General features: G+C 37.3%; 5 protein-coding genes and 4 long non-coding RNA genes across 17 annotated transcripts in view; 6 read left to right on the plus strand and 3 right to left on the minus strand.

The window, feature by feature from the left end:
• LOC106084600 (uncharacterized) overlaps positions 1–316 on the minus strand; it is a 1,435-nt gene extending 1,119 nt beyond the window's left edge. Inside the window, exon 1 of the mRNA XM_013248420.2 lies at positions 1–316. This exon is cut by the window's left edge and continues 58 nt beyond it. Coding sequence (XP_013103874.2) covers positions 1–316 — 316 coding nt within the window.
• Positions 317–29,525: 29,209 nt separating this feature from the next.
• On the plus strand, positions 29,526–33,676 carry LOC106084603 (uncharacterized). The gene is made up of 4 exons (XR_001220838.2): positions 29,526–30,070; positions 30,255–30,549; positions 32,754–33,099; positions 33,284–33,676. It is a non-coding gene; the product is annotated as an uncharacterized LOC106084603 (long non-coding RNA).
• Positions 33,677–34,768: 1,092 nt separating this feature from the next.
• On the plus strand, positions 34,769–40,022 carry LOC106084609 (uncharacterized). Of its 3 annotated transcripts, XR_009398231.1 has the most exons (5): positions 34,805–34,847; positions 35,737–35,856; positions 38,654–39,123; positions 39,224–39,349; positions 39,419–40,022. It is a non-coding gene; the product is annotated as an uncharacterized LOC106084609 (long non-coding RNA). The 3 variants fall into 3 exon arrangements; XR_001220844.2 differs by lacking the exon at positions 35,737–35,856 and having other exon boundaries at positions 34,769–34,847; positions 39,419–40,019; XR_009398230.1 differs by having other exon boundaries at positions 34,788–35,856; positions 39,419–40,019.
• A 3,702-nt stretch (positions 40,023–43,724) lies between these two features.
• Positions 43,725–47,992, minus strand: LOC106084596 (uncharacterized). The gene is made up of 3 exons (XR_009398045.1): positions 47,826–47,992; positions 43,883–44,481; positions 43,725–43,810 (listed from the first exon to the last, which is right to left on the minus strand). It is a non-coding gene; the product is annotated as an uncharacterized LOC106084596 (long non-coding RNA).
• LOC106084607 (NADPH--cytochrome P450 reductase) lies at positions 44,955–99,003 on the plus strand. 4 transcript variants are annotated; one of them, XM_059366997.1, is made up of 8 exons: positions 44,955–45,299; positions 56,653–56,815; positions 56,871–57,063; positions 57,122–57,271; positions 68,031–68,155; positions 96,399–97,155; positions 97,885–98,375; positions 98,449–99,003. In XM_059366997.1, exons 2-8 carry the CDS (start codon positions 56,658–56,660, stop codon positions 98,591–98,593), a joined length of 2,019 nt encoding a protein of 672 aa, XP_059222980.1. In that variant the 5' UTR covers positions 44,955–45,299; positions 56,653–56,657; the 3' UTR covers positions 98,594–99,003. The 4 variants fall into 4 exon arrangements, with proteins under 4 accessions (XP_059222980.1, XP_059222981.1, XP_059222979.1 ...); XM_059366998.1 differs by lacking the exon at positions 44,955–45,299 and adding an exon at positions 45,327–45,427; XM_059366996.1 differs by lacking the exon at positions 44,955–45,299 and adding an exon at positions 46,159–46,201.
• A 144-nt stretch (positions 99,004–99,147) lies between these two features.
• LOC106095336 (uncharacterized) lies at positions 99,148–101,637 on the minus strand. Of its 3 annotated transcripts, XR_001222724.2 has the most exons (4): positions 100,706–101,637; positions 99,904–100,037; positions 99,379–99,842; positions 99,148–99,279 (listed from the first exon to the last, which is right to left on the minus strand). XR_001222724.2 is itself a non-coding variant. In XM_013262573.2 (3 exons), the coding sequence occupies exons 1-3, from the start codon at positions 100,821–100,823 to the stop codon at positions 99,800–99,802; spliced, it is 231 nt and encodes a 76-aa protein (XP_013118027.1). In that variant the 5' UTR covers positions 100,824–101,637; the 3' UTR covers positions 99,592–99,799. The 3 variants fall into 3 exon arrangements, 2 of the variants coding, with proteins under 2 accessions (XP_013118027.1, XP_013118026.1); XM_013262573.2 differs by lacking the exon at positions 99,148–99,279 and having other exon boundaries at positions 99,592–99,842; positions 100,770–101,637; XM_013262572.2 differs by lacking the exon at positions 99,148–99,279 and having other exon boundaries at positions 99,592–99,842; positions 100,507–101,637.
• Positions 101,638–104,328: 2,691 nt separating this feature from the next.
• On the plus strand, positions 104,329–109,561 carry LOC131996856 (biogenesis of lysosome-related organelles complex 1 subunit 4-like). The gene is made up of 3 exons (XM_059367001.1): positions 104,329–104,506; positions 104,653–104,724; positions 104,777–109,561. The coding sequence occupies exons 1-3, from the start codon at positions 104,444–104,446 to the stop codon at positions 105,131–105,133; spliced, it is 492 nt and encodes a 163-aa protein (XP_059222984.1). The 5' UTR covers positions 104,329–104,443; the 3' UTR covers positions 105,134–109,561.
• A 1,717-nt stretch (positions 109,562–111,278) lies between these two features.
• On the plus strand, positions 111,279–113,782 carry LOC131996857 (long-chain-fatty-acid--CoA ligase 4-like). Its single transcript, XM_059367002.1, is given in 9 exon segments — positions 111,279–111,336; positions 111,941–112,091; positions 112,151–112,325; positions 112,389–112,528; positions 112,583–112,755; positions 112,810–112,919; positions 112,983–113,136; positions 113,210–113,476; positions 113,536–113,782. Coding segments are annotated over 9 exon segments (1,368 nt in total). The 5' UTR covers positions 111,279–111,293; the 3' UTR covers positions 113,691–113,782.
• A 2,733-nt stretch (positions 113,783–116,515) lies between these two features.
• Positions 116,516–119,237, plus strand: LOC131996858 (uncharacterized). Of its 2 annotated transcripts, none has more exons than XR_009398046.1 (6): positions 116,516–116,641; positions 116,760–117,015; positions 117,167–117,538; positions 117,863–118,098; positions 118,165–118,922; positions 119,146–119,237. It is a non-coding gene; the product is annotated as an uncharacterized LOC131996858 (long non-coding RNA). The 2 variants fall into 2 exon arrangements; XR_009398047.1 differs by having other exon boundaries at positions 117,919–118,098.
• Positions 119,238–124,863: the final 5,626 nt, after the last annotated feature.

Genomic DNA, 124,863 nt, shown 5'->3' on the forward strand with positions numbered 1-124,863 from the left:
AATAAAATACCTTCTCCTTTAGATACACCTTCATATCGTCCAAAAAGTCTATAGCTGTTGAGATAGGAGTGCTCTTTATTACAACCGAAAGCGGAGGCCTTAACTTCGCGGGACCTTCCTCACTTTCTGCAAATGACATTTGCACGCGATATATGAAGCTGCAATAATTATCTCCTGCTTTGCTTGCCATCTTTATATCAATTCTTCCAATACGGACATTCGTTGTCTGCAAAGCGTTTTCCGCCACTTCCTCAAAGAAATCTAATGTAAAATGTTTCGGTATAACCACAACCGACTTATCGTATACAATCTCCATTGCGAATGTTTTTGGATAGATATACGTATGTCCCGTCTTTTATAGGTGCCGAAATCGGCATTCATAAATTTTCAATTCAAACTACCTCATTGTTATTTTGTCGCTCATTTCGCATGTTGGAGATAACTATAATCCCATTGGAATAAAAATACTGCAATTTGTTGAAGTCGTGCAAGAAACAAACTGTGCACAGTGGGAAAAAAAGTGAAAACATTTCTGAGCGGACCAAGAAATTATTATAAGTGGACTATAAACGATAGTCGCCTCGGCGAAAGGAATATTTCTGGTCTGATTTTCAAACTGTGCCTGAAATATACTCCCGCATGCAGGAAATTCCTTTAATTCAAATATTATGCATTAATTCGACTTAAAATAGTTTGTTTACTAAATTCGGCCTAGACTGGTGTTGTATTTTGCAATTGGGGATAGATTTTCTATATAAATACTGATTTAAAGATAGATTTTCCATCCAAATACTCTCTCCTTTTTTTTCTTTTGATCCCTAAGAAAAATACGAAATACTTTGGCGATCGTCTAACGATCATCTAGTTGATGAGACTCAGTTGAGGATTTATTGTCCTAGAATTAGGTCCGTAAAAAAAGTACATATCTGTGGGCATTTCACAAAACAACATATCACCAAAGTACAAATTTTACAGAAAATCGAAAAAATATAAAGTAGCATACAAATCTTTATGCGTATAATCTTATACCGATATGAAGGGCTAATAATATCAAGAAGTCTTTGCAACTTTTTTTCTCCAGATCACACACTTCCAGCATTAACCATTCATTGCCCGACCTGGACCATATTTTATTTTGCATTTCTTCTCCTATCCTTTTAAATTTTATTATTTGGTTGATTTCCTACAAAAGGCACTTGCCAAAAACACTTAAGTATTTATAAATAAAATACTTTTGTTGTTGCCTGGCTTTCCCGGCTAATGGACACCCGCACTTAGGTGGGGGCACAATACCAGACATAAACCTACTAAGGGGCATGGTATGGAAAACAATTAGGGATTTTGTAAGCAGCACGGAAGTCCTGACTTAAATCTTCTTTTTCGAGATAAATTTTTATTATTTGAAGCGCACAACAAGCCGATTACTGGTTTAGGTGTATATCCATAGTGGCATGGGGTGGATATATATACGAAACTCACTTTTCAACCTATCCTCACCTAACGTTTAATTGTGACAAAATAATCAATAATCAGCAAATGTGCTATTACCAATTAAAAACAGCTGAACCGGTTTTCATAAAATTTCCAAAGATGGTTGAGTATGGCCCCCGATGGATATAGGGAACCCCATTTTATGATATCCGAAGGGGGACCGGGCCATCCCCCTTAGCTCAATTTTCGAAAATACCAGATCTCGGAGATGGCTACACCGATTTGAGCAAAATTTGGTTTACACGCTTATGGTAACCCAAAAACACGAAATTAGTATACAACTTTGGAGTCAAATAATCTTGGGAACCGGCCCACCCCAAAACCCACCCGAACGGGCATTATTATCGAGTAGAACAAAATGGGTATCAAATGAAAAGTAACTAAAAGTAAAGTACGAACTCGATACACAAATTTGTAGTCAAGGCCCAAGGGGGCCACCCCACCCCAAAAAAGTGAACCCCAAATGAACCAAGTGAAGTAAAATTGACCATGATTTGGCGCATATTTTTTTTGTCCCGTTTGGTATACACAATTCCGTTCTATAAAATCAAGTTGAAATTTTCAATAAGTTGAAATGTCTGAACTCATTTTCAGCATGTCCGTTCTATAAAATCAAGTTGAAATTTTCAATAAGTTGAAATGTCTGAACTCATTTTCAGCATGTCCTTGAACATAATTGTAAGAAAAATTAGAATGTGTTTTAATACCAATTTCATACAAATTTGTCAATTAGACAATTTGCTGAAATCGGACCTATAAAGGAATTCATATTATTGATTAATAATTTTGCCATTAAGATTTATGATAAGTTCAAAAATCCAATTAAAACGGTTATTAACTTAATAAATCATTCATTTGAAATTTTCCATTTCTTTTAAATAACGTCTTTACTGTTTGCCTTTCGGGTCGACGCAGTCCGATTTAAGGGCATGTAACACGGTGGAACAGCGAAACAGTCGGTAGGACGGTGAAAATTCTATGGGGTGATCCGGATCGTGAGAGGACGAGGCTATTACTGAAAGGAAGTAGGAAGGCGGTCAGTATAGCTTTTTGTGTCATAACGGGACACTAGGACAACGAGCAGACTTATGCAAAATCGGTGCGGCAAGTGATAGCATGTGGGAAACAGGATAAGACGTTGGAGCATTTCCAATGTCATTGCCCGGCTTTCGCGGCTAACAGACACCGGTACTTAGGGGACACGATACCAGGCATTAATCAACTTTGGGGAGTAGTACGGAAAACAATTAAAGATCCTTAAATAAGAATATAATTCGTACAGTTAAAAGTATGTTCAACGTATGCCAGATTTTTATTAGTCAATACCATGTTTAATCGGTCAATTTTAGGCCTTTATTTTTTTCTGCATATGAGCTATAAGGAAAATAAATAAAAGGTAGATCCCGGCCGCTACGGCATAACTATGAGCACCACACAAGCGTGAACTTTGAGCTCCGACTTGTGTTGTGTCTATCGTTATCACGGGAAAAGCTTCGTTTTTATGCGTAGTAGCTGCAAATGCGGCGGCGGGCAGTCAGCGATTTCGAGAGGAGAGTCTCAGTTGGAGGTCAGGTGGCACTGGCTCTTAATTAAATACTGAGTGCCGATGATACTCGCGATGACAAGGTGATTTATTGGCGCCTTCAAATAACCAATGGCCAACATCAGCGTCTGTTCCCAGGTTAGGGCGGCTTCAGGCAAGCGTCGGATCTTGGAGCAAGTGGCTCGCGACAACGAGGGGTTCATATGCAATCCTACAAAACCCATGCGGTTGGGGCGCTGGGCCAGTAACCCGCCCCCGGAAAACTATAAGAATCACTCTGAGACACAAAGGAATAGAAAGAACGGATCTCCCTAATGTTGGCAACACACGCAAACGAAAGAAGGACCATGATTTGCGGATCTGCATCTGAAATGTCCGCACTCTTTATAGAAAAGGTGCAGTATACGCGCCGGAGGATGTATTGGAGAAGTACAAGGCAGATATTACCACCTTACAGGAAGTGCGATGGACCGGGAATGGCGTCACAACAACACCAAACGATGACGAACTACACGAGCCATGATTTTGGCTGTGGATTTGTGGTTAGTCGGAGACTGAAACTCCCTTCTCAAGCTTTACTGCGGTGGATGAGAGGCTAGCCACAATGCGCATAAAAGCTAAATACTTTAACATCAGCCTTAGTTGTGGCCATGCCCCGACGGTTGACAAGGACGAGCAGACCAAGCATATTTTCTACGAGCGCCTAGAGAGAGAATATGACCGCTACCCTACCCATGATATTAAAATCGTTCTAGGAGATTTTAATGCGGTGAAAAAGAACATCTTTGGTCCAACAGTCGGAAAGTTAGGGCTCCACGAGATCACGCCCTATAATGGGCTCAGGCTAATAGAACCACGGCAAAAAACATGGTAGTTTGCAGCACCAGATTTCAACCAAATTGATCAAGTTGTGATAGATGGAAGGCATTCATCCAACGTGTCAGTACGATGTACGATCGATCCGTGGAGAGAATATAGATTCGGATCATTACCTTGTTGCAGCAAAAGTTCGCGCCCGTTTGAGCATGGCGAGGAATGCACGATCTAACACTGCACGGAAGCTGGACATTGAAAAGCTGCAAACATAACAGATTGCAACGGCATACTCCACTGGACTGACCCAACTGCTTGATGAAAGCACTCCTTGTTCCGATGATGTAATGGCGCAGTGGCAGACCATGAGTCTCGAGATGCTACTGAAGTCAAGAATGCGGCGTACAGAGAAACCCTGCAATCAGTAGCAACGTGTCAGATAAAGGAGAGTTATCGGGAGAAAAGGAGACAGGAGAAACGTCTATTCCGCAGAAAGAAAACGGAAATGGAAAGACGTGAATGTGAGCAAATTGAGATGTATAGGAGTCAGAATGAAGTCCGGAAATTCTACCGATGACTTTGGTGCAGGCTCATCCTCCTACAGAGACAAAAAAGGAAATCTGGTTAATGACACAGATATCGTGCTGAGATAGCGTGCTAGAGTCCGACGATGGCGGCAAAGAGGTTACTGCAGAACCAATCCCTGATGATGGTATAGAATGTTTACCCCCTAGTCAGAATGAGGTAACAGTAGCAGTGACCCGACTGAAAAACAACAAGGCAGCAGAAGTCGACGGGTTGCCCGCTCAACCGGAGACGACACGCTGATAACGCGTATGCATCAGCATACAAGGACGAGCAGACCAAGTATATTTTCTACGAGCGCCTAGAGAGAGAATATGACCGCTACCCTACCCATGATATTAAAATCGTTCTAGGAGATTTTAATGCGATGAAAAAGAAGGAAGACATCTTTGGTCCAACAGTCGGAAAGTTAGGGCTCCACGAGATCACACCCTATAATGGGCTCAGGCTAATAGATCCACGGCAAAAAACATGGTAGTTTGCAGCACCAGATTTCAACCAAATTGATCAAGTTGTGATAGATGGAAGGCATTCATCCAACGTGTCAGTACGATGTACGATCGATCCGTGGAGAGAATATAGATTCGGATCATTACCTTGTTACAGCAAAAGTTCGCGCCCGATGTACGATCGATCCGTGGAGAGAATATAGATTCGGATCATTACCTTGTTACAGCAAAAGTTCGCGCCCGTTTGAGCATGGCGAGGAAAGCACGATCTGACACTGCACGGAAGCTGGACATTGAAAAGCTGGTGCAGGCTCATCCTCCTACAGAGACAAAAAACGAAATCTGGTAAATGACACAGATATCGTGCTGAGATAGCGTGCTAGAGTCCGACGATGGCGGCAAAGAGGTTACTGCAGAACCAATCCCTGAAGATGGTATAGAATGTTTACCCCCTAGTCAGAATGAGGTAACAGTAGCAGTGACACGACTGAAAAACACACGGAGACAGCCTCTCGTGTGATCTCTTTAATATCCTGCTGGAGAAGATTATACGAGATGCAGAAATTTGTTTGTATGGTTCTGAGGCATGGGTACTTGTGTTTGAGTGAAATATTCTTCGCAAAATATATGGACCAGTTTGCGTTAATGGAGAATATAGGCGTCGTGTGAACCACGAGCTGTAAGACGACGATAGCATAGTTACACGTACCAAATACAACGGCTGCGTTGGCTAAGTCATGTTTTTAGAATGGATGAAGAAGCTCCAGTGAAGAAGTCTTTTAAAAAAGAAGTCTTTTAAAAATGAAAAAAAAATATTAACTAAAAAAAATAATTTATATAGAACTTATCTAAAGTGTATATTTTTTTGCTGCTTTGGATATTTCTATGCTGCAAAAAGCCATGGATCCTTGTGGTTTCAAAAATATTAGCTGAGTTTTGATTTACCAAGTTAAACATCTAAAACAAAAAAACACCCTATTGAAGTAACTACACTGAAAAAAAGTATCGTATAATGTAGTAAAAAAATTCCCAAAATTGGTAAACAAATTGTACTACGAATTTTTTTGAAGATGATATATTAATTTATGTGTTTTTTTTTTTAATTGTCCGTGGCTGTGTCCGTCAGAAAAGTGTACGTTTTTTGTTGTTGGACACGAGTGTATGTATTGTGGAGCGTCGATCGTTCGCCGTTGCTTTATTATTTGGCAAAAAATCCAAATTTGTCCATGAACATTCAACAAGGAACAGGGGCGAACTTCTCACATATCAATTATTTTTTGTTTTAAATTTTAAGCATTCGTTGTGGCAAATTAAAACTCTGGTCAATATAATTATAACCATGACTTTTGCAGCAAACGAATATCCAAAGCAGCAGATAAATATTCTTTTAGATATAAGTTCTATCTAAATTCTTATAATTATGTTACATTGGATATGTAATCCAAATTGGCTAGAAGAATGGCAAATACGAATCGAAATTTTTGTTTGTTGTATTTTTATTATCATGATTCAAAATTAACTTTTACATTTAAGCAAACATTGCACAGGTAAAACAATTGGTTATGCTCTCGTAAACATACTGTAAATGTAGGAAAACGTGTCAGCTGTTTTGTTTGGATTTATGAAAACGTATGCAAACGATTAGCGAACGTCTCTCGACCGTAAACGGCAAGTAGAATTCAGTAAAAACAAAATTTACAACAACAAAAATTTGAAGTAATTTCAAAATCAAAAATCAATGTTCAAAAAACAGTTTTTCTGCTATTCAATTTCCCTGTGGGATTTATTACAATTTATTGTTAATAATAAAGGTTAATTGGGTAGCCCACCAGAAAAGGTGGCCCGTCTGACCTGTTGTGAAAAAAAGTGAGACATATATGACAACAAGAAATTACAAGAAGAGAGAATGGCAAGCGCCAATACGGCTCTTTCGTAGCCGCTAATCCATATTATCACTATGTCGTGAATCTGAGGTCTTTTCAGGGATTCCACACACTTCGACCTCACTGTACCAGAGCCAACGGCCTTGAGGGCCACCATATACACATACTGATTTCGACCCGATGATTATAAGCATCACATCAGTTAAACCTCTGAGCTGCAATAATTTATGTTCATAACATGCTAAGACTGAGTACAGATATCCCAACTCATTTAAATTTTCAACTAGATTTTAAGTCACTCGCATATACCTAAAACAAGGAATTCTGTATGCCAAACGGGACAAAAAATCTTAAGCGCCAAATAATAGTCAATTTTACTTCCATTTAGTTCAATTTTCATTCATTTTGGGTTCACTTTTTATGATTTATACACTCAAAAAAATAATGCAAATAATTTAGATAGAATTTACCTTAAATGACGCTTCCAGTTTTTTGTGCTATTAGATGCACAAGAAGGTGAATGTTTTTGATAAAAGGCGTTATGAAGAATATATTTATGCTCCAGTCCAATCTGCAAATTTGTGAGAAAAATAAATGCTATTTGTTAGTAAATTAAAAAATCAAAGCAGACTACTAAAACGTTTTATTTTTTTACGAAATACTATGAGCAGCATCCTTGCCGAAATGAACCAACACATACAATGGTAGACAAAATATATCCATACATACACCTTCGAAGAAACATATAGTTATCAACCACTTTTTAACAAGAAGTTGTCATTTACTTTGGTGAAATTTTAAATTAGATTTATTGGGATCATCATTAGCCACCATTTATGAAAAATATGAATTTTATCATAAACAATTGACTACACACAAGTGAATGTTGTTTTTAATGTGTGAAAGAAATTCCTAAAATCTTTATTAGTTTCGTTAATAAAAATTTATGAAAAAACTCATAACGAAACATGCTATCTGTTTCGTGAAGTTGTATGTCTTCTACACGATGTTAATGACGCTGTTTTTATAGTGTATTTTTGTAGATATTTAAAGGATCATGTATCAGAGAACATGTATCAGGTTTGAATGCCTTTTTCATTGCCTATTAATCCATTCGTAAAAATAGTGCATATTGTCGTCACCAGACTTCATTTCAAAACAACAGCATTCAACACTATTCATAGAAAGAGAATATAACGAAAACCGTACACTGCAGTACATGTCTTTCAAAGGGATCATTTACAATTTAGGATGTTATATTCCCTTTCGGAAGTATTCTTACACCCACCACTTTAGGATAGGGGGTATATTCAGTTTAGTCATTCCGTTTGCAACACATAGAAATTTCCATTTGCGATCCTACAATGTAGTATATATATTTCGGATGGAAGTAAAATTCTAACGCGATTTAACGAGTGTGGTTTAGATATAGTGTGGTTTAGATATAGCTGCCATATAGACCGATCTGTCAATTTAGCGTCTGAAACCATAAAAGCTCCATTTATTACCCGATTTCGCTGTAAGTTGAAATAGTGAGTCGTTTAAAGTCTCCGATCCAAGTATGGTTCAGATTTGACTATATTCAGATATAGCTGATATATAGACCGATCTGCCGATAAAGGGTCTGAAGCCCATGAGCCTGTATTTATAATCCGATTTCGCTGAAATTTTAAGCAGTGAGGTGTTTTAAGCCTTCTGGCTCCATTGATTGTCCGATTTCACTGAAATTTTAAACAGTGAGGAGTTTTAAGCTTTCTGGCATTCTCAACATATGGTTCAGTTCGGACTATATTTAGATATAGCTGCCATATAGATCGATCTTCCGATTACTGGTCTTAAGATCATAAAAGCTTTTTTTATTGCCCGATTTCGCTTAAATTTGAAATAGTGAGTTTCTTTAAGCCTACCGCCATCTGCCCAAATTTGGTCGAAATCGGACGATATTTAGATAAAGCTGCCATATAGACTGATCTGCGGGTTTGTTCCCATGTCCGAACTATGGATGGTTAGTAGAGGGTTAGGGTAATACTGGCTAGAAAAAATTAAACACTACAGTTAGATGAACCTCTAAAGCAACATAGATATTACACAACAATGAAAGGACAATAAGATGAACTATATTCTCTGGCAACTTCTACAATAAACAACAGATGAAGGATAGAATTCTTAATTGCATGAATAGGATCGGTGAATGATATACTACAATACAATTTGTTATTTACATCAAACAAAAAGCGAAAAGGATTGTTTAGTTCGTAATTAGATCTCACTGAAAGTAGTCTAAGAGGTATGTTATGCCGAGTATTTCCGAGAGGAATATTAAAATTGAATTCGCCAGTTAAGAATGGAAAATCAATCTGACCACGTAATAATTACACAATAAATATGGTCTTGGGTATCAAGCGCCTCCTTTCGAGCATTGGGAAGTCAATAAGAAGAATTTCTTCAATAAGAAGAAATTCTGCCGAATTCCATGGTAAGCCCTAAGCGCAAAATTAAGAAATTATACATGGACTGACTCCAACCTATCTGAGTAGCACTTATAGAATGGGTTCCAAACCACACAGCCGTATTCAAATGTAGGCCGGACTAAGCTTGTAAACAAATGCTTGCTCACATAACGATCATAAAACTCCTTGGACCACAGTTTTGTAAAACCCACCAACGACTTTGTCTTATTACTGCACGAGTCAATGTGCAAATTAAAACGTAATCTACCATCCAAAATAAAACCAAGATCAGTAAAGGAATCTAAGTTATCCAATTTATAAGAGCCTATATAATAGTCACCTAGAATAGGTTTAACCCCGAAAAGAGCTAACATCTTGCACTTCTTAAAATTAAGCGCCAAGCCATTAACACTGCACCAGTCCACCAGAGAGTGCAGATCGCTCTGCAAGCACAGTGACCGATTTGGTGAATCCAAATCACAAAACAGCTTCATCTGCGAACAATATTATTAAAGAAAACTTTCTGTGTACGGTCTTGTAAATAATAAACTATCCATTTCATTAGAATAGAAAGGAAACCATCAGTATCGAAAGCCTTAATAAAACCAGTGTAAACTACATCTGTTTACAAAACCATCATATGCATAACACATTATACATGGACTGATTCCAACCTATCTGAGTAGCACTTATATAATGGGTTCCAAACCACACAGCCGTATTCAAATGTAGGCCGGACTAAGCTTGTAAACAAATGCTTGCTCACATAACGATCATAAAACTCCTTGGACCACCGTTTTGTAAAACCCACCAACGACTTTGTCTTATTACTGCACGAGTCAATGTGCAAATTAAAACGTAATCTACCATCCAAAATAAAACCTAGATCAGTAAAGGAATCTAAGTTATCCAATTTATAAGAGCCTTTATAATAGTCACCTAGAACAGGTCTAACCCCGAAAAGAGCTAACATCTTGCACTTCTTAAAATTAAGCGCCAAGCCATTAACACTGCACCAGTCCACCAGAGAGTGCAGATCGCTCTGCAAGCACAGTGACCGATTTGGTGAATCCAAATCACAAAACAGCTTCATCTGCGAACTATATTATTAAATAAAACTTTCTGTGTACGGTCTTGTAAATAAGAAACTATCCATTTCATTAGAATAGAAAGGAAACCATCAGTATCGAAAGCCTTAATAAAACCAGTGTAAACTACATCTGTTTACAAAACCATCATATGCATAACACGTCAATTCTAATAGGTCGAAGTCGACCTCCATTTAACAAAGCCATGTTGGTAAGGTGAAATATTTTGGTTCAGATCGGGCGATATTCACGGTCTAAAGCCCATAAAATATTTATTTATTATCCGGTTTCGCCAAAATTTTAAATAGTGAGTTGTTTTAAGCATCCAGACATCCGACCCAATACGGTCCAGATCAGACTGTATAGATATAGCTGTCATATAGACCGATCTTCCAATTTAGTATCTTTATCCCATAAAATGGTATTTATTACCTGAATAAAATATGGTAGAAACCACCCCCTATTTAGATATAACTTTGGATATGGTAGTGGATATATAATAAAAAAGGATGATTAATAAATATATCCATGGTGGTGGGTATCCAACACACGTTTTTTCTTTCTAAACGTGAATTTATTTTTTTAAACTGGTTGTAAGTAAAAAATTTTTAGGAAATTTCCATACCTTTTTTAAGTATATGAATTAATTGCAAATTCTTTGGTAATAGAATATGTTCCCTGAGTTGAAAAAAATTTTAATAAGAAGAAAAAAAATTCATGAAGTATAATAAAATTTGTATACCAACTTTACTACATTAAACGATACCTTTTTTTTCAGTGTATTGAAAACGACCTCAAAAGTGTCGTTTAATGCCAAATTGAAATTTCAATCTCTAATAAAATATTATTCAGCATTCGAAAGGATATAAAATTATCTTTTATATTCCGGAAAATATATGGTCTTAAGTCATTCAACCTGGTTGTAGTAGGTTCATGAACATGCACTTTTTGATTTTTCGATTTAAGATAATTTCGTATAACTTTTGAACGAATTTTTTCGGAAGAACTATAAGCTATATGAACTTGAAACTGTAAACCTATTTTTTAGGCGATGAACAACTTTTGCTACAGTAGAAGTCCAAAATTTTCATATCGAATAAAACTATTTTCTGACGAAAAAACTTAAATTTTTTTATTATGCTGTTTGTATTACTTGTATGCCAAGTTTTAGCCAACCTCTTGGGCACTTATTTCAAATAAAGACCGCTAAAGCTTGAAAAGGTGATCTGAGAATTCATGCAGATCTATTTTCTTAATCTTTGTTGCTATATATGTTAATCCATATTCAGCGAAATCCTTAAACACTTTGATCTATAAAATGCTGCCCATTTTGATTGAAATTTTTTGAAAACCTTTTTATTGTTCTAAGTTCTTTGAAGTGCAGATCATGTCGGCTCCGATTTATATAAAATCAACGGAACATACTGATCACAACCATAAAATTTATGTAACGTAGTGATACGATCTATGTAAGAGCGTAGGGTCATTATTTAATTTCTACCAAATAGTTAGGTATGCATATATATTAACATTATATCTAAATCTGTTTCGATTTACTTAAAATGTATCACATATTTTCCTCATTTACCAATATCTGTGGTATATGTCGATCCAATCGATTGTTAAATGTGGGAAACAATCAATGCTACATGCTGATGACAACCATAAAATGTATGTAATAAAGTGCTATGCTCTATGTAAGGGCGTAGAGTCGTTGTTTCATTTCTACCAAATAGTTCGGTTTGCATATATATTATCAAAAAATTATCACATATATTTCTAATTTACCAGCATCTGTGGAATATGTCGATCAAATCGGTTGTTAAATGTGGGACAATAGAATTTACAAGGAAAATCTTTGAAACTATATATATCTGAAATAATCTTTTTAAAACTCCCCATACATGAATTTTCTCTTCTTCGACAACGATTTCAGTAAATTTCGGCCCAATCGGTTGTTAAATATTGATGTTGTATCACTTTAAAGGAATATACCAAAAGCTATATGTATCGAAACTATATGTAAATATGGACCGATTTTCTTGAAATTCACCGTATATCTTCTCCCGGGTATCGGCAACATCTAAGACAAATTTCATCCTAATTAGTTGTTGTTTGTAGATGTTATAGCATTATAGATGAATATCACCAAACATATGTAAATCTGTGCATCGTTCGGACTGTTCGTTAGTGGAATGTTCATCGGCAAAATTCGCCATTTCTCTTTAACTTGAACAGGCAGCCCTGTTCGTTAGTGGAATGTTCATCGGCAAAATTCGCCATTTCAGACTTTCTACTTCCTAAAAATTTTTTTGCTTAGCCACGCTACTTTGTGTCTGTATGTGGTAGTAGCTAGACATACTATATTTGACTCAGTCCCACTTCTTTTCGCATTAGATACGTGTGTAAGGATACACAATAAAATTTAAATCAATTAAATCAAAAAAGAAATAGAGAAAAAATAAATTTTAAATGGTGAAAAACGAACGTGCTATCAGCCTTTATCAGCCTTTATGCAAACAAGTTCAGCGTGAATTTTTTTTACCACACTAACCGCAGTTCGAATATCGATCCATAACATACATCACCGTAAGGTATTTGTTTGAAAATTACAAAACTTTTTTTCACTTTTCCTTTTAAACCCCACTGTGCGTTGTGTCAACACATTTAAAGTGGAAAAATCTAGTATGCATAGCACACAACGGAATGCTAAATGATTTTTCCCGATGATCAGTTAGATTTTTATTACCAGTTATGTAGGAGTCATACCCCTATTGTTGCCTTTCAAATAATTTTAAATTAGTTTGAAACTGCAAATTGTTTTCGCACGCACATTGATACTAACTGGCTGGCATTGAAAGGCCCGTTTAGTAAATTTCAGAAAACTTCAACCATACATTTAGCAAAATGATTTGGAAGTTATTGAAAAATTTGTATTACTCGTAAATCCAAAGTGACCAAGTTTATTGTAATTGTTCATACATTAGTGTGTTGCACAAGCCGAATTGAATGAATGCTTGGTTGGTATCACAGCATGCCATTGTCCTATTAAGCTTGTGTACAATGCCGAATCTTATACACCTTCCACCATGGATCACATCTGTCGAGTTCTTTGCGCAGTATCTCTTTTTGGGCAAACAAAGAATAATGAAAACGGACGGAAGAGGAGGAGCTATATCAAGTTCTAGTCCGATTCGGGGTTCAAGAGGCAAAATCAGGAAATCGGTTTATATGGGAGCTGCATCAAGCTATAGATCGATTCAGATCATATTGCACACGCATGTTGAAGGCCATAGGAGGAGGAGCCGTTGTACAAAATGAGAATTTCGCTCTCTAGAAGCTCAAGAACTCAAGATCCCAGATCGGTTTATATGGCAGCTATATTAGGTTATGGACCGATTTTAACCATACTTCGCACAAATGTTGGAAGTGATACCAAAACACCTCGAGCAAAATTACAGCCAAATTGGATAAGAATTGCGCCTTCTAAGTCAAGACCCAGGACCGTTTATATGGCAGCTATATCAGGTTATGGGGTCTTAGACGCATATTTCGAGGTGTGACAAACAGAATGACGAAATTAGTATACCCCCATCCTATGGTGGAGGGTATAAAAATACAATCACAAAACTAAAATATACTACCGTTTTTTATATATCCTTAATTAGAAAATAGGGATATAGGTTGTATGATGTCTTCACCCATTTTCTCCATCTGTTATATGATGGAGAAAATATTTGTATTTATTTAATGATTTCATGACTGTACAAAAAGTACAATATTTACTTATTATATTAGAATAATAATTTAAAAATTTCGTTTTCGTCAAATATTTCCAAAATTAACATACCTACAATATGCCGTGTTGCCGCGATATCACTTTATAGCAGGGTGGTCGTTTCGGCATTGAAAAGTATGCCTGGTTTAAACAGTTCACGCACCTTTTGTGTTTTGCGTGTTCACTGTCAAACAACTTCAATTTGGTCTATAATTTAACTATGAATCGTCTTACAAACGAACTTCATTATCAAAATGCGTGCTCTATTGCGATGTATCGCCTTTAGACTATTTTTGTGGGGCTATGTTAAAGCCCTGTCTATACAGACAAGCCCGCTTCAATTGACGCATTGGAAGACAACATTGAAGCATTTATTCGTGAGATACCGTCCGAAATGTTGGAAAGAGTATGCCAAAATTGGACTATGCGGATGAACCATTTGAGACGCTGTCACGGTCAACATTTGCATGTAATAATCTTCAAACATACTATCGATTCAAATAAAGATTTCATCCATTTTTCTGAATTTGATGTGTTTTTTAACTTTCCTATAGCTCTTAAAAAATCGCCTTTTATATACCTTATAGGGTCGGAAATGGATAATTCGATGTATTGCAAACGGAATGACAAAATGAATATACCCCCATCGTTTGGTAGTGGGTATAAAAATGTGACAATGGCAGTCATTTTATAATTAGTTGTAATAAATTTCCCTTTGTATACATATCTACCCATATTTGTTCTTCTTTTAGCTTTCCTAAAACGATCGTACAGAACCGTACATACTCCCAGCCTTAAAAGATCTCAGTCTTTTAAGATTATAAATTCGTAAATACAACACAATAAATGCTGGGGGTATCTTAATAATAACGTTTTTGATTTTAGTTAATAGTCTTAAAAATATTGTAAATATATATTCTAAAAATATGTACGTATGAGTGTTTTGTTATGTCTTGCAACAACAACGTCAAGTAAAATCAAAATCGGTTCATCACCTGATATAGCTTCCATATAAACCGATCTACCGATTATACTTCTTAAGCCTATAGAGGGCGCAATTCTAATCCGATTAGGTGGCGTTTTGTTCAAAGGCTTCTCCCATGACCTCCAACATACTTGTTAAAAATGGTTTGTATCGGTCTTTTGCCCGACATAGCTTCCACATAAACCGGTCTCCCAATTTTATTTCATAAGCCCCTAAAGGGAGCAATTCTTAACCGTATTAGCTGACATTTTAAACAATGACTTCTACTGTGGTCTCCAACATTCAGTTCACTTGATATAGATCCAATAGTAGTGCAATTCATATCAATAATCCTCTTTTTTTGCTAAAAATATATACCGGGCAAAGAACTTGACAAATGCGATTCATGGTGGATGGTATATAAGATTCGGCTCAGCAGAACTTAGGACACATTTACTTGTTTAATTTTGCAGATAACTTATTATTTTTTAATAATACCTTAAATTGAAGAACAGTTGCATTGAGTGTAAATCGAATGTTTGTCTTTTATCTTTTCAGGTATAACGAAAACAAAAATATAATATGTTTTGAAGTTTTAAGAAATTGTGTTAAGATTTTAATTTTTCAGCGATCATTAAAGTAAAAATAGTATTTGCTAGAATTTCATACAAAAAATATAAAACCAGTAAGGTAAGGCAAAAGTCGGGCGGAGCCGACGATATAATACCCTACACCAACTGGTGTACGTAGTACTTTTTATGTGTAGAACTTATCTCGAAATCTAGTCAGACTTTAATTTCGATACCTATTGAAATATCAAATAGAACCTTGTAAGATTTTCCTACGGTAGGACAACAAATTTGGATTTGCACATTCTTAAAAGGTCATATCAATAAAAGATTATCTGAGAGTTACATCGATACCTGTGCCAATTTTGATGACACATACTGGGACGTCAAATAGAAAATCTCACGCCCTATATTGTAGAGATGTGACCAAAATTGTGGCTTTTCCTGCGTTAAAAGTCCATATCGGATAAAATAAATACATTGGAGTTATATCTAAATCAGGACAGATTTTATTGAAATTTTATGCCAATTTGATGACTGTGACAATTTTGATGACACATACTGGGACGTCAAATAGAAAATCTCACGCCCTTTATTGTAGAGATGTGACCAAAATTGTGGTTGACCAAAATTGTGGCTTAAAAGTCCATAACGGATAAAATAAATACATTGGAGCTACATCTAAATCAGGACAGATTTTATTGAAATTTTGCGCACGTATTGGAACGTCAAATAAAACGTCTCATGTACAATCAGACGAAAATTGTGGTTTCTACAGGCTAAAGTCTATTTCGGTTGAAAGATATATCGGGGACCTACATCTAAATCCAAACTGAATTTTATGAAATTTTGCACACGTATTAAGACGTCAAATAAAACACCTCGTACTACATCTTAAGATCGGACTAAAATAGTGGCTTCTACAGCCTTAAAAGACCATATCAGATTAAAGATATATATGGGAGCTATATCTTCATCTAGACTGATTTATATGATATGTTGCACTCACATTGGGACTTAAAATAAAACAACTCACGCAAAATTTATTTAAAATTGGTCCAAAATTGTACCTACTACAGCCTTTAAAGTCCAAATCGGATGAAAGAGGGTGGTATATCTAAATCTGAACCGATTTTTATGAAATTTTGCAAACATATGAAAATGTCAAATAAAGCACCCCATGCCAAATTTGGTAAGGATCGGACCAAAATTGTGGCTGCTACAGCCTTAAAATTCCATATCGGATGAAAGCTATATATGGGAGCTATATCTAAATCTAGAGCGACTTTGACGAAATTGCACTAAACCGCACCACCACCGATCGGACCAAAATTGTGGCTACTACAGCCATAAAACTCCATATCAGATAAAAGATATATATATGAGAGGTATATCTAAATCTGAACCGATTTTTATAAAATGTTGCACACATATGAAGACGTCAAATAAAGCACCTCAAGCTAAATTTTGTAAAGATCGGACCAAAATTGTGGCTTCTACAGCGTTAATAGGCCATATCAGATAAAAGACAAATAAGCACCTCATGTCAAATTTTGTAAAGATCGGACCAAAATTGTGGCTTCTACAGCCTTCAAAAAACCATATCGGGTGAAATATATATATGTGGGGGATATATCTTAATCTGAACCGATTTTTTTTTTAAATCAATAGAGTTCGTCCTTGGGTCAAAAAGAGACTTGTGCAAAATTTCTTGACAATCGGACAATAAATGCGACCTGTAACTTGATCACAAGAAAACATGGACAGACAGACGGACATAGCTAAATCGAATCAGGAAGTGATTCAAGCCGGTCGGTATACTTATCAATGGATCTAAAATTGTGGCTGCTGCAGCCATAAAACTCCATATCAGATAAAGGATATATATGGGAGCTATATCTAAATATGAACCGATTTTTATAAAATGTTGCACACATATAAAGCACCTCATGCTAAATTTCGTAAAGATCGGACCAAAATTGTGGCTTCTACAGCCTTTAAAAACCATATCGGGTGAAAAATATATATGGGAGCTATCTCTAACTCTGAACCGATTTTGTACAAAATTAATAGCGTTTGTATATGGGTCAAAAAAGAGACTTGTGCAAAATTGCATAACAATCGGACAAAAAATGCGACCTGTAACTTGATCACAAGAATACATGGGCAGACATACGGACAGACGGACATAGGTTAATCGAATCAGGAAGTGATTCTAAGCGTTGCAAACAAATGCACAAAGTTATAATACCCTGTATTTGTATATGGGTCAAAAAAGAGACTTGTGCAAAATTGCATAACAATCGGACAAAAAATGCGACCTGTAACTTGATCACAAGAATACATGGGCAGACATACGGACAGACGGACATAGGTTAATCGAATCAGGAAGTGATTCTAAGCGTTGCAAACAAATGCACAAAGTTATAATACCCTGTACCACAGTGGTGGTGTAGGGTATAAAAATATGTACGTATGTCAATCTGTATTATTTCTATCTGGCTCTTTGGTCGCTTCCTCTTCCTTCTCAGACTCAGACCACCTTTTTGGTTGTAATGCGGCGGCAACATTTAGTGAACCACTAAATGTTGTCTCATGCAAACAGCTGTTTACATACAGCCAGATTGGGCGGTCTTAAAATGGCTGGCTTCAAAAATGTGTCAATTCAATATTTGTTCTACTGCGGGTTCGTACACATGCAATGTACTGAAACAACCCAACAATGGGCTTTGTTTAAATATACGATGTGTAACATACGGAATGCAATACATAGTTTGTTTTTATTATTATTATATTTTATATTATTTTTATTATATTGGGTTGCACAAAAAGTAATTGTCGGTAATATAGTAGTAATATAGACGGCGTTGACAAATTTTTTCAACGGCTTGTGACTCTGTAATTGCATTCTTTCTTCTGTCAGTTATCAGCGGTTACTTTAAGCTTGCTTTAGAAAAAAAGTGCGCGAAATTTTGTTTACATTTGTTTGTTTGGCGTCAATTTTAATATGGGTACCACATGTATTGAAAGAAATTCATTTAACAAACCGAATCAACGCTTGTGATATGCACCTTAAACGCAATGATTTTGATCCGTTTTTAAAACGAATCATAACTGGAGATGAACAAGTAAAAAGGCGCTAAGTTCGGCCGGGCCGAACTTTAGATACCCACCACCTCGGGTATATATGTAAACCACCTTTCATCAAAATTCGGTGAAAATTTCATACCTTATGACCCATATCAGTTATATCAAAACATGTTCCGATTTGGACCAAATACTAATAAGTACAGTAGCTATATCTAAAAATTAACCGATCTGAACCATATACGACACGGATGTTGAAAAGCCTAACATAAGTTACTATGTAAAATTTCAGTGAAATTGGATTATAAATGCGCTTTTTATGGGGCAAAGACTTTAAATCGAGAGATCGGTCTACATGGCAGCTATATTCAAATCTGGATCGATCTGGGCAAAATTGAAGAAGGACGTCGAAGAGCCTAACTAAACTCACTGTCTCAAATTTCAGCGACATCGGACAATAAATGCGTCCTTATGGCCCCAAAACCTAAAATCTAGATATCGGTCTATATGGCAGCTATATCTAAATTTGGACCGATCTGTGCGATATTGCAGATGTATGTCAAGGAGCTTAACTTAACTCACTGTCCCAAATTTCGGCGACATGGACAATAAATGAGCATTTTATGGGCCCAAAACCTTAAATCAAGAAATCGGTCTATATAGCAGCTATATCCAAATCTGAACCGATCTGGGCCAAATTGAAGAAAGATGTCGAGGGGCCTAACGCAACTCACTGTCCCATATTTCAGCAAAATCGGGTAATAAATGTGGCTTTTATGGGCCTAACACCATAAATCGGAGGATCGGTCTATATGGAAGCTATATCCAAATCTGAACCGATCTGGGCCAAATTGACAAAGGATGTCGAAGGGCCTAACACAACTCACTGTCCCGAATTTCAGTGGAATCGGATAAAAGATGTGGCTTTTATGGCCCTTAGACCCTAAATCGGAGGGTCGGTCTATATGGCAGCTATATCCAAATCTGAACCGATCTGAGCCAAATTGACGAAGGATGTCGAAGGGCCTAACAAAACTCACTGTCTCAAATTTCAGCGACATCGGACAATAAATGCGTCTTTATGGCCCCAAAACCTAAAACCTAGATATCGGTCTATATGGCAGCTATATCTAAATTTGGACCGATCTGTGCGATATTGCAGATGTATGTCAAGGAGCTTAACTTAACTCACTGTCCCAAATTTCGGCGACATGGACAATAAATGAGCATTTTATGGGCCCAAAACCTTAAATCAAGAATCGGTCTGTTTACATTTGTTTGTTTGGCGTCAATTTTAATACGGGTACCACATGTATTGAAAGAAATTCATTTAACAAACCGAATCAACGCTTGTGATATGCACCTTAAACGCAATGAATTTGATCCGTTTTTAAAACGAATCATAACTGGAGATGAACAAGTAAAAAGGCGTTAAGTTCGGCCGGGCCGAACTTTGGATACCCACCACCTCGGGTATATATGTAAACCACCTTTCATCAAAATTCGGTGAAAATTTCATACCTTATGACCCATATCAGTTATATCAAAACATGTTCCGATTTGGACCAAATACTAATAAGTACAGTAGCTATATCTAAAAATTAACCGATCTGAACCATATACGACACGGATGTTGAAAAGCCTAACATAAGTTACTATGTAAAATTTCAGTGAAATTGGATTATAAATGCGCTTTTTATACGGATGTTGAAAAGCCTAACATAAGTTACTATGTAAAATTTCAGTGAAATTGGATTATAAATGCGCTTTTTATGGGGCAAAGACTTTAAATCGAGAGATCGGTCTACATGGCAGCTATATTCAAATCTGGATCGATCTGGGCAAAATTGAAGAAGGACGTCGAAGAGCCTAACTAAACTCACTGTCTCAAATTTCAGCGACATCGGACAATAAATGCGTCCTTATGGCCCCAAAACCTAAAACCTAGATATCGGTCTATATGGCAGCTATATCTAAATTTGGACCGATCTGTGCGATATTGCAGATGTATGTCAAGGAGCTTAACTTAACTCACTGTCCCAAATTTCGGCGACATGGACAATAAATGAGCATTTTATGGGCCCAAAACCTTAAATCAAGAAATCGGTCTATATAGCAGCTATATCCAAATCTGAACCGATCTGGGCCAAATTGAAGAAAGATGTCGAGGGGCCTAACGCAACTCACTGTCCCAAATTTCAGCAAAATCGGGTAATAAATGTGGCTTTTATGGGCCTAACACCATAAATCGGAGGATCGGTCTATATGGAAGCTATATCCAAATCTGAACCGATCTGGGCCAAATTGACAAAGGATGTCGAAGGGCCTAACACAACTCACTGTCCCGAATTTCAGTGGAATCGGATAAAAGATGTGGCTTTTATGGCCCTTAGACCCTAAATCGGAGGGTCGGTCTATATGGCAGCTATATCCAAATCTGAACCGATCTGAGCCAAATTGACGAAGGATGTCGAAGGGCCTAACAAAACTCACTGTCTCAAATTTCAGCGACATCGGACAATAAATGCGTCTTTATGGCCCCAAAACCTAAAACCTAGATATCGGTCTATATGGCAGCTATATCTAAATTTGGACCGATCTGTGCGATATTGCAGATGTATGTCAAGGAGCTTAACTTAACTCACTGTCCCAAATTTCGGCGACATGGACAATAAATGAGCATTTTATGGGCCCAAAACCTTAAATCAAGAATCGGTCTGTTTACATTTGTTTGTTTGGCGTCAATTTTAATACGGGTACCACATGTATTGAAAGAAATTCATTTAACAAACCGAATCAACGCTTGTGATATGCACCTTAAACGCAATGAATTTGATCCGTTTTTAAAACGAATCATAACTGGAGATGAACAAGTAAAAAGGCGTTAAGTTCGGCCGGGCCGAACTTTGGATACCCACCACCTCGGGTATATATGTAAACCACCTTTCATCAAAATTCGGTGAAAATTTCATACCTTATGACCCATATCAGTTATATCAAAACATGTTCCGATTTGGACCAAATACTAATAAGTACAGTAGCTATATCTAAAAATTAACCGATCTGAACCATATACGACACGGATGTTGAAAAGCCTAACATAAGTTACTATGTAAAATTTCAGTGAAATTGGATTATAAATGCGCTTTTTATACGGATGTTGAAAAGCCTAACATAAGTTACTATGTAAAATATCAGTGAAATTGGATTATAAATGCGCTTTTTATGGGGCAAAGACTTTAAATCGAGAGATCGGTCTACATGGCAGCTATATTCAAATCTGGATCGATCTGGGCAAAATTGAAGAAGGACGTCGAAGAGCCTAACTAAACTCACTGTCTCAAATTTCAGCGACATCGGACAATAAATGCGTCCTTATGGCCCCAAAACCTAAAACCTAGATATCGGTCTATATGGCAGCTATATCTAAATTTGGACCGATCTGTGCGATATTGCAGATGTATGTCAAGGAGCTTAACTTAACTCACTGTCCCAAATTTCGGCGACATGGACAATAAATGAGCATTTTATGGGCCCAAAACCTTAAATCAAGAAATCGGTCTATATAGCAGCTATATCCAAATCTGAACCGATCTGGGCCAAATTGAAGAAAGATGTCGAGGGGCCTAACGCAACTCACTGTCCCAAATTTCAGCAAAATCGGGTAATAAATGTGGCTTTTATGGGCCTAACACCATAAATCGGAGGATCGGTCTATATGGCAGCTATATCCAAATCTGAACCGATCTGGGCCAAATTGACAAAGGATGTCGAAGGGCCTAACACAACTTACTGTCCCGAATTTCAGTGGAATCGGATAAAAGATGTGGCTTTTATGGCCCTTAGACCCTAAATCGGAGGGTCGGTCTATATGGCAGCTATATCCAAATCTGAACCGATCTGAGCCAAATTGACGAAGGATGTCGAAGGGCCTAACAAAACTCACTGTCTCAAATTTCAGCGACATCGGACAATAAATGCGTCTTTATGGCCCCAAAACCTAAAACCTAGATATCGGTCTATATGGCAGCTATATCTAAATTTGGACCGATCTGTGCGATATTGCAGATGTATGTCAAGGAGCTTAACTTAACTCACTGTCCCAAATTTCGGCGACATGGACAATAAATGAGCATTTTATGGGCCCAAAACCTTAAATCAAGAAATCGGTCTATATAGCAGCTATATCCAAATCTGAACCGATCTGGGCCAAATTGAAGAAAGATGTCGAGGGGCCTAACGCAACTCACTGTCCCAAATTTCAGCAAAATCGGGTAATAAATGTGGCTTTTATGGGCCTAACACCATAAATCGGAGGATCGGTCTATATGGCAGCTATATCCAAATCTGAACCGATCTGGGCCAAATTGACAAAGGATGTCGAAGGGCCTAACACAACTCACTGTCCCGAATTTCAGTGGAATCGGATAAAAGATGTGGCTTTTATGGCCCTTAGATACTAAATCGGAGGGTCGGTCTATATGGCAGCTATATCCAAATCTGAACCGATCTGAGCCAAATTGACGAAGGATGTCGAAGGGCCTAACAAAACTCACTGTCCCAAATTTCAGCAAAATCGGGTAATAAATGTGGCTGTTATGGGCCTAACACCATAAATCGGAGGATCGGTCTATATGGCAGCTATATCCAAATCTGAACCGATCTGGGCCAAATTGACAAAGGATGTCGAAGGGCCTAACACAACTTACTGTCCCGAATTTCAGTGGAATCGGATAAAAGATGTGGCTTTTATGGCCCTTAGACCCTAAATCGGAGGGTCGGTCTATATGGCAGCTATATCCAAATCTGGAGCGATCTGAGCCAAATTGACGAAGGATGTCGAAGGGCCTAACAAAACTCACTGTCCCGAATTTCAGCAAAATCGGATAATAAATGTGGCTTTTATGGGCCTAAGACCCTAAATCGGCGGATCGGTCTATATGGGGGCTATATGAAGATATAGTCCGATATAGCCCATCTTCGAACTTAACCTGCTTATGGACAAAAAAAGAATCTGTGCAAAATTTCAGCTCAATATCTCAATTTTTAAAGACTGTAGCGTGATTTCAACAGACAGACGGACAGACGGACGGACATGCCTAGATCGTCTTAGATTTTTACGCTGATCAAGAATATATGTACTTTATAGGGTCGGAAATGGATATTTCGATGTGTTTCAAACGGAATGACAAAATGAATATACCCCCATCCTTCGGTGGTGGGTATAAAAATGGATTGTTTACAACAACGTTAGTCGAAAACGATGATGGTCCAAGCATGGTGAACCAGCTCAAACCACTTCAAAGGCCGATATCCACCAAAAGAAGGTTATGCTGTCTGTTTGGTGGGATTGGAAGGGTGTGGTATATTTTGAGCTGCTTCCAAGGAACCAAACGATTAATTCGGATGTTTACTGTCAACAATTGGACAAATTGAATACAGCCATCAAGGAGAAGCGACCAGAATTGGTCAATCGTAAAGGTGTCATATTCCACCAGGACAACGTTAGACCGCACACATCTTTGGTCACTCGCCAAAAACTGAGTGAGCTTGGCTGGGAACTTTTGATGCATCCACCATATAGCCCTGACCTTGCACCATCAGACTACCATTTATTTCGATCTTTGCAGAACTCCTTAAATGTTAAAACTTTCGGCAATGATGAGGCTATAAAATCGCACTTGGTTCAGTTTTTTGCAGATAAAGGCCAGAAGTTCTATGAGCGTGGAATACTAAATTTGCCAGGAACATGGCAAAAGGTTATCGAACAAAATGGCAATTATATATTTGATTAAAGTTCATTCTATGTTTTATTAAAAATGCATTTTCTTTCTTTCTTTTAAAAAATCCGCAATTACTTTTTAGGCAACCCAATATATTAAACCTGCACTGAAAAAATTAAAATCTTTGTTGTCATTAATAAATTTATATACACAATAAACATTTTGCTGAAATCGGTCCTATAAACGAATTTGTATTAAAAATAAACGATTATTTAATTTGCATTTATGGCAAGTTAAATTAAAAAATTAAAATTATGTCTGTAGAAAAAAAAAGTTTATTGGAATTTTGTCTTTAGAGAAAATTGCATTGAAATTTGTTTTTGGAAAAATTTTATTAAATTCTTGTTTCTATGTAGAATTTCGACCAAAATCCGTACATATTTTAGGAGTCATAGAGGAAACAGTTGTGCAAAATTTTGAGAAGATCGGTTGATACATGCGTTTGCAAAGGCTCTAGAAATGAAAATCCCATATACATATATGGGAGCTATATCTAAATCCGAACTGATTTCTATGCAATTAACTAATGATTAGAAAAGTCGTAAGAGAAGCCTTCGTACCAAATTTCTCGAGAATCGGTTGACATATGACGATATTATTGCAGTATAAGTTAAAATCGGATGAACATATATGTGGCAGCTATATCCAAATCTGAACCGATTTGTTCCGATTTCAACAGGATTGTCTCTAGGCCAAAGAAGATGTCTTGAGTAAATTTTTACGAAAATGAATATGGGAAGAAAGACAGGCAGACAGACGTACATAGCTAAATCGACCAAAAAGTGATTCTGAGTGGATCACATTTTACAACTCTTAAACATTCTCCCCACATGACACGGCAATTTGTGATGAAGTCAAAAGTAGAAACAATGTGCTCAAGTCACTCGTCGTCAGCACTTGGTTTCTGACAAAAACCTTGTTGACCACGTATAAAGCAATTGGCCAGTTGTGCAGCGCTAGCGTTGTCTCGTCAGCTATGTGACACGCAGTGGAATAATATACAGATCTGCCAGATCTGCACTTGGTTTCTGACAAAAAACCTTGTTGACCACGTATAAAGCAATTGGCCATTTGTGCAGCGCTAGCGTTGCTTCGCAGTGGAATAATATACAGATCTGTTAGAATGCCGCTATTCAAGGATGGAAGCCAGCGTGCAGGATGTTTATCTCTATTGTGACCTGGGACCCCACGACCCACATCACCTGTTTACCTGCCCAGCCCACTCCCATGGCAGCCGGTTGTACACACCGGATTGACCCGATGGAACCATCATCGGCAAGGGCTGCCGCCTCAGTGTACGTGTTCGTCATGGGAGAGGCACATGCCTTGCCTGGTTCGTGCCGGGATTGGAAAGAACTCCAAACCCTGGTTCTGTTCGGTTTGCAAGAACCGCCTCCATCATCGGTCGGTGTCGGTGAGGTGTAACCGGTGCATGGAGCGGGTACATTTCCGATCTTGCTCTGGCCTCCCTTCACCACGGGAGTTTAGTCTGGATATGTCGCAAGGTGCTGTGCGAACATAGCCAGCAGTGTGACCCAGATCGTCGTCGTCTTCTGCGCCCTCGTCGTCGTCGGACGTCGCCGAGAGTGGCAGGGCAAGGAGGAGAGCCATTCGCCGTATTCTTGGAGCCGAAGAACAGCCATCACAGTTTACCGTGGGCGAAGTAACGAATGTCACCCTTGGCGCCAAATCATCTAAGGCGTTGGGCCCCGACGGAATCTCTACATTTATGTTGAAGAATCTGGATTCAACTAAAGTTGAGTACCTTACTACTGTCCTCAACATGTCTTATAGTTCCCGATGTCTGGAAAATGGGAATAGTGATTCCGCTACTGAAGCCTGGAAAAGACCCCAGTTTGGGGGAGTCGTACAGACCGATCTCCCTTCTCTCACCAGTAGCAAAGACGCTTGAGGCATACTCCTCCCGAGCCTCGTAGGAGAATTTCCATTCGCCGAGCATCAGCATGAATTTCGAAGACTGCATAGCACAACAACAGCTTTGCATGCCATCACCGAACTCATTTGCCGTGGCTTCAACCAGCGAAATCATCATCTTGTGGATAGGTATCCACCACCCAGAAGCTTTAAGGTGGATCTACATGGTCTAGAGCCAGAGGTTCAGTGCTACATAAGCTGTTATCGCAGGGACCATTCAAATCATCATCTTGTGGATAGGTATCCACTGCCCAGAAGCTTTAAGGTGGATCTACATGATCTAGAGCGAGAGGTTCAGTGCTACATGAGAGAACATCTATATCAAGTGGGTCTAGACAACATTCATGTAGATGCGGTGAATAGCTACCGGATGAATGCGCTTCTTGGGGAACGATCGCCTTTGACCTTTCCTGGCAAACCAGAGTAGTTCTGGCTCAATTACCATACGGCAGATGCAGCTGGTTTTATGTACCGGATTGACCCGATGAAGTCTTTCATCGGCAAGATCAACGAGGATTGAAGCCAGATGTTTGTCTCCATTGTGACCTGGGACCCCACGACACACATCACCTGTTTAACTGCCCAGCCAAACCCACTCGTCTCAGACCCAGAACCCTCTGGACGCTCCCCATCAGTCGCAGAGTCCTGGATCTGGATATTCAACAAAATCAAGCACGCGAAACATAGAATACAACATACTGCTACAAGTTCTTTCATTCTCCAACATCCTCTGGACTATTGTCCCAGGTGAAGCTTCGCCAATTGCTGTTTCCAATTCCCTGAGGTTTTCCATGTAACCATGACCTGTCAACCTGTGCGTACATAGAGGATAGGTATGCTCTTGTTGTAGTGTAGGGTGTACAAATATTAAAAATTTGCACCCGTTTTTTCAAAAGGTTAGTTTTCGAACAGTTTGAAAGTCAGTACTTAGAAACGTAGCACGAAACAATTTTTAAGTGTTTTAAAATTGTTTAGTATTATGAACTAAAATCAATCTGGACTAATTGACACATTTGCAACGGCCTGCTACAAGTTCTTTAAAAGAGATTAAATGCATTTTTAATAAAACTTAGAATGAACTTTAATCAAATATACTTTTTTTACACTCTTTTTCTAAAGCAAGCTAAAAGTAACAGCTGATAACTGACAGAAGAAAGAATGCAATTACAGAGTCACAAGCTGTGAAAAAATTTGTCAACGCCGACTATATGAAAAATCCGCAATTACTTTTTGGGCAACCCAATAAATCATCATCAATCACATATACTATTTTTTCAATTTTTTTTAAACGGTAAGAGCTGGAATTTTGAAGCTCTTCACATTTGCTCTTTTAAGCTCTTCAAATTGATATAGAAAAAAATTTTCTGCTATTTAATGTGTTTTCTCGATCTCCTTTAAAATTTCTATTTTCAAGATGTGTTGTTTTGTCAAATTTCCATAGACATATTTTTCCTCATTGGCACTTCTGTTCGGAATACATTTGTGTGAAAGAGAAAATAACATATTGCTTCTTGTAGAATCGGTTACATACTGTTTATGCTATTTAATAACAAATTTAATTCGGATAATTAAAAATTTGTTAAATATTGGCCTTTCTTACAATCACTTGTCATGATTCAATGGAAAATATAATTTCAATGTCAAAAATTATCAAAGCAATTAATCACGTTGTTAAAAATATTTTCATTAATCAATACTACATTTAATTGTTCAAGTTCAAGTCAATATTTATTCTCTTCTCTTTATGAATACTCTTCCTCACAATATCCAAAACATCAGCAACGCGTCAATTTTTAAAAAAGACTTCTCATTTTTCTTTGAAATTATCTGTTTTAAAATTTATTTTTTTTTTTTTCTTTTAAACAATATTATTTTCTAGCCAATTCTAAAGTTTATTTTAACAATTTCACAAAATTCTAAAGTTTATTTTAATTATTTTCTATAAGGATATTTGAGAATATTTATTCTTTTTATAATTGATTTATTATTTCTTAAGAAGAATGCATGATTATTCTTATAAGCCTGCACTATAACTATAAGACTTAATCTTGCTGTGTAGGTATTCATTAAATAAATAAATATAAACTATAACTACGTGTATAGTCATCCTTACTTTTTATACAGTAACGTCATTCCTCGACATTTTGACTACCACATATTTTTAGGCGCTACAAATTGCATCAAAATGAAAACCAAAATTTAGTTAATTTTCTAATTGGGTGAGAGTATGTGGATGGTTTGGAAGCTATCCCATCAACTGTTTGTAGACTATATTTGTGGGATCACAGATTTACAGCTCTGATATGATTAACCTAAAATCTCACGAAGGTACGAAGGAGAGTGAAATATCTTTTGTCTGATCAAAGTTTTCTTCTTGCAGCATTTTAAAGTTTTCTTTTTGCAGCATTTTAGTTTTCTTCTTGCAGCGATGTTTCATTATTTGGTTGTTCTATTAGAAAACACGCATTGACAAACATCCATCCATAAAGGGAAAACAGATGATCGAGCCATTAAATCCGGATTTAAAAGGGGTTTTGGTTGCTTTTTTGTTGCGTTAACCGATACATTTGGAATAGTATACAATGTAAACATTAAATATCGCTGTCGAAACAACAAACCCCGTTAACACAGCTCTTTAAATCCGGATTTAATGGCTTGATCATCGGTTTTTCCTTTATAAAATCAGCTGACGAGAGCCTTAAATCCGGATTTAATGAGTAGTGTAAACGGGGTGTTATACATTGTTCGAATACAAAGCAACTAATATTTTGAAAGTCCGCCAATGTGTTAAAAAGAAATTAAAATATTTTTGAGATAAGTGTTTTTATGAAATTGTAATAGCTAAATGAAGGAATGCAAGGCAAATAACATTTTGGAAGTCCGCCAATGTGTTAAAAAGAAATTAAAATATATTTGAGAAAAGTGCTTTTTATGCTATTGTAATAGCTAAATGAACTTAATTCAATTAATGATAATACATTTAGTCTAAAAAATTTATTTGCTACATTTTTTATGTTCACTTTAACCAATAAAACTTAATTGAGGTAATTTTATTAGGGATCCACCGTGCAACAGAGTCATCTGTGGTTGTACATACACAGCAGTTACCCACACGTGGTCGACTTACCACGGAAAGAAGAAGCATATATAACGAAAAGGTAACATACAGCAAACTGTTGAGTAAAATTTCTTCTCGCGAAGTGCATTATATTTAACACACAGTGAAAAATGGCGCGAAATAGCGAACTGGAGTTTTCTCGATAGTGCACTCGATTTTTTGTTGTTTGGCAACTGCACTTACCTGTATCGATTTATATTGAGAGCGTGTGCCAAATGATAACAATCTTCTATGGTGAGATGAAAAATGACGAGGGGGTTGTTTTTTACACTGGTGAAAAAAAATGTAATTTTCTGTGCCAATCGACCATTTTTTCTAACACTGACAAATTTTGACGTTTGTCAAAAATCAAAAGTAAACGTGCGCGCCACATAATAATACAGGAAAAACCAGAAAATAATAATTATTTGCGTAATGAATATTTTTCAAAAATATTTTCCATTACTGCAGTTATATTGCAAATTCGAACGTTACAATATGGAAATATGAATACGGAGATGTTTATATGAAAATGATGAACGAAACTCAAGCCAGGTAAACAAACTATTGACGCCGTTATAGAAACATCGCTAAACAGCCGCGTTATCATTTCATTTAACCAACACAAAACTGTACTTTTGTCCGTTATTGTTAAATAACAACCTTTTAGAATCCCTTTTCCAATGATAATAAACATTAATTTTGCTTATTATATACCAAATAAGTCGTTTAATTTTAGTGACATCTGCCCACAATGTAGGCGGCTAAGTTTTGCCGCACGCAAGTTGGTTACCAAAATGCAAATGAATTTACAATTACTGACATGGGACTTTAATCAACGAAACGTGAAAATTTGCTGTGCTGTCAAAAATCTTACTAGCCCCTGGGCTACTCAAAAATTATTCACCACACTTAACGTCGTATATTCACTATTCCTACAACTTTGCTACCATTCGACACACAGTGTGAGAAGAAGACCTCAGAACTGCAATTCTGTGACTGATAACAACAGAAGCTAGGCATTTGTATACAAGGTAAAGTCTCTATCTCTATTAATTATTTTATTTTATAATCTACACGTTTATATAGTCATATGGCTGCTGCTCATGATAATGCAAATAAAAAGTAGAATGTCAATTAGGAAGTGTCCGGAAATCCGGAAGTACACGTATACACACACGCGCATAAATTTCTTTGTGTTTGTCGGCAAGACGTCTACCAGCTTGATGACAAGATGGCGGATTGCACTATGTGATTTGTGGTTGTTGTACAAATGAAACCACCTTTGATTTTTTCGCCATGGACAGTAGCAATGCAAATTTTGACATAGTTGCACTAATCACGGATTTTGCCAGATAGTGCACTAAATATTTTGTTGTTGTGCAACTGCGACTACCTTTAAATCATGACATAATTACCAGATAGTGTACCGTAAACAGCTGAGTACAGTTCACAATCTTTTACCAATTTTGGTTGTGTATGTGTATTATAGTTAAGAACCATAACACACAACCAACGAAAAATGGCGCGAACTACTAACATACACAAAATCAGAGTTGCACTAATCATTGGTTTTGACAGATAGTGTACCTAATATTTTGTTGTTGGGCAACTGCTACTACCAGTAAATGAATATATATTGATGTAAATGAATATATCTTGGTACCAATCTTTATAAAGCAGACTTTCATGCTGCTGGTTTTCAATAAATAAGCAAGTCCATTTCAATTTGGGAGCGGCGATAAATACACCCACAGAAAAGTTGATAGCAAACATGCTAATTTCAGTACCATATGGTATTGATAGTAAAGCAACACCGCATGGTACAAAAACAATACCGTTGGTATGGATGAGACATAAAATGATTAGTACCGTTTGGTACTACACTCATAGAAAAAAGTTGGCGAAAAATAGTAAACACTGTCTGCTGAATATAAGTAATATTTGTAATTAATATTCTGAATATTAGTAATTAACGGCGATAACTGTAACCACAGAAAAGTTGATAGCAAACATGCCAATTTCAGTACCATACGGTATTGATAGTAAAGCAACACCATATGATACCAAAACAATACCGTAGGTATGGATGAGACATAAAATGATTAATACCGTTTGGTACTACACTCATAGAAAAAAGGTGGCTGAAAATAGCAAACACTGTCTGCTGAATATTTGCTGCTTTTGTAGCAGTAGTTCTGCTCTTACAGCAGTATTACTCCAATTTCAAAGTAGCAGACTTATTGATGAAAAGTCTGCTGTTCGCTGAAATTGACTGCTGCTTAATTATGAAGGGGATGTTAGAAGAAAAAATTAAACACATATGTATATGTGTGTCTCTTTCTATAACCTTTTATCTTTAAATTTAGATACAAAAGGCCATGCCAGTCATGTGCACATTAGTAGAGCAATGATAGAAAAATTACGGTACTTTGCCAGTACCACTTGGTATTATTTTGTTCCCGTCATTGATAAAGATTTGTAATATCATTTGGTATCAATCCAATGCCAGACAAAGAAGGCTTTTAAAAATTGACGGCGTCACATTTGTTTTATTATCATCGCGCCAGAAGTGTTGTACTTAAAATAAAACGCCTTTATAAAATAATTATTAAACAAATAAAAAAAATGTTTAATTAAAAATGCTATGTTGGTGTATTCATATGAAAACCTCCCTGGGAATCAATGGATATGGAATCAATTTCTGAATACAAAGAACTGAGGTTTGTCACGGTGTAACATCACTCAAATAATCGAAATAAAATTAGATTAAAATTATTTTCGATGGTTTTTTTGGTTCATTAAGGGGTCGAATAATCAATAACGGTTTGGTACTAAAACAAATAACGACCTGGTACTAAAACGAATAACAGAATATTGACGAACTGCCAATACCAGCTAGTACCAAACGGTAATAATTATTTTATGTTTCGTCCATACCATCCGGTATTGTTTTCATACCATACGATGTTGCTTTACTATCAATACCGTATGGTATTTGTCGTGGACCCCAGAGGGTCCGCACTGTCTCGATGGAGAAGGTGGTCAATGTGCTGGCGGGCGCTGGCTGTTGGCGTTTAAAGCACCGGCTGTGGCTCAGTCTCGATTCTTGCCAACACACCATGTCCAGAGACAGCTGGCAAAAAATATCAAATATAAACCAGCTCTGGATGGAACAGAAAAACAGGGTCACACAAACTCATTAAGGCAGTCACATTGAAACTATTCTCGTTCTCAGTGCCCTGGACTGGACCCACCGCAACCCTGTTATCCGATGTCCACCCATTTTGGATACCCCAGAATCGCCCCACTCTTCATAAACCAACTCTGGATGGAACAGAAAAACAGGGTCACACACACTCATTAAGGCAGTCACATTGAGACTGTTCTCGTTCTCAGTGCCCTGGACTGGGCCCACCCCAACCATGGTATCCGATGTCCACCCATTTTGGATACCCCAGAATGGCCCCACTCATCCCCCTCTACAGCATGGTGCACTACCCCTTTCTTACCTTAACAACTAATCCTCCATTGTGGAATGAGAACTAGCCGAAGATGAGTTTCATTTCAACGTTATAAAAATGGTGAGTATTTAATAGGATAATTCAAAATTCATAGCTAAATTCCAATAACAAGTAAAAGACGACAAAAACTAACCAGAAATGATCGTGACAACAGCAATTACAAATTCTAATAATTCTAAATTTAATTCGTTATAAAAACTTCAAATAAAACAATATTAAAACACTTCCTCTTCTTTCTTTGCAGGTCCAGCCAGTCTTCCTGGAGGATTGGTCTTCCTATGGCAAGTCCTGTCCGCCCGTAGGAGTCTTCGTATGTGTCCCGTAAATGTATGTAAGAAGAAAGGGGTACCTGGTGCACTGTCGGCTGGCCAGTGCCTGTGTTGTCATCCAGTAGTCGGATATTCCCACGATGGGCAGCGGAGGTGGAGAAGCTTTTATTTTGGCGTTTGGTTTTTGAGTTATTTCAGTTTTCGGTCGTCTGCATAGATTTAATTTTATTAATAGCCTTTGGCTTCAACTCTATTTGATTAACAATTTTTCCTTTTTGGTTTCTTTTTTTAGCAACTTTTCTTCTCTTTCAGTTTTTTTTTTATTATTTTCAGGTTTTTGTACAATTTTTATTTTTTTCGTTTTTAGCAATTACAGGTTTTAATTTCAGTTCATTTTAATTATTTAAAAGTTTTTTGTATAACTTTTTCAGTTTTTCAATTTGTTTATTTCTTCATTTTGCTTTAACCCTTAAGGTTTTCAAATTGTTTAAATTTTAATTTTTAGACCTTTGACTTTTAATCACATTAACTTTTAAGGCTTTCAAATTGTTTAAATTTTTTTTCTTTAACATTTTAATAAAATTTCCATTTAATTAATTTTGAGCCTTTTTCTTCCCACATATTTAACCACCAAAAGTCTAATAAAAAACCACTTTAAAACATTCATGCTAATTTTATTTTTTTCTGGGTTGTTAAACGCCAAATCCACCTCCTTTTCTCTGCCGAGTCCAAACCAAAAAAGACGCTTCATTTCGAGGGCTCTACCCAGCTTGGCTTTGGTTGACCTCCCTCATCAAGTCGGTCTTTTTGAGCCGGCAGCAACAAAACATATGGAACAGCCATAATGACCAGTTGGTGTCACCTAATTATCTCTCTCTTCCCGATGGGGGCCAAACATAGCCTGCATGTGTCGCTGTAGTCACATTAGTGACATAAAGGTGGCGCTGAGTATGTACATTAGGCTGCATACTACAAACCCAACCATCCCGCTGATATCCTTATCAAAGGATGGAAGGGAAAAGTGCAATTTCTCTAAGTGTAGCTGAACCAACATCTAAATTTCGACCCATGAAATCAACGTGGAAGTTCGAACCCTGCCTTTCTAACCCTACCTATGTAAAAACTAACCTGAAGCCACGTCCGTCTGACAGATATGTCGTCCAAGCGTAGGTTTGTAAAATTTTACTTTTCGGTGATAAACGCCTTGTTAACTAGAATTCCGTTTTCCGGGTCTCGTATGTAATTAAATAACATTATTCCAGGGTAAAACGCACTTATTATCAAATTTCTCGACACTCAAATAACGACCTATTGTGAGCGCCCTATCTTTGCGACAGATCAGCCGCTTGCCGCATAGCGACAACGGACCGGACGCTTTCGTAGCAATTAGGTGCGGCGAACATATGAGTGACGGCCTCTATATCAAGCCGTTCATTTTTATGAATGGACGCTGTCGTTCATTTTGAGAAAAAAAAAAAACAACAACAAGGACTGGCAGCAGCGACCCGCCGTAGCAGAAATTTATAAATGAAAAAAATGGTAAGTATATAAAAAAACACAAGTGAAAAGTGAAATAAGGAAAATATATGTGACAAACTAAACTTCACGTCCTGTGCGAGACTAAAAAAAAAATAAAATATGCTCACTGCCAAAGGCCTAAAAATTTTTATTCCCGTGTGTGTAATTATGAATTGGGTAGCTCATGCCGGCTAGTTACCCAATGTAACGAATCAACGCCGAAAAATGTAAAATGTATTAAAAAAAGTCGTTTATGTGGTAATATGTGAGAAGTTCGCCCCAGTTCCTTAGCAAAAAGTTCATTGGCAAATTTGCAATAATCGCCGGTTGTGCCCAAAATTATAACAACAAAATTTACAAACCCAATACAAAAATGTTGTTCGGGTGTTTGCGACTAAAATCATCATTCGACCAACGTTTAGCAACAAAAAAAAAATAAATCATAATGAAAAATCAGCACATCGTTGAGAAATAAAAAGTGTTTGTGTGTTCATACATACATAACTGGGATGTAAATTCTCCACATGAAATCACAATTCGTATGGTCTAAAAATTGGTTCCCTGTGCCAAAATGTGTGAGTGCCAGTGTGTTTGTGTATATAAACAAAATATAAACTGTGAATAAAAAAAATAATTCTAAAATGAAATCATAAATTTGTGAATAAAAACAAAACTCCAACGAAAACCGAAAATTAAAATTTAAAAATGTGAGAAAAACCCAATTCATGAAATTTTAAAAGTTTACAAAAAAAAACGAAACGTAATGCAACTTCACCCAAAAAAATAAAAATAAAGCGAAATCCTAAATAGGACGAAATCTGAGTGAATCAAAATGAGACCAGAAATTCCAAAGAAGAAATAAAATCAAAAAAGAAAATAATGAAACGAATTTCCTCTTCTCTCCTTTCAGGTATTACTGGCTTCACACGGAACTCGACCTGCCGGCTTCGCTTGAGACCAAGGGTGGTGCCAGCGGCGATCAAATGCTAGGATGTGCCCAGGCAAAATAACTCGAAGTGTCTAGTAGATGGTACGCCTCGGTGTATCCTCTATCCGCCATCCCTCGCTCCATGTTTCAGTACCCATAGCCATGTTGATCCATTGCGAGGTCTTCATGAGGCTCTACTATTGTTGAGTGACTCACATCGCTGTTGATGTAGTCTAGTGATGTATTGTATTTTTGCCTATTGCTTAAGATCTTTCGTGTGGTATACCCCTATCGATTTGCCTTTTAAGTCTTCAATCACGTAAAGACATCTTCCGACCGGGCGTACAATACGACACTTCAAATACTTCTTGCTGAGCTTGGCATTAATGTTTTTACTAAAATCGCTTAACTGGTGATTCCTACGGAATGCCTCTTGCTCCGGGAAAAATCGAACCGCTCTAGACCTTGTATTTAACGGCTCTGAATGTATAGCTCTTGGACATGTTCTTTCGAAGCCATTCCCTGATAAGTTCCAATTGGGTAGCCCTGGGCAATGCTGTATACTCTAGGTCCTTTAGGGCATCCAGCTGGCGAGCCAACCTGTACACACTTCCATGAGTTACCATATTTGTCCCAAAATCCTTGCAGGTAAATTGCTTTCCGTTATCGGAAAATAGGGTCTCGGGCACACCAAATTTATGGAAAACCTCTGTCGTCAAGAACTGTATGTCATTCGTCGCCGTGGCCTTTCTCATTGGCTTGAGCAAAACAATCTTGGATAGGTGGTCCAGGACGATAAATATAAACGTATTTCCGGTCTTTGACCGAACATAATACCCCAGAAAATCTATATAGACTTTATGGAACGGCCTATCGATTTGGACCTCCTAACCCATTGGCTGTTGCATATTCTGATAATTCGGCTTCGACTCCTTGTATGTTCGACATCTTTGCACATAAGTTCACACCTGAGCACCCATACTCAGCCAGTTATACAGCTCTTTAAGTCGCCTTAACGTTTTACGGAACCCTTAGTGGGCTGATGTCGGTGGGTTATGGGCCTTGGCGATCGCTTCCTAGGTTAGTTGTTCTGGTACCCATCGTTTCCAGGCGAATTCTTCGCTTGGTATATCGGTAGCCACCGGAATAGTCTTTTTATATATCGATTTGCCTTTTAAGTCTTCAATCACGTAAAGACATCTTCCGACCGGGCGTACAATACGACACTTCAAATACTTCTTGCTGAGCTTGGCATTAATGTTTTTACTAAAATCGCTTAACTGGTGATTCCTACGGAATGCCTCTTGCTCCGGGAAAAATCGAACCGCTCTAGACCTTGTATTTAACGGCTCTGAATGTATAGCTCTTGGACATGTTCTTTCGAAGCCATTCCCTGATAAGTTCCAATTGGGTAGCCCTGGGCAATGCTGTATACTCTAGGTCCTTTAGGGCATCCAGCTGGCGAGCCAACCTGTACACACTTCCATGAGTTACCATATTTGTCCCAAAATCCTTGCAGGTAAATTGCTTTCCGTTATCGGAAAATAGGGTCTCGGGCACACCAAATTTATGGAAAACCTCTGTCGTCAAGAACTGTATGTCATTCGTCGCCGTGGCCTTTCTCATTGGCTTGAGCAAAACAATCTTGGATAGGTGGTCCAGGACGATAAATATAAACGTATTTCCGGTCTTTGACCGAACATAATACCCCAGAAAATCTATATAGACTTTATGGAACGGCCTATCGATTTGGACCTCCTAACCCATTGGCTGTTGCATATTCTGATAATTCGGCTTCGACTCCTTGTATGTTCGACATCTTTGCACATAAGTTCACACCTGAGCACCCATACTCAGCCAGTTATACAGCTCTTTAAGTCGCCTTAACGTTTTACGGAACCCTTAGTGGGCTGATGTCGGTGGGTTATGGGCCTTGGCGATCGCTTCCTAGGTTAGTTGTTCTGGTACCCATCGTTTCCAGGCGAATTCTTCGCTTGGTATATCGGTAGCCACCGGAATAGTCTTTTTATATATCCAACCATCCTTGATGCGTAGATCAGACAAACTCTTGCCATTTTCCTCGACAATCATCACCTTCTCGTGGTAGTTTTCGAACTTGAACTCCGGAGCGTCCTTGTTTAATATGCGGCATAAATCGAGCTCATCCATGTTATATGTCGAGAGAGCGTCTGGCACACCATTCTGGCTTCCTCGCCAATGCTCAATCTCGAAGCTATGCCCTTGAAGTAATAAACCCCACCGAGCCAATCGTCCACTCAACTACTTGTTGTACATTAGCCACTTTAGAGACAAATGGTCGATGATTACCGTTAGGGGCATAAGTTCGATATATGGCCTGAATTTCTTAATTGCCACGACTACCGCCAAACACTCTCGCTCAGTTACGGAATAGTTCTTCTGCGCTGCCGTTAACTTCTTCTTAGAAACGTAGGCTATTGGGTGCTCTCCTCCGTCTTCGTCCTTCTGCAAATGAACTCCTCCCACGCCCACATTCGAAGCGTTATACGCAAAAATGGGAATTCGGGCCTTTTCGACCCTCTCCAAATAATTCTGGCCAAGGCAACTTACCATGGCACCACTGTCACACAATCCCTCGACCTATTCCTCACCAATTTTAATTTGCATATAAAGCCTAGAATCGTCGCCCTCATACACCTTCGCGAATGCAATCTCCTTTCTAAGGTCCTTTCGTTTCTTGTATCTGACCCTTACCTTTTCGATTCTTATTTTCTTTAATTTGAGGTCAGCTTCGCTAAAGATTCTATCCCTAGTCTCCTGGTACTTCTCCATTCTTATGGTCCAAGGCATTATTTCTTTCAATTTAACTTCATTTCTAATTAATTTTCCTTACTTATTCTATCTTTATTTTCTAAAATAGTTACTGTAATGAGGATCTGTTGTACATGATCGACCTCTATTGGTGGTGCATCGACTTCGGGAACGTTCCACCTCTCTCGGGCCCGCCTGTAGATTTCCCTGACATCACGGACATTTTGGCTTCACCACATTTTCCATTCCGCATCCGTAACAAAATAGGGCGCCCCGGTAGCTGAGTTGGTAGCGTGCTTGGATTACCAGTGCAGCGGTCGTGAGTTAGATTCCCGCCAGAAGCCTTGATCTGTCGCTACTGTGACAAAAAAAAAAAATCAAATATGAACCAGCTCTGGGTGGAGATGGGCGGCCCACACGACCATGGTATCCGATGTCCAACCTATTTGGATACCCCAGCATCGTCCCACTCATCCCCCTCTACAGCATGGTGCACTACCCATTTCCTACCTTAACAACTACTCCTCCATTGTGGAATGAGAACTAGCCGAAGATGAATTTCATTTCAACGTTATAATGGTGAGCATTTATTAGAATAATGCAATTCCGTCTGTATAGTGTTTCCCGTAAATAAAAATATTTTCTTCTGTTTTTTATGTTTATATTTATCCTTCCAAAGACATGCAGTAGGGGCTCCTTTTCGCCCAAAAGCTAAAACTGCTACCCCCCTGGACCTAGGTCGAGCTCACCCTAACAGCTGAAGAAAACGCCTATTTGCTCTCGCGTCGTTTACAAAAAACTAAAGGTATGTTTATGTTGTTTGCCACCAAAGCCGCTTTATTAATAAATTATCTTTTCTGTCTTTTATTTGTAGGAAAGCAAACTGTCTTCAAGTCCTGTCCGCCCGTAGTAGTCTTCGTGTGTATCCTGTAAATGTACATAAGAAGAAAGGGGTACTTGGTGCACTGTCGGCTGACCAGTGGCTGTGATGTCATCCAGAAGTCGGATGTTCCCACTATGGGCAGCGGAGGTGGACAAGCTTATATTTTGTCGTTTGGTTTTTGTGTTATTTCAGTTTTTGGTTGTCTTCATAGATCTAATATTGTTGTCATAGATTTAATTTTAGATTTAATATTGTAGATCATAGATTTTGTTTTATTAGTAACCACTGGCTTCAACAATTTTTCCTTTTTGGTTTATTTTGTTTTAGCAACTTTTCTTCTCCTTCAGGAGAATTTGCAGTTTTTTTACTATTTTTAGGTTTTTGTACAATTTTCCTTTTTTTTGGTTTTTAGCAATAATTTTCAGTTCTTTTTAATTATTTAAAAGTTTTTTGTATAACTTCTTTCATATCAGATTTTTAATAATTTTCCATTTTTTCAGTTCTTCAATTTGTTTATTTCCTTATTTATTTTTCGAGATTTATTTACTTTTTAAGTTTTATTTATTTTGTTTAACATTTAAGGCTCTCAAATTGTTAAAATTTTTATGTTTAGATCTATGACTTTTAATCACTTTAATTTTTAAGGCCTTCAAATTGTTTAAATTTTTATTTTTTAACATTTCAATGAAATGCCCATTTAGTTAATTTTAAGCCTTTTTCTTCTCACATATTTAACCACCAAAAAATAATAAAATAATAATTAAAAAACCACTTTAAAACTTTCATGCTCGTTTTACCTTTTTTCTGGGTTGTGTAGACGCCAATTCCACCTCCTTTTCTCTACCGAGTCCAAACCAAAAAGACGCTTCGTTTCAAGGGCTCCAGCCAGCTTGGCTTTGGCTAACCTCCATCATGAAGTAGGTCTTCCAGCCAGCACCACTAAACATATGGGGCAGCCATAATGACCGGTTGGTGTCAAGTGGTTTTCTCTCTCCAATAACATAGCGGGCCAAACATAGCCAGCAAGTGTCGCTGTAGTCATATTAGTGACATAAAGGTGGCGCTGGGTATGTACATTAGGCTGCATACCACATACTGAAATGAGCACATTTTGATAACAACTTTGTCTGCGTGTATGAATACACCAACGCAGTATTGTTTTCCATATCGGAGACTATCACTTTTTTGATGTAGAATGTCCTTAGAATATGTTCTATTTCCATTTTCAACGCTTTGGAGTGTTTAAACAGGTTTTTACCCACTCAAATTGTATTAAAACATTTTATTTATTTGTTTAACAAAAATTTTAGAAAGGCGTCAAAGCTCAACAATACCTCTGGCACGATGACAAGAATTCAAATTAGACGCCGTAAATTGTATGTAGCCTCCTTTGTCTGATATTGAATTGATATCAAATGGTATTAAAAATCTTTGCCAATGACGCGAACAAAATAATACCAGACGGTATTGTTAAAGTACCGTCATTTTTCTAACAGTGAATCTGCTTACACACACATATTTATTTTTTATGATTTATTGATAATATTGTTAATACTATATTCCGACCAAAGCTGTTTTGAGCAAACCACTCATTTGGCTCATTTGCCACAAATCATGTGAGCCCCAATAAACGCCTTAATAATTTAATAATTTTCCATTTTTTCAGTTTTTCAATTTATTTCCTTATTTATTTTTCGAGCTTTATTTACTTTTTAAGTTTTATTTATTTTGTTTAACATTTAAGGCTCTCAAATTGTTAAAATTTTTATGTTTAGATCTATGACTTTTAATCACTTTAATTTTTAAGGCTTTCAAATTGTTTAAATTTTTATTCTTTAACATTTCAATAAAATGCCCATTTAGTTAATTTTAAGCCTTTTTCTTCTCACATATTTAACCACCAAAAAATAATAAAATAATAATTAAAAAACCACTTTAAAACTTTCATGCTCGTTTTACCTTTTTTCTGGGTTGTGTAGACGCCAATTCCACCTCCTTTTCTCTACCGAGTCCAAACCAAAAAGACGCTTCGTTTCAAGGGCTCCAGCCAGCTTGGCTTTGGCTAACCTCCATCATGAAGTAGGTCTTCCAGCCAGCACCACTAAACATATGGGGCAGCCATAATGACCGGTTGGTGTCAAGTGGTTTTCTCTCTCCAATTACATAGCGGGCCAAACATAGCCAGCAAGTGTCGCTGTCGTCATATTAGTGACATAAAGGTGGCGCTGGGTATGTATATTAGGCTGCATACCACATACTGAAATGAGCACATTTTGGTATCAACTTTTCTCTGCGTGTATGAATACACCAACGCAGTATTGTTTTCCATATCGGAGACTATCACTTTTTTGATGTAGAATATCCTTAGAATATGTTCTATTTCCATTTTCAACGCTTTGGAGTGTTTAAACAGGTTTTTACGCACTCAAATTGTATTAAAACATTTTATTTATTTGTTTAACAAAAATTTTAGAAAGGCGTCAAAGCTCAACAATACATCTGGCACGATGACAAGAATTCAAATTAGACGCCGTCAATTCTATATAGCCTCCTTTGTCTGATATTGAATTGATACCAAATGGTATTAAAAATTTTTGCCAATGACGCGAACAAAATAATACCAGACGGTATTGTTAAAGTACCGTCATTTTTCTAACAGTGAATCTGCTTACACACACATATTTATTTTTTATGATTTATTGATAATATTGTTAATACTATATTCCGGCCAAAGCTGTTTTGAGCAAACCACTCATTTGGTTCATTTGCCACAAAGCATGTGAGCCCCAATAAACGCCTTAATAGTGCTAAATAAACACAAAAAATTAAGGTTGAATTAAAAAAAAAATTTTAAATCAAGAAAATTTTACAGATAAAGCAAAAAAAAATAAATCTTAACAATAGTGCATCGTAATATTTATGTTGGAGGGCGAAAAAGTGCTGTTTCCAAAATATCTCAACTAGCGTAAACGATTGAGATGTTTTTCGAAGCGACAAAAGCTAAACGAGTCAATGTAGACATGGCATAAAAAAATGATTTTTTTGACATTGTCATTTTAAAATTGATGATAAATGCTTCACTGTTGAAAGAAAGTGGCAAAACCAAATGTTTTTATTAGAGCCATTTGCAAGCGCTGTGTGAAATATTTGTCGGACGGCATCAGTTATCATTCGGCTTTTATATGTTAATGAAATCTTGGTACCAAGATATATTAATTTACAGGTAGGAGCAGTTGCCCAACAACAAAATATTTAGTGCAGTATCGGCCAAAAGCAGTGATTAGCGCAACATTAAAATGTGTAATAATAAACAAAATATTGAAAAAACTTTGAAATCTAAACCAACCATTTGACATAAAAGTGTTTGGATACAACTCTGAAATTGAAATATTTCTTCAGCTGGGTAGGCGACTTAACTTTCTTTAGCAAACACTGCTTGGAAAAATAGGTCTGTTCGCGTACTTTTCCACTAAAAAATTACCAGTAAAAATTTGCAAAAAATGTAAGAGCCATTTAACTCTTTAAAAAATTTGCAAGCAAAAGAACGACTTCCAGTAAAATTTGCAAAAAACATCTTATTTTTGTTTAGGGTTGTTTTTTATTTGCTTGCTTGGAAAACAATTTTTTTTAAATAAAAAATGCTGGCGATACTTTTGAGGTATTTTCCTTAGATAAACGCCAATTTATTGACCAGAATGTGAAAAGGCTAGAAGGGGAGCCATTCGTATATCCGTGATCTCCCTGCCGCTGGACAGCCTTCACAAATTACAGTGCAATGCCATGGCAGCCGGTTGTACGCACCGTATTGGCCCGATGGAGTCTTTCCGTGTACAACACACTGCTACAACAACAATCGTGCACGAAGCTACAAATGCCATTCTTGCCACCAAGTCGCGCAAAGCGCTGGTTCCAGACAGAATCTCTACACTGATGCTAAAGAAACTGGATCTGCCTGGAGTCGAATATGGTCAGCCTGATCCCGCTACTGAAACCTGAAAAGGACACGAGCAAGAGGGAGTCGTACAGACCAATCTTCCTTCTCTCATCAGTAGTCAAGATGCATGAGGGACTACTCCTCCCGCTCCTCTCGTTGGACCATTTCCATTTGCCGAGCATCAGCATGCATTTCAAAGGCTGCATAGGACTACAACTGCTTAACATGCCATCACCGTATACAACAGTACACTTGTTGTGTTGACAAAGAAACCGATAATTGCTCTTTCTTTGGTATCTGGAAGGATACAATGTTTTAATTTGTCAAGATTTCCAAATAATTCCGCAAATTTTGCACTTACCTTCTAATGTAGAACAACCGACTTGAGGTAAAATTACAACGTCATTTGTCGAGTCTTCTGTATCTGAACACTAGCTGCTGCCATGAATCTTCATTAAAAGTAAATAAAAATTAAACAAATTTAATAATTATCAATAAACAATATTTATATTTTTACTTACCTCAGCCTTTTTGATCCATTTTGACGTAAGCTTTTGTATTTTCATGTAACGGCTGCTTTTCATAAAACAATAGACCTTTACAAAACATCTTTTCAAAGTTACAAATTTCAGCTAGTAAAAAAAGTTGCAGTAGAAATTTCCAGGTTCTCTATTTTCTAGCTGTCAAAATTTGCGCTCTCTTCTGCTGGCAAATAAAGTACTCGAACGACTTCCAGTAAAAATTTGTGTAAACGGATTTCAAATGCTAATAAAAGCATTTGAAATCCGTTTACACTGCTCTTTAATTTCATATTTAATGGCTCGATCATCTATTTTCCTCTTATAAAATCAGCTGACGAGAGCCTTAAATCCGGATTTAATGAGCGGTGTAAACGGGGTTTAACCCAAAGAGACTTTTTTTCTCAAGGCGGATGTAAAAATTTGGCCTCACTCGAACATTTGTTAACAGCCGGCCAGGTTTGACGGTGTTAAGATGTCAGATTTTTGTTTGCATTCTCTTTGTTGTCATCTTCTTTCTCGCATACTCTCTGCCCATGTACGGACACGCATACACACACGCAAACAAATTTCTTTGTGTGTGTTGGCAAAACGTCGATCATCTTAACAGCAAGATGGCGGTAGAAAAAGCAGAAGTATTTAATAGTTATTTTTGTAAGTTTACAGAACAATTGTTTTTGGGCAAGTTATGGGCGATTTTCAATAAAGTTTGATTATTAAAAGTTCAGCCACAAATTTCTTAGTAGCTGAAATTTAAAAATACTGATATTGATATTGCTAGATGAAAACTTTGACAATAACAAAAATATATTTCTCTCCTTTGCGAGTTGCTATCATTTGGCACACCTCCTTATTAAAACATGAAAAATGTTTTTTATCTTATGTCACGTTAACTATTTTTTTTTTTTTTTTCAAGAATAAAAAAAATAATTTTTTTTATATACGAATGTATTCTGTATGACATTGTCCATATGATTTGTGGCAGGAAATCTTTGATGGTATGACTGACCGGAACGTGTGAACCATCTGTATATGAATTCGCCTTACACATATCAACGCCTATCAACGTTAATTCATTTACTTTTTTACTTTGGTGGTGGATTGTCGATTCCGTGGTTCGTTGTCTCCAGTTTCTAACGTTCCGTTGTGTGTGTTCAGTCTAGACTACCTAGTGGACTAGGTAGGTAGGTAGATAACCGGTCAACGCAACGTTCAAACGCTCAACCGTCGTCGTCGGAAAAAGAACGCAACGCAAACACACGGCCAAAGATTAGTTAGATTAATTAAAGTATCCGAGTTTCAATAGATTAAATATCCAAATCCGCGGTTTATCTAACTCAAATTGACTTTTTCTCTTATACATACATAACTAAATCTGCGTATCTTTATATTTTCTGAAGTGCAAAACGCGCAGCAACAGGTAATGATGTTGACTTTTTCATTGATCGCCTTGCGTGTTTCGTTGTTTGTGTATAGTGCGATGTGATGGTCAAGGTTAAACTGTGTACTCAGTTTAAAGTTCGAATGAACCTTTGAATCGAGTTTCAGGTAAACGTGATAAAAAAATTCAAAATGTGTTTTGCTTTCTATACTTCGTGCATGTAGATGTACATCGAAAGAACATTTAACTACATATTTTATATTTTGTATGACCAACCCATAACAACTAGTCTGGAAGAAATTAGAAAATCGATATTGCCAGTGTTGGAAAATGAGATAAATAGATTTTGTGCCCTGTGATGGCATGAATGTGCATAAATTTGTGCCAACGTTACAACCTTCAGAAATAGTCATATTTATGGAAGAAAACACGAACATTTTTTTGCAATCAGTAATAAGTGAATGGAATTAACAATACGACAGTAAATGACGAAATAGTTTAGATTTCGTTATAATTCTGATTTCCTCAAATTATCCCATCCCTGTTTACCATAACTTGTTGGAGAATACGTGTTTTTAGATTGCAATGTTTGTATTTTAATGCTCTTGATCGCTCTCTCACTAAAATTTATATACAAAAGAAATTTGCAAATCCATGTTTTTTTAAATTGTGTAATTATTGCCGTGTACTACTGCGTTTCCGATCTCACACCTTCGGATGCCAAATGCCGTCACTCATTGCATCCGTTTTGTTAATGTAAAATAATATTATGGAATACAATTAAATTTAGACGACTCATGCTTACGCCTTGATACACGTACGTTGTGCCTATCTTTGCATGTAGGTTCACTTTATATATATGGAGAGATAATTTAGCATTTCTCTCGCAGCCGTTTTGACTTTTGGTCAAATAATGTGTACATACACATATGTTAATGTACGTAAGTATATTAATGTGGTTATTCTTCTAGGGGGTGGTTATATCTTTTGAAGCAAGTGTAGATTACGGACCCATTGCCAGATAGTGTAATTGTTTTCAGGTGAAAGAGTTCGATCTGCTGAATAAAATTCTACAAAAATTTTTCAGGAAAGCCCCTAGTTCGTGAGATATATACATGTTTAAAGTTAAAAATGTTAATTCTAATAACTTTTTTTTTTAACCGATTTGAGTGAAATTAATCAACGTCGTCTTTTAGCTTCAGAAAATATTTCAGAACATAAAAAAAATAATATTTAAAAAACTAACCTTTTATCAGCTGTGATGAAAAAGAAGCAAAACCTTGATCAAATTTATTTAAAATATCTCTAATTTCTTCAGATTATCGTAGGCACTCATTTGAGCTATGGGGTAAGTGGTCCTGAGCTCGACATGCACCAGTAGTCGGCACTTGTTCTTTAAACTCAAATAACTAATCACTAGGCAGTTTTATGCAAGATAAAGTCATTAGCCCAACAACAACGAAATCAACAATAGAACCTTGTGGGAATGGTGGCGCAAATTCCATGACATTCTAGTTTTTATCTGCATTTTTATATGTAGCAGCCACAAGATCAGAAGAGTTACGATTATTAACGTATAACTATAAATTCAAACTATAAAACCTTTAAAATCGAAACAAAGCTTTTGACGTTCTAGTGGGATTTGCATACAAGTCCTGAATTAGAAAATTTCATAAGCTGGGCCATGGTTGAATTAAGAAGGTTGGTTCACTTGCCAAACAACAACAAAATCAACGATAAAAACCTATGGAGATGGTGGCGCAATTTCCCACTAGGCTGTAAAATTTCTGGGCACTTCCCAACTGACATTCTGGTTTTTATTTGCATTTTCGTGTGTAGCAGCCACAAGATCAAACGATTTATGATTATAAACGTGTAAATAATAATGTTAAACAATTAAAATCTGGAAAAAGGAAAAAAAAAAAAAATTAAATTCCAAAATAAGTATTTGCCGTTCTAGTGGGATGTGGATACAACTCTGGAGTTATACCTATGGAGATGGTGGCGCAATTTCAAACTAGGCTGTAAAATTTCTGGGCACTTCCCAATTGACATTCTGGTTTTTATTTGCATTTTCGTGTGTAGCAGCCACAAGATCAAACGATTTATGATTATAAACGTGTAAATAATAATGTTAAACAATTAAAATCTGGAAAAAGGAACAAAAAAAATTAAATTCCAAAACAAGTAATTGCCGTTCTAGTGGGATGTGGATACAACTCTGGAGTTATACAATTTCATCTGCCCAGCTGTGAACCAACCTTCTTAGTTCAACCATGAGCTGGGCTAAAGACTCTACTTTGTACAAATTTGCCTAGACTAAGCATATGCAAAACTTTATATGAAAACCAGCAATGTAAGGTCCAAAAGAGGGTGCGGATGTTAATCCGCCCCATGCCACTATGGACATACACCTAAGCCAGCAATCTGCTTGTTGTGCGCTCTAAATACTTAAAAAACGAGAATCGAAAAAGTTAATCTATGTTAGAATTCCGTGCTACTTACAAATTCGTACTGCGTTGACCCGAAAGGCTTCGGGTTACTTACTTCTTCCTTGCTACTTACAAATTCCTTGTTTCCATGCCACGCCCCTAAGTTTGTTCATGTCTGGTATTGTGTCCCCACCTAAGTACCGGTATCTGTTAGACGCGAAAGCCGGGCAATGAACAACGTCTCATCATCTTCCCCGCATGCTCTACACTTGCTATAACTTGCCGCACCGATTTTAGATAAGTAAGCTAGTAGTCCTATGTCTCCCGTTATAATACCAATAGTTATACTGACCTTCTTACTTCCTTTCGCTGTTCCACAGTGTTGCATGCGCATTCGTCGCCCACGCCCTTAATTCGTACTGCGTTGACCCGAAAGGCTTCGGGTTAACCAAGTTTATTGACAGCAGTCCTCTGGCCTTCACCATTCCCCCTTACTACGATGTGGATTTTGCCATCCTCAGGGAAGGCGTTACACTGCAAGACTTCGTGACATTACCGTTCAGTTTGTTATTGCCCTTATGGCAATTTTATTTATTTATTTATTTGCACAAATATTAGCCAAGCCCTAGGACCTTATTTGACTAATGGACTTCATTTAAGTTAAAATATTACAAAATTTTTCTTAAATATAAATATGTATTAATGAATGACTTACTGCCGTAAAGATGTTCCCACTCGACGTTATCGCGTTAGCACCACACAACCCCCGCATTCATCCAAATATAGTCCGATCTAGACGATATTCGTGACACTACCGTTCAGTTTGTTATTGCCCTTATGGCAATTTTATTTATTTATTTATTTGTACAAATATTAGCCAAGCCCTAGGACCTTATTTGATTAATGGACTTCATTTAAGTTAAAATATTATAAAAATTTTTCTTAAATATAAATATGTAATAATAAATGACTTACTGCCGTAAAGATGTTCCCACTCGACGTTATCGCGTTAGCACCACACAACCTCCGCATTCATCCAAATATAGTCCGATCTAGACGATATTCAACTGAAGGGGGTAGAGGTCTATCAAAACTCACTTTTTTAAATTTCATCAAAATCGGATGAAAAATTCTCCTTTCATTGTCTCATAACTCTATATCGGGAAATCGGTTTATATGGCAGTTATATCCATATATGGTCCGATCTTGATGTTCTTAAACAGAAAGGGGTAGAAGTGTAGCAAAACTCACTGTTTCAAATTTCATCAAAATCGGATGAAAAATGCTCCTTTATAGGCTCAATCACGGTACAATTAAAAGGTAACGCCATTAGCACAACAGCAATATTTGTTTTTTCGTCTGTAGAACACTGTTTTGTTACTTATGTTTGGAAAAATGAAAAAATTGTACTCAGCTATTCGGAAGCCCTCACCTTATAAGTGCATCCTGAGGCTTAATTCTCTATATCGGGAAATCGGTCTTACTTACTTACTTTAATTGGCTATGACAGAATATTTGTTCCACTAGCCGTACGTAGAATAGCGTTCCAAGTGCCTCGATCTTCTGCGCTAATTCTAAAATTTCTGACACCAAGTTACGAGGTGTCTCCCACAACTTGATCTTTCCATCTTTCTTTGCTGGAGCTTCTTCATCCATTCTGACAACATGACCTGGCCAACGCAGCCGTTGTATTTTAATGCGTGTAACTATGCTATCGTCGTCATACAGCTCGTGGTTCATGCGCCGCCTATATTCTCCGTTAACGCAAACAGGTCCATATATTTTACGAAGAATCTTTCTCTCAAATACTCCAAGCACTCTTTCCATAGGGCTTTTGGTCCTCCCGGTTTGCGTGTACCACCGTGTTTGCCTTCAAAAGACTTCTTTGCTGGAGCTTCTTCATCCATTCTGACAACATGACCCTAACGCAGCCGTTGTATTTTGATGCGTGTAACTATACTATCGTCGTCAAACAGCTCATACAGCTCGTGGTTCATGCGTCGCCTATATTCTCCGTTAACGCAAACAGGTCCATATATTTTACGAAGAATCTTTCTCTCAAATACTCCAAGCACTGCATCATCTGCTTTCACAAGTACCCATGCTTCAGAACCATATAACTTCGTCTGTCGAGAAGTGGCCTTGTTTCTAAACTGCTTACTTAGTCCAAAGTAGCATCTGTTTGCCAGTATTATTCTTCGCTTAATCTCAAAATTGGTGTCATTCGTTTGCGTTACGGCGGTGCCGAGGTAGATAAAGTTACTGACTGTCTCAAAGTTGTGGTTCCCAACTTTCTCAATTTTCTTTATATGCTCGGTTGTGCAAGGCTTTTTGGGAGTTAAAACCATCCATTTCGTCTTATCTCCATTTACTACCAGACCCATTTTCACTGACTCTCTTTCGATTCTTTCAAAAGCTGCAGTTACTACTTCCGGTGACCGACCTATGATATTGATGTCGTCGGCATAGGCGAGTAGCATGTGTTCTCTAGTGATTAGTGTGCCATATCTATTCACAACTGCATCTCGTATAATCTTCTCCAGCAGGATTTTAAAGAGATCACACGATAGGCTGTCTCCTTGCCTGAAACCTCGTTTGGTATTAAATGGTTCGGAGAGATTCTTTCCTATTCTTACTGAGGAACGCGTATCAGCAAGTGTCATCCTGCAGGGTCCTATTAATTTTACAGGAACACCAAACTCAGACATGGCTTCAAATACCTTTGAACGTAAAGGAGTATCGAAGGCGGCTTTGTAGTCAACAAAGAGATGGTATGTGTTGATTTGTCCTTCTCGGGGCTTTTCCAGGATTTGGCGCAGTGTGAATATCTGGTCTAGGGTATTTACCAGGTCTAAAGCCGCATTGATAGGGCCCAATTATCTCATTGACTTTAGGTTGTAATTTTCACACAGTACGCTCGAGAGTATCTTGTACGCGATGGGGAGGAGACTTATTCCTCTGTAGTTGGCACATTCCGTCTTGTCTCCTTTCTTGTGTACGGGACACGGTATGCTGAAGTTTCCAATCATCGGGTATGCGTTCTTCTAGTCAGATTGCGCAGGTAAGCTGATGCATACGCCTTATCAGCGAGTCGCCTCCGATCTTAAATAGTTCAGCGGGTAACCCGTCGGCTCCTGCTGCCTTGTTGTTCTTTAGTCGGGTCACTGCTACTTGGACCTCATTCTGACTAGGAGGTAAACATTCTATACCATCATCAAGGATTGGTTCTGCGGTATCCTCTTCGCCGCCAACATCGGACACTAGCAGTTGGTTAAAATGTCATTTCCATATCCTCTGCATGTTATCTGTGTCAGTTACCAGATTTCCTTCTTTGTCTCTGCAGGAAGATGTGCCTGCACCAAAGCCATCGGTTTGATGTTTAATTCTTTGGTAGAATTTCCGGAGTTCATTCTGACTCCTGTACATCTCAATTCGCTCACACTCACGTCTTTCCATTTCCTTTTTTTTCTGCGGAATAGACGTTTCTCCTCTCTCCTTTTGTCACGACAGCTCTCCAGCACCTGGCGCGTTGCTACTGATTGCAGGGTTGCTCTATATGCCGCATTCTTGGCTTCAGTAGCATCTCGACACTCATGGTCGTACCATGGGTTTCTTGGAGGAGGCTTCCCGTACCCAAGTACGGATTTCGCTGCATTTTCCATGGAGTGGGCAATAGTTTGCCACTGCGCCATTATGTCATCGGAACAAGGAGTGCTTTCATCAAGCAGTTGGGTCAGTCGAGTGGAGTATGCCGCTGCCATTTGTTGTGTTTGCAGCTTTTCAATGTCCAGCTTCCGTTTAGTGTCAGACCCATTTTCACTGACTCTCTTTCGATTCTTTCAAAAGCTGCAGTTACTACTTCCGGTGACCGACCTATGATATTGATGTCGTCGGCATAGGCGAGTAGCATGTGTTCTCTAGTGATTAGTGTGCCATATCTATTCACAACTGCATCTCGTATAATCTTCTCCAGCAGGATTTTAAAGAGATCACACGATAGGCTGTCTCCTTGCCTGAAACCTCGTTTGGTATTAAATGGTTCGGAGAGATTCTTTCCTATTCTTACTGAGGAACGCGTATCAGCAAGTGTCATCCTGCAGGGTCTTATTAATTTTACAGGGACACCAAACTCAGACATGGCTTCAAATACCTTTGAACGTAAAGGAGTATCGAAGGCGGCTTTGTAGTCAACAAAGAGATGGTATGTGTTGATTTGTCCTTCTCGGGGCTTTTCCAGGATTTGGAGCAGTGTGAATATCTGGTCTAGGGTGGATTTACCAGGTCTAAAGCCGCATTGATAGGGCCCAATTATCTCATTGACTTTAGGTTGTAATTTTCACACAGTACGCTCGAGAGTATCTTGTACGCGATGGGGAGGAGACTTATTCCTCTGTAGTTGGCACATTCCGTCTTGTCTCCTTTCTTGTGTACGGGACACGGTATGCTGAAGTTTCCAATCATCGGGTATGCGTTCTTCTAGTCAGATTGCGCAGGTAAGCTGATGCATACGCGGCCATGTTCTAACGGGTGCAAACCTTTGCTGCAACAAGGTAATGGCCCGAATCTATATTCGCTCCACGGATCGGTCGTACATCTAACACGCTGGATGAATGTCTTCCTTCCAACTTGATCAATTTGGTTTCTCGTGTTTTCATCGGGTGACAGCCAAGTGGCTTTGTTAATATTTTTATGTTGAAATCTGGTGCTAACTCAAACCATTTATTTAATATCATGGGCGGCGCAGCGGTCATATTCTCTCTGTAGGCGCTCGTAGAAAATATCTCTGTCTTCCGTCGGGGCATGGGCACAATTAAGGCTGATGTTGAAGAATTTGGCTTTTATGCGAATTGTGGCTAGCCTCTCATCCACCTAAGTAAAGCTGGTGACTCGGTGTTTCAGTCTCTGACTAACCACAAATCCACAGCCAAATTCATGCCTCGTGTTATGGCAGCTATAGTATACTTCGTCACCGTTAGGTGTTGTAGTGACGCCATTCCCAGCCCATCACACTTCCTGTAAGGCGGTTATATCTGCCTTGTACTTCTCTAATACATCCGCCAGCGCATATACTGCACCTTCTCTATAAAGAGTGCGGACATTTCAGGTGCAGATCCGCAAATCATGGTCCTTTTTTCGACTGCGTGGGTCGCCAACGTTGGGGGGGGGGGGTCCGGTTGTACTACTCCTTTGTTTCTTAAAGTAGTTCTCAGTTTTCCGGGGGTGGGTTACTGGCCCAGCGCCCCAACCGCATGGGTTTTATGGGATTGCACACGTATCCCTCGCTGCTCCAAGATCCGACGTTCGCGCTGTGGACGATAGCTTTCAGCTAAACTTCCCGTGATAACGATGGGTACCACCCAAGTCGGAGCTCAAAGTTCCAGCCTGTGTGGTGCTCATATCATCCCGTATCGGCCGGGGAAGATCGGTCTATATGTCAGCTATATCCAAATATGTTCCGATCTAGACGATATTCAAAGGAGTAGAGGTCTATGAAAATCACTGTTTAAAATTTCACCAAGATCGGATGAAAAGTGCTCTTTTTATCGGTTCAATGCTGTATATCTGGAAATCGGTCTACATAGCAGCTATATCCAAATTTGGTCCGATCTGGACGTTATACAACAGATTGGGGTAAACTGTAGCAAGCTCACTGTTTCAAATTTCATCGAAATCGGATGAAAAATGCTCATTTTATAGGCTCAATACCCTATATCGGGAGATCGGTCTATATGGCAGCTATATCCAAATATGATCCGAGTCTATCAGGACTCGTTATGCCGATTTTCATCGAAATCGGGTAATAAATGAATCTTTTATGGCCTTAATACTTTATATCGTGAGATCCGGTGACCGGTCTATAGGGCTATACCCAAATATGGTCCAATCGAAATCGGATCAAAATGGACCAATTTTTTGCCTCAAGACTAAGTCTGGAGATCGGTCGATGTTGTTGTTGTAGCCACATTTACATATGGAGGTAGCGATCTTCGATCCCATCGGTCTATATAGCGGCTACTATATTTAATAAAATTTATGGGATCGGTACGTCAGATTTATGTACAAAGAATACGATATCATCAAAAATTGTTTGGAAAGTGTTTTTAAACCCAAGATATCTGCAAAGTTATAAATACCTAGCATTTGAATGGGTGAATAACAAATACATTTTTGTTATTCACCCATCGACCATCTCTACACTTAGAGAATAATATTTGCTTATGTCGGCCATTTTTAAAGATGAGGCAAAGCATAATCTATTACAAAAAGAAACACACATCTCGATTTTACGCATAATACTAAGGAAGCATGAATTTTAATTTTCGGCCGTCGAAGTCGAAAACTCGACTACGACATACATAATCGCAATTATTCCGTTTATCGAAGGCGAAAATTGACAGCAGTCGAAAGCGAATTTCACATTTCGTGGTATTCTGTAAAGTTAATCCGCCTTATGGCTGGTACTTTGTTCGTTTTTCACCGTTGAAACACCATTTTTCGTGATTACTTTTTTGAAAAAATACACAAATAACAATGATAATAAGTGATTTATTGTTTTCTTTTAAATCTTTTGTTTTTTCAAGTAACTTATTATTAGTATTATTATTGATTTTTCATTTAAGTTGTCTCAATTGGGTAGTTTTTCATCAATTATTTAATATTTATACTTAGGGAAATATTTTTTAGCCATAACTTATATATAAATTGATATCAATTTTAGAATTATATTTGCTGTGTTCAGCTACTTTAAGTTGATAAAGTTATTAGAGTAGTCAATCATTCACCAATCTTTTTTTGTGTTTATTCGTATCTTGTTCGATATAATTTATAATTAAAATTATTATTTTTTTTTTCATTGAAATTGTTTCAACTGAGTAGTCATTCATTATTATATATTTATACTTAAGAAAAATTTTTTTATAATATTTTAACTTAAAGGTAGTTCATTAGTCAAATAAGGTCTTAGGGCTTGGCTAATATTTGAGCAAATAAATAAATAAAAAAAATTTAAAAAATGTTCTACTGATTGAAATCGGCAAGTTGTTTTGCTTTTAAATCTATTATATAAAAAAGTAATCGGCGAAAATTTTTCCGAAAAGCGAATATAGTACCAGCCTTTATTCACAAAACTTAATGTAGATTTGAAACAGATTTATTTGACATTTTTATACCCCACGCCACCACTGTGGTACAGGGTATTATAGATTTGTGCATTTGTTTGCAACGCTAAGAAAGAGAAGAGTTAGACCCATTGATAAGTATACCGATCGACTCAAAATCACTTTAGCCATGTCCGTCTGTGAGTCCATGTATTCTTGTAATCAAAGTGTAGGTCGTATTTGTTATCCGATTGTCACGTAATTTTGGCCCAAGGACAAACGCTAATTATTTCGAAAAAATCGGTTCAGATTTGGATATAGCTCCCATATATATCTTTCATCCGATATTGTTTTTTTATGGCTGTAGAAGCCACAATTTTCGCCCGATCTTTACAAAATTTGGCATTGGGTATTTTATTGGGTTCAGATTTAGATATAGCTCCCATATATGTCTTTCATCCGATATGGACTTTTAAGCCTGTAGAAGCCACAGTTTTAGTCCGATCTTTAAAATATTTTGCGCGAGATTTCATGAAAATCGGTCCAGATTTAGATATAGCTTCCATATATATCTTTTATCCGATATGGCCGTTTAAGGCTGTAGAAGCCACAATTTTTTACCGATCGTTACAAAATTTGGCATGGGGTCCTTTATTTAACGTCTCCATAATTGTGCCAAATTTCATAAAAAACGGTCCAGATTTAGATATAGGTCCCATATATATGTATCGACCGATTTGCACTTGAATGGCAGTATTAGCTAAAATTTTCAACCGATCTGCACAATATTTGGCGCGGACTGTTTTGTTATCAATCTTAACATATCTGGAAAATTTCATCAAAATCGGTGTAGATTTAGATTTAGATATAGCACCCATATGTATCTTTCATCCTATTTGGCCTTTTAAGGCTGTAGAAGCCACAATTTTGGTCCGATCTTTACAAAATTTTTCTATGAGGTGTTTTATTAGATGTCTTCTTATGTGGGCAATTTCATAATCTTTTGTCCTATGGTAGGAAAATCTTACAAGGTTCTAGATTGCTATTTCAATTGGAATCCAAATTGAAGTCTGAATAGATATCGAGATAGGTTTTACATATAAAAAGTACTACATACACTAGGTGGTGCAGTGTATTATATAGTCGGCACCGTCCGACTTTTGCCTTTCCTTACTAGTTCCTTTATAGAAGTGTCAAATAAAGCTATTTTAAAGCTTTATAAAGTTTTGTGAACGGTAGGCCATTGTAGCGCAGAGGTTAGCATGTCTTCCTATGACGCTGAACACCTGGGTTCGAATCCTGGCGAGACCATCAGAAAAAATTTTCAGCGTTGGTTTTCGACGCTTCAGTAGAAGAAGGCATAATTACCAAAAATGTAAAAATCAAAGACGATTTGATTGTGTCCGTATGTCTGTTGGTTGTAGTCGCTGTACAATTTAAAATATGAAGCTATCGAGCAGAAAGTTGGTCTAGATTATTTTTTGCCCATTGGCAGTTGGGCTCTATATGTAAAATCTGACACTTTATTCGCGTTTTCACGATATTTTTCGCCGATTTATTTATATTTTTTTTATGTAGCATAGAACGTTAAAAAGAAAAGCGAGCGAAGGATTTTTTAAAAAATAATCCAGTTAAAAATACAGCCACCTTTGCTTGTTTCAATTATCTGAAGTTTTTAATAAAGTTTATACAAATTGTATAAACTGACAAAATAGCGTTGAAACATTGACCAAGATCTAAAATAGAAAAATCACAAACACAAGTTTTATCCTCACATTACTAGAGGCGTTGTCAAAACACCTTAACATGAAAATTTAACTTTTACATATATATATGTATATATATACATATATTTTTTTTTAGAGAAAATGACAGATAAAATGGCTGAAGAGATTGTAAGTGGAGATGAACCATTTTTGGGCACTCTTGATATTGCTCTCTTATTAGTACTAATTGCTGGCGCAACATGGTATTTTATGAGAAATAGGAAAAAGGAAGAAGCCCCAATTCGTTCCTATTCAATACAGTAAGTATTACAAAAATTGTTTTTGTCAGTTCTGAGATCCTACTAAATTATCCAGGCCCACAACAGTTAGCACAATATCAACAGCAGAAAATTCATTTATAAAAAAACTGAAGGCTTCAGGTCGTAGTTTAGTGGTTTTTTATGGTTCTCAAACAGGCACGGCGGAAGAATTTGCCGGACGTTTAGCAAAGGAAGGTTTGCGATACCGTATGAAGGGAATGGTCGCTGATCCAGAAGAGTGTGATATGGTAAGACGATATAAGATGAACTCCAATACCTTGCTTTTACTTTTTTATATTTTTTTAGGAGGAACTACTTCAAATGAAGGATATCAACAATTCATTGGCTGTTTTCTGTTTAGCAACATACGGCGAAGGTGATCCTACTGATAATGCAATGGAATTCTATGAATGGATTACGAATGGCGATGTTGACTTGTCTGGGTTAAATTATGCGGTGAGTTCCATAATTTTTGTGCACACAATCCTAAAGTTACGATTTTTACACGAAATTAAGGCCAAAGTTTTTACTTACGTCCCAAATTTATTATCTCGAACGATGGGGCTCAAAGAGACCACAGTCTATCCCATGGCATGATTGTATATACCGGATTGGCCCGATGCAGCCTTCCACCGGCAAAGGCTGCCGCCTCAGTGTAAAACACACTGCTACAAAAACAACAACAAGAGAACATAGTACCAAAAGCAGCTTCGTCATCTCGCATTTTTATATCCATCATACGATGAGGTTATGCTTCACCGGTATATTTGAGTTCGTCTATATTTTGATGTTCCAATTACGTCGATTTAATATTTTTGAATTTCTTAGGCTCATACAATCAGTAGTGGGAGTTTCTGCCCAAAGGTATAACCTTTTGGAAATAGTAAAGGGTGATTTTTAGAGCTATAGGAAAGTTTTTAAAAAAAAAAACATAAAATTAGAATATGCATGAAATCCTTATTTGAATCGATAGTATGGTACATTTAATTTAATACATTTTAATTGAATGTTTGAAGATTATTTCATGCAAATGTTGGCCGTGACTGCGCCTCAAATGTTCCATCCGCTTAGTCCAATTTTGGCAAACTCTTTCCAACATTTCGGCCGGTATCACACGAATAAATGCTTCAATGTTGTTTCCATTGCGTCAATAGAAGCGGGCTTGTCTGTATAGACATGAGCTTTAACATAGCCCAACAAAAAGTAGTCTAAAAAATATCGATGATTTTTATTTTTCCTATCCTTACTATCGACAAAGATCTTTTTTTTACCAAAATTGGAAACAAATGAACGCTGCGATACAGAATGTTTCCTATAGGAATGTTTTCCTATAGGAAAGTTTTTCAAAAAAAAAAAAACATTAAATTAGAATATGCATGAAATCCTGAATGGTGCGATACAGAATGTATCCTATAAGATACATTGTGCCCCTAGAGGGCGCCATTTTCATCCGATTGGGCTAAATTTTTGTACAAAGCTTTCTCTCTGTGTGGGATGTGGCACCGTCTTGTTGAAACCACATGTCATGCAAATCAAGCTCTTGCATTTTGGGCAAAAAAAATAATGCCAACAGCCTATAAACCGCACCAAACTGTGATTTTTTCTGGTTGCATTAGTAGCTCTTGCAATGCTTCTTGCTAATCTTAGTTCCAAAATCGACAAATCTGCTTATTTACGTACCCATTGAGCCAAAAATGAGCTTCCTCCATAAAATGGAAGAAAATGTTTGACAATGAAACAAAACACGAAACGTACGAGAGCTGTTTAAACCAGTGTACCAAATAGATAATAGCTTAAAAATCACCCTTTATTTCATACAAATTATAGACATGCCTAAATTATAGACATATTTTGACTTTCTATGTTCATCATATAATGGAGTTATGATTTCCGTTGTATTTAAGTACATATATTTTATAAATACTTTCTGAGACTCTCCGCTCGATACCGTTGATAGTCCGCGTCTGCCGCTACAGCTACTGACATCCTCAGAGAAGGCGTTAATCTTCCTCCTAAACTCCAAGACTGTTCGTAAGCCTACCGTATTGTTTGTTATTACACTGATGACCAGTTTACTGTGAGTAAAGATGTTCACACTCGACGTCCACGCGTTAACACCGAATATTCGCCTGCAGGTCCGTATTATGGTCAGGCAGTCGAAAACAGATCAGATAATGTAAACCCCCAGGCCCACTCTCTCCTCAAGCTTTGACCCATATGTGTAGTATAATCTCCCCGATGGCAATACCAGAGTTATAGCAGTAAAAGCAAGTCTATAATTTAATACCCCCAAAGCCAATTGGTCATGTATTTATCTGCCAAAAAGATACTTTGCAAATTTTGATAGATGTATGATGTGTTATTTTTGTTGTAGTAGTGAGTTGTACAAAAAGGGGAGCCCTTGTCGATGAAGGACTCTATCGAGTCAATCCGGTTCATGAATTATTAGTATTAGGGAATATTAAATACGATTTTTCCTGTTTTCTAATTTGTCCAGAAATTTGACAGCCCCATATTGTCATTATTGGTTTGTATTTTCATTTAGCGGGCTTTGGAGGTGGCGCGGCCCCCTAGGTATTCCACCCTAAATAAGGATACCAATTTTTTGTTTTTGAGTTGTTATAAAAAAACTAAATTTTAAATTGTCCCACCCATCTCCGAGAGGTAAGGGAGAAGTCCGCCCATTATAGTTTGGATGTTACATCTACTTCTTTCTTTTGATTTTTGTGGTGGATGTGAGTAACCAAACTCTTTGCCCCGAAAGTGGAAGGTGGATATCAGATTCACATCTTCTCCCAAAAGTCACATTTAAAATGCTATAGTCGGTTTATATGTGTGCTTTAGGGGGAGTTTAGATGTGGCGACCCTGAAACACTTGGCCATAAAATATATATATGATTTGAGCCCCTTGTCATGATCCACAAATTTGTCCACTTTAAGGGATATGTAGGGTTGGGCGGCAAACCACGTACTTAGTCCAGAAAAAATATCAGCATCGTGTTCAACTTACAAATTTCTTTATTTGAGCCTCAATAGACATTGGTTTAGGGGGAGTTTATGGGGTAAGACGACTCCCAAACACTTAGCCTCAAAATTGGAAATCAAATTCGTTTTCTACTATCAACTACCTATTATTTATTACCATAGTAGGCAAACATGGCCGGTTTGAAGCGAGTTTAGGGGGCGGACCCGGAAATAATATCAGCATTGTGTAGGGCGACGGGTCTCGTTCAGATCCATACTAATTAATTTTTTTTGTTTTGGTTATCTGCATTCAAAATCCTATTTCAAATCTATAACTTGGGATACCACATTTATAAAGATCCGTAGATTGAGTACAATATATTCTCGGGCGTCCTACATGACAGTTTGGTGTTGCTTTAATTGGGAGGAGAGTGTCGCTCACCCCGGCTCTAAAACCCAAAAGACAATTTATTTCAGTCCTTTATTGTCGCGATATACGTGTCCTGCTGAACTGCTGGACGTGACCCAGATTCTTGAATCCTTATATCAACATTAGATTCGAATTCTGCTGACATAGACCTTTCTTTTAATTCACATAGTATTCCGCTCGAACTTCACTTCCTATTGAAGGGTATTTAGTGGGTTTGACGGTCTTAGACTATATCGTTCATATGTATTCCAGATTCGTTGTCAACTCCCAAAGACCTTTCATTTAATACCCACAAAGGGTGTAGGGTTGGGCGGCAAACCACGTACTTAGTCCAGAAAAAATATCAGCATCGTGTTCAACTTACAAATTTCTTTATTTGAGCCTCAATAGACATTGGTTTAGGGGGAGTTTATGGGGTAAGACGACCCCCAAACACTTAGCCTCAAAATTGGAAATCAAATTCGTTTTCTACTATCAACTACCTATTATTTATTGCCGTAGTAGGCAAACATGGCCGGTTTGAAGCGAGTTTAGGGGCGGACCCGGAAATAATATCAGCATTGTGTAGGGCGACGGGTCTCGTTCAGATCCATACTAATTATTTTTTTTTTGTTTTGGTTATCTGCATTCAAAATCCTATTTCAAATCTATAACTTGGGATACCACATTTATAAAGATCCGTAGATTGAGTACAATATATTCTCGGGCGTCCTACATGACAGTTTGGTGTTGCTTTAATTGGGAGGAGAGTGTCGCTCACCCCGGCTCTAAAACCCAAAAGACAATTTATTTCAGTCCTTTATTGTCGCGATATACGTGTCCTGCTGAACTGCTGGACGTGACCCAGATTCTTGAATCCTTATATCAACATTAGATTCGAATTCTGCTGACATAGACCTTTCTTTTAATTCACATAGTATTCCGCTCGAACTACACTTCCTATTGAAGGGTATTTAGTGGGTTTGACGGTCTTAGACTATATCGTTAATATGTATTCCAGATTCGTTGTCAACTCCCAAAGACCTTTCATTTAATACCCACAAACTAACAGACAAATAGACAAACAAACAAAGCGCAACAATCTCATTTTTATATAATAGATGTTAAAAAATATTAAATAATTGTATAATACATTAAAAGTGTTACCAAAACATGCCTACATTCTTAACCCGGCTCCTAATCATTAAACTTAAACTTGAATCGATCAGCTCTCATTGACATGTGAGAAGTATATCCCTGTTCCTTAATAGCATGTTCATGGGCAAATTTGTATTTGAAATTTTTTGCCTTATTGTGGAGTACTAGAAAATATTTTCTTAATTTTTTAGTTTTTTGCATTGTTGTCAACAACTATGCATGTTTGGCCAATTTTGACAAATTTGACAATTTTAGATGAAGTATTTTCACTAGCTCCACGTATCCTCCATTTTTAGAAGAAACATTTTGACTAGACCCATGTATCCCCCTAATAACTTCATCCTCAGGAGAAATGTTAAGGCAAAATTGAAAGTATCAAAAACATTATATTTTTCGAAATATGAGAAGTTTTTTCGCCAAACAATCGTCGATTGAAATAGGACTAATTTTCCAATGTAAGCATACTGCAGCCTACACTGCTTACGGAGTGCCGTTACGTTCCGTTCATTCAGACGATTTGCACTAAATTTATTCGGTTTTGAAATAATGCATACAATCGGAAATTGTCCGGCTTGTAGACCGTAGGGTTCTCTGTTCCTATTGCATAGAGTTAAACAAAAAACCCTATTTTAAATGTTAATCTGTTACAAATCGAAAATCTAGAATACAAACGCTAACAACATTAATCACTTGTGGGTATGTCCCACAGACACGAATCCTGAAAACATTTCTTCCAATGGAATTGTCGAAACCAAACTTGTTGTTCGGACCAGATTTTTTAAAACAATGTCCGCGTTACCAGATAAGCTTAAAAATGTCATTGTTATCGCCTCCAACATTTTCGATTTATCGATTGAAAATATAAATTCATAAACTCTTTTGTGAATTATGTATTTATAAGTTTGGCAAAAGGATAGTTGGACGCGCAGGTACGAAGGATGTTTGAATCTGAACAAATTTTAATAGACTCGTAGACCAATGTTTCTTTTTAAACTAGCACTGTTATTTATTCGATTAGAGCGGTGTTCTATCCCTTCTGACAAAAACATAAAGAAATCTGCTGTTTTTGTTGAAAGTTGAATGAAACCAGCTCTTGTTTGAACCGTTGAGTGGAGCGGACGTATTGTTATTTCACTCCGCAAGAATTTTCCTGTCACTCGTAATAGGTCATTATTTTTGGAAGAAAAATTTAAGTCACTCAAGGATAGCTGCGATAGAGGTGTCCATTAGGCGGTTGATGATCTGCGTCTGTTTCCAGTGGAGCGGCAGATCTAGAGCCCGGGAGTAGGCTTAGAATGGACTCCAAAGACCCAACCGCTGCGGTGGTGGTATCAGGCCGTAGCATGTTGTCTGCTACTGAAACCTCGACTGTTGGAGCGGCTGCTCCAAGCTCCACTATCCTACAAACGACTGGTCAGCAGGGGCTTTTGACGAAGACACCTGGTTCGAGTCTAAAGGACAAGGCCGAACCTATTCCTTCTTCACACGCCTATAATTTGCCTAGGCCATCGGCCTTCCCCGGCATACCTACACGCTCTTTAAGAGGTTGGAATTATAGAAGACGCATCGCTCTCAGGTTTTTTGAGAGGCTTGGTGATCCTAAGACTCTCACGAATTCGCTGCACATGCTACCCCAAAGACTACACGTCTAGATAGGGAAACTGCACCGCAGTCAGCCAAAAAGCTGCGGTCACCTGGAGGGTATCCCATGCCTAAAAGAACTAGGGCGAACAACAGCAAGATGTGTCCAAGAACCTTTGCTAATGTCGCTAGGGACAGTTTAGTGATGGCATCTGCCGACAAGGTAGAAGAACAGGGCTGCATACCTAGGAATAATTGGAGTGGGATAGTCAATGGACTATCATCAATATACTCCGTTGTCCTTGCGGAATTTCCTGGGTCTCCTCCAGTTTGTGACGATGCAGGCTGGTATCGAGACCGATACAAACTATTTGCCCTCAGCGATCAACGCTCAATTGAAATGTATTTTTGTGCTAAAAAAGATTGATGAGATCTGGCCAGGTGTAGCACTAGTTTTAGTCAAGAAGGAAGATATTCCTTCTCGACCAATGGCGCATGCTTGGATACCAAGGATGCCTTCAGATCCTGAAGCGATACTTGGAAGACTAAGGGAATGTAATCCCAATCTTTCAACTACTGACTGGAAGATTGGTAGATTGGATGAGGCTGATGGTGACCGGAGACATGCAGTATTCGTATTAAACTCCGGCTGTCTCTCAGACCTCAACAAGTCTGAAGGGGTTGTATCCTACGGATTCAATAAGTTGAAACTGAAGGTCTATAAAAGCGGTGGGGTTGAGGAATCAGGAGACGACTCAGCCGTTGTTGCTGAACACTTTCCTGAGGAACTATCGACCACATCGCTAAAGTCTGGCGGATTGCTGGAGAATGAAAATACCCCTGCCACAATCGAGGCAGGAGGGGATGGCAGCAAACCCTACTTCATGAAGGGCGAAAGATTTTCGTCCCATTAGACTGTCATCCTTTATGCTGAAGACTCTTGAGAGGTTGATAGAAACATATCTTGCACAGATCCCTGGAGATCGCCTGTCGTGGCAGCAGCATGCATATAGTAAAGCAAATCCACTGAAACAGCCCTTCACGACCTAGTCGGCTACATAGAGGGTTCTCTCGCTCTCAAGGAATATGCAATGGTAGCATTTCTTGACATTGAAGGTGCTTTCAATAATGTAAAGCCGACGTCAATCATGACGGAGTTGGAGTTTCTAGGCACCAACTCTACCGTAAGAAAGATTATTTTTAACATACTTACTAAAAGATGAATTACGGCAGGCTTGGGATCTGTGGATCTAAAAAGATGGGTCAGCAGAGGAACACCTCAAGGATGTGTACTGTCTCCTTTACTTTGGAATATAGCCATTAAAAATATATTATTGTCTCTGGAAGGAAAAGGCGTAAAAGTGCTCGCGTATGCTGATGACGTGGCAATTGCGGTTCCATTTACAGAAAGCGCAAAATACCTGGGTGTTTTGTTGGACAGGAAACTGAACTTAAACTAGAACGAGTCGGCTGCATAGAGGATTCTCTCTCGGTGTCAAGTAATATGCAATGGTAGCATTTCTTGACATTGAAGGTGCTTTCAATAGTGTAAAACCCACGTCAATCATGAAGGAGTTGGAGTTTCTAAGCACCAACTCTACCGTAAAAAAGTTTATTTATAACTTACTTACTAAAAGATGCATTACGGCAGGCTTGGGATCTGTGGATCTAAAAAGATGGGTAAGCAGAGAAACTCCTCAAGGAGGTGTACTATCTCCTCTACTTTGAAATATAGCCATTAACAATATATTATTGACTCATACCGAAGAGTTTACCCGACCACTGCAGTGTGTATCAAGTAGAGATCCTTGCAATTAAGGAAGTGGTGGAATGGCTAAGATATAATGTCATTACGACGATTGGCATTAATATCTTCTCAGACAGCCAGGCAGCCATTAAATCCCTGGAGAACGTATTTCTGAACACAAAAACCGCCCTCGACTGTCGCAGATCTCTCAACGAGATGGCTGAACAGTTCAAAATACACCTGACCCATCCAGGGAATTCTAAAGCAAACGAGCTTGCGAAACTACCTTACACACTCCAGGGACACTGGACTATGTGGGTATGCCTCCAGCGACATGTAAGTTAAGTTTTCAAGACCAGACGCGAAGGGCAGCGAATGATAGATGGTCACAAAGATGGGGCTGTGGGTATCCCAAAACTATGTGGCCTCATCTAAACTTGAAGAGGTCTACTGCTTTGCTGTCATTGGCTAGAACAGACGTCTCAATCATTGTGTCCGTTATGATAGGTCATTGTCTCATCGGAAAACATGCTGACAGACTGAAGGTTGCCAGCAACGACTTTTGCAGAAGCTGGAGGGACATTGAGGAAGAAGAGACTATAGAACACCTTCTTTGTGTGTGTCCCGCACTAGCAGTTAGAACGAGTTCCACTTTAGGTTCTCATATCTTTGAGAACCTGTCTGATTTAGCAGATGTGAACATTCGCAAGTTACTGGGCTTTTTAAAGCGATCTGGATGGCTCAACGAAAGGAACTAGAAGGCATCTTTCTTCTTCCTAACCTAACCCCAAATCAAATTGTTTTCACAACTTAACAAATTGTAGACATAAAAAATCAGCTTTTGCTAACATTTTTAGGTTATGTCATACAAAAATAGCATACTAGTGTGATAGCAAAAATGATAAATTGCATGTAAATTGGCAATTTTGACACACAGAATGAAATACCAATGATACATAAAAAGTGGCATGTTATAACACAAGAACACGTTGTGTGATAGAGTCTTTAATTGTACTAATTAACTAGTTTTGCTTATGTCGTTTTGAAAAACTTTTCAAACGGTAGCATTAGTTGAGATTTTTTGGAAATTTAATTTTTCATAATCCGACATGAATATTATGATGCACTATTATTAAGATTTATTTTATTCTTGCTTTAAAGCCTAGTACTGACTTCGACTTTTCGGCCGAACAACTGTCAAAACGCATTATAGAAAATTAGCGACAAAGAAATTGCGAACACATTCCATAGAAGTGGTACTAGTTCTATAAGCAAAATAGAAGCGACCTATCGCTGCGCCAATAGAAAGTTCGCTTCAATTAATTGCCAATGTAATTTAATGCTCATGAAATAGGGGCAAACTTGCTGATTTCATTTAGAAGAACATTCCCCCATCACTCATGACAAAGTTTTCATACAACAACAACATCATCATTGAGATTTTTGTAGTGTTTCAAAAAAAAAAAACCTTTTAAAACATGTATTTTCATCTGTGAAAAGCGAATATAGTATCAGCATTATACTAAGTTATATCAAAGCTTTTTTAAGCAAACGACTCGGTTGAGATGTTTTTCAAAACGATATAAGCAAAACGAGACAATCAATGTAGACATAGCATAAGGCATGCGAACTCAAATAAATGCCTTAATTGTGCTAAATAAACACAGCCCTTAATAATGTAAAAAATTAAAAATCAAATTTCAACCACAAAAATGTATAAAATATGTAATCTAAAATTTTACAGACATAGGGAAAGAAAATAAATCCTACTAATAATATACCATAAAATTTAAATTGTGTTGAAATTGAAATTCGCAAAAGATCTCAACGGGGGTGACGTTTGAGATGTTTTTTTTTTTTTTTTTTTTTTGTTTGCTTCCAAACCTAATATTTAAAGTAATCGTCGAAAAATTTCGCGAAAAGCGAATATAGTACCAGCTTTAAAAGCAAACACACCTACATATAAATAAAATTAAGTACTCATGCTCACATGGTAAGGACCCGAACGTCGATCTATTGTACAAAAAATCTTAATACACGTCGTTTCAATCATATCGTGTTTGCTACCAACGTGCTGTTTACGGTTTGACAGACATAATCTCATTATACAATTAGTCAAAGAGAAACATAAATGGCTGTCAGTGAGGAAGAGTTTCTTGATTTTTTTTCAATCATCGTGTTTGCTACCAACGTGTTTTTTATGGTTTGACAGACATAATCTCATTATACGATTAGTCATAGTCATTAGTCGCGAAAAGCGAATATAGTACCAGCTTTGAAAGTAAGCGAACACACCTACATATAAAATTAAGTACCCATGCTCACATGGTAAGAACCCGAACGTCGATCTATTGTACAAAAAATCTTAATGCACGTCGTTTCAATCATATCGTGTTTGCCACCAACGTGCTGTTTACGGTTTGACAGACATAATCTCATTATACAATTAGTCAAAGAGAAACATAAATGGCTGTCAGTGAGAAAGAGTTTTTTGATTTTTTTTCTTCGCGTGCGTGAATATATTACAAATATTTACGTAAACATGTTTACGCTGCTATTTGTATTATAGCATCATTAATAAATGAAAACCGAAATGTATTTTGTGGTACGCTTGCGATCATGCAAGTGGCTTTCGTGTGGGTTTTTCCAAAAATCCAAATTATTAATGCCCGAGTGCAGCGCAATTATTGATGCAAAATATCCTCCATCTGACCGTTTCAAGAGTTTGTATAAAAATGCAGTGTCGCACGTGCTACATCGGGTAATTACAAATAAAAAATTACTGAAAGTGCTTGCGTTAACATCCTATATTCAAAGGTCATAGATATTTATCGTTACATGTATTATTTCACTTACATCGCATACTGGGTTAGGATTGTATTTTATTGACCAAAAATCTGTAATTTTTGAATCGAGGTCCAGAGGCCTCAAGCTTGAATTAATAACAACAAAATTAAATTGAAAAGGTTGAGTGAAAACTAATCAACAGGGATTTCTTATCATTCTTTCAGTTTTAATATATTTAAAATCAGTTCCGTAGTTTTTTTTTTTTTTATTTTTCATAATCTACACTTCTAAAGAGGGTCATAGTAAAAAAAAAATATTTTAGTAAAAAATTTCAAAATATCTAAAATTTTTTTTTTTTTTTGATGAAACTTATTTTTGATAGTGAAAGGTATTACTGTAATTTTGCCTTGCTTAAATTTTGGTCTGTAATGTGTCTCTGTAATATAACTAATCTCGTGCGCATTGCAGTTCATGTCTAAATGGCAATGACATTCGACAAATATTAATCATTAGATTTTAACATTACATCCTTGGTATTTTATTATTAAACACATTTTGTTTCTTTATAGGTGTTTGGTCTAGGAAATAAAACATACGAGCATTACAATAAAGTCGCAATATATGTTGATAAGCGTCTAGAAGAACTGGGGGCAGCTAGAGTGTTTGAACTTGGTCTTGGAGATGACGACGCTAAGTAAGTTTCAAGAGAAATATGTCCAAAATGTATTTCATTTCTATTCTACTTTATCATAATTAGCATACATATTCAGCCCTATTCTGAGTAACGATTCCCTGGGAGTTTTTCCCCTATTCAGAATAACAAATCCCTGGGAATTCTTTCCCTACTCCCTTATTCTAAACTTTAATGTTACTTTAAGAAAAATTATACCACATTACTATTTACGAACAATTTATTATCTAGGGATGGTGTATGAATATATCAAAGTAGTGGTTCTTACTTAAATATTCTTAGACCCATATACATAAAGAAATGTCCCTTAGTGGGGCTTGGACTCGCATACTAAAAGGAGGTCAATTATCATTATAATAACAAATCCCTGGGAATTCTTTCCCTTCTTCCTTATTCTAAAATTTAATCTTACGTTAAATGTTTTAAAAAATTATACCACATTACTATTTACGAACAATTTATTATCTGTGGATGGTGTATGAATATATCAAAGTAGTGGTTCTTATTTAAATATTCTTAGACCCATATACATAAAGAAATGTCCCTTAGTGGGGCTTGGACTCGGATACTAAAAGCAGGTCCATTATCATTGAGGTAAATCGTACAGGAAGTCTTTCTCCTTTTCCTAAATGGAATGTTCGTAAGCAATTTTGCAACATTCCAATTCAGACCTTAAATTACCCTCAAATACTTGTTGCCACATTTGGTAGCATTTACTCTGCCCACTGCAAGCTATGGTAAAATGAGGAATCAGATTAAATCCTTAAGTCGATTTCCGGCCGGGCGGCCGCCGCCCAGAATTATTGATTAGATTTTCACGCTCTAGATCGTAAAATGAGGAATCAGATTAAATCCTTAAGTCGATTTCGGGCCGGGCGGCCGCCGCCCAGAATTATTGATTAGATTTTCACGCTCTAGCTACACAAAAGAAAGCCTTTAGATAAAGCAGCGGATCTGGCAGACTGCCACAGCATTCATGTTGATGGAGAAGAATTAAAACTACTACTCACCAAACTAGTTCGGCTAAGAATCCATTTATAAGTATACCGATAGGCTTTCTGTTTCGATTTATCTATGTTACTCAGTCTGCCTGTCCATTGTATTCTTGTGATTCAAGTTTAAGCCCTATAATAAAGGGCCTCCTTTTTATAGCACACAAAAGAAAGCCTTTAGATAAAGCAGCGGATCTGGCAGACTGCCACAGCATTCATGTTGATGGAGAAGAATTAAAACTACTACTCACCAAACTAGTTCGGCTAAGAATCCATTTATAAGTATACCGATAGGCTTTCTGTTTCGATTTATCTATGTTCCTCAGTCTGCCTGTCCATTGTATTCTTGTGATTCAAGTTTAAGCCCTATAATAAAGGGCCTCCTTTTTATAGCCGAGACCAAACGGCGTGCTGCAGCGCGACATCTCTTTGTGTAGAAGTTTTTACATTCCTGCCATACCAAATGGTAAGGTGTCTCACAAATGTCGCCAGCTTTAGGATAGATAGATATAGCTGTCATATAAACCGATCTCCCAATAAAACTTCTTGAGTCTCTAGAGAGCGCAATTCTTATCCGAATTGGATTTGAAATTTTCCACGATGATTTTTCGTATGATCTTTAACAGATTTATCAAGCCTGATGTATGAAGCTCCCATATAAACCGGTCTCCCGATTTGAACCTCTTGCAGGCGTCATTCTTATCCGATTAGGCTGAAAGTTTGCTTGTGGTGTTTTAACTTTTGGCAATTATGCCTAGTATGGTTGAAATCGGTTTATAAACTGGTCAGGGATGTAGCCACAATTCAAAATCGAAAAAATGCCAAAAATTCTTCTGCTACTGTGAATGTAAAAAAGTCACCTCAAATTTTTTATTCAAAATTGTGGTCGATATTGGATGACCCATTGTGGTGTTTCGTTTTAACTTTTGACAATTGTGCCTAGTATGGTTGAAATCGGTTTATAAACTGATCAGGGACGTAGCCAGGATTTAGCCACATTTTTTCAATATCGAAAAAATGCCAAAAATTCTTCTGCTACTGTGAATGTAAAAAAGTCACCTCAAATTTTTTATTCAAAATTGTGGTCGATATTGGGTGACCCATCGGCGGTGACATTTGGCCATAAAGTCCGAGCTAAATTTTGTACTGCTTTCCAACACACTATTTATAGGCGTATCTTAGTTGTTGTTGTTGTTGGAGCAGTGTGGTATACACTGAGGCGGCAGCCCTTGCCGATGAGGAACTCCATCGGGTCAATCCGGTACGTACAACCGGCTGCCATGGGTTTGGGCGTATCTTAGTCATCCAAATCCGCCAAAATGCTTTATAGTGATAGTTTTGGCAAATCAGAAATGAACTTTTTTTGCGCTCATTTTAATTTGTTCTCAGACTTAATTTATGATTTCAACAGGTTATTGTTTGTGTCGGTCAATTGGTTTCAAATTACTTATTTACGAAAAATTTGAAACAAACAAACTAAAAACATTAATCAACAATAGCAGCTATAATTGTTAAATATTTCAAAAAAAAAATGTTACCAATTTTTTCGAAGAGCCATCTACAAGCAAAAAAGTGATTCGTTTCATATAAAGGGAATTTTCGTCAAATAAAATACATGTTGTTTTGCGATAAATTCTTGCAAAAACATGTGACAAATATTAAGTTGTTTTCTACCCTGACAATACCGTTCATTCTTGATATATAATGATTTTTGTAATTATCTACATTGGCCTTTTTTATGGCTTTTTGTTACATGTTCTGAATGAATAAATAAAATAATAAATAAAATTAATTTAACGTCATGCTTATGTACATATATGTGCATTCTGGTTAATTTTTAATTTATTTATCGAAAAGGATGCCAATTTCATTTCGGGTTAAACAAGTTTGTTGACGGCAGTCCTCTGGCTTTCACTGCCAAATTGTCTGCTTTTTAATTCACCCTTACTCCGCTTTGGCCCGGCACCCAAACGATGCGAATCATGTCATCCTCTGAGAAGGCGTTAATCTCCTTCTTACACTGCAAGACTGTTAGTGATCTTACTGTCCTGGTTGTTATTGCCCTATTGGCCATTTTACTGTCCGTAAAGATGTTCACACTCGACGTCCTCGCGCAAGCCCCACACCACCTCACGCATTCCGTGACCGCCCGGATCTCCACCTGCAGGACCCTGTTATTGTTAGGCAGTCTAAAACAGATCTTAATGTAGACCCCAGGCCCACTTTGTTCTCTAGCTTTAATCCATCCGTGTAACATGATCTTCCAGATGGCAATATTAGGGTTTCGTCAATCCAAAACTGCCGCTGGCAGAAGTGCCTCGGACTCGACCTCAAGTATTGATGTCGATGTTATGATACACAATTATGTCAAAGGCCTTCCAGGTTCACACAACTCCATTATGGTTTTGCACAATGATCTGCTGTATTCGTCATGCTTTAAATAAAACAAAACCTACTTATGGGAGTTGTTTTCACACATTAAACTGCCAACTTTGGGATGAATACTTCTTTACTGTGTAAATCTTGCCAAACTATTTATGTGCGTTAGAATTTTTTTACCTGGCAGCCATTTGTGTTTTGCTCTAATGATTTTTGTCATTGGACAAACCATTTTGTTTTTGGTACCTTGTACTGCTATTTGCTCAGTCAAAACACGCAAGGAAAAATGTTGTGTGTGAAAATGTGCACCAAATTGCAATTATTTTGGAAGCCCATGGGCCTGCTTGGGTTTATTTTCTTGTGTACGTTCACAGTAATGATCAATAGTGTGGTATTTTTGTCACATTCTGAGCGTACCAAGCTGCTCAATATACTGACTGCTATTTGCTCAGTCCTAACAAGCAAGAAAAATGTTGTGTGTGAGAATGTGTCTATACCAGTGACGAGCACCAAATTGCAATTATTTCCAAGCCCATGGGTCCTGCTTGAGATAACTTACTGGTATACACACACAATAACGATCAATAGTGTGGGTATTTTAACCCACCACTGACCTAAACGTTCAAATACTCATTCCTTCTTTTTAGTAGAAGAGACATAAGAGAAAATTATTGGTCCCGTGTGCGAATAATTGTATACGGCTATCGACACACATTTGTAATTAAAAAGTTTTTGATATTACAACTAACTAACTTGGTCCATTTACCGAAGCAAAACTTTGTCTGTGAAAAGATGTCCGTTGAAAATTGCATCCAACTATTTCCGTTTATGTTTATAATTTGCATGATGTTTCATAGAAAAACTCTGCTGACTTATAGTATGTAACAAAAATCTTTCCTACTAGAATCAACTATTCTTGAAATTGACTAATAGAAAAAAATATTAAAAATGACCGTATTAAGCTTTCTTAAATTTATTTGCGTTACCAATAAATTGAATTTGAAGAAAAAGGGGTTCCAGAGACGAATAGCTTTGTAGAAAAATTGTCATTCAGATATCAAGAGACGATAGCGAATACCAATTCTGAGTTTGTTGTAGAGATTTTCGGGAGATTGTGAAATTCCAAGAAAAAAAAAACTAAATGGTTTTATTTGAAATAATTATTATAAAATATAAATTCATCATGGTTATAATTTAGGGGGTTTTAAAATTATGTTTTCGAGTCCTTCAAAATTTCCATTTCATTGCTGGTCCATTCAAATAATTTATAATAAAATATTATTAATTATTCTTTGGGAACCATATTTATTATTACTTACTTTACTTTAATTGGCTATGACAGAATATTTGTTCCACTAGCCGAACGTAGAATAGCGGGGCTTTTGGTCTTCCCGGTTTGCGTGTACCACTGTGTTTGCCTTCAAAAGACTTCTTTGCTGGAGCTTCTTCATCCATTCTAACAACATGACCTGGCCAACGCAGCCGTTGTATTTTGATGCGTGTAACTATGATATCGTCGTCATACAGCTCGTGATTCTTACGTCGCCTATATTCTCCATTATCACAAACTGGTCTATATATTTTACAAAGAATCTTTCTCTCAAATACTCCAAGCGCTGCCTCGTCTGCTTTCACAAGTACCCATGCTTCAGAACCATATAACAGCTGACTATCTCAAAGTTGTGGTTCCCAACTTTCTCCATTTTCTTTATCTGCTCGGTTGTACAAGGCGTTTTGGGAGTTGAAACCATCCATTTCGTCTTATCTCAATTTACTGCCAGACCCATTTTCACTGACTCCCTTTCGATTATTTCAAAGGCTGCAATTGCTACTTCCGGTGACCGACCTATGATATCGAGGTCGTCGGCTTAGGCGAGTAGCATGAGATCTCTTGTAATTAGTGTGCAATATCTTTTCACATCTGCATTTCGTTTCATCTCCTTACCTTTGAACGTAGAGGAGTACGGTTTTGGGAGTTGAAACCCTCCATTTCGTCTTATCTCCATTTACTGCCAGACTCATTTTCACTGATTCCCTTTCGATTATTTCAAAAGCTGCAGTTACTACTTCCGGTGACCGGCCTATGATATCGATGTCATCGGCTTTGGCGAGTAACATGTGTTCTCTTGTGATTAGTGTGCCATATCTATTCACATCTGCATTTCGTATAATCTTCTCCAACACGATAGGCTGTCTCCTTGTCTGAAACCTCGTTTGGTATTAAATGGTACAGAGAGATTCTTTCCTATTCTTACTGAGGAACGCGTATCAGCAAGTGTCATCCTGCAGAGTCTTATTAATTTTGCAGGGATACCAAACTCAGACATGGCTTGAAATACCTTTGAACATAGAGGAGTACCGAAGGCGGCTTTATAGTCAACAAAGAGATGGTATGTGTTCTCCAACACGATAGGCTGTCTCCTTGTCTGAAACCTCGTTTGGTATTAAATGGTGCGGAGAGATTCTTTCCTATTCTTACTAAGGAACGCGTATCAGCAAGTGTCATCCTGCAGAGTCTTATTAATTTTGCAGGGTTACCAAACCCAGACATGGCTTGAAATACCTTTGAACGTAGAGGAGTACCGAAGGCGGCTTTGTAGTCAACAAAGAGATGGGTGTTGATTTGTCCTTCTCGGGGCTTTTCCAGGATTTGGAGCAGTGTGAATATCTGGTCCAGGGTGGATTTACCAGGTCTAAAGTCGCATTGATAGGGTCCAATTATCTCATTGACTTTAGGTTTTAATCTTTCACACAGTACGCTCGAGAGTATCTTGTATGCGATGGGGAGGAGACTTATTCCTCTGTACTTGGCACATTTCGTCTTGTCTCCTTTCTTGAGTACGGGACATAGTATGCTGAGGTTCCAATCATCGGGTACGCGTTCATCATTCATCAGCGTGTCGCCTCCGGTCTTAAATAGTTCAGCGGGTAACCCGTCGGTTCCTGCTGCCTTGTTGTTCTTTAGTCGGGTCACTGCTACTTGGACCTCATTCTGACTAGGAGGTAAACATTCTATACCATCATCAAGGATTGGTTCTGCGGTATCCTCTTCGCCGTCAACGTCGGATGTAATGTTCTTTCCATATCCTCAGCGTGTTATCTGTGTCAGTTACCAGATTTCCTTCTTTGTCTCTGCAGGAGGAGCCTGCACCAAAGCCATCGGTTTGATTTTTAATTCTTTGGTAGAATTTCCGGACTTCATTCTGACTCCTGTACATCTCAATTCGCCCACATTCACGTCTTTCCATTTCCTTTTTCTTTTTGCGGAATAGACCTCTCTCCTTTTCTACCGATACCTCTCCTTCATCTGGCTCGTTGCTACGGATTGCAGGGTTGCTCTATATGCCGCATTCTTTGCTTCAGTAGCATATCGACACACTTGGTCGTACTAGGGGTTTCTTGGAGGAGGCTTCTAGTACCCAAGTACGAATTTCACGGCATTTTCCATGGAGTGGGCAATAGTTTGCCACTGCGCCATTATATTATTGGAACAAGGAGTGCTTTTATCAAACAGTTGGGTTAATCGAGCGGAGTTGTAATGTTCTTTCCATATCCTCAGCATGTTATCTGTTTCAGTTACCAGATTTCCTTCTTCGTCTCTGCAGGAGGATGTGCCTGCACCAAAGCCATCGGTTTGATTTTTAATTCTTTGGTAGAATTTGCGGACTTCATTCTGTACATCTCCGTTCCGTTCCGTTTTTACTATTTACTACTCCGTTTTTACTTGGCCGAACTTTGGATGTCCATTATCTCGGGTATATATGTTGATCACCTTTCGTCATAAACCGGTGCATAATTTATGCCCCATAGCAGCTATATGGTCCGATTTGAACCAAATTCGTCACGGACATTGAGTAGTACAAGTTATTGTCCAATTTTGTAGCACAAAATTTTGGTCTTTTTGGTAGCCATATCCAAATAAAGACCGATCTGAACCATTGATACGGTCGATGGACCGATCGGGGCGAAGTTGAAGAAGGATGTCGAGTGGCTTAACACTACTCACTGTCCCAAATTTGAGCAAAATCGGATAACAAATGTGGCTTTTATGGGCCTAAGACCCTAAATCGGCGGATCGGTCTATTTGGGGGCTATATCAAGATATAGTCCGATATAGCCCATCTTCGAACTTAACCTGCTTATGGACAAAAAAGAATCTGTGCAAAGTTTCAGCTAATATCTCTATTTTTAAAGACTGTAGCGTAATTTCCGCAGACAGATGGACAAAAGCACGGACATGATTAGATCGTCTTAAATTTTTTCGATGTTCAAGAATATATATACTTTATAGGGTCGGAAATGGATATTTCGATGTGTTGCAAACGGAATGACAAAATGAAAAATATACCTACCTATCCTTCGGTGGTGGGTATAAAAATACCATTGCGATTCACTCCTTAAAGAAAATTTCATTAAAATTTTGTCTTTAAAAATATTTATTGAACCTATAGACCAAGCGGCTCGATATGCCGATTGGACTAGAGGTTCTCTCGAAAGGCTTCTGGGTGGTGGATACCTATCCACAAGATGATGATTTCAATGGTCTCTGCGATAACAGCCCAGAAGGTATTTCTTAGATAGCATTTAGTTATGTCTTCGCACGGGTAGCATCGTTGTTGTTGTAGCAGTGCGTTGTGCACAGAGGCGGCAGCCCTTGCTGATGAAGGACTCCATCGGGTCAATCCGGTACGTACAACCGGCTTCCATCGGGTCAATCCGGTACGTACAACCGGCTACCATGGGATTTGTCTTCTGATGGAGTTGAGAACTGAGGAGACAGCCCGTCGCAGTTCAATAGCTTTGTACGTCCTCAAGTGCTGCCGGCAAGTGACTTGAGGACCATGTGTTTACTTTTGACTTTGTTGCAAATTGATGTGGCATGTGGGGAGAAATTGTAAGAGCTGTCAAATGTGACGCCAAGTATTTTTGAACACTTAATGGTAGGAATCATTCCTCCATTGACCATCACAGTCAACTCGATATTCACCTCACGCGTATTTGTAATGAACAATGGGGCTGAAGTTTTGGTGGCAGATACCTTCGGATATCTTGCAGCGAAATATAAAGAGAGTTCGTTGAGTAGACTTTCAACCTATCGCAGATGACTTCAATAGGTCGGTGCCTGATGCCATGATCGTACAATCGTCCAATTGTATAAAAAAACTCTTCTAAAAGAGTTGCGCATTACTCGCCTGGGCGGGTAACAAATAAATGTTTTGGAATATTTATGAAATTTTGTTATTCGGTTGGAAGGTCTAAAAATACATATAAAGATTAGTTGGCCATCGAACAGGTACTTTTGACTTTGTTGCAAATTGATGTGGCATGTGGGGAGAAATTGTAAGAGCTGTCAAATGTGACGCCAAGTATTTTTGAACACTTAATGGTAGGAATCATTCCTCCATTGACCACCACAGTCAACTCGATATTCACCTCACGCGTATTTGTAATGAACAATGGGGCTGAAGTTTTGGTGGCAGATACCTTCGGATATCTTGCAGCGAAATATAAAGAGAGTTCGTTGAGTAGACGTTCAACCTATCGCAGATGACTTCAATAGGTCGGGGCCTGATGCCATGATCGTACAATCATCCAATTGTATAAAAAAAAAACTCTAAAAGAGTTGCGCATTACTCGCCTGGGCGGGTAACAAATAAATGTTTTGGAATATTTATGAAATTTTGTTATTCGGTTGGAAGGTCTAAAAATACATATAAAGATTAGTTGGCCATCGAACAGGTAACAAATACGCAAAATTAAAAAAAAATTGTATCTCTCGTCATACTATTGTAGTTACCAGTCGTCATAAGAACCAAGTGAGAATTCTGTTTGGTGCTGTTGAAATTGTCCATTGAAAACAAAACATCGAATAACATAATTCAATACAAGTCTTAACGGCCCCAGGCATGAAAATAAAAATGATCGCGAAAAGTTAACTCATCCGATTTATAAATAAATCTTGTGGACGATTATTAATTATTTTACTCTACATGGAAAATAAAATAGCAATTCGACCGAGCCAAAAATTACTTTATGAAACTTAATTTCCTATTTGGTTTCTTTGTGGCTTAACTGGTTAAATATTTTTTACAAATATTGTTTAAAACATTTGTTTGACGATTTTGTGAGCAAACGCGTCGTTTAAAATCATTCTGAATTGAACGAAACAGTGTGTGCTGGCAAATTAAGCTTTAAAACTATCGGATATTGTCCGGCTGCAGACCGTTGGGATCTCTGTTTCTATTACAAATAGAGAAACAAAAACTACATTTTTAAAGTTAACTAGCGTATTCTGTTCAGCTTTTGGAATAGTTGCGAAATATCATACATTTATTAAACATAATTGCATGGAGTTTTTTGTGTCGGTTTGAGTCGTACATTCATATTACCTAGGATTAATTGTTTTATTGTGTTCCTTTTAATCCAAAAGCGTAAAAAGGCATTCATCTATTTGACATGTTTTTAGCTTAAGTCTTTTTGTTTTTAATGGAGTTTGACAGTTGTTCACGTGAAAAGCCGAATAGAATACCAACACTTAAGCAGAAAATGTTGTTTTGCTTTGTAAATGAGAGTATTCTTTTAATTTTTAGGAATTGTTGTGAAAAATTTTAACTTAATTTTTTTGAACATAATTACATGATATTTTTGTAAAGGGTGATTTTTAGCCATTATCTTTTGACAACAACGGTTTAAACAGCTCATGCACGTTTCGTGTTTTGTTTCACTGTCAAACGTCGTCAATTTGGTCTATAATTTAACCATGAATCGTCTTTCAAACGAACAACACTTGCTAATGATTGAATTTTATTATCAAAATGCGTGCTCTGTTAAGAAAGTTTGACGATTTTGTGAGCAAACGCGTCGTTTAAAATCATTCTGAATTGAACGAAACAGTGTGTGCTGGCAAATTAAGCTTTAAAACTATCGAATATTGTCCGGCTGCAGACCGTTGGGATCTCTGTTTCTATTACAAAGAGAGAAACAAAAACTACATTTTTAAAGTTAACTAGCGTATTCTGTTCAGCTTTTGGAATAGTTGCGAAATATCATACATTTATTAAACATAATTGCATGGAGTTTTTTGTGTCGGTTTGAGTCGTACATTCATATTACACTAGGATTAATTGTTTTATTGTGTTCCTTTTAATCCAAAAGCGTAAAAAGGCATTCATCTATTTGACATGTTTTTAGCTTAAATTTTTTTTTGTTTTTAATGGAGTTTGACAGTTGTTCACGTGAAAAGCCGAATAGAATACCAACACTTAAGCAGAAAATGTTGTTTTGCTTTGTAAATGAGAGTATTCTTTTAATTTTTAGGAATTGTTGTGAAAAACTTTAACTTAATTTTTTTGAACATAATTACATGATATTTTTGTAAAGGGTGATTTTTAGCCATTATCTTTTGACAACAACGGTTTAAACAGCTCATGCACGTTTCGTGTTTTGTTTCACTGTCAAACGTCGTCAATTTGGTCTATAATTTAACCATGAATCGTCTTTCAAACGAACAACACTTGCTAATGATTGAATTTTATTATCAAAATGCGTGCTCTGTTAAGAAAGTTTGACGATTTTGTGAGCAAACGCGTCGTTTAAAATCATTCTGAATTGAACGAAACAGTGTGTGCTGGCAAATTAAGCTTTAAAACTATCGGATATTGTCCGGCTGCAGACCGTTGGGATCTCTGTCTATTACAAATAGAGAAACAAAAACTACATTTTTAAAGTTAACTAGCGTATTCTGTTCAGCTTTAGGAATAGTTGCGAAATATCATACATTTATTAAACATAATTGCATGGAGTTTTTTGTGTCGGTTTGAGTCGTACATTCATATTACACTAGAATTGATTGTTTTATTGTGTTCCTTTTAATCCAAAAGCGTAAAAAGGCATTCATCTATTTGACATGTTTTTAGCTTAAGTTTTTTTTTTGTTTTTAATGGAGTTTGACAGTTGTTCACGTGAAAAGCCGAATAGAATACCAACACTTAAGCAGATAATGTTGTTTTGCTTTGTAAATGAGAGTATTCTTTTAATTTTTAGGAATTGTTGTGAAAAACTTTAACTTAATTTTTTTGAACATAATTACATGATATTTTTGTAAAGGGTGATTTTTAGCCATTATCTTTTGACAACAACGGTTTAAACAGCTCATGCACGTTTCGTGTTTTGTTTCACTGTCAAACGTCGTCAATTTGGTCTATAATTTAACCATGAATCGTCTTTCAAACGAACAACACTTGCTAATGATTGAATTTTATTATCAAAATGCGTGCTCTGTTAAGAAAGTTCATCGCGTCTTCCATTGAGAGACGAAGCTCATCTTTGGCTCAATGGGTACGTAAATAGGCAGAATGGTCGATTTTGGAGTGAAGACCACCCAGAAGCATAGCAAGAGCTACCAATTCATCCAGAAAAAGTCACAGTCTGATGCGATTTAAGGGCTGGTGGCATCATTGGACCGTACCTCTTCAAAGATAATGAGAATCGTAACGTAACTGTGAATGGTGACCACTATCGTGACATGATATCCATATTTTTTTACCCAAAAACCAAGAGCTTGGCTTGCATGATATGTGGTTTCAACAAGACGGTACCACATGTCATACAGCACTCGTAACAATGGACTTTTTGAGAGACGATTTCGGTGAACATTTTTTTTCACGTTCGGGACGGTCAATTGGCCGCCAAGATCGTGCGGTCTTACGCCTTAGGCTATTTTTGTGGGGTTATGTTAAAGATTATATCTATACAGACAAGCCCGCTCCAATTGACCCATTGGAAGACAACATTGAAGCATTTATTCGTGAGATACCATCAGAAATGTTGAAAAAAGTATGCCAAAGTCTGATGCGGTTTAAGGGCTGGTGGCATCATTGGACCGTACCTCTTCAAAGATAATGAGAATTGTAACGTAACTATGAATGGTGGCCACTATCGTGACATGATATCTATATTTTTTTGCACAAAAAACAAGAGCTTGGCTTGCATGATATGTGGTTTCAACAAGACGGTACCACATGTCATACAGCACTCGTAACAATGGACTTTTTGAGAGACGATTTCGGTGAACATTTTTTTTCACGTTCGGGACGCTCCAATTGACCCATTGGAAGACAACATTGAAGCATTTATTCGTGAGATACCACGAATAAATGTGAATGGTGACCACTATCGTGACATGATATCCATATTTTTTTGCCCAAAAACCAAGAGCTTGGCTTGCATGATATGTGGTTTCAACAAGACGGTACCACATGTCATACAGCACTCGTAACAATGGACTTTTTGAGAGACGATTTCGGTGAACATTTTTTTCACGTTCGGGACGGTCAATTGGCCGCCAAGATCGTGCGGTCTTACGCCTTAGGCTATTTTTGTGGGGTTATGTTAAAGATTATATCTATACAGACAAGCCCGCTCCAATTGACCCATTGGAAGACAACATTGAAGCATTTATTCGTGAGATACCATCAGAAATGTTGAAAAAAGTATGCCAAAGTCTGATGCGGTTTAAGGGCTGGTGGCATCATTGGACCGTACCTCTTCAAAGATAATGAGAATCGTAACGTAACTATGAATGGTGGCCACTATCGTGACATGATATCTATATTTTTTTGCACAAAAAACAAGAGCTTGGCTTGCATGATATGTGGTTTCAACAAGACGGTACCACATGTCATACAGCACTCGTAACAATGGACTTTTTGAGAGACGATTTCGGTGAACATTTTTTTTCACGTTCGGGACGGTCAATTGGCCGCCAAGATCGTGCGGTCTTACGCCTTAGGCTATTTTTGTGGGGTTATGTTAAAGATTATATCTATACAGACAAGCCCGCTCCAATTGACCCATTGGCGTAAACGCGACTTTTATTTATTACACATGTTTTTAGCTTATAAATTTTTATTATATGGAGTTTCACAGATTTCCGCATGAAAAGAGGAAAAGGATACCAAACCTGCATTTCGTTTGGTCCCCTACCAAACTCATCAGTAGGATCTGTCAAAAAGACATATGTCGATATTTTCTTGATTGAAACTATGTTCTTAAGGGTATTTTCTTCTGTAGCACAGCAAGAAAGAAGATTATTCCACCTCATTTCTACCAAAGGAAAATATCCAGCATTACAAGAACATCGGTTGACTTCGTTCGTACAGCGCACAATAAATAAAAGTTGTATCACCACCATTATCTTATTATAACTGTTTGGAGAAACCAAAGGAAAACATATGTTGCTCTCTTTTCCTCATTACTCACTCACACTTAGTACAATCAGTTGAAACAGTGCACGCCTTTAGCAGGAATAGAACAAACTTTGAAACGACATTAAATGCTGTTCTTACACCCACCACCATAGGATGGGGGCATACTAATCTAGTCATTCCGTTTACAACACCTCGAAATATTCATTTAAGACCCCATAAATTATATATATTCGTCTCGTCGTTCTGAATCGATTTAGCCATGTCCGTCCGTCTGTCGAAATCACGACAGAGGTCGAACGCGTAAAGCTAGCCGCTGGAAATTTAGCACAGATACTTAATATCGATGTAGGTCGTTGGGGATTGTAAATGGGCCATATCGGTTCAGATTTATATATAGCTCTCATATAAACCGATCTTTTTGCATGTAAAGTGCCAAGTACGGTCCATATCAGTCTACAACTTGATATAACTCCCATATAATCCGATCTCCCGATTAGACTTTTTGAAAAACGCAATTTTTGTCCGATTTGGCCGAAATTTTGCATATTTTCTTATGACTTCCAAGAAGTACGGCCAAAATCAGTCAATCACCTGATATAGCTCCTATGTAAACCGGTCTCTCGATCATTCTTGTTCGGTTCCTAGAAGCTTAAATTTTTGCTGGTTTGACAGAAGTTTGGCATGTAGAATAAAATGATGCCGAACTTGTTATCAGCTGTTTATTTCCTTTGTTTTGCAATGAGTTCGCAAGATATCAACAGGGATAGCGAAGATTAAATGTTAAATAAATCAAAATTGTAAAAAAAGCATAAAAATTGACTATTAAGATGTGATTTAGTTTTACAGATATGCAGTAATGCATTGTATGTAATAATTTTAAAAAAGTTTTCCAAATTATAATGAAGACAAATAAGGCGACTTGTGCATATTCAATCTACATATGAACCGATTCTCGGCCTTTACAATGTCGCACGGTCATGACTATATCAACCAAGGAGTGAACAGCCCTGTTTAAAAATGAATCGCCTACAAAGTTACAAATGTTTGAAAGGCATCCGAATTCTTCCAAAAATTCTTAGAAAAGAAACTTTAGTTCGACAGTCGCACGAACATCGCTATATGGACCAAAGAGGGAATAACCCTGTTTAAAAATTATTCGCCTATAAAGGTAAACATTTTTGAAAGACATCCGAATTCTTTCCAAAATTCCTTGTGCTTGAAAGAGAACTAAATCGGTTGAGGGAATACTACGGATCTACTCGGATCGAAAAGGTACTATAGTAACAACTTTTCCATCCCTGCCCCACAGTAATAGAGATCTGTAATGACCAAAAAACACAGCATGTAATATTTTAGCCAAATCGAACAATAAATTCGCCATCTAAGAGTCATAACGAAATAAGTTGAAAGTCATAACAGAAATATATGTGCAACATTAAGAATTAAGAAAATTGCGCGCACTAGTGGCTCAAGAATTCAAATTGTGAGTTCAGTTTAAATGGGAGCTATATAAGGTTATAGATCGATTTCAACCATTGTAAGCATGGATGTTGGAGGTCATAAGAAAACACCACATTCAAAATTTTAGCCAAATCGGATAATAATTGCGCCCTCTGGAGCCTCAAGAAGTCAAATCGTCGGAAATCGGTTTTTATAGGAGCTTCGTATATCGGGCTATGGCCGATTTTGACCATAATTTGCTCATAAGTTGAAAGTCATAACAGAAATAGACGTGCAACACTGGTTTAAAATTGTCCCCTCCAGGAACATATATGTGTATGTGTATAGTACACTGTCTCATAGTTTTGCAAGATTTTGATGATCTTTGTTTTTTAATACAGAACATGAATTGCACTTATTAATTTTTCAAACATAAGTATAGAGAGCGGACTTTAAATAAATGCAATTTTTGATATGAATTATATTTTTATACCCTACACCACCACTGTGGTACAGGGTATTATCAATTTGTACATTTGTTTGTAACGGTAAGAGCTAGACTCATAGATAAGTATACCGATCGGCTTAGAATTATTTCCTAATTCGATTTAGCTATGTCCCTCTGTCTGTCCATGTATTCTTGTGATGAAAGTAGTAGCTACAATTTACAAAAATTTGCATGAGATATTTTATTTGACGTCCCAATGCATGCAATGTACGAAAAATTTCATCAAAATCGGTTCAGATTAAGATACAGCTCCCATATATCTTTCATCCGATATAGACTTGTAAGGCTGTAGGAGCTTACATTTTAACTGATCTTTGCAAAATTTTGCGCGAGATGCTTTATTTAACGTCCCAATACGTCTGTAAAATTGCATCAACATCGGTTCAGATTAAGATATAGCTTCCATATATCTTTCATCCGATAGATACTTGTAAGGCTGTAGGAGCCCCCCATTTTGACCGATATTTTCAAAATTTTGCGCGATGTTTTATTTTACGTCGTAATACGTGTGCAAAATTGCATCAAAATCGATTCAGATTTAGATATAACTCCCATATATATCTTTCATCCGCCTCTCTTTCATGGCCCTCCAAAGCTGAGTGTTCTGTTCAGCTTTTCAAGTGGAATGCTGTCAAACTCCTATAAAAAAAACGTCGGCGAAACGTTGGCTAAAAATAGGAGTAAAAGTTGTACTCTGCTTATAATGAGGAAAGTGGCAAAAAATCATAGTGGCAACACTTGACACCGTTGCCGGCATTATTTTCGTACATTTTATTGGTTTCAATGGTTCTTTTTTCTTCATTTATTTATTTGCGAAAAAATAAATTAAATAGAGAAAACAATAAGTGCAGAGAAAACGTGATTTGGTATGGAAACAAAAACATTTAATTGCTGCCAAATTCCGCTCGAGAAACAAATAAAAATTTCCGAGGCTATTCCGAAAGTAGAGGCCGAATTGGCGCATACGTGATCGAGTACGCTTTTGTATCGTATAAGATTTCGTTAAGTATCGAATGGATGTATTACCGCACTCGAAAACTGTCGTATGGAAATTTTTCAAATGGCTACCGATTATTTTTGCGTTATAGTTGATTTGAACATAAGTTTGTGGCAAAACAAAACAACATAAATACACAAACGACAGTTAACATCTACCCGGCTTTTGTAAAAAATATGATAATATGAATTGGAAACAAACGTTATAAATAAAAAAGCATGATAACATTGCAAAGTGATTCTGAAGAGGAAGAGGATGTATTACCGCACTCGAAAACTGTCGTATGGAAATTTTTCAAATGGCTACCGATTATTTTTGCGTTATAGTTGATTTGAACATAAGTTTGTGGCAAAACAAAACAACATAAATACACAAACGACAGTTAACATCTACCCGGCTTTTGTAAAAAATATGATAATATGAATTGGAAACAAACGTTATAAATAAAAAAGCATGATAACATTGCAAAGTGATTCTGAAGAGGACAATAACTTTGTGCGTATTCGCAGAGAAATGATAGATAAATGATCCAATGTTACTGCATAATAAAGCGTAAATAAATAATCTAAATAAAACATTTATATTATTTGTAACAACAAAGGCATGTTATTTAGATTTACCGGGTAACTGACAAACGACCAAATTTTTTTTTTGTAAAAATATTTTTTATTGACTTAAAGTATGAAAATATGTGGAAATATGCGATATGACCACATTTTCCATTATAGTTGTTATTATTTTCTATTGTTCTGATTCGTTAAAGAAACGAATTAAGAGCAGCACGAATGTAATCTGCCGGTTTGTTAGGCATACGGGCATGTTTTGCAGTCCTTACCTTGCTCTCAAAAGCGGCGTTAATAAAAAAGTACGTCGGATTGGCATGTGGCGAATTTTAAAGCCACTCTTTGGACCAAATGAAGTAAGGAACATGATTTTAACCTGCTTTAACTTTGATTGATTTGAACTAGGCTTCAGAGGGCTCATGTCCACTACGGTACCACCAAAGCTGCACTTGGCCGTTTCTCACATTTCTCCAAGATTTGGCATATTTTGTTCTTAAGATGTTGTCTTGCCTTGGCTACAATTTGAATTTTTTTTGCAAAATTCGGATGACAATGAATTGAGGCATTTCAACCTTTTGTAACCCATTTATTTTGCATAAATTTAATTAATTATTCCTAAATACGAAAAAGTATGTTTTTATTTATTTCATATTATAATTACACTCAAAAACTTACATTTTTACTTTTGTTTTAACTATTTGTATCTAGTAACAATTCTATTCGATTGCTCCAGAGCTCACGAGAGGATTTCGAACAGCTAATACTCGATTACGATCTCGTTTACGAATGTCATAATCTCGAATGTCGAAATTGCTTGTTCGTTAACGAATGTGGTAATGCCAAAACAAAAAATTTTCATCGGTCCAGAATTAGGTATAGCTCCCGTATATATCTTTCATGCGATATGGACTTTTAAGATAGTAGAAGCTATAATTTTGGTCCGATCCTAAAGAAATTTGGCTTGTGCTGTTAAATTTGACTTCCTAAAACGTGTATGTACATAGTGGCATGGGGCGGATTAATATCCGCACCCTCTTTTCAACCTAACAAAATTTAAAATGGGGTGTTTCGTTTGAAGTCCCAACATGTGTGCATAATTTCATTAGAATCTTTCATCCGGTATTTTAAAGGCTGTAGTAGGTACAATTTCGGTCCGATCTTTACAAAATTTTGTCTCAGGTGTTTCGTTTGACGTCACAACATGTTTCCTTAATTTCGTCAAAATTGGTTCAGATTCACATATAGCTCCCACGTATATCTCCAATGTAGCCACCGTAGCGCAGAGGTAAGCATGTCCGCCTATGACGCTGAACGCTTGGGTTCGAATCCTGGCGAGACCACCAGAAAAAATTTTCAGCGGTGATTTTCCCCTCCTAATGCTGGCAACATTTGTTAGGTACTATGCCATGTTAAAGTTCTCTCTAAAGAGGTGTCGCACTGCGGCACGCTGTTCGGACTCGGCTATAAAGGGGAGGCTCCTAATCATTGAGCTTAAACTTGAATCGGACTGCACTCATTGATATGTGAGAAGTTTGCCCCTGTTCATTAGTGGAATATTCATGGGCAAAATTTGCAATTTGCAATTTTTCCACGTATATCTCTAATGTAACCGATATACGATTTTAAGAGTGCAAAGCCACAAATAACGTCCTATCGTAGAAAATCTTGCAAGGTTCCATTCGATACTTCAATAGGTATTCAGAATTAAAATCTGACTTGATTATGACAAAGGCTAATGCAAATTTTGCCCATGAGCATTTCACTAAGGAACAGGGCCAAAATTCTTACATATCAATGAGTGCAGTCCGATTCAAGCTTTAAGCTCAATGATAAAGGGCCTTCTTTGTATAGCCTAGTCCGAACGGCGTTGTTGCCAGCATTAGGAGGGAAAACCACCGTCGAAAATTTTTTCTGATAGTCTCGCCAGGATTCGAACCCAGGCGTTCAGCGTCATAGGCGGACATGCTAATCTCTGCGCTACGGTGGCCTCCAAAGGCTCTATGCATAAAAAGTGGTGCGTAGACTAGGTGATGTAGCGTATTCTATAGTTGGCTCCGCCCGACTTTTGCCTTTCCTAACCGGTTTTAATTTATTTTTTTTATTTATTCAAAAACAGGATTTAGTAAATATAAGTTAGTACATAATTAAAAATAGAAGCTTTGGCTACTAAGGCCATCAGCTAAACAATTTTACTTTAAATTATTATTTTTGAGTCTACGATATAATTGAAAAATATATTTATTATCTGCAGATGTGGTTTTCAGAATATCTACTCCTTTGTTTTTGATAATTGTCGTTTGTTTCCCATTAAGATTCTTGCAAGAATTCAAGATGTGCTCTACAGACCCCTGCCGCATCTATGACATTTGTTGTCAAGTTTTCCGTAAAGTAGGTGTTGATGAGTGGAAATTGTATGGCCCATGCGAACTCGGGAGACCGTGCGGATTTTCTTTTTTCGATCAGTGTCGGATATACTGGAGTAACCTGGTGGAGATTTATTCTGCTGTAATGTTGGTGTTTGAATTCCATCTTTTCAGATGGACACAAGAGCGAAAATCTGTTATAATTGTTTCTTTCAAATCTGCAGAGGTGGTTTTCAGAATATCTACTCCTTTGTTGTTGATATTTGTCCTTTGTTTCACATTAACATTCTTGCAATAATTCAAGATGTGCTCTACAGACAGGGGTCTGCCGTATCCATGACATTTGTTGTCAAGTTTTCTGTAAAGTAGGTGTTGATGAGTGGAAATTGTATGGCCCATGCGAATTCAGGAGACCGTGCGGATTTTCTTTTTTTCGATCAGTGTTGGATATACTGGAACAACATGGTGGAGATTTATTCTGCTGTCCGCTCGGTTAAACATTACATTTATTCTGCTGTAATGTTTAATCAAGCGAATGGACCATATGTGGCGCAGTCACGGGCAACATGAAATAATCTTCAAACATTAAATTATATGGACCGTACTATCGCTTCAAATAAAGATTTCATGCAATTATCTGAATTGTATTTGTTTTTTTTTAACTTCCGTATAGCTCTTAAAAAATTATACTTTATAATAAGGTGTTAATATGTACAAAGCTTCCGGTGGCAAGATTTTTGATAAATCCAGATCTTTTCTCCAAATTCTTCTTCAGATTGAGAATGTGTTGTGTTATGTCGTCCGCATTAAGGCAATGATACAATCTCGGAATTTTATTAATTATTGAGCTGATTTCGTTGAAAGCGATTTGAAAATGCATATTTATATTTCATCCGATTTCAGCGGTGGTTTTCCCATTACTAGTGCTGGCTACAATTGTGAGGTATCCTGTCATGTTAAAACTTCTCTACCAAGTGGTGTGGCTATGCGGTAAGCCATTGGCACTCCGCAATAAAATAAAAAGGAGGTCCCTTATCATTAAACTTACAAATTAATCAGACTGTACTCATTGATATGAGAGAAGTATACCCTTTCTTAAATGGACCGATTTTTACAAAACTTGGCAAGAGATGTTTTATTTGACGTATTAATATGTGTGCAAAATTGCATTAAAATGGGTTCAGATTTAGATATAGCTGCAATATATATCGTTTATCCGATATGATCTTTGAAGGTGCGATCTTAACAGACATTCGTATGAGATTTTTTATTTGATGGATCAATACGTGTGCAAAATTTAATAAAAATCGGTTCCGATTTGGATATAGCCCGCATATATATCTTTCAACCGATATGGCCTTTTAAAACTGTAGAAGCCATAGTTTTGGGCCGATCTTTTCAAAATTTATCGTGAGGTGTTTTATTTGACGTCCAAATACTTTAATTGGCTATGACAGAACATACCAAGTGGTGTGGCTATGCGGTAAGCCATTGGCACTCCGCAATAAAATAAAAAGGAGGTCCCTTATCATTAAACTTACAAATTAATCAGACTGTACTCATTGATATGAGAGAAGTATACCCTTTCTTAAATGGACCGATTTTTACAAAACTTGGCAAGAGATGTTTTATTTGACGTATTAATATGTGTGCAAAATTGCATTAAAATGGGTTCAGATTTAGATATAGCTGCAATATATATCGTTTATCCGATATGATCTTTGAAGGTGCGATCTTAACAGACATTCGTATGAGATTTTTTATTTGATGGATCAATACGTGTGCAAAATTTAATAAAAATCGGTTCCGATTTGGATATAGCCCGCATATATATCTTTCAACCGATATGGCCTTTTAAAACTGTAGAAGCCATAGTTTTGGGCCGATCTTTTCAAAATTTATCGTGAGGTGTTTTATTTGACGTCCAAATACTTTAATTGGCTATGACAGAACATATGTTCCACTATCCGATCGTAGAATAGCGTTCCAAGCGCCTCGATCCTCTGCGCTCATTCTTAAATCTGACACCAAGTTTCGAGGTGTCTCCCACCACTTGATCTTTCCATCGGTTTGCGTGTACCACCGTGTTGGCCTTCAAGATACTTCTTTGCTTGACGTCCTAATATGTGTGCTAAATTTCATGAAAGTCGTTCCAGATTTAGATATAGCTCCCATATATATCTTTCATCCGATACGGTCTTTTAAGGTTGTAATAGCCACAATTTAGGTCCGATCTTAGCCAAATTTTGCACGAGATGTTCCATTTAACGTCCCATACGCATGCAAAATTTCACAAAAATCTGTTCAGATATAGACATAGCTCCTATATATATTTTTCATCCCATATGAACTTTTAAGGCTGTAATAGCAAAAATTTAGGTCCTATCGTAAGAAAATCTTACACGGTTCTATTGAATATTTCGAATAGTATGCAAAAAAAAGTCCGACTAGATTTCAACATAGGTTTCATGTATTATAAGTAGTATGTACGTATACTAGGTGTGTAGGGTATTATATAGCGGCTCCGCCCGACTTACTGGTTTTTATACATATAATAAATAAAAAATGTGCTGTCATTTAATTTGCTCTACTCAAAAAGAATTTGAAATAAAACAATTTAACAAATAATGAGGTATGTAGGAATGCTGAAAATTGACTTGTCAAATTCCCAAAATGTTGACATAAAATCGAAAAATTTTAAAAAAAGGAAATATTTTCAAACAGGTGATTTTTTTTCAGCCAATTAGTGAGCAGACTTCTAACAGTTTGTTTTTTTCTAAAAAAATCGTCCTAAATGAAGATTAACAAATATATGATGCTAAATATGGGCATATTGAACAATAGTTGCGTGCAATTTTTACCCTGTATCCTATCCATCAAAAAAGTATTTTCGTTCGATTTAAATGAAGTTCGAAAGAGAATTTGAGCACATCATTTGAGTGTCTTTTAATATCTAAAAATAATATTTGCTTAATGTTTTCGGTTTGTTTAAGCAGTATTTGTAGAAATAAATAGCATTTAAAACCGATTGCCGAAATCGGGGAAATATCCTCTTGAAATCATATAACCAATTTGAGACATATTAAAATTAGTGGAAAATGTAAATTGCAATGTGTATTTAACAAGAGTTAAAAATCGTCGTCAAAATACTGAAACCAATTTGCCAAATTTTTTAAAAAATAATTTAATAGCCCAATCTTACTGTAAAGTTATGATATCCGCAAAACATAATCTAAATAGTGTTTTGGCTAGAGAAAAGGTGGGCCCCCGAAATGAAATCCTTAATACATTGGTACTATCAAGGTGTATCAGTATGCAAATTTTCCAACTCCAAGTCAAACGCTAAAGGAAGTACCATTTTGTGCGTTTTAAAACCTAAATTTAATAGTTTCAAAAAATCTAGTCGTCCGATATATACTGCCAAGCAGCGTTACCGTTGTACCTGTTACCGTTGTTCTGGGCAACACGTTGATAAAATTAAAAAAAAAGAAAAATCAATTCACATTTTAAACAATTCAAAAATACTTTAAAAGGCGCTATTACACGGTATGTAGTTGTCTTATGACAGTAAAATTTAGCACATGTAGAGTTGTACATGTCGTGAGATACAAATGACTGAAGCAAACATTTTGAACGAAAAAAAGTTATAGAATGTCAAAATTGCCAGCACCATAAAATTTAAAGTTTTTAATTGCTGAACTCTTTGAGCACCCAAACGATGCGCATCGTGCCATCCTTAGAGAAGGCGTTAGTCTCCTTCATACATTCCAAGACGGTTCGAGATCTTATCGTCCTGGTTGTTATTGCCCTTATTTACTCTACTTAGAGATGTTCATACTCGACGTCCTCGTGTTAACACCACACCACCTCACGCATTCCATGATCGCCTGTATATCCACCTGCATCGTATTATGGTCAGGTAGTCTAAAACAGATCTCGGTGCCTGCGTTCTCAATGGAGTCCCTTTTTACTGAACTAATTCTTGAAAGTTAATAGGAATATTTTCATTTGCAACAATTCATACCCACCACCGTAAGTTGGAAGGAGGTTATTCTCTCTTCGTCACTCCGTTTGTAGCAAATCGAAATAATGGTTATGTTGTTGTTGTAACCACATTTACATGTGGAGGTGGAGATCCTCGTCAAGCTCCTGTAAGTGAGCAAGCTCGTCCCGGTTCATAGGACCGATCGCCGCGGAAACAGAGTGGACATTGGTTACTTAAAGGCGCCAATAACTCGCCTTGTCATATCAAGCATCGTAGGCACTCAGTATTTGTGCAAGAGCCGGTGTCACCCGACCTCTCACTGAGATTCTCCACTCGATACCGCTGATTGTCCGCGACCGCAGTAACAGTTACTCCGGATGGAGCATTCCACTATCCGCAATCTGTGGACGCGCCTGGAGCTCGCAGCTAAGCTTCTCGTTACAGCAATGAACACCACACAGATCGGACCTCAATGTTCCAGCTGGTGGGTGCTCACAGCTATATCGTGCCGGGGAAATAATGGTTCTGGCTATAAAGGGTAATTTTTTAAGAGCTATAGGAAAGTTAAAAAACACATAAAATTCTGAAAAATATAATATATAATTTAATGTTTGAAGATTATTTCTTGCACTTAGTCCAATTTTGGCATACTCTTTCCAACATTTCGGCTTCAATGTTTTCTTCCAATGCGTCAATTGAAGCGGGCTTGTCCACATAGATATGAGCTTTAACAAAGCCCCACAAAAAATAGTTTAAAGGCGTTAAATCGTACGATCTACGCGGTCAATTGACCGGTCCAGAACGTGAAATGAAATGTTCACCAAACTCGCCTCAATAAGTCCATTGCTAAGCGTGCTGTGTGGCATCGTCTTATTGAAACTACATGTCATGCATATCAAGCTCTTAATATTGGGCAAAAGTTGGATATCACCTCACGGTAGCGCTCTCCATTCACAGTTACGTTACGATTCGCATCATCTTTGAAGAAGTACGGTCCAATGATGCCACCATAAACCGCAACAAGCTGTGATTTTTTCTGGATGCATTGGTAGCTCTTGCAATGCTTCACTCCAAAATCGACAAGTCTGCTTATTTACACACGAAACGTGCGTAAGCTGTTTAAACCAGTGTTTGCCAAATAGATAATAGCTAAAAGTCACCGTGTATTTCTTCGATCTTCTGAGAAGGTTAAGCGACATCGATCCTTCCGTCACAAAGAAGACCGCTGGTGATTTTGCATAAATAATTATATTTGATGTTGAGAATAAGTTCTCTTATTACATTACGTGTGCTGTTTAAACCAGTGTTTGCCAAATAGATAATAGCTAAAAGTCACCGTGTATTTCTTCGATCTTCTGAGAAGGTTAAGCGACATCGATCCTTCCGTCACAAAGAAGACCGCTGGTGATTTTGCATAAATAATTATATTTGATGTTTAGAATAAGTTCTCTTATTACCGTATCTTCCGATGACTTCTTAAGACCCCTGGTGATATTTGTCATGTTAAATTTCTCAAGATAAATTTCCGATCCAAGTCTAATCGAACAGCACTCATTTATATTTGTTGTCAAATTTAGGTCCAATGGTCCAAAAAGAGTCTATTTGGAAATCTCATTATGACATGCTAAATCATCCGCGAAAAGCTATTTTCCGAATCTGCTTCAAATGCGTTATTCAAATACGTCTTATTGTTTAAAGTCAAACTTCCAATCTAAAGATTGAGTCCTTGGGTTCCAACCCTACAAATTACATATATTTCAGATCGTCATAAAATTCTAAGACTATTTAACGATGTCCGAGTGTGTGCCCGTCCGTCTGTTGTACTCACTCTACAGCCTTCAAAAATTGAGATATTGAACGGAAATTTGGCACAGATACGTCTTTTTGGTGCACGCTGGTTCTTGTTCTTGAACGGGCCAAATCGGACCATATTTGAATATTGCTGCCATATAGACCGATCTACCGATAAAGGGTCTGAAGCCTATAAAAGCATTATTTTTTAATCCGATTTCGCTGAATTTAAAACTGAGTAGTTTTAGGCCCCCCGACATCTGACCCAAAAATGGTTCAGAGCGGACTATATTTAGATATAGCTGCCATATAGACCGATTTGACGATAAAGGGTCTGAAGACCGGAAAAGCTTTATTTATTACCCGATTTCGATGAAATTTTGAAACAGTGAATTATTTTAAGCCTCTCGTCATCCGTGTCTTTCTTAAATTAAAAGAATTTTTAAAAAATTCTTTTAATTTTATCAGGCACTAGGGGTTTACTGCAAAAATACTGTTTTAGCGTTTTATAACCGTTTATAAAGAAATTTGGATTTTAGTACTCAAGACATGGCTAAAAGCCTACCAATATTTTTTTTTTAAACAGCAGGAAATACTGCTGGACATTGACAGGGTTCACAGAAATTTCACTAAGGAACATTTACAAAGCCATTTTTGTTGAATTTTTAAAATTAGGTAAAATTGGTGATTTTTGACTAGCCAATTTTTTGCAACATACGGTAACAAACAATTTTGTTGAATTTATTTGTCCAGAAACCAAAATAAAAACCCTTTTTTAAAAAGTTTCAAGCAAAATGTGGTTGTGATTAATGCATTGGGCAGGCTACAGAGATAGTGATTTCGAAGCTATTCAAGCTCCATCATCAGTCTGCTTTGCCCCGAAAAGGTAACATGCTTCCACCATTCATTAATTAATGAGCTGTGCAATGGCAGAAGCATGCCTTCTTGAGACGAACATTGGATCATTGGGCACCTTTTTTCGAGGGCAGTAAAAAGGTAAACCACCAACCGCCAATATATCTAACTCAAGGAGAACATCCAGCATCAGCAACACACACAATGCCGAAAACCTGTTACCCAGCAATCTTCGCTTGCCAACGAGTAACTTTTTTATGTGTATACTCATTTTATCGGCGTGCTTCCCCTTCATTGATCTTGTTTCGCGCTACTTTATTTTAGTTGTTTCGTTTTGTTGTTGGATTTATTTGTCCAGCTGAAACCAATATATAGTTTGTTTTTGTTTCTATTTAAATTGGAATCAAAATAAACCCTTTTTTAAGTTTCAGGCAAAATATGATTGCGATCAATGCATTTTGTTATTTTTTATTGAATGAGAATAAAAAAACATATTCGTCACATAGAGATTCTCTTAAATGAATAAAATGTATTTTCTCCATCATTTATTTAGTTTTTGAAATATGTACTCCATATTTCAGGCTGTTTTGTTTTTGATCTACCTGATATGATGGTCACCTTCATGTTGCTTTTATTGCATGCCATGCTGCTCTTGGGTTTGACTATATGTATCTTTGATGGGCTGTGGGCTGTTAGTAACTTTGTAGGCAATGACCTAACAGGACAATGGCATGCTGTCACAACTGTCAAGGATGCATTTAAGTCGGCTTGTGCAGATATATTGCAACGGAATGACTAAATAAAATATTTTGGACTTTAATTGAAATGGCAGAGTACGACTCTATATGCCAGGTTGTACTTCCGAAGTTGGTGTCCCCACCAACTGTATATAAAAACACGTGTAATAAAATTACAGAATTAAAAACAATGTACAGTTATAACTGTACTGAGTATAACGATGACTATGCACCGAATCCCGAAGCGTCCACTTCAGACGAATTCTAAATGCAAAGTCACTAAATAAAATATAAAAATATAATTTCGTTAAAATGAACCGAAATGGGCCATCCATCCGACAAAACCTTTCAAATTTAAAGTAAATTCTACCAAATTTGCTGTAAAAAGCCCAAACGCTGTGTTTGTATATAATGTACAACTTTTTGTGCTGCCTTTTTAAATTAATTATTCCATTTTTTAAATGAAAATTTCCAAGAGTAACACTGCTATCAAGATGTAACTGTATTCCAATTTTGAAAGCTTTAGCCCAATTAGTAAAACAAGTACATAATTGGTTTTTTTTTTGTACCTAAATATTCGTATTTCTAGTCGCCCAATATTAACTGTCATGGTGTACTTGTGTCCCGCAATCCCATGGCGGACGGTTTTACGTACCGGCCGCCTCAGTGTATAACACACAGCTACAACAACATCCTGTGTCCTGAATTTCAGAGCTCTGTGTAAAGCTATAAAGAAAGTACCATTTTTATTTTTTAAAAACCTAAATGTACGAACCTATATGTACAGGCAAAGTGTACTTGTATCTCAATTTTTATCACTAAAGGAAGTACTATTGTTCTTTTAGTAAATAAATGTACGAATTTCAAATAATTCAAGCCGCCTAATATCAGTGCAGTGTCCCAATTTCAATAAAAGTAACAAATAGAAGAGAATATTCCGGATTATTTTCCAGATTTAAACATTCTTTTTATATTTACATGGTTGGAGGCCGTTTAGGGTCTATGCTGTGTCATATTTTCATGTGGATGTGGCGATCCTCATCAAGCTCCTGTAGGTGAGCAAGCTCGTTCCGGTCCAAAGAACCGATCGGCGCGGGAACATGGTGGCCATTGGTTATTTAAAAGCGCCTATAGCTCGCCTTGTCATATCGAGCTTCATAGGCACTCAGTATTTGTGCAAGAGCCGGTGCCGAACGATATCTCACTGTGACTCTCCGCGACTGCCATTGTAGTTACTCCGTATGGAGCATTCTACTATCCGCAACCTGCGCACGCGCCTGGTAGCTCGCAGCAAAGCTTCTTGTAACAACAATGACCTCAATGTTCCAACCTGTGTGGTGCACACAGCCATCCCGTGCCGGACTTAGCGTCTATCTTACTATATTTTTTTTTGATATATTTTTCTTATTTGTTTTCCTTTTTTTTTAGTATTGAGGATGACTTTATTACGTGGAAAGATCGTTTTTGGCCCTCAGTATGCGATTTCTTTGGAATAGAAGGTGGTGGGGAAGAAGTACTCATGCGTCAATTCAGGTTGTTGGAGCAGCCAGATGTGCAGCCCGATCGCATATATACTGGCGAAATAGCACGATTGCACTCCATGCAGAACCAGCGACCCCCTTTCGACGCAAAGAATCCTTTCTTGGCCCCCATTCTTGTCAATCGGGAATTACACAAAGGTGGTGGACGTTCGTGCATGCATATAGAATTAAACATCGAAGGTTCTAAAATGCGCTACGATGCTGGGGACCATGTGGCCATGTATCCCATAAATGACAAAGAATTGGTAGAAAAACTGGGCGCACTATGTAATGCGGACTTAGAGACAGTATTTTCGTTGATAAATACTGATACGGATAGCAGCAAGAAGCATCCATTTCCCTGCCCAACTACATATCGAACTGCATTGACACACTACTTAGAAATTACGGCTATTCCTAGAACACATATATTAAAAGAATTGGCAGAATATTGTACAGACGAAAAGGAGAAGGAATTTTTGCGAAGTATGGCATCCATTACTCCAGAAGGAAAGGAGAAATATCAAAACTGGATCCAAAACTCTTCGAGAAATATTGTACACATTTTGGAGGATATTAAGTCGTGTAAGCCACCAATAGATCACATTTGTGAATTGCTTCCTCGCCTTCAGCCCCGTTACTATTCTATTTCGTCGTCCTCTAAGGTATGTTTTACTGCTTGTAGACTGCGTAGTTATAAATAAGTACTAAACCTCCCTTATTCCGGTTGGTGTTTGCGTAGTCGAAATTTTTACAAAATGGTATTATGGTTGTCGAAGAAAACAATTCGTTTACATTTTTGGTATCACATAAATCGAATTCGACGGTCAAATTTATTGAAAACGATCGATATATAAGTTTATTGCATTCGAAACTACATCGCGCCTATTTGTCGAATGAGTATGGAACCTACTTTTATATTATTTTTTTTTATTTACCACACTATTTTTACTATTCTATTTCGTCGTCCTCTAAGGTATGTTTTACTGCTTGTGGACTGCGTAGTTATAAATAAATACTAAACCTCCCTTATTCCGGTTGGCGTTGGCGTAGTCGAATGTCGAAATTTTTACAAAATGGTATTATGGTTGTCGAAGACAACAATTCGTTTACATTTTTGGTATCACATAAATCGAATTCGACGGTCAAATTTATTGAAAACGATCGATATATAAGTTTATTGCATTCGAAACAACAACGCGCCTATTTGTCGAAAGAGTATGGAACCTACTTTTATATTATTTTTTTTTTATTTACCACACTATTTTTCTATTATCAAACTGTCGAGGCGAATAAGTTACAGAATACCATAAAATGTGAAATTCGCCTTCGACTGCTGTCGACTTTCACCTTCGAAAACGGCAATAAAGGCAATATGTTTTGTTTCTTTTAAGCTTTACCCGACAAATGTGCATATCACTGCAGTTCTGGTTCAGTATGAAACTCCAACGGGACGCATAAACAATGGTGTAGCCACAACGTACATGAAAGAAAAGGACCCATCTTCAGGAGAAGTCAAAGTACCAGTTTTTATTCGAAAGTCCCAATTCCGGTTGCCTACGAAAGCAGAAACCCCTATTATAATGGTGGGTCCTGGAACTGGTTTGGCGCCTTTTAGAGGTTTTATACAAGAGCGCCAATATTTGCGGGAAGAGGGTAAATCTGTGGGTGACACTATTTTATATTTCGGCTGCCGGAAGAAGAGTGAAGACTTCATTTACAGAGAAGAACTAGAAAAATATGCGGAAAACGGTACATTGACATTGAAAACCGCTTTCTCCAGAGATCAAAAAGAAAAGATCTATGTAACTCATCTAATCGAAAATGATTCAGATTTGGTGTGGAAGGTAATAGGCGAACAAAAGGGTCACTTTTACATATGCGGGTATGTTACATATGAATAAAATGCTTTGAGTTATTTTTGCATAATGTTAATATACGTTTGTTCAATCCCACAGGGACGCGAAAAATATGGCTGTGGACGTTAGGAACATTTTAGTAAAAATTTTATCAACCAAAGGCAATATGAGTGAAGCTGACGCCGTGCAATACATTAAGAAAATGGAAGCTCAAAAACGTTACTCTGCTGATGTTTGGAGCTAGAAAAATTTGTAGCGGATTTAAATGAAATCTACATATATTTTTTTAAATTTATATTTTATCGACTCTATCAATGCTACATTTTATATGCACTTATGTATTTTTGTACAGAATCAAAACGTTACAAGTACATAGTTCTTTTGGTTTGGGAATATTTTCCATATATTACAAAGATTTATACGATTTTTAATTAGTAGATCTTCTTTATTGTAATGAACAAATAAATGTATATTTTTTTGTATATTTTCTTCGTAATTATTACACTGAAACTATTACGAACTAACAGCAATGTTGTAATTGAATTGTTAAAAATACATTTTTAATTGGTAAAGCGGACAAGTCTTCCAAATCTATTTTAATGATTTTATGTCAAATATTCCACAAATATTTTAATAAATATATCCCTGCAAGTATTTGATTTGAGTTGCTTTAGTTATATCAGAGGTATATATATGTATATGACAAAATTGTTTCTAGAGGCGAAAGGGAAAGTGAGACTTGTTGTTGTTGTATCAGTGTGTTGTACGCTGAGGCTGATCGGTTTTTATTTGGCAGCAGCAGCAGCAGCAGTATCAGGTTCTGTTGTCCTTTAGCAGTCTGCGTAGATAATTATTCGTTTCCGCTGGTGCAGGACAACATTGTTTTTCAAAATTGGGGTATTGCCGCACAACTTTTGCTTCTTTTTAGCACTGAAAAGGAAAATTTAAGCACACAGATAAAAAAGTAAAGAACATGAAAATAACAATTTTGGCGAATAAACAGAGATATAAAACAGATTGTTTGCCTACCTTTGACCGGCATTGTTTATGACTTAAATTATTTTTGTGTCGGAGAATCAGTGCCGTTACCCAGCATAAATGGCACAGTTGATGTTGTTGTTCTTGTTCTTGTAGCCGCAGATTTTGGTATGGCAAGCAGTCTTACGTACGTTAACTCCACTGCATTTGATATTGTTTTTCATGTTTAATTGTCACCGAATGATTAAAAACAACGAAACGAACTTAATGCGTCTTGTGTTCAATTGACAAAAATTATTTTTCTTTATTTCTCTTTCGAAACGAACTGACAATTGAAGGTTTTGGCAATGAAAAAGGAAAGGTAGATTTATCACACACCAACAAAGGAAAGACGCGTTTCCACTTCAAAAATCTTCGGTCATTTAGCAGACTGATAGTTTCTATTTGGCAGCAGCAGGTTTTAATTTTGTCCTTATTTAATTAGACGGTCTGCGTAGATAACTATTTTTGTTGCACTGAAAAAAAGCAAAAGAAAAATTTAAGCGAATAGATGAATAAAACAGTTTGTTTGCATACCGTTCTCCGGCATTGGTTCTGACTTCAATCTTTTTTGTGTTTGAAATAAGTAGCATTATCAAGCGTAAACGGCATGGTCCAGCGCATAAGTTTGCGTTGTGGGCAATTGTATATCTTGGACATCTTTTGTCAAACTGAAAAAAAAAACAATGGTGATTATATAAAATAACAAGAATTAAGCCGAAAGTTCCTGTCTATGATAAAAATCATTTTATTTACTAAAAGTTTATTTAGAACAATAATAAAATAATGGTTTGGTTTTAACATTTTATATTAAAAAATCATAAATTCAAAAAAAATTTAATTTGTATTTTTTTTGTATGTTTGTTTAGTCTATAATTAATGAAAAACATCAACAAAAACAACAAATATGTTACATCTCAAAATTATTTAAACAAAATAGACAATAAGGAAAGGCAAATTGTTGCTGTGGCTCTCTTGAAAAAAGGAGTCCATTGCGATTTTTCAAATTTCTTTTTCATGTTTTGAATTTCCTGCTCGCATTGAACCACTTTTTCCCGGGCATCGGATAATTCAATCAACAGACATTTCTGGGTCTCTTTGAGTTTGTAATTTTCAAAAGATAAATTCATATTTACTTGCCTCAATTTGTGTATTTCTTTAAAGGCAATTTCTTTTGTATAACTACTTAGAGAACCATAGCCGCCAGCAGTGTCTGATGCATATGAGAACGCCGCCTTTTGTTTACCTCGGACGGCTTCCTCTTCCAAAAGCTTACGCGCTCTCTCATAAAGCCCTGCGCCTTTGGTAGAGGAAGGGTTCATTTCGATTTCTTGCTTACCCATTTGCATTTGCTTTTCTATGGCTTGCAAGGCTTCCTCACCCAAAAAATCACAAACACTTGCCTTTAAATTTTCTCCACGCAGGCGTTCGTCGTTTAGAAGCTCTTTTCCATTCATTTTAATTATTCTCACCAATTTTTTTCCTTTTCCTTTTCTTTTCCAATTACCTCTTCCTTAGGCTTCCACACAGGAATGAATGAAATCGTTCGGAAGCTCGCCCTTTTATAGACTTTTTGTTTGTTATTTTTGTTGCCTTGGTAACATCATTTGACAGGAAAATATGAAAGATTAGTAGCTTTGTTCCGAATGTGTATTCAAATTAAGAAATATTAGGTCTGTTACGGAAAATTCAGCTAAAAATCAGAAAAATTTCCGCTCCGGGTCCCAAGATATTGGCCGACGAAAATATTTTTGATGCATTTTGCGAAAAATTCTTAATTGGGTCCCTCCGTTCGGCTCTGGAAGGCTCATGTACAAGTCTATTGTCGAACTATATATATTGTGGGCGCTAGTTAGCAGTTGAGAGATGTTAGTTACATATGCGTCATAGTTCGCGCCAAATTTGATTTTGGAGGGTTTTGGGAGGGAAATTTGGACGATAAATCAGAAAAATTTTGTTTGTTGCATTAGTTGGAGCCTAGACGTCGGATCTTCGCGAAAGTTTGCATGTATCTAGATATAGTGTAAACCTATAGGTGTGTGTAATCTCAAGACCCTAGGTGGTCCAGGTCTCGAGATAGAGGAAAATTCGACTAAAAATCAGAAACATTTTCTATGTTGGATTTGTTGGAGAATATACGTCGAAACTTCACGACATTTTGCATGTATATAGATATAGTGATAGCCTATCCGTGGGTGTAATCTCAAGACCCTAGGTGGTCAAAGTTCCGAGATCTAGGAAAATTCGACCAATTAACTTTTTTTGCATTTTTCAAAATTTGCACGATCTTGATGAAATTTTGCATGTAAATAGAGGAAGTTCTTACCTATACGTCGGTGTAAATCTCAAGACCCTAGGTGGTCCGGGTCCCGAGATATAGGCCGACGAAAATATTTTTGACGAATTTTGTGAAAAGTTTTTAATCGGCTCTTGGAAGGCTCATTTGCAAGCCTATTGTCGAACTATATTTGGTGGGCGCTGGTTAGCAGTTGACAGATGTGTCATAGTTCGCGCCAAATTTCATTTTGGATGGTTTGGGCGGGAAAATTCGACGAAAAATTAGAAAAAATTTGTTTCAACTCAGGCATTCAGCGTCAAAAGCACACATGTTAACTTCTGTGCTATGGCGCCCTGTGCTCATTAGAGAGAAACTAACCACCAAACATGATGGTGAGTACATGAACCCACGATTGCTATAAATAAGTATTGTATGTCTTTGCTACATTTCAAATAAAAGGTGCATGTTTTTGCTACATTTCATATAAAAGGTGCATGTCATTGCTACATTACTTTTTGTTTGGATGTAGCAAAGACATACACTTTGTTACTAAAATATAACTGAAAAGTAGTGTTTTCGCTAACGAGTTCTGCCATCCAAAAGGCACAATAGAATTTACGTATTTTTTTGACCAACGACACCTGCTAACCACTACTTGTAACTAAAATATAACTGAAAGATGCCATTTTTACCAGCGACACCTGGCATCCAAAAGGCGTAATTAAATACACTATCTTTACGTATTGTTTCTTTGATTGCACGGCTTTGACATCTTTTGTCAAACTAAAGAACTACAATGGTGGTTGTATAAAATAACAAAATTCAACCAGAAAGTTCATGTCTTTGATAAACTAGTACTAGAATTGCATGTCTTTGCTACATTTCAAATAAAGTGCTTGTCTTTGATAAAAAGTACCATTTTATTTACTAAAACTTTATTAACTACAATAATAAAATAATGGTTTGGTTTTAAGATTTTATATTAAACAATCATAAATTCTAAAAAAAAATTTAATTTCTATTATTTTTTTGTATGTTTGTTTAGTCTATAATTAAAGAAAAACATCAACAAAAACAACAAATATATTACATATCAAAATTACAAAATTAATTAAACAAAATAGACAACAAGAAAAAACAAATTCTTGGTGTTTCCCTCTTAAAAAAAGTACTCCATTGCGAGTTTTCAAATTCCTCCTTCATTTTTTGAACTTCCTGCTCGCACTGAACCACTTTTTCTCGGGCATCAGAAAGTTCAATCAACATTTTTTTCTGGCTCTCTTGCAATTTGTAGTTTTCAAACCATAATTTCAAATTGGCTTGCCTTAATTTGTGGATTTCTTCCAACATATTATTCTTACTCACATCCATTTCCTTTCGTTTGGCTTCACTTATTATTATTTCCATTTCCTTATTACCTTTCCTTATTTCCTTTCTTTTCCTTATTTTCTTCCAATTACCTCTTCCTTAGGCTTCCACACAGGAATGAATGAAATCGTTCGGAAGCTCGCCCTTTTATAGACTTTTTGTTTGTTATTTTTGTTGCCTTGGTAACATCATTTGACAGGAAAATATGAAAGATTAGTAGCTTTGTTCCGAATGTGTATTCAAATTAAGAAATATTAGGTCTGTTACGGAAAATTCAGCTAAAAATCAGAAAAATTTCCGCTCCGGGTCCCAAGATATTGGCCGACGAAAATATTTTTGATGCATTTTGCGAAAAATTCTTAATTGGGTCCCTCCGTTCGGCTCTGGAAGGCTCATGTACAAGTCTATTGTCGAACTATATATATTGTGGGCGCTAGTTAGCAGTTGAGAGATGTTAGTTACATATGCGTCATAGTTCGCGCCAAATTTGATTTTGGAGGGTTTTGGGAGGGAAATTTGGACGATAAATCAGAAAAATTTTGTTTGTTGCATTAGTTGGAGCCTAGACGTCGGATCTTCGCGAAAGTTTGCATGTATCTAGATATAGTGTAAACCTATAGGTGTGTGTAATCTCAAGACCCTAGGTGGTCCAGGTCTCGAGATAGAGGAAAATTCGACTAAAAATCAGAAACATTTTCTATGTTGGATTTGTTGGAGAATATACGTCGAAACTTCACGACATTTTGCATGTATATAGATATAGTGATAGCCTATCCGTGGGTGTAATCTCAAGACCCTAGGTGGTCAAAGTTCCGAGATCTAGGAAAATTCGACCAATTAACTTTTTTTGCATTTTTCAAAATTTGCACGATCTTGATGAAATTTTGCATGTAAATAGAGGAAGTTCTTACCTATACGCCAAGTATATCCATGTAAGATCACACTGACAAACACTTAGTTACAATTAGAAGTTTGGCGATCACGTTTATTTAACGTAAGAAAACGACTTTCTGGCCAGCGACTGTGGTCTTTTTGGGCGTCGTGAAATGTAAATTTTCCCTAGATGAAAAAATAAGTTATAACGAAATGAAAACTTTTCATTAATATTTTCCGCTTAATGTTTTTTATATGGAGTTTCATCGCGAAAACCGAATATAGTGCCAACTTATAGTGTTCAAATTTTTTTTTGTGGTCCAACTGCTCCTACTTGTTATATTTGTCTTGCGCAGCACTAGGCTTAATGTACTTAATCGGGCACAAGGGTATTATGGTTCTCATCGGGTCGAAAAAGTACTATTGTAATGACTTTTCCATCCCTGCCAAGCATATACTATGGATTTCATAAAGATCTGTGAACATCTGAGACTGCCTTAAAGAGGAGGCAATACAAACCCAAAATCGAGAACGGAAGAGAAGAGATATTGATTCTCGATGGAAAAAGCATCGGAAGATTATGCAAAGCTGTTGCTTCAAAGTGCACGCTTGGAGAAGGAGGTAACTCATTCTAAAATAATATGTTTTGTTGTGGACCTTGGAGTGGTGATGGTTCCTTTTTTAAAATGTGGAAATCTTCATTTACGTATATGCAGCTAACTTGCCCAAAAGATACCAACTAACAATGCCCTCCCAAATATTTTTAGATTAATCCCATATGTATGAGCATAGAAGATATGATGACACGACTAGATGAATTGGAATCCTTATTGACAAATGTAAGATTTAATGGATATTGTTAACTTCCATTCACTTCTTTCTTATATCAAGGTTAAAGGAGACTCAAACATCATTATTGAAGAGTATTTAAGCAGCATTTTAACATTTGCTCCTAATTTTGGATGTCTACAGCAGCAGATAGATAAACTTGAAAAGTTTGTTGAAATAGTAGATTCCAATGTTGACGAAGTAGAAAAATCATTGGAGAAAACTGAATTGGAATTAAACGTTGCCGACTACAGCTTAAAGGGCCTGATTCAACTTACCAAAACATCATTGACTTCAGCTCCTTCGATGGATACACAAGAAGCAACATCTTCAACACTGTCTAGTAACTTTTCTGAATACAAACCCATAGAATTATTCAAGACCTCCTTTTACTTTGACAATGGTAAATATTCGGACTAGCTAGGAATATACTTACGTGAAAACTATGTAAATTATTCAGGCTTATATTAAGGTTGTACCTTACTTAATCGAAAATTGCTACACAATATATTTTCTATCATGGAAACAAAATAACTTAGACTTAACTAAGTACGGGATTAAAACATACCAGTGGTCGTGATCATCCAAAATGTGGACCGGCATAGCTTTATGCGTTTTTAATTATTATTAGTGTTGATTATTAAAAACGGTTGGCGTTGTGTAAATATAATAGAAATATCTGGGTTTGTCCTGCAATTGATGATTGCATTTAACGGTCGGTCATTGTCAAAAATCTTACACTTATTGAACATTTTGGGAATGAATGTAGTAATATTTGAACCCCAATATTTCCATCTTAACAGCCACATATTAATTCCCCGGACTCGCGAAAAGCTCACGAGTCACGTTTAAACAAATATTTTTCCATGAAGCGAATAATAATTTTTTCCATGCGTTTGAAATGAACGTACGAAAATTAATATCTTAAATGTATTATGCCTGTATAACCAGTTATTTGATCTTTTAATTTTTATGCATATGTAAACAGATTCGTACGTTAAAATGCCGTAAGTTTTGATATCCTGCAAAAAATTATTTTTTCATTATTATTATTTTTTTTTATTTAGTCGTGATTTTCTCGTGAGTCGTGAGCGTCTCGTAAGTCGTGAGTATCTCATGATTAGTGTAGTGAGCATGATTTTACTTACTCAGATCGAAGAATTTTAATACAATCACGGTCACGCACTATCAAGTGATTGGGTTTGGATCTCACTCACGATAACACGAGAGACACGACAACACACGACTTGCGTGCACACCTCTAATACCTATGCGAGCCATGCCTGCTAGAATTTTGAGCTTCGATCTGTATGGTGTTTATCGTAGTCACGAAAAGATCAGCTGAGAGCTACCAGGCGTGTCCACAGGTTGCGAATAGTGTAATGCTCTATACGGAGTAGTTGCAATTCCAGTCGCAGAAAATTTTGCGGTATCGAGCGAGAGTCTCAGTTAGAGGCCGAGCGGCACCGGTTCTTATCGGCTCCGGTAAAAAACAAATTTGGTAAATATTTCTAGGGCAAAGTAGCGGAGTGCCAGCCGCAGCCTCAAACCGCCCTCCAAACCGTATATGTTAATCGACCATAGCAATATTGGGCTTAAATGAAAGGTATTTGGGAGTAGAGCACGAATTTGGCATCCATGTTTGGGCGAAATGTCTGTGGTACCATCTCAAGTGGACAATATAGGGCTCAAGTGAAATAGGACTTATTTACCGACTATGGTAATGTGAGGCTTATATAAAAAGTAGTTGAGAATATGGCACAAAGCTTATAATTACTTTAAGGGCCTAGCGGACATATTTACACACTACAATATAGGAGTCCACGAAAAGTATAAGAAAGTAGTGCAAAGATTTGGCCATCAACATTTCATTAAAGCACAGGGGCAAACTCCTCACATATCTATGGGTGCTGTTCGATTCAAGTTTAAGCTCAATAATGAAAGACCTCTTTTTTATAGCCGAGTCTTAACGGCGTCGTGCCGACACCATAGAGCTGTCGCACTGCATGACATTATAAATCACAAATGTCGCCAACATTAGGAGGGGGTAACCACCACTTTACATTTTTCCAATGTTCTCGCCAGGATTTGTACCCAAGCGTTCACATCATATTATCGTCCACTGCAAATAAAATGGATAAGAGCATTAAAGAAGGCGCTGGGGAGCGGGCCCGGTTCGGTTAGTACATGATATAAATCACAATTTACAAAAAAAGACAGTTAAACATGGTGGGGCAAAAGTACTGATTCGTTGGAGCTTTTTGTACAACTGCATAGGTTCAATATAGGAGTCCACGAGGGGCAAAAATACTGATTCGGGCAAAAGTAGTTATTCGTTGGAGCTTTTTGTACAACTGCATAGGTTCAATAATGAAATATAAGACATCATGGATATGTTACAACTCTAGAGCAAGTGATGCTAGATTATGCAGACTGAAATATAGTTCTCAAATTGGTACTATAACAAGATAATTGCTATATGTGACCCAAATGAAAGCAATTTGGGAGAAGACTAGGAAAATTACATTAAAATTTGTGTTAAAGTCTCTAGGTGGTGCTTAACCTTTTTAAAACAACTAAAATATGTTATTTGACCCATCATGACCATATGGGATTCAAATTTGAGAGTATAAAAGAAATCCACTTTTGGAACCAAGTGTTTGTGGGTAAGCCCCAAAACCCCCGGCAGTGCTTCGCTTATTAAAACACCGAAAATAAGTTATTTGACCCATAATTACCATATGGGACTCAAATTTGAGAGTGTAAATGAAATCCAGTTTTGGGACCAAGTGTTTATGGGTAAGCCACAAAGCCACCGGCAGTGCATAGCCATGAGCACCACACAGGCTGGAACTTTGTTCTCCGATCTGTATGGTGTTCATTGTTATCACGCGAAGGTTCGCTGCGAGCTACCAGGCGCGTCCATAGGTTGCGAATAATGGAATGCTCTATACGGGGTAGTTGCAATTGCAGTCGCGGAAAATCTGCGGTATCGAGCAGAGAGTCTCAGTGAGAGGCCGAGCGGCACCGGCTCTTGCAAAAGTACTGAGTGCTAATGATGCTCGATATGAGTTGTTGACGCCTTTGAACAACCAATGACCATCATGTTCCCGCGGCGATCGGTCCTTAGCACCGGAGCTAGACGAAGATCGTCACGTCCACAAACAGACATGTGGCTACAACAACAACAACAAAATAAGCCCCAAACCATTCCCTAAACTTATTTCCGGAACATATCAATATGGGGCTCAAATGATAGGTTTTTGGGAGTAAAGAACGAATTTGGTAAAAATTTCTAGGGCAAAGTGGAGGAGTGCCAGCCCCAGCCTCTAAACGCCCTCCAAACCTTACATGTTTATCGACAATGGCCATTTTGGGCATACATGAAATTATATTTGGCAGTAGAGCACAAATTTGGCATCCATATTTTGGCCAAATGTCTGCGGTTCCATCTTAAGTGGACAATATAGGACTCAAATGAAACAGGACTTTTTTACCGGCTATGATAATATGAGCTTATATAAAATGTATTTGAGAGTATGGCACAAAGCTTATATTTACTTTAAGGGTCAAGTGGACATATTTACACACTACAATATAAGAGTCCAAAGAAAGCTATAAGGAAGATGTGCTCTTGCATAAGTACTGAGTGCTAATGATGCTCGATATGAGTTGTTGGCGCCTTTGAACAACCAATGGCCATCATGTTTCCTCGGCGATCGGTCCTTAGGACCGGAACAAGCTTGTTCATCTATAGGAGCTAGACATATTTACACACAACAATATAGGAGCCCAAAGAAAGGTATAAGGAAGAAGTGCAAAGATTTGGCCATGAACATTTTGAAACTTCGAAAACGTCATATACTTGTATAAAACGTATAAAATGCAGCAAACAGCATAAACCTCGAAAAAACCCTGCTACTTGTTTACTTTCAACATTATATCGTTGTTGTAGATTAATTGTTGTATCTATAGAACTTATATAAATAATTCAAAATTTTATGATAAAAAGTTGTTGCCTCAAATCTTTTTATTTCATTTGTTCACATCCTAATTTTTTCTGCTTTACACTATTTCTACCCACGCCACCATGTTCTTACAATTATTATTTAATAGATTGTTTGATTTTATTTGGGGGTAAACAAAAACCATGTTTTCTATTTTTTGTCTACCTGCGCCACCATGTATCTGTCCATGATGGAAACTAGACATATATTTGGCACATTCGCATTACATATGTGGACATAGAGGACACAACAGAACGCAGAAATAAACCACAATTTGTATTACTAAATAACAATTTAATTCGTACCATTAAAAATGTGTTCAACGTATGCCTTCTTTATCAACTAGACATATATTTGGCACATTCGCATTACATATGTGGACATAGAGGACACAACAGAACGCAGAAATAGACCACAATTTGTATTACTAAATAACAATTTAATTCGTACCATTAAACATGTGTTCAACGTATGCCTTCTTTACCATCCACTTGTCAAGATACAAAAAAATCAGATTTCAATGTGAAAAGTAGTAGTATTTAATTCCCGTTAACTTTTATAATATGTATTATAAATTATTATTGATAATATTAGTTAAATTTAAGATATTAACTAGTAGTATTTAATTCCCGATTTATTTTTAAGAAAAAATTTTAATGTTAACTTTTATAATATGTATTATAAAATATTATTGGTAATATTAGTTAAATTTAAGAGATTAACTATTAGTATTCAATTTCCGATTTATTTTTAAAATAAACTCTGACGTATGTGCGACATACATTTCCGGCGATACCTACACAGAAAAAATAAAGAACTAAATTTGGCCGATTAAACATGATATGACACTATCAACTATTCTTCGGTGATTTCAAACTTAAAAAAAAAATCGGAAAAAGTAGTCCCGTATACATTTCTTCGATCATCAGAGTAGGTGATGCGAGCGGTCTTTTTCGTTATGGACGTCCAGATTTTGCAAAATGTTTTCTTATAAACTCATCTTTCGATGACTTTTAGTGTTAATTATCCTCTCACTAATGTTGACGATATTTGGAATGTAAAACTGCTTAATAAAGTATTGTCCGATTAAAGTCGCATCGAAGAGCACCTCATTCATGGAATGTTCGTGTTCAAATTTGGGTCCATTGGTTTAAAAGGGTCCTTTTTGGAAATTTCGTTTTAACATGCTAAGGAAATCCATCAACAGCTGTTTTCCAAATTTGCTTCAAATCAAATGCTTTATTCGAATACGCCGGCAACCAAATTCTTATTTGAATAGATTAAAATATGTCAGTATTGTCTTAAAATTGCAAGGAATCGTTAAAAGAAATTATAATTGGTAGTGGAGGACACATAAAATTCGGCTCCACCGAACTTTACGCCCATATATAGTGAGCCAGTTTTTGTGCCACAATAATGGCGCCAGTTTTTATACCCCTTTTCGAAAATTCCCAAAAGAAAAAAAAAACCATCAGTAATATTGCAAAAGATGCAAAATCTAACACATTTGTTAGAATGGTTGGTACCGTTGAAAAAAACAAGAATAATAAAAAAATTGTTCTTGCTGTTTTTTAAAATTTTCAGGGAAAAAAGGGCTATGGAACAACTCAAAGGGAATAGTTTTTGTCAGATCCCAAGTGCTGCCGATAAGTGTCTTGAGGGCCTTATTTCTACTTTTGACCTTATCGCAAATTGTTGTGATATGTGGGGAGAATGTGTAAGAGCTGTCAAATGTGACGCCAAGTACTTGGGATGTAGAGGTTAAACAGTGCCGGAGATATCACCACGCCTTGGGGAACTCCCTGCTTCACTTCTTGTCCCTTCTTCACTTTTTGTCCGTGCTTCGACTTCTTGTCCCTAAATTCCATAAATGACTGGCGACAACACAGATAATTTGCGACCCAGCGTTTCAGGCCTGGCTGGAGGGACGTGTTGATGATGTCCTCGGATGCCTTCGATAATTCCAGTGCCACGAGGTCCGTCCTATCACATGGACTGAGCTGATTAAAGCCACGGCAAATGTCTGCGGTGATGGTATCCAAAGCGGTTGTTGTGCTATGCAGTCTTCGAAATCCATGCTGATGGCCGGCGAATGGAAATTATCCAACGAGGCTCGGGAAGAGTAGTGCCTCAAGCGTCTTGGCTACTGGTGAGAGAAGGGTGATCGGCCTATACGTCTCTCTCCTGGACCGTCGCAACCAATATGTTCTTTCGACTCATAAAATCTACTATCTCGTCGATCTTGCCTCTCCGACCATTGCAATTCAATTGCAAAAAAGATACACTTCCCGGCACTGGGTTGGCAATATTGGGCTTGGATGTTGCTGTTCACATAGTCCGACGACGACGACGCTTGTGACTTACTGCTGTATATGTTCGCACAGCACCTTACACCTTTCTTGTGTTGATAGTTTAGTTTGCCAAGTGAAAAAAGTAGTTTAGTCAAATAGTTCGACCACGACGCTTGTGACCTACTGCTGCCTATGTTCGCACAGCACCTTGCGACATAACCAGTATGCCTATACTCCCGTAGTGAAGTGAGGCCAGAGCAAGATCGGAAATGTACCCACTCCATGCACCGGTTACACCTCACCGAGGTTCCATCGGGTCAATCCGGTAGCCATGGGATTAACGGTGTTTCAAATACGTGTTTATGTATATGAAAGCAAGCGGACCACTTGTTGGTTCTTATCGAGTACACTCCCTTTATCTATTATTCTTTATGTTTCTTAAATTTCACACTTTTCCTTTACCTTCTCATCTACACTTCTTTTCCTACTGATGTGCCGCCAATAGGTCAGATTGGCCTCCGAGTGAGCCCACTTTTCAAGTTGGGCAACCCATGCAACTTAAAACTCTTACAAAACATACATTTTGTTGTATCGAGAAATTAAAAATATGCATTATTGTATGTGGCAGAAAAACAAAAAAAAAAAATCAAGTATTCCAGAAGAAAATAATTTGAGACAGAGTCATTTATATTTAACTATTAAACCTACATTCAGATAAATAGTTTTGTCGAATAGTTCTGTAGCACGCCACAGAAAAGTTTTTCTTTATTTTTTATTTTCAAATTAAAATTTGACAACAAAAACAAATACTTGGGTTAAGTTTGAGGTACCAGGCAGTGACTCACTTGGCAAGAATGCGTAGCGTTATTTGCAATTTTATTATATATGCTATGTAGTTGTAATAATTTTAATATTAACATTTTTTTCAGAGGGTGTTCCACCGAAGGGCAATGATATTGCGATCATATTGTATACTTCCGGATCTACTAAGGGAGTTTTGTTATCTCACAAAAATTGCATTGCAACCATGAAAGGGTTTTGCGATGTGGTGCCAATATATCCTGATGACGTCTTGATAGGGTATGTAGAAAGAATAAAAAAGTTTAAACTTATTGTAGATAATTAGTATTCTTTTCTAGTTTTCTTCCGTTGGCTCATGTTTTTGAATAAGTGGCAGAGAGTGTTTGTTTAATGACAGGCGTTCCCATAGGCTACTCGACGCCCTTGACGTTAATAGACACCAGCAGCAAAATTATGGGGGGTTCAAAGGGGGATGCACCAGTTTTGAAACCTACATGTATGACAACAGTACCAGTAAGTAAAATATTATAAAACATACTGTACGGTATTTGACGCTTTAATCTAAAAATATTTTAGCTCATTTTGGATAGAATTTCAATACGCATTAACGATTAAGTTAATTCGGGCTCCGCTTTTAAAAAAGCTCTATTTCAATTTCTTTACCAGTACAAAGTTAAATGGATTAAAAAAGGTTATCAGACCCCATTGATTGATAGGTAAACTGAGATGAGCATCAAGTACGACTTATGCCTCAATTATAACTTTTTCAGATTGGTTTTCAAGAAGGTCGCTAAATTGATGGGAGGTCGTGTTCGTATTATGATGTCGGGAGGTGCACCACTTTCGCCAGACACACACGAACAAATAAAAACTTGTTTATGCGTTGACTTAATTCAGGGCTACGGTTTAACGGAGACCACTTCAGGAGCAACAGTCATGGATTGTAATATGAATTGTGAAATATTAGTCGAATTTAATTAAAAATATATTTTTTTAGATCGGGATATGCAATATGGACGTGTTGGGGCACCATTGACAGTTTGCGAAATACGCTTAGTCAATTGGGAGGAAGGAGGCTACAGAGTGACAAATAAACCTTATCCGCAAGTAAGCTTAAGCTGGTTTATGATTCATTGAACTGGGTTCCATATCGATTTTATTCTCAACTAGGGTGAAGTTCTTGTTGGTGGCGAATGCGTTTCAATGGGATATTATAAGCTACCAAATAAAACCGCTGATGATTTCTTTGACGAGGATGGTAAGCGCTGGTTCAAAACTGGAGATGTTGGAGAAATGCATCCTGACGGCGTACTTAAAATAATAGGTAAATTTCTCTGGAGATTTATTTTTGACATGGAAAATTTTACTTATTTAATTCTTTATTTTTAGATCGTAAGAGGACTTGGTGAAATTACAAGCAGGCGAGTATGTTTCATTGGGCAAAGTAGAATCGGAATTGAAAACATGTCCATTGGTGGAAAATATATGTGTGTACGGCGACCCAACCAAGCAATTTACTGTAGCTCTAGTTGTACCAAATCAAAAGCATTTGGAAGAATTGTCTATTCGCCACGGGTTGGAAGGGAAGTCATTTGAAGAACTCTGCTCCAATCCTGTGATTGAAAAAGCGGTGATTAAGGAAATAGCGGAGCATGCTAGAAAATGTAAGCAAACGCACAAGGTAATTAATTTTCAATGTCTAATGTGCGTTGTTTTTTAATAGGCAAACTACAAAAGTATGAAGTACCCGCCGCTATAACATTGTGTAAAGAAGTTTGGTCGCCCGACATGGGGCTTGTTACTGCTGCATTCAAGCTCAAACGCAAAGACATTCAAGACAAATATCAGCATGATATTAATCGAATGTACGCCTCATGAAATTGGCTTAACAATTAGATCTAGATTACACACAAAACAAAAAAAAAAGAGTCTGCAAAAAATAATAAATCATTTACTTTTTAGAGTCCTGATATCATGCTCTTTATTTCACCAATAACTTAGTAAAGCATTATTGGGAACACAAATTATTTATTAATCAGAAAAAAAATTCATATGTTAAATATTGTAGCTAATCTCCTATTAAGAGCAAATTTAATGATTTAAAAAGCAACTTTAAATAACAGGCTGGAAATATGTTAAAACTTGAATATAAGCATTGATTATGGACTGGATAGTAACAAATTTATACTCAGACTAAAAAGAACTATTCGTACGTCGTGGGATAGAGAATCTAATTTGCAATTGCCGTAGGTCAGAGGCATACATATAATAAAAATAGATTTTTTTTATTGTTTTGTAATACTTATTTGTGAGTCGACATATTGTATATAATTTAAATTATTCAGCGAAGCTATTTTATTCAAGAATGTCTCAAAAATCTTACAGATCCTGTAATCATAGTACTACCTACGGCGTACTGAAATAATGAGTATACTGTTTTTTTGGCAATAAAAGCACAATAATGGTATTATAATTTCAATATTGCCGTCGTAAAATTTGCTTTGATTAGAAAGACCTCCATAGAACAATGCTTGTATTAACATTTTATTGATTCCAGGATTAAAATAGGTGAAGAATGTTTTATTTAGTATTATGTTTTTTGTTAAATGATTTATTGTTTGATAAGAAACTAAACAAATAAAATAATATTTACATAAATTATCCTACTTGATAAAGACATCTTGGAGTTGCTTCAAGCTTTCATTACATTTTTACTATCTTATTTAGTATCGGCTGAACATTTTTGATTTAAACGACTTTTGTAAATTTTGTTCTTGAACACATTTTGGATACTAGTTTGTAGTTATAATTTGTTATAAAATTAAGTGTATTAACATAGTAAATTTAAGTTTAAGGTTAGTGCTGAAACATTTGATGGATTTCTTTTTTTTTTTTTTTTGTTTAAAGAAGAGGAGACTTAAGAAAAGCCAGTTATAGCAAAATACACAATATTACATAAATATAATAAATGAAAAATTTCGCTTATTTACATGCTGCAATTCTCAGTTTGTAGGAAAAAGAAAAAAATAGGAAATACAAATTTCCTCGACAAAACTGACTATTTGTTTTATAGATTGCAAAGGTACTCGTTAACGGATTTTAGAAGTATCCCCTGTCCATAAATGAAATGTTCATGGAAAATTCAGTAGTAGTAGTAGTAAAAGTACTCGTTACCGGATTTTAGAATGGTTTATTTTTTGCTAAATATCCAAAAAAAAATCGTTTTTATCAAGGCATTGTGGGTCCATGTCGGAAATGAGCTTGAAGTACTATTTAATTGTCGTCAATTAATAAAGGATTTTCCAATAAGATATGTTATTTTGATATTCAAAGAAAAATGGAATTTTTGGGATAATTGATCGGATGTTTATTTCATAACAACGAGAAAGGTACGCATTTCATAATGAAGAAGAAATTCAGTAAAATGGGCACCACTACCACGCTTACCGGACCATACCTTCCATGCCATTTGCCATAACCAAATCGCAAAATGGCTGACCTATGTCCTCGAGAGCCTCACTAATCCTATCTTTGTGGTGTTGACCCTGGGCTGTTTTCCCCAAAAGGAAAAAGTCGCAACGTGTTAAAACACAAGATCTGGTGGTCAATTGTGATCATCTCTTCCTGAGATAACACGGCCCGGAAACTTTTCCCGTAAAAAAGCAATGGTGTCGTTGCTTGTGTGCCACATAATGCCGTCTTGCTGAAGGTAAACAATGTCCAGATCAATACCATCAGACTCGGTTCATAAAAATGCATAAGTCATCTCTCGATAGCGCAAAGAAACAATGTCCTCAAGTCACTTGACAGCAGCATTTAGGATGCGGACAAAAAAACCTTGTTAACCACGTAAAAAGCAGTTGGCCGATCTGTGGTAAATTATGCAGCGCCAGTGTGGTCTCGTCAGCTCTGTGACACGCAGTGGAATAATATTCAGATCTGTCAGAATGCCGCCCTCCGAACTGCGACGGGCTGTCTCCTTAGTTCTCTGTGAACCACCTCCATCAGTAGACAAAGATCCTACCAGTGCGAAGACATAACTACATGCTGTCTGAGCAATACCTTTTGGGCTGTTATCGAAGAGACTATCCAAACCATCATCTTATGGATAGATACTCACCGCCCAGAAGCCTTAAGATAGATCTACATTATCTAGAGCGTGAGGTTCAACGCTACAAGAGAGAACCTCTAGATCGAGCGGCATATCAAGCAGGTCTAGACAACATTAATGCGGACACGGTAGCAGATGCGGTAAACAGCTACCGGGTGAATGTAGTCCTTGGAGAACGACCGCCTCCCATTGCACCCGAAGAAATTGACCTCCCCGGCAAAAAACCAGAGTAGTTCTAGCTCAATTACGTTCCGGCAGATACAGCCGCCTCAACTCCCAGAGAGCAAAAATTGATACCGACGTGCAAGATGTATGTCCCGATTAAGACGAGGGACAACACGATACACGTCACAAGTTAAACTACTCAGTCAAACCTAGATCCCTCTGGACGCACCCCATCTTAGTCGCAGAGACCGTGGATCTTGACACTCAACAGAACCAAGCAGACGAAAGATAGAACACAAGAAACTGCTATAACAACAACAACAGTAGATTGCAGAGCACACATCTGAATTTGAACAGGGCTGTTAAAGACGACTTGATTCACAAGCGCAATAGAAAACAAGTATAGTCTTAGAGGGACGAACTTACCCTTGAAAGTATTAAACAATTTTATATCAACGTCAAGCAAGAAAATTCGAAACTTTGCACATTGTGTAATTTGTACGACACACGTTCAATTACCCAATCGCTGATTTTCTGCAACACCAGACGCATGGTAAGTAATTTTAGATTTTTGCTTACTTTTACGTTGTAGAAACTTGTGAGTTAGATACCTAAGAAGAAAATATGCGTGGTTAAGAGATATCCACATTTTCTGTTTCTTACCAACATAGGAGAATTTTTTGCCCTATGGGAATCAATCCCATGGCAGCCGGTTGTACGTACCGAATTAACCCGATAAAGTCCTTCATCGGCATGGGCTGACGCTTTAGTGTACAACACACGGATACAACAACGAAAATTTTACAGAACTTATTTCTTCTCTGCACTGAGATCAGCCTGCAATCGCGGACAATCAGAAGTATCGAGAGGAGAGTCTCAGTTAGAGGCCGGGTGGCACCAGGATGAACCAAGGATGAACATACCCTTGTAGGTATTAAACAATTTTATGTTTCGAAATTCGAAACTTTGCACATTGTGTGATTTGTACGACACACGTTCAATTACCCAACCGCTGATTTTGTGCAACACCAGACGCATGGCAAGTTATTTTAGATTTTTGTTTACTTTTACGTTGTAGAAACTTGTGAGTTAGATACCCTATGTGAATCAATCCCATGGCAGCCGGTTGTACGTACCGAATTAACCCGATGAAGTCCTTCATCGGCATGGGCTGACGCTTAAGTGTACAACACACTGATACAACAACGAAAATTTTACCGAACATATTTCTTCTCTGCACTGAGATCAGCCTGCAAACGCGGACAATCAGAAGTATCGAGTGGAGAGTCTCAGTGAAAGGCCGGGTGGCACCAGGATGAACCAAGGATGGACGTACCCTTGTAGGTATTAAACAATTTTATGTCAACGTCAAGCAAGAAAATTGGAAATTTGTCACAATGTGTGATTTCTTTCTTTCAATTTCAACTTTCAATTACCCACCAGACACAAGGTAAGTTATAATAGATTTTTATTTACTTTTACGTTATAGTTATTTACTTTGAGTTATATACCTAAGAAGAAAATATGCGTTGTTAAGAGCCATCCAATAGTATATAATAGATTTTTGTTTACTTTTACATTATAGTTATTTACTTTGAATTATATACCTAAGAAGAAAATATGCGTGGTTAAGAGCCATCCAAATTTTCTGCTTCTTACCAACATAGGAGAATTTTATGTCCTTTGTGAACCAAATAGCATAAAAAAGCATGTTCTTAGTGAGCGATTATATCCTATTTAAATTACTGTTTTTTTTATAAATATGCCATCTCAGCATATAGGTCGATCAATTAACTGAAGAGATGACAGTCCACAATTTTACTGTTTCAGCAATGTATGGTGATATAAAACAACGAGATCGTGAATTGATTATGAAACAATTTCGTTCTGACACGTCTCGTATATTGATTACAACCACCTCCATCAGTAGACAAAGATCCTACCAGTGCGAAGACAAAAGTAAGGCAAAATGTGTGATGTTGCTTAAAAGCACAGCAAGAACTTTCAAAAGTAAGGCAAAATGTGTGATGTTGCTTAAAAAACCGGCCATCTATAATGCGATTTCTAATTCGCCAGAATTTTTATCAGCAGAATTTGTCAAATGAAGAATGGTGCTTTATATACCAACCCAACTAGAGCTGGGCGCTTGATTCACAAGCGCAATAGAAAATAAGTAAAATCTTACTTCCCTTATTCAAATGCTATTTATCCAACAATGCCAAAAGCAACAAAGAAACACAATTTTGCCGACAATCCCATGGCAGCCGGTTGTACGTACCGGATTGACCCGATGAAGTCCTCCATCGGCAAGGGCTGACGCTTCAGTGTACAAGACACTGCTACATCAACAATAATTTTACCGAACTTACCGAACTTCTGCACTGAGGTCGCGGACAATCAAAAGTATCTAGTGGAGTGTCTCAGTGAGAGCCCGGGTGGCACCAGCTCTTGCTTAAAAACTGAGTACCTATGATGCTCGATACCACAAGGCGAGTTTTGGTGCCTTTAAATAATTAATCGCCATCATATTCCCGCGGCAATCGGTCATATAGACCGGAACGAGTATGCTGCCCTATAAGACTTGACGAGAATTGCAAATCTGTCTACAACAGCAACAGTAGCTTGCAGAGCACATAACTGAATTTGAGCAGGGCTTTTAAAGACGACTTGATTCACAAGCGCAATAGAAAACAAGTACAGTCTTAAAGGAAGAACTTACCCTTGAAAGTATTAAACAATTTTATATAACGTCAAGCAAGAAAATTGGAAACCTGTCGCACTGTGTGATTTGTACGACACACTTCCAATTGATTTTCTGCAACACCAGACGCATGGTAAGTTATTTGAAATCTTTGTTAACGTTTACGTTATAGAAGATTATAGGTAAGAAATCTAAGAAGAAAATATGCGTGGTTTAGAGCCATCCAAATTTTTTGTTTCTTACCAACATAGGAGAATTTTATGCCCTTTATGAACCAAGTTTGCACAAAAATTCATATTCTAAGGGAACGATTATATGCTATTAAATTACTTTTTTTTATAAATATGTAATCCCAGCTTATAGGTCGATCAACTAATTGAAGAGATGAAAGCCCATAATTGTACTGTTTCGGCAATGCATGATGATATGAAACAACGAGATCGTGAATTGATTATGAAACAAATTCGTTCTGGCTCGTCTCGTATATTGATTACAACCGATTTATTGGCTCGTGGAATTGATGTCCAGCAAGTATCATTGGTTATTAACTATGATTTGCCGTCAAATAGAGAAAAATACATTCACAGGTAAATACAAAATATAATCACAATAACTGACAACTTTTGACTGTTTAAATTTATTATAGAATCGGTCGTGGCGGTCGTTTTGGCCGTAAAGGTGTAGCCATCAACTTCATTACAGACGACGATCGTAGAATTCTTAAAGGTTCTGAACAATTTTGTCAAAGAACTATTGAGGAGATGCCCGCTAACATCGCTGATCTAATTTAAACGAAAATTTTGCCGTTATCCAAATTTACTCCTCATAAAAAGAACAGCAACAGAAAATATTTAAAACAATATAAACAAACCAACTTTGATGACCAGGTATTTACTACAATACGAGTTGAAAATAAATAGGTAAGAAAACATGGATATAAAAGTATCAGAAATAATAAAAACCTTCATGTTTTTAAGATATTCTAGATCCAATTAAGTGGTTGACTTGTTTTAATGCTGCTTAAAGGCACCTCTTTCCCAATAATACGTATATGAGTGAGAGCATATGTGTACAAAATATAGAACAAAAACCAGCTAAATTGAAAACGATTTGCACTAAATATATACATTTTTTATTTCTCTTTATCTTAGTCATCGTTAGCGTGACCATCCGAATTTGCCAATAAAGAGGTAGTGCCAGAGTAGAAATGAGGGATTTGGCAGGAAAACTATTTAAAAAAAGGGTCCTTTGAAACCTTCCATGTACAATAAGCACCAACAACTTTTAACAGCAAAATTGTATCACATAGCAGCCGTTGAACGGGCTGCCACTGCAGTGCACAACACACTGCTTCTAAAACAACAACCACAATATTATTTTTATACCCTACACCACCACTGTGTAACAGGTTATTATACGTTTGTGCAATGTTTGCAAAGCTAAAAAGGAGAAGAGCTATCCCCATTGATAAGAATACCGATCGACTGAGAATCACTTTCTGATTCAATTTAGCTATGTCCGTCTGTCCGTCCGCCTGTATACCGATCGACTCAGAATCATTTTCAGATCGTCATCACATTCTCAGTCTATAAAGTGGTTTCCGCCCGTCTGTCAGTCTGGCCGTAAGTTCATTCCTTGTTTTTCATTCGTGAAGCCTGGTCTCCGAATTCCATGTTTATATCTTTTTAATATTGAGTCACATTGCCAGATTAGTACCTGCATTTCACGGTAAATGCATGAATTAAATGATCAGAGATTTTCTTAAATACTGAGTGCCAATGATGCTCGATACGACAAGGCGAGGTTTTGGCGCGTTTAAATAACCAATCGCCATCATATTCCCTCGGCGAACGGTCGTATAGGCCGGAACGAGCTTGCTCGCCTATAGGAGCTTCACGAGGATCGCCACCTCCACATGCAAATGTGGCTACAACAACAACAACAGTAGGTTGTCATCGTTAGAGTGACCGTCCGAATTTGCCAACAAAGTGGGGCTCCCAGAGTAGAAATAAGGAATTTGGCGGGAAAACTACTTTAAAAAACGAGTCCATTGAAACCATCCATTGAACGAACGAACGACAAAATTGATTCACATGGCAGCCGCTGTACGTACCGGATTGACCTGATGGAATCCTTCATCGGCAAGGGCTGCCCTTTCAGTGTACAACACACTGTTACAACAACAACAATTTCGCCGAACTTATTTGTTCTCTGCACTGAGATCAGGCATCGGCTGATGCTGCCAGTGCTTTTTTGTGTATAGACAGTGATATCTACACTTAATGCGACGTGCCTTTCGTTTGGTTTCTCTGCGCTTTCTTTGTTTGAACTTAAATCTTATTTAGGTTCTATTGCAGAATATTGTCCGGATATAGACCATTTCGTCCAATGCTTTCTATTCAAAGAATAGCACAGTAAGTATTTTCAAAAGTGAGACAAAATGTGTGATGTTGCTTAAAAGCATTTAACCGGCTATCTGTAACGTGATTTCTGATTCGCCAGAATCTTCATCAGCAGAATTTGTCCGTCCGATTGTCCATTGTTTTCCGCCTGTCCTATCGTCAGATATTTCCAAATAGCATTCAAGAAAGTATAGTATCCCTTATGTCCATAGGCAGAGTTGTGAAAGGGATAGTTTGTAGGCGAAAGTTGATAATTGGTAGAAATAAGGAGAAAAGAACAGTGCTATAAATACATAGTGAAGCAGACAAGATTAGAATTTAGCGACAGAGAAAAAATAGCATCAGGATTTAGTTAAAAGATAGCACAGTAAGTATTTTCAAAAGTGAGACAAAATGTGTGATGTTGCTTAAAAGCATTTGACTGGCTATCTGTAACGCGATTTCTGATTCGCCAGAATCTTCATCAGCAGAATTTGTCCATCCGATTGTCCATTGTTTTCCGCCTGTCCTATCGTCAGATATTTCCAAATAGCATTCAAGAAAGTATAGTATCCCGTATGTCAATAGGCAGAGTTGTGAAAGGGATAGTTTGTAGGCGAGAGTTGATAATTGGTAGGAAGAAGGAGAAAAGAACAGTGCTAGAAATACATAGTGAAGCAGACAAGATTAGAATTTAGCGACAGAGAAAAAATAGCATCAGGATTTAGTTAAAATATCTTAGGCTTACAAGAAACAATTACAAGTAGTACTAACAAAGTAGGCTTAATAAAATGGACAGGCAAAAGTGTACATAAGAGAGATAGGATTAAAAGAGGCAGGAGGTAGGAAAAAGGAAGACGGGCGCGAAGGAATTGGAATGAAATACGAGTAGATGGCAGTGTAACCACAAGAGGTCCCCTTTTGGGTGTCTCCATGTGTGATTAGGAGACACCCACCCACTACACGGACCTCTTGTGGTTCTCACTGCCATCTACTCCTGCTCCTGCAGAGTTGTGAAAGGGATAGTTTGTAGGCGAAAGTTGATAATTGGTAGAAAGAAGGAGAAAAGAACAGTGCTAGAAATACATAGTGAAGCAGACAAGATTAGAATTTAGCGACAGAGAAAAAATAGCATCAAGATTTAGTTAAAAGATAGCACAGTAAGTATTTTCAAAAGTGAGACAAAATGTGTGATGTTGCTTAAAAGCATTTGACTGGCTATCTGTAACGCGATTTCTGATTCGCCAGAATCTTCATCAGCAGAATTTGTCCGTCCGATTGTCCATTGTTTTCCGCCTGTCCTATCGTCAGATATTTCCAAATAGCATTCAAGAAAGTATAGTATCCCGTATGTCAATAGGTAGAGTTGTGAAAGGGATAGTTTGTAGGCGAGAGTTGATAATTGGTAGGAAGAAGGAGAAAAGAACAGTGCTAGAAATACATAGTGAAGCAGACAAGATTAGAATTTAGCGACAGAGAAAAAATAGCATCAGGATTTAGTTAAAATATCTTAGGCTTACAAGAAACAATTACTAGCATTGTAGGCTTAATTAAATGGACGGGCAAAAGTGTACATAAGAGAGATAGGATTAAAATAGGCAGGAGGTAGGAAAAAGGAAGACGGGTGCGAAGGTATTGGAATGAAATACGAGTAGATGGCAGTGTAACCACGAGAGGTCCCCTTCTGGGTGTCTCCATGTGTGATAAGGAGACACCCACCCACTACACGGACCTCTTCTGGTTCTCACTGCCATCTACTCCTTCTCCCGCCCCTCTTTCTTATTAAGTCATTAGTAACCTAGAACCCCCCTATCCACGGTTTTCCCCGCCTATCCTGTCGTCATCATCACAACATCTATCCCCAGTTAGCCATAAGGGCCGCGTGGCGATTCTCAGTCCTATCCTCTGACCGTCATAAATCCTTCCAGATCTCCCAAATTCATTAATCAATTCTCCCAGATTCCCTAAAACCTACCCCTCACCTGTCTTCCTCTAAAGTAATTCCCATCTCATAACTAGTAGGCAAGCCCTATGTCACGTCAGACTGGAAAATTTCCAATCTCGAAGATAAAAGGGGGTTGAAAATTAAAGCAGTAACTTTAAAGGAACCGGAAAAGGCCAGTCCGGGTAAGTATGAGGTCAAGGAGGGTAAGTAGAAGGTCAAAAGGAGTACGCAGAAGGTCACAAGTGCAAATGTGCCCGTCTCCAGGGTCAACGTATTGCAATAGTCAAGGTCCCAACTACCAGGCGAAAATCACCTCGAAATATTCTCCGAACGACAAGCAAAAGTCCTGAGAGTTCTTGTCATAATGGCCGTAATTTCAACAGTACATCGGCCTCTCTGCCATAGCGCCAGTCCCGCAATAGTAACAGCAACATTCGACAGCAACAATTTCTGCAACGGAAACAAAAGTGTTAGTATCAACAAACTTCTCGCAAATAGGAAAATTGCAATATAACAGCGGTATATATTGCATCAATTGTGGCAATAACAACCAGCAGCAGTAACCTTATTAAAAATGACTATTCTACAGGCGAAGATCGCTCAGACCGAAAATTGTATCATCAGGCACTACAAGACCCACAAAAGACTGCACCATCGATAGCTGCAAGTCGCAGCTCTAACCGAAGAACGATCAACTGCAGCAGCCAAAACTGCAACACCAATGGTCTCGGCTATCGGAATGTCACAGCAATGAAACCTAAACGAAAATCTTACCCCCGCAAACCGCGACAGCAATCTGAAAGACTCAGGGAATAATTGCAAACAACTAGAACTGCCACAAATAATCGCAGCATTCCTTTCCATAAAAACAGCAACATTTCTACAGGCGAAAATCCCTCAGGCCGAAAATTGCATCATCAAGTACTGCTGGGCCCACAAAAGACTGCACCATCGATAGCTGCAAAAACGTAGCTCCGTCTGAGGACTAATAAACTGCAGCAACCAAAACTGTAACACCAACAGTCTCAGCCATCGAAATGTCAGAGCAATGAAACCCAACAGAACCTACCCCCAAAATCGCGACAACAATCTGAGAGATTCTGTCTGAAAAAAACGACTGCTCCATCAGCAGTGGCATCAAGGTCGACAGCCCAAGTTGTTAGCTTCCCATTTATGTGTATAACCTGGTCATAATAGTAATGACAGCAAGGAAAATTAAAATTATCCTTAACGGCCGCTCCCATCAGAAGTATAATTAACACTTTCGGCCAGTAATTGTGGCAATAACAGCCAGCAGTAGTAATCTCCTTAAGAGTGACAGATCTGCATCAACAAGTGCTGCAAAGTCTATAAAGGACTGCACCATCGATAGCCGCAACTCACAGCTATACCAAAAGATCAATCGGCTGCAGTAGTCAAAACTGCAACCTCACCGGTCTCAGCCATCGAGACGTCACAACGATGACTGCAAAATGCCTGATGTTGTAATGGCCAAATTTCGACAACAACACAAGAAACTTATTTTCAAATTGCGACAACAATCTGAAAAAAGATCTTGGGAATATGCAACAACTAAATTTATAGCAATAGTTGCAGCGTTCTTTCCCATGAGAAACAGCAACAAAAGGCGGCCATAACAACAATTACAGCATGAAAAACTGGACATCTACAATGGTCAAAATCGCAACAGTAACACAAAAACTTCTTTTCAAAATTGCGACAAAAATCTGAAAAAAACTCAGGGAGAA

This window comes from Stomoxys calcitrans, chromosome 4 (genome assembly GCF_963082655.1).
Source record: "Stomoxys calcitrans chromosome 4, idStoCalc2.1, whole genome shotgun sequence".
In the NCBI taxonomy this organism is placed as follows: domain Eukaryota; kingdom Metazoa; phylum Arthropoda; class Insecta; order Diptera; family Muscidae; genus Stomoxys; species Stomoxys calcitrans.

Coding starts and splice junctions, on each gene's coding strand:
- LOC106084607 (XM_059366996.1), top strand. CDS start 46,174: ATGTGTACATACACATATGTTAATGTAC. Junction 57,064..57,121: donor ATCCAGAAGAGTGTGATATG/GTAAGACGATAT, acceptor ATATTTTTTTAG/GAGGAACTACTTCAAATGAA. Junction 97,156..97,884: donor CTATTTCGTCGTCCTCTAAG/GTATGTTTTACT, acceptor GTTTCTTTTAAG/CTTTACCCGACAAATGTGCA.
- LOC106095336 (XM_013262572.2), bottom strand. CDS start 100,823: ATGAATGGAAAAGAGCTTCTAAACGACGAACGCCTGCGTGGAGAAAAT. Junction 100,038..100,506: donor AAAGAAATACACAAATTGAG/GCAAGTAAATAT, acceptor TTTTTTTTTCAG/TTTGACAAAAGATGTCCAAG.
- LOC131996856 (XM_059367001.1), top strand. CDS start 104,444: ATGGAAAAAGCATCGGAAGATTATGCAAAGCTGTTGCTTCAAAGTGCA. Junction 104,507..104,652: donor GTGCACGCTTGGAGAAGGAG/GTAACTCATTCT, acceptor AAATATTTTTAG/ATTAATCCCATATGTATGAG. Junction 104,725..104,776: donor TGGAATCCTTATTGACAAAT/GTAAGATTTAAT, acceptor TCTTATATCAAG/GTTAAAGGAGACTCAAACAT.